Raw genomic sequence first — 128,003 nt, forward strand, 5'->3', positions numbered from 1 at the left:
ATCACTGTAAAGACACACTAGCAGCTGGACTTCTCATTCTGCCTCAGACAACAGGAGGGAGACAGACAGAAAACACAAGGGAGAAGACAGAAAAGCCTGAGACAGACAGTGGGAGTCAGAGATGGAACAGAGAGACAAGAGGAGGGGTGGTAGACTAATATTTGTTGATACTAGACCTAAGTCTTTGAAAGCCAATACCGCTTATTTTTGGATTGAAGCTTGCCGATGGACAACATTTTGTGCCGACATTCAATATCTTTAAATTTGACCATTTTCATGGCAAAAAATTCCAAGTGTTCAGTGTCCCCCCCCCCCCCCAGATTTTATTCTTGTCAGGGTGGGAAAGCCTCTGACACAGTATTTAGACCATGGGACACTTAAAGTCTTTAAGGCTGTGATCAGATAGGAGGCTTTTAGGTGAGTCAGCAGCTGCATAAAAGGCAAAGAATTACAGGTGGAAATGGCAATTTTGGCAGAATTGTCTATGGTACTTTCATAAAATCTACAAAACAATCATGAAAAACAACTATAACCAGTTCATTTATAACTTTTTGTACCAACTGCATCAAGAACACCAAGTACAAAATTTGTTAAAAAAAAGAAACTTGAATGGCCCTTTTCTCAAAATATTCCCTATATATATGCAAAACACTTTTTTCCCCCCCAACTAAACTTGTTATTATGGGAAGCTGTTGAGTAAAATCCTCCCACACCACACTGGAGTGATTTCTCTGGTCTCCTCCAGTATAAAAATAATAGTTATAAAACATATTGACTAGGTGTGGTTTAGGGAAGAACCTCCATCATATCAGGGGTGTGCACTGATTGGACCATATCTGATATTTAATTAAAGGCCAACATCGGGTCTGTAACCCTCATTATAAGCCACTTCACGGGAACATGGCAGCAATATGGACAGCAGCGACCCTCTACTCTACACCCCCTCCCCCATTACCCCCCCAACACCCAATTCATTATTTCTATTCAGCTGCTGGGCTGCTCAGTTGTGGTATGGAGTGCGTTTGTTGGCTCTCCAGCTTCCTCTCTTCACCCCCCACCCCCCCTCCTTCCTCTCTCAACAAGAAGCTCTTGTCTCTCAGATCCCCAGGAGGTCATATGAGAGTGGAGGTCCATTTATTAACTTTGTGCCCATTGCCTGTCTCTCCGTGCACTAACATTTTCATTGCTTCTGCTACAGATGGCCGGACGAGGAGGAAAACAAAATGCTCCAGCAAGCCCTTGTTAATAAAGTACGTTTTCTCAATTCAATATCTGGATTATTGCTAGGGCTAGGCCCCAGTTAGACCGAGGGGGGGGGGGGGGGGTTGTGAATAATCACTTTCTTTATTAAATGCCACTTTTGCAACAACACACAGATTTGTGGGTGCAAAAGGTGCACATTACACACACAGCTGGGCTTTGTTCCTTTCAATAGATCCAAGCTACTGGGGGGAAACACTCTGGAGGAGGCAAGCCAAGTCTTTCTTTGTGTGTGTGTGTGTGTGTGTGTGTGTGTGTGTGTGTGTGTGTGTGTGTGAACCTTTGACCTTCCTGAGGGGAAGCTGCTCTAGTGGGGAAGGAGGAGGGGGGGTTGCTGTTATCATAAACACCGCTGGGCCTTCTTAGTCCGGGCCTGCTCCCAGTTCAACCACCCATACTCGTCTCTTTCCAGAACTCCACACGGCTTCGCTCACTGTAACTCACTCTGGATGAGACGCTCAGCTAAACACCCAACATGTCAAATGACTTGTGCAAAGAAGAAAAATACTGTATATGGCCAGTGCCTCCTTGAAGCTTAAATGAGAAAAGTGTGCAACAAACCCGGCTCAGCATCGGCCTCCTTGCACGCAATAAACAGACAAATAGATTCATTGCTGAACCAGAGAGCATTGAGCGAGTTCAGCAGAAGTTCAGGTAACACTTTACTTGAAGTGGTACTACAAGCTGACAGAAGTGCATTTTAAACACACAGTGAGTGCATGGTCATTACCATAAATAAGACACAATGTACAAAAAAGTCGGGGGTTGAATACTTTAGGGTGTGATCACGTAGGATGATTTTTTTTTGGAGCGTGCCTGGAGTTTTCCCAATCATTTTCAATTGTCATGGCCTCCAAACCGTGCACTTCACACCACTTAGACGTGGTGTGATCTGTGGCGCTGCCCTGAACGTTTCTTAGCTTTAGCCGTGCTGTGTGTTACATCGGTGTGAAACCAGCAGCCCTTGAAACAGAGATCTAGTTATAGCTCTTGGGTGAGATGATAAACCTGCGGCTGCTCTGTTCTCCACATCCTCCACTACAGAACGGAAGTGCAGGATGAGTAAGCAGAGACATCGCCAACTTTCTACCGTCCATTTTTATTTGCAGCAACGTTATCCCCTTTGTTACTTCAGGTTAGCGAGCTAACATTGATTAGATAGCTTGCAAGTTGTCAAAACTTTGTGTTACGTAAAAACGAGAATGGTGTAACGCTTGGTGTGCCCTTTGACCTTTTTCTGTCTCTGATGCTGCGATGCTCACAGCTGAGCTTTGTGTCTGAACAGGAGGAAAAAAGCCTCCCATCTGATCACAGCCTTACGGGGCAACTGTATAGCTAATGACACAACACTAAACTGAATGTAAGTTTCTGATGTTTCAGGATGATCTTGTAAGAAAGGTTCATCTGTAGAGCTGCAACGATTAATCGATTAGTTGTCAACTATTAAATTAAATTAATCGCCAACTATTTTGATAATCGATTAATCGGTTTGAGTAATTTTTTAAGAAAAATAAGTCAAAAATCTCTGATTCCAGCTTCTTAAATGTGAATATTTTCTGGTTTCTTTACTCCTCTATGACAGTAAACTGAATATCTTTGGGTTGTGGACAAAACAAGACATTTGAGGACGTCATCTTGGGCTTTGGGAAACACTGATCCACATTTTTCACCATTTTCGGACATTTTATAGACCAAACAACTAATTGATTAATCGAGAAAATAATCAACAGATTAATGGACAATGAAAATAATCGTTAGTTGCAGCCCTATTCATCTGTGCTTCTAATGGCTTTATAATCTGCCTGTGATGCATCACAATGCACTTCAAGTGAAGTGTGAGTGAAACCTGAAAGTGTCCTGTCCTCCTTCACTTTAACATGTGGATCAGATCAGATCTAATCTGGACCATTCCCCTCTCTCACCCCATGACAACCAGCACCAACATCACACTGTGGCCCAGCCTGCCCTGCTTTGTTTAGTCAGACACTATAAAACACACACACACACACACACACACACTGTGGCAAGACCATACCTGACGATCATCACTGACGATTTGGTGAATCAGCAAATCTGTCACCTCCCACACACACACAGACAGACTGACACACACACTGAACCAGAAGGTGCAGGGACAGGCTTTCCAGACAGGTTTTCTGCATCTCAGCCTTGTTATAATAATGTCTGTGTGAGTGGGCATAACTACCAGGTATCCGACTGAAACTGAAAGCAGCTCATTATCTCAAATACTAGAAATTACCACAAAGAGCAGGTACTGGAAAAACATGTTTTCAAGGCTAAATGTCTACCATGATAGACGCGCATGACCCTAGAATTAGAGCAGGGTGAATAAAAAATGAGTCACTATGTGCCAGTGTGACAGAGTGATGTCAACAGCAGCATTATACAAGGTGGAGATGAAGCAAAGGCCAATCGCAGTGAGAAACGCAACACATTTGTTCCATATATATTCATTGTTCCTTGACTTTCCCCAGAGAATTTATCAAATTCCCTGACTTTTCCTGTCTGGAATACAATACACCCCTCAAAATTCCATGATACTTCCATGATATTCCGTGACCAATGGGAATCTCAAACATGAAAATCCAGACCCCCATTTGATCACGTTAAGTCCCATATGGGAAGATTTTAGTTGTTTATTTTGTATTAAATTGTAGAACTGTCTGTCTGCACTGTGGAGAGATAATAGTAGTGAGAGTGAAACCTATGATTACAATAGTCATTCTTATACATTTATGGGATAATTTCTAGTGAATTAAATTACAGGGAAATTAAACTATTCCTCATTTTGGTGGGAATTAACCTCCTGGAATCCCCACAAGAACCCCTGGAACCTCGTGGAAACCCCCTAATGAAACCCCTGGAACCTCGTGGAATCCCCTTCAATGACTCCTGGAAACCCCCACAAGGACCCCGAGGGACGTCCCCGGACCCCACTTTGAGAACCACCGGTCTAGGTTTGTGTTACCGGTTTATCCCAGAAGCTCCACTTGGATAAACACGTCCAAATCAAATCAACTGGCATTATCCTAGGTATGGGACGCATTCATCACTCCCATAGTCATTACTGTTGGGTTGCTCAGATGGCAGGTGTTTGCATGTGGTGTGTGTGTGTATGTGTGTTCAAGGCCTCCTCATCCCACAAGGCCTAGTCCTAGGTCGTTTTGAGCAGATGGTCATAATTACCGGAGCACAGAAAGCAGCGGCGGAGGATGGGGGGTGTTGTTTAAATCGCTGGGTAGCCAGATTGATTTCAGCAACCTGGATGGGGGTAATCCTCTTTTCAACAAGGCGAGGCCAAGGTAGTCCCCTTAATCTCCAATGTCATCCACACTAACATACACAGCGCTCCTCTGACAAGTCTCACCCACTGCTGATTGTAGAAATATACTGATGACAGCAGCATTTCCAAAGTCCTATGTAACTGGGCTAAAATGCTAATGAATGGGTCTGAGTGTGTGAATGAAATTAAGCGACACTGATATTCTCTGTCTGCCTCACTCTCTCTCTCTCTCTCTCTCACACACACACACACACATACACACACAGAGATAGGGTGTGTGTGGTGGCCCATTCAAAAGAGGTTGCCATGTTGTCAAAACCATGCCACCTTGACTAGCTTCTCCCCAGAAGTTGTGAAAACTAACAAATCCAACTATTTGACACCAAAAAATACAAATAAAACGGTGAACCACACGCAAGCCGATGAAACGAGCTCTAAATATAAAGACTCAAAGGCAAACATTGAAGGAGCCTGGTAGTGCAGAGACTGTCCGCTGGCTCATATCTAAAAAGATATCTTGAGGAAGAGGAACTCGTTTGTCTGACGTTACCTTTTCTTCCCCAACCTAACCGCCCTTCTTTGATGTCAACTTAAAGACGACAACAGAGAACGCCACGCTAAACTCCGTTCAATATCTTGTAATGTATTATTGTCTTGCTTATCGGCAAAAGTACGTACCTCGTAAAATATGACCGAGGACCTTTTCTGGATAGTTGAGAGCCACTCTTCCTTTCGGCATAGATATAAGACACCAAGCAGCAATTTATTCCAATAAAATCTCAACTTTTGTAACTGGTTCACGCTGCTCGCTAACGCCCACCGCGGTGTGTTTTGGTGGAAGGATGTGAACCAATTCTAAAAGTTGACATTTTACTAAAATACGTGCAGTTTGTTGGAATGTATGTGTGCCGAAGTGGCGACTGTCTCTTAACTATTTAAAAGCGGTCTTAACTGATATCTTACGGGGTATGTACATTTATAATCAAGGCAACGTTTAATGCCATGTTTTTGAAAGAAGTTCGGCGTGATGTTCTCTCCTTACGAGACAACGGAGCGTGTCGGGGATAAAGACGGATGTGCCGTTAGAAGAAAGCCGGGGCAAAGCAGGTGGCGATAAAACAAAAGACGCTCCACAGACACTCACAACCAGCTCGCCGAAGCAGTCAGCAGCTTTGCTTAAAAGTGAAGGGAAGCGGTGAAAAGGGCACCGACCTGCATGTGTAATGTCGGACAGGTCGTAGTTCCTGGCGCTCCGGGGAAACTCTTTCAGTTTTCGGTTGGACAAGTTCAGAGCCCCGCTCGCGGCAGCCTCCTCGAGCGCCTTCTCCACGCTCCGGCTGGCCGCTACTGTGGCCGGCAGCTGGGCTCCATCCCCAGCAGCCATCAAACACACAGATCTACCTCCTCTATTACTTTGTTTGAAGCGTCCTCGCCACTTTCATGCCCCGTCGGTCGGTACCACCTCCCAGTCGGTGCTCTTCCGGTGAACAACTTCAAAAGTGCAGAATTAAATCCGAGAGAAATCTGTTTTGCGAGTTTCGGTTGCTTCACTCACACAACGGAAGATATCGTTTCCACTACGAGAAGAGAGCGGTAAGAGCTGTCAGTCTTTCGGGAAGTTGCGTCAAGCTCGCGCACTCAGCCAGAGTAACACCGGTGGAAAAAATAAGATTTTGCCTTCAGAATAAAAGCATAAAATGTGTCACTTTTGAAAACAAAAAAATAAGGCCTGGCTTTGTGCCTGGCTGCGTTTTAGGCAGAGCGGAGCATTTTCTAAAGTTGAGAAAAATTTTTAGTGGAGCACACTGCTTTTTTGGTATGGAAACAAATTGCATGTCACATAAGAAAATAAAAAGCAGAATCGTGAATACACCCTAAGTATTGGGGTGCACAGAACAGCAAAAGTCATATCAAAATAATCAGTGGAACCATTAAGTTAAATATGGAGTGAAACTAGCTGTAAATACATACAAAAACATTAAATTGCATTATTGTGCATGGTATTTATGAAAGAGTGCTTAAAAAAATATATTTTATGAGTTTTTGTCTATTTTTGGCAGTCCCTTGTTGGCAAATATGGCTATACACAATGCTGTGAAAAGGACTGTTTGGAAAAAAAATAACAATTGTATTTTATTTTTCTACATAGTCCTCCCTAAAAGTATTCTTTATTTTCACTTCAGTACTTTGTGTATTGCTCGAAACCATGTTGTAATCTATGAACCTCAATACGGGTTTTATTTTGAAAGTTATAACCGGAAGTTGTGTTTTTCATTCTACCTGGCTTGACGGGGGTCTTTTAGGAGGTGCAGCGCGAGGGTGCGGAGGAAGAATGGGCGTGGCCACACACCCCAGGAGGCGGGGCCTAGGCCTGCATATTGATGGCTGCTTGGATTTCAGGAAACACACAAACTTATAGTGATGCTAAAATGCACCAATCAGCATAAGAGCACTGCAGACACCTTTTGTGACATAATCAAAAAGTGAGCCAATCACAAAGCTGCATGGCGGGGCATTATGAGGTAGCCAGCCAGGTAATCCATTTAATGTGCCATTTATCATGCATGGACGCCCCTGTCAAGTTAATTGAATTTCAAAGTATTGTCCCAGCTTGAATAAATTATAGTTTCTAAATTGGATGTTTGCACAAGGTTTGTTATTTTGTCTCACAGATTATAATATATACATGTTCCTATCCAGTGTGTGTTGATGTGTGTGTATGTCTGCATGCACACACACGTGTCTAAACGCCTATATAAGTGCAAATGTGGCGTCAGCAGGACTACATTGTTCCCTTTTGCCTCCCGTGAGGTTTACAACCCTTTCTCTGATTCTTCCTTTCTTTCCCCCTTGAACAGATGACTGCCCCCCCCCCCCCCCCCCCTCCCAGCACCCACACATCCCTTCTTTCCCTGCATCCATTAACAGTGTCCCCTTCTCTCCTCCATCCATCCCTCTCTCTCTATCCCTTATTCCCTCCTTCCCAGCATCCCATTGGACCATCTGTCAATGTCCTGCTGCACTGGTTGCCCAGCTGGGTCCAGCGCTGGGAGGCTGGGGAGGAGGGGGGGGGGGGGGGGCTTGTTCACTCTCACTGCATACTTAACACACTTATAGCATCCATTAGCAGCCACTGGTTAACCCGCCCCACCCACTGGACCTTTAAGAGATTAGAATGAAAACATAATACTTTCTCCGCATGATGGGATATTGTGAATTGCTTGAAATGCACTAGTTTCATGACTGAATAACACAAACAGAATCAGCAGATTGGAGTTTTAGTTCTACAAACATTTCTTGGAGGCAGAGCTGCTCTGGAGGCAGAAATAATCTGATTGGTTGAGTTAAACCTCAGTGGGCGGAGCCAAAGAACTACATTTTTTGGAGTGCAAGTTAGCTAACTGGCAAACCTGAACGGCAAAGTGGTGAAAATATAAATAAAAAAAATACAAATGGGAATGATTTCTTTTTTCATTCATTCATGACTTGGTATTCTTGATCTTGGAAGGTCAGCAGACTAGCTAACTAGCATAACTAATTAGCAAAGTTTGAACTTGGAAGGTCAGACTAGCTAACTAGCGTAACTAATTAGCTATTATACTATATAGAATATTCTCTGTCCTACGCTCTATGAGCTGCTTTTGTTTTACCAAATCTGTCCCTAAGGTTTTCCAAATTTTTTTGTAAGAAGACAGGTCGTAGAGATGCTGGTACTAGCAAACTTGCTCCGCTTACCTGTCTTCAAATTGGTCCATCTTGGGTCCATGAAGTGTTTGCTGCCTCACCACTCTGCCATGACTTGGCCTGTATTGGTGAGACAAAGATGGGAGACACATGCATAAATTAAGGGTATGATGATGGGAGTGAAAACCCCTGATTTAGACCGTCATATGATCCTAAAACTCTCTATTGCAACCCATACCTTTTGGGGTTTTTTTTGCAGTGGGTTCAGTCCCACACCACACTGGAATGATTTCTCTGGTAAAACATGACTGACTGATATTCAGTTTTTAGTAAAAGGCCTGAATCATCCCAATATATATCAGCAAACCCTACTACGCACCCCTGTTTATGCATGTCCAGCCAGTAAATAATATAACAAATATAGATGAAGCTGAAAGAGGAAAAGCGGGTCAGGAAACCAACAGCGTTTCTACAACTCGCTTTGGGGAAAAAACAAAGAGGATGGGAGAGGAAGAGAGGGGGAGCTCAGAGGAAGAAGGGGAGGACAGGGAGCGTGAGAAACGGTGATGTCAGTCCTCCTATAGGGACTCCAGATAAAGTGGAAAAAGAGAGAGAAGCTTGGTGGGAAAAGATTCAGTGGCTGTTGTAGAGAAGACTAGGCCACTGGGTCACTGGTTTAAAGACAAACAAACTAGGGATGGACTGATGTGGGTTTTTCATGCCCGATGCTGCTATTTTTGGACTAAAAATGCCAATAGCTGACATTTTGTCATGATTTGTCATCTTTAAATTTGATCATTTTCATACCAAAATATTCCAAAAAGTTCACGATTCTGTATTTCCCTCAAGATTGTATTCTTATCAGGGTGGAAAAGCCTCTGAAAGAGCATTTAGACCATCATGGGACACTAAAACTATCCACTGAAACCCAGCATGATAGGATTTATTAAACATATTCATGCATACTTGTGAGGAATCTGATCAAAATGTCTCATTAGAATCAGTTCAGGTTAAGGTCTTCCCATAGACAACCAGTGTAGTATTGATCAATTCTACAATCAATATGTAATCAATCAAACTGCATCATATCCATCATATTAGACAAGGACAATATTGGCAAACCGATATATCAGTCTAACCCTAATAAAAAGCAACCATCATCATCTGTTGGTATGGTGACTTGGGACATTCCGTTCTTTTGATTGGTCATAGTGTGAAGTGATGACATCAGCCCAGAAGCATGTGGGTCAATGAGGATCATGAATATTCACACTCATTAGCAGGGAGTTGAGGTCGCCGCCTCCTTTGTTTTCAACTCATGTCGTGTCGGTCACAGAGTTCGCATCTTCCATGATGATCATGCATGTGTGTGCAAGTGTGTGTGTGTGTGTGTGTGTGTGTGTGTGTGTGTGAGTGTGTGTGTGAGTGTGTTTCAGCTCATCTCCATCAGTGTGTGTCTGTCTGCTGACCTCTTGTTTTCCTCTCTGTGTTTATTCAAATAAGATGAAACTTGGTTGATCCTCGTCGGGAAATTGGGTCGTTGCAGCAGGATGCATCAAAGAAAAATAGGATAGAAAAATAAAAGTATAATACAATAATACAGTTCTGGGGTTTTAAAAACATATACAGCCAAGAATTCCAACAGAGTAGACTATAAAAGTGAGAAGTATGGGAAAGTGTATGTTCAGTCAATTAAACTGGAGTGAATTTAAATCTTTGTAAGGCAATTTTCCAGTTGTAATTGTTTGAATTATGACTGAATTGACTTCAATACCCAGAAATCCTGTAAGGTGTCAAAGTAATAATCTAAATAGATGGGTGGATTTTCTCTTGTTCAGCCCCAACACATTATTTTGACTGAAAAGGCGGCCATATTTTTTCATGAAAATGTTGCATAGTGGCTCTTTAAACTATTCCTCATTTGACTGGAACCCCCCTGGAAGCCATTCAAGGACCCTGGAACCCTTTAAGGACCCGTGGAACCCCCTCAACGACCCCTGGAACCCCTTCAATGACCCCTAGAACCTCCTCCATGACCCCTGGAACCCCCTCAATGACCACTGGAACCTCATTCAAGGACCCCTAGAACCCCTGGAACTCCCTCAAGGACTCCTGGAACTGATTCAAGGACCCTGGAACCCCCTCAATGACCCCTGGAACCCATTCAAGGACCCTGGAACCCCCTCAGTGACCCCTGAAACCCATTCAGCAAACCCCCAAACCCCTTTAAAGACCCCTGGAACTCCTTGAAAGAGCTCTTGAACCCCCTCAAGGACCCTGAACCCCCCTCAAAGACCCCTGGAACCCATTCAAGGACCCTGGAACCCCCTCAAGGACCCCTGGAACCCATTCAACAAACTCCCAAACCCTTTTAAAGACCCCTGGAACTCCTTGAAAGAGCTCTCGAAGACCCCTAGAACTCCTTAAGGAACCCTAGAACCCATTCAAGGACCCTAGAACCCCCTCAAAGACCCCTGGAACCCATTCAACAAACCCCCGAACCCCTTTAAAGACCCCTGGAACTCCTTGAAAGAGCTCTCGAACCCCCTCAAGGACCCTGAACCCCCCTCAAAGACCCCTGGAACCCATTCAAGGACCCTGGAACCCCCTCAAGGACCCCTGGAACCCATTCAACAAATTCCCAAACCCTTTTAAAGACCCCTGGAACTCCTTGAAAGAGCTCTCGAAGACCCCTAGAACTCCTTAAGGAACCCTAGAACCCATTCAAGGACCCTGGAACCCCCTCAAGGACCCCTGGAACACATTCAACAAACCCCCAAACCCCTTTAAAGACCCCTGGAACTCCTTGAAAGAGCTCTTGAACCCCCTCAAGGACCCTGGAACCCCCTCAAAGACCCCTGGAACCCATTCAACAAACTCCCAAACCCTTTTAAAGACCCCTGGAACTCCTTGAAAGAGCTCTCGAAGACCCCTAGAACTCCTTAAGGAACCCTAGAACCCATTCAAGGACCCTGGAACCCCTCAAGGAGCCCCGGAACCCATTCAACAAACTCCCAAACCCCTTTAAAGACCCCTGGAACTCCTTGAAAGAGCTCTCGAACCCCCTGAAGAACCCCTGGAACCCCATCAAAGTCTCTTGAGTGTCCAAGGACCCTAAAGGTGAATGAGTGATTGATGGAAGGAAAGGCTAAGAGCAGGACAGGAAGAGGGAGTTGGGGGGTCAAAGCAGTAACAGATGGACGCATAGCAAAGGGCAAATGGGGAGAGAGACTTTGAAAGCGAGGGACTTTCAGAAATAGACCGTTAAAACCTTGGTGACAGAAGAAGGAGAGCGTGAGAGTTGACTGACAGCGACTGGGGAAGAGAGAGAGAGAGAGCGAGGCAGAGGTCAAAGGGAGAGAGAGAGTGAGTGACTGCTGAAAGAGGAGTATGCCTGAGAATGAATGGTATGTGATTTAGACGTGACCAGCCCACCACCAGCTGTGCATGTTGTCTGAGAGCGAGTCTGTGGCGCACACACACACACACACACACACACACACACACACACACACACACACACTGATAAACACACACTCCCTAGCTGGAGCCTGTTACACATTAACACTGCAGAATGAGTCTCTCTGGCTTCATGACTCTTTACTAGTTACACTGTAACTGTGTCTCCAACTGACTACTGTCCAGTCAGTGATCGTCAAGGCAAACAAACACCAACATGAATAAAATCAATTACATGCTTATAGAGTATTCATTTATGCTTTTTACCCTTTAAAAGACCTTATTCTCATATAACCTAAATCATTTTGATACTACTTACTATAATAATGAATTTACTTCAGAAAGAGTTATATTAGTCTAAAAAAGTCGTAAACTCTATTCTGTAAATAGAGTAATAATTAGGAAAATAAAAAAATTACTACTTTTCGGGTTTTTAGTTTCTATGTTTTATTTATGTATTTTTTATTTTCATTTTATTCATTTATATGTATTTATTACCTTTTTCTTTCTTTGGTAGCTTTACATAGAATGCATTGTATGTGGGGGAGGGCGGAATAATTATGAATAACTGTGTATTTCTAATTGCTCTGTGATTTCCACATAAAACTACAATTTGAAGATGATGTGTTTGAATGTGTAGGTGTGAGCGCAGAGAGCAATGCACAATGAATGCATAGCTTCCCAGTGTCAGGAGCCTGTTTCATAGACAAATTGCAAAAAAACCCCAAAAAACATTGATTATAAGGAATCAAAAATGTGAAAAAAAAACATAGGTAAATGGGTAAACATCATAAAAACAAGATGAAAATGAAGGAAACTGAGCAGTGAAAATGGCAGATAATAAAATGTACAGGTTAAATTAGGACCAATTCAACCAAATTCAAACTTTCTCCTTGGGTTTTCCAATTTTTTTATTTTTTTATTTTGACTTTATATCAGCTATGATGCAATAGGTTAAGCATATATACTGTTTAGTATTTTAGACCATTCATAGTAGCAATTTTTGCTATTTACTTTCCATTATAATGATAAATACTACTAGATCAAATTTGGACTTAGACTAAGGTATGAAAGTGCCACACCTAGCAGTTTGAAGGCCTTGGCTCCAGTATTATCACTGATGTTACTGGCTTTACTATCAACATCACATCACTGACATGATTCTTACGGCCATAATGTAACTGATACTGAATAACTGTAACCACTTCTTGGGTCACTTCTTCCCATGGCAACTCACACTTACTTTAGAAGAACTGCAGCACCACCTAGTGGAAATAGGTTGGAAATGCACTAATGAACAAGACAACAGTAAACATATCAAACCCCCCCCATGAATGATGCTCTCCCTATCTGGGCCAGTCAGAGACAAATCTGTCACCTTGTGGGAGAGGAAGACTGAAGAGGAACCATTACTCAGTGGACTGGGCCTTTTATTTCATCATTCAGAAAACAGAAAGGAAGCGCTGATAATATACAACTGGGCAGGGAAGAGCAAGGAAACCCAGAGCAAGCACCTTATCATATAGATTACAGCTGTCTTCCAATAAATCTGATAACAAAATAACACAAAGCAGGCAAACAAATGACCAGTGGTAAGGGGGTAAATTGGGTGAAAAACATTTGCTAAGATAACAAGTTATACAAATATGAAAAAGGTGCAGATTGGAGTTTTAGTTCTCTAAACATTTCTCAGAGGCAGAGCTGCTCTGGAGGCAGAAATAATCTGATTGGTCGAGATAAACCTCAGTGGGGTTTTTCAGAGTGAACAGAAACTCGAACTTCATCAACAGAAAATCCACAGAACAAGTACTGACCACACTGTTTGATTGACAAGTGATCTCTGGGAAGTGCAGTGCAGAAACACCACAGATGGATCTCAAGGATTACCACTTTAATACTGAGGGAACACATTCAGGGATGGGGGGCTTTTTCCAGGAATATCCAACAACATCCTTTAGTAAAAAATGCCTTGTAACTGCAATAGTGTTCACATAGCAAGCTGTAGGCTGTCCAGTTAAACTCTATTTAAACGCCATTTAATTGCCATGCTTTCCTGGCCACCAAGATATGTGTATAAATTAACCCAGGGATGTACTGAACAGTTTAAACCCAGTTTAATTACCTTTCTAGCCCGACATAAATTTACATTACTGCTAAAATCATACGAATACACAAGGGTGGGGGTAGAAACCGATTAATAAGATGCATTTTGCCCACAATTTGAACCAGTATTTTAACCTAGCCTTGTAACCAAAATCACGGATGTTGTCATCAAAATTATTTTAAACAACTTAAAATACTGTACGTATTTTCAATTACTAAATTAACTATGACTTTAATATGAAATATGCCTATTTTCTGACTTCAAACCAACTTGTTTCTTTTTGCAAGGGATAGGAAGACGGTGGGAATAAACAATTACAATGCCATAACTACATTACCCAGCTCACTTTGCGCCAGTGTGAATTACTTTTCCCGCACAGTGCGCTCTTCTATTCCTGATTGGCTGAACGACACGCCAAGAAACAAAAGACTAGACGCGACTGGCTAGTGCCGTGCCTCTAGTTACCCGGATGAAGCGGTTTCCTATATATCCTGGACAGTTCTAGGCGGGCGTTGTAGTTCAAACCAAATAATCGGCAGAAGGCTACCCGTCTTTTTTTGTGCTGCAGCATCAGAAATTACTTGAAGATTTTAACTATGGTGAGGATTTAACGCTTGTTTATCGACTTATCAGAACGCTGGACTGTGTATCATAATCATTTGTTGACGTTAAATTATATTAAAACAGCCGCCAATGCACTGGAGTGAATAGCCGCTAGCGCTAGCTGCTATCCTAGCTTAGCACGCTAACTTAACGTTACTTGACTGCATTGGGCAATCGATAGGAAGGCTGCAGATCCTAGTAGCCAGACGGGGCGGTAAAATTGGCAACCTAATGCTAACGTTACCCAGCAAGTATTCAGCGCCACCTTGTTAAATATGCTGTGTCTCCGGGAGCCAGGCTAGCTACTAACGTTAATGTTTGTGTTTTTCCAGGCTGGTGGTAAAGCAGGTAAGGACTCCGGGAAGACCAAGACGAAGGCTATTTCGCGCTCACAGAGAGCAGGCTTGCAGGTTTGTCAACTGAAGTTCATTCATTGCCTCTGTTGTGCTTAACTACACTCGAGCTAATATCGTTTCTGAACACAGCTGCGGTTGACTAGCGGGCGGTCGTCGCCGCACGTCCGGCCAGTGAACCCTTTGTTTGGCCGAATTGACCTCCAGCCTTATCTCTCTCACCGTTGCAGTTTCCCGTGGGTCGTATCCACAGACACCTGAAGTCCAGAACCACCAGCCACGGCAGAGTTGGAGCCACCGCAGCGGTGTACAGCGCGGCTATTCTTGAATACCTCACCGCCGAGGTAACACTAGTTAACCTACTACCTTTAACGTTACACTCTCACTATAACAACCAAGCACCGTTGGAGGAGCGCGCTGTTTTTGCTTCTACTTAACCGCGCGTGCACTCGCTCTGCGCCCGCCCGCAGGTTCTGGAGTTGGCAGGAAATGCATCAAAGGATCTGAAGGTGAAGCGCATCACTCCACGCCATTTGCAGCTGGCCATTAGAGGAGACGAGGAGCTGGATTCACTCATCAAGGCGACCATCGCTGGTGGTGGTAAGTAGACCGCTGACTCATCTCCAACTACTTTAGAGTCTTTGGTTTGGTTGAACGGTTTCACTAAACTGCGACCAGGGTAGTTTTGGGTTTGTCATTGCTGTCTGTATTTTAATTTCAATGTTGGTTTTAGTTCACTGTGGGTTTTGTGGTCTTTTTTTAATTTATTTAAAGGCATGACAAGTTCAGAATAGGTATTTTTTATGTTTGCAACAGGTATTATGTAATGTAAACAATGAATCAGACATTATTTTTTTACATTTATTTCCTTTCATTTCAATTGTTTCTCTGCCCAAAATTCATGTTTTCCCCTTGCACATCAGCAAAATGAACTGAAAACATTTGATGGGTGTATATATTTTAGTTTTACAAGTAGACAGATGGTTGTACTTCACTTTGTTTTTGTTTTTTTTTGTTATATTTTATTTCAGTTTACAATGTTGTTTTTTTTTAACACCTAGTCTTGGTTTTAATTGACAATAATAACCGTATCTTTGTTTTCCAGGTGTCATCCCCCACATCCACAAATCTCTGATTGGAAAGAAGGGCCAGCAGAAGACTGTATAACCGGAAGCGCTGTGGAAGTTGTGCCATCTCAGGACGAAGTCTGCATCAAATGGTTCAATGTCTTTAGCTTAGTTCACCTTTTAGGAGTTGTTTGTATGGTTGGGCTTGCTTACTCACCTGGGGTATTTTTTTAAAGTGGCTTCAGAGAAGCTCGTTTTTTGTGTTCTGCCTTTTTTTTTTTTTTTTTTTTTTTTGGTGCTGCAGTTCTGTGTGTTCTGTTTAATCTCGCTAACTTTTGTGGCATTCCCATGTTTAAAGTGGTGTTTTAATAAAGCTCCAAGGTATTGTGCATCTACAGTTCTGTCCCTTCAGTCCTCATTTTCAGTTTGAAGCTCCATCTGTTCATATGAGCCTGCCTCTTTTGTTTAGGCCTTGTACATAAATAAGACTCCAATGTGGACGGTGCACATGTTTGGCCTTAGCTGTCGTTTTAAGTTAATCTTTAGCGTGAACTTTAAGATCAGAGCTGCCAGTTTGAAAGAATCCAACTCGGTCAACAAAAAGCAAAGGACAGCCACAGCTTGCATGTGATGTCATGGCATGCTTTTGCTCAGTTTTTGTTTTTTAGTACATCTGATCAATTTCAACTAAGGCTGAACAGCAGCCTACTGTTTACTGGGCCATTTCTCATTCTGTGTTAGCATGAATTGCAAAGCATGTGCAGCATTTTGATTCTACCACTGGACTGAAATGATTTTGAGGGGGAAACACTGCTGTAGTCACTTTTGGATTCTTCAATAAAGACTGGGCTGGCACAATCGGTGACCATTTTATATCCTGTGGTGTTTGGATGGTTTATTCACATTTCTGAAGGCTTGTTTGCATGAAATACATTTGAAGTCACATCTATGACTGCCAGTTTTAGCTGTGGATGTGCTTAGTTACATTTCTCCAGAAAAGTAAAACTATTTTTTTAACTTTCAGATTTTTATTGAAAAATTAAACATACATTTGAGGTAAAGATAGAAAACTGGAACATTCAATCAAAAATAAGGTCACAGAATATTACAACATCAAATAATTGTACATTTCTGCAAGGAGAGGATGAAAAAATATGAGGAGTGATGGAAAAATGTTTAATTTCAAAATAAAATGCAGTTGAATCGATTGATCTGAGGGAGGTTATCATGTAATTAATTTTTATTTGAAATATGCTGAGTTGTGTTTGAATCAGAATATTTGCATTCTTGAATAATACAATTTACCATACAATATAAAGAAGTTTGCAACAGATTCAACAGCCTTTTGTGATAAAACAAAATGTATCTTTCAGTAAAATGATCTACAAAACCAGAAAAGCAGGAGCCATACTGTGATTATGAATATCATTTCAGAAGGTGATAATAGTACTACATTCATAAAAAACGAATTTGTACATAAAATACATAAATGACAGACAGGAGAAGGTTACAGCTGGAAATACTGGGTAAGATTTTCAAGTCAATCTCAGCCTTCTTTCAACTAGAACAATATTTGTACTCTCCACTAGATGGCGCTATTACATCACCATCTTCAACTGTAGACGGCCAACCATAACCTCAGCTTTAGACTAATCTATTTTAGAATTGATCAATACTAGACTGGTTGCCTATGGGAAGCCCTTAATCTGAATTGATTCTAATGAGACACAAGTATAGATTAATATGTATTACTATCAGTGGTAGTAGTAGTAGTAGTGGTAGTATTACTAACATGGGTGTCAGTGGAGAGTTTTAGTGTCCCATGGTCTAAATGCATTAGAATTACATTAGAATATTTACAGATCCACCCATATAGTGCAATTATGGTATTAGGAACTGACTCGACCTCTATTCACTGTTTTATATATATATTTTTTAACATTATTTCAGCTAGTAGACAGGATTTAAATCCATGAAGTGTTTGGTTTCCCATATAAACAGTCCAGTTCATTCATCCACTGGGAAATCCATAGCTTTGAGCTTTGGCTGCCTTATTGACTGCATTATGTCATATTTGATAATTCTACCTTTATTCAACTGGTGGGTTTTCTTTTCCATTTGATCCCGGACAGTACAGTGATCCCACCTGTGGAGGACTATTTGTTTTCAGCTGTGTGTGGGTTTATGTGATATGCTGGAAGCAGAGGTGGAAAGTAACTAAGTACATTTACTCGAATACTGTACTGAAGTACAATTTTGAGGTACTTTACTTGAGTATTACTATTTTATGCTACTTTATACTTCTACTCCACTACATTTCAGAGGGAAATATTGTACTTTTACTCCACTGCCTTTATTTGATAACTTAAGTTACTAGTTACTTTGCAGATTGTGATGTATTATTATAGATTACTGTAAGCTACCCAGCAGTATATAAAGTAGTGGAAATCAGCCCCACCTTTTCCAGCTGCAACATTAAAGTGATGCTTACACATTAATGCATCAGTAATTATAATTCAATAATATAATATATACTGTATTATTCTGAAATGGGCCATTCTGTATAATGAGTACTTTTACTTTTGTTGCTTTAAGTACATTTTGATGCTAATACTTTTGTACTTTTACTTAAGTAACATTTTGAATGCAGGACTTTTACTTGTAACAGAGTATTTTTATACTGTGGTATTTCTACTTTTACTTAAGTAAAAGATCTGAGTACTTCCACCACTGGCTGGAAGATGCTCTTTATATAGACAGTGGGTAACTTGTTTAGGTTAATTTAAAAATGCACTAGGCAATTTTGCACTTTGGCGGCCCCATGTGGCAGCAGGAGATAACTGTTTGAATTTTGGAAAGTTTGAAGGACTTCATTACCCAGAAATCCTCTAAACTAAATGTCTTCTTCTCACTGTGAGGCGGTGAAGAGGTTCAGCCATCTTTGCTGAGTCCGGCTTTCTCTGGACGGAGCACTTCACTGCTGTTTAGGAGACACTTTTGGATTTCACTCTTAAGTGTAGATTCATCACTTCCTGTGTGGAGAACATTTCCCATCAGTGTCCGTACTGACACCAGAAATTAATTTGGGCAAATCTCAGTCAGTGTGACTTAGACTGATAAGACAGATGGATTTTTACATAAAAAAATCTTTAACAGTCTGGCTGATGAGAGTTTCTTGCATTTCATAACTCAATTTATTTTTCACTTAAAAACACGGGCGCATAGCGGAGGGCTCTTGGTCTGGAGCAGCATAGCCAATCTTGACATTAAGTTTTTATCAAGGCAGTGGTAAGAGAATCACAAACCAAAAAAGTACACATGAATATTTAAAACGAGTTTTTTTTTGTCTCATTGGGGGTTGGATTGGAATTCAACAACTTTTTCTTTAGCCAAGGAGAAGGAACTCCAGAGTGATTTTGCCAATCAATTAGGAAAATAAAATTGCTTCCATTTCACCTTTTGTGCAATGCAAATCTGATATGACATAAAACAAAAAAAACCTTTTCAGTGTGACACGGAGTTGGCATGCATGCGGCTCCGGAGCCGGTCTTATGGGCTTGTCCAAACTAATCAAAGACGCAGGAGAGGCTGAAGTCCTTAACTGGACAAATGAGTCACAACACCGCCTGTATGTGGCTGCACTTCCATCCTGCCACAGTACAGCTCCAAGGAATTACAACTCCTATAAATCTAATAATGAGAAGTGACTAAGCGGGTTTATGAGGAAATAATGGGAGTAATGGCTGGTAAACTGATACGGCAGATTATCCCATGCGCTACAACCAACACTCACACTAACAATGCAGAAGTAGGACCCACTTAGTCCACTTGTCAGCTTTCATGGATAGGTTTGACGATGAGATCTTTCATGTTTTCTCTATTTCAAGATGTAAAGGAACTTCCTCTTGAAATCAAACAGGCAAAGGTTTACGACTTGTGCATATAAATCAACTGGAACTGACATCAAACCCTCAATTTACACAGTGAGTTAAGAGTGTGAATGTGATTTGCAACATAGCAGAGAAGTCATTCCTTTTTCTTTTCATGAGGAAAAGACCAAACAAAAGTAAAGGAACTTCTTTTCTTGTCACTTTTGACAGCAACAATCTAAGAAATGGCCTGTTAAAGTCACAATCAGTGACATTTTCAATAGTGATTCACCCTATAGTTCATGAAAGTGACACATTTGCTGCACACAGTTTGATTGACAGGTAATCTCTGGGAAGTGCAACGCAAAAACACATAAAACGCATCACTTCACGCGACAAACTTCCACTAGCTCTAAAAGATGGAGGGAATTTGGTTTGAAGAATATAATCTGCTTTTTTATTTCACCACCACAAAAAATAAACAATTGGGTGAACAGCAGCAATGTTGGAGACAGTGTGGGCTGATGAATGCCAATCACTCACATATATATCTGGTCATGTATAAAAATACAAACATTCTGGGACAGGGTTATTCAGATTCTTGAGGAGATTTTATGCTATAAGATTCCCAGTGACCCCCGGATCGTGTACCTGGGATTGACACCCGATGACATAATTCAAAAGGAGGAGATCTATCTCTTCAAAATCCTGATACTTGCAGGTAAAAAGGCCGTCACAAGGAGCTGGTTGAAAAGTGACCCTCCAGGGCCAGGTCAGTGGCTGGACATTGTAGAAGAAATATACTCCATGGAAAAACTGACTTATTATCTAATATAAGGACTAAAGCAGGGATCCATGAACAATGCTGGGGAAAATGGACTGCATACAAGAGAAAAGATGGGTCATGTTCTTAGCTGGTCTGAAAAGAATGGATCAAAGGTTGTAAAGAGAGAGTAGTGCCCCCCCCCCTTTTATATTTTTTATTTATATATGATTTTATTTCAAATTTTGACATGTTGTGGATTTTGTTCAGTGTAATAGTAACTGAAAATAAATAAATAAAGAGTTAAAAAAAACAACCTCATCACTTCATGGGTTAGGGTTATTAAGGATTTTTCCCAGGAAAGAGCTACCAGACACCAGGGTGTTCAGAACAGACAATGGAAAAGCTTCATGAACTGGATATAGGTTGAATCACTGTTGTCTTATAGCAAATCAGTGATAGAAAGTAGCAAAACAGACATTCATTTATAAGAAAATGTCAGATTATTACTTTTTTCTTCAAGAGCAGCTGAATTTCTTCCCCGTTCCTTTGTTTCTTCTCTTCTTGGTCAGATCATTCCCGGAGCGTCTGCATCACGGGCAACGCGGATCAAAAGACCCTCTGAGAGTATAAATGGGTGTAACGAACTTCAAAATGTGCTCGGGCCTGATCCGTAATTAACCTTTGGAGTCTTTAACAAGCGCGTTTGTCCGCTCGCCTATTGATGATTTGTTTTGTAGTTCCCGGTGAAAAGCAAGAGTGCTAATGAGGCTCTCCTCCCAGCTCCAGCCGGGCAGGGCAGCACTCAACCATTAAGTCAATTAAGAGTAGAAAAGGGGGGGGGGGGGGGGGGGGGGTTGGGGTTGGGGGTTTGCTCGTTCTCATTTGGTTCTAATTAAAGGCCAGGAAGTGAAGCGGCGCACACCTAGCTTCGGGCTGGAGGTTTCTCTCCGGTCCTTTTTCTGGAAGCCATCAGCACATCTGGGCTCACTGGGAGGATTTGCCGTTTATTGGGTTTTTATACAAAGCTCATAGCAGCATGTCATCACAAGTCAGATGGAGAATTTAGCCTCTGTGAAGAAGAGCGCTGCCTGGTTTAGCCATTATCTTCATAAATACATCGATCAGACCTTCCATGACTGCTATAGTGGCACTTATAAAGAGTTATATTGCTCTCATAATGCCCTATGACCATGCTTACAAGATCACATAATGCATTATATCAGCATTCATAAAACAGACAACTTATAGATATAAGTTATGATGAACTATAAATAAAAGCATCTTGTGAGTGTTTATGACTAGTTATCTATCATAAGTTACCAGAAAACCGTAGAGTAGTGTATCACATCATATTGTCCCTTTAAGATTAAAAGGTTTTCTGATAACTAGTCATAAACTTCCATGATTGTTGAACAATGCATCAATACCCATTATGTGTTGTTATAAGCATGGTCATAATGCATTATGAGTGCATTATGATTCCTTATATGGCATGGCTTGATACGATACAATATGATGTGATACACTACGATGCGATGTGATACGATGGGATGTGATACGATACAATATGATGTCATACGATACGATGTGATACAATACGATGTGATACAATACGATGTGATACAATACGATGTGATACAATACGATGTGATACAATACAATATGATGTGATACGATACAATATGATGCGATACGATACGATATGATGTGATACGATACGATATGATGTGATACGATACGTACGATACGATACGATACGATGTGATACGATACGTACGATACGATACGATACGATGTGATACGATTTTTATAAATCAAGGCTGTCTAAAATTTACCCTGAGGTGGAGGATAAATGTGATAGATGTTTGAACCCCCATTGTCATTTGAGCCATATGTTTTTCTTCTGCCCACGGTTACATAATTTTTGGTCCGGTTATTTTAATATGTCTACCATACTGGGAATACAGCTGCAGCCCTGTCCATTGATTGCTATCTTTGGGACCCCGGATGAGTCAGGTCAATTGAATTCTGTACAAGAAGAAATGATTAATTTCACATCTTTACTGGCCAGACGTCGCCTTCTCCTACAGTGGAAATCTCCTAACCCTCCCTCTGTTTCACAGTGGCTCAAAGACACTGTGTTTTTTCTCAAACTTGAGAAAATTAAGTATACAATGAGGAGATACACTGATAAGTTTTTTCACAAATGGCAACCTTTTTTATCTTATTTTACAGACTTGCAGGTCCTGCCGGACTAAGGGCTGGTTTGCTAAATTCTGTTATGTGTCTTTACTATTACTGAGCCAGGGTGGGGTGTGTAAATGTTGGTGGGTTTGGGTTCTTGGGGTTTTGTACTTTTGTTTTTGCTGTTTTTTCTTATGCTCTTTCTTTTATGTGCGTAATGTGTGTGTTCCTTACTGTCATTTTTCTTTTATATGGTAAATTCTAAAGTGTACACCCATATGCTCATTGATATGTTGTTTAATACTGTTTTCAATAAAAAATATTTTGCAAAAAGAAATAAAAATGATGTGATACGATACAATACGATGTGATACGATACAATATGATGTGATACAATACGAGGTGATGCGATACGATGTGATACAATACGTACGATACGATGTGATACAATACAATACGATGTGATACGATACGTACAATACGATGTGATACAATACAATACGATGTGATACGATACGTACAATACGATGTGATACAATATGATGTGATACAATACGAGGTGATACGATACGATGTGATACGATACGATGTGATACGATACGATGTGATACGATACGATGTGATACGATACGATGTGATACGATACGATGTGATACGTACGATACGATGTGATACAATACGATGTGATACGATACGATGTGATACGTACGATACGATGTGATACGTACGATACGATGTGATACGATACGATGTGATACAATACGATGTGATACGTACGATACGATGTGATACGTACGATACGATGTGATACGATACGATGTGATACAATACGATGTGATACGTACGATACGATGTGATACAATACGATGTGATACAATACGATGTGATACGATACGATGTGATACAATACGATGTGATACAATACGATGTGATACGTACGATACGATGTGATACGTACGATACGATGTGATACGATACGATGTGATACAATACGATGTGATACGTACGATACGATGTGATACAATACGATGTGATACGATACGATGTGATACGATACGTACGATACGATGTGATACGATACGTACGATACGATGTGATACGATACGATGTGATACGATACGATACGTACGATGTGATGCAATGCGATGCGTCACGATACGATACAATATGATGTGATACTGCAAACTTTATTGTCAGATTTCTCTGAAATTATAATACGCAGTAGATATACTAGTCACTGAAAGTGTCACCCAAATATCTGATTCCCTGTGTCCCTCAATGAGCCGCCAGTTAGTTTTTGTCTTTTCGCCTCATCAAACGAAACGTTCCCAGCAGGAAACGCGGTGCGGCGAGCGGGGGTCGCAAAAAAAAAGCTCGTCGACTTCGCGGCAACTCTCGGACAAAGCGGACATAATGCCCCGTTTGATAACACAGTTAGAGAGAAAATGAGGCGGGACGCCGGGAGGGCCCGCGGATTGAAGTGTTTTTTCCCTCTTCCTTGTTCGAGTTCACACTCGGGTCCATCTGGTGGCAGGTGGTTCGGAGCAGCTGAATAGGCAGCGCTCCAGACTCTGCTCCTCGCTCATCACACATGGCTAACTTATCCGAACAGACACAATGCGAGCGGCGACGACACTCACCGCGCCTGTAATCTCTGTCAGGGATGAGACTTTGATTCAGAGTGGGGTTTCCAACACATTTGTCCACAATTTTTTTTTCTCTTTTTTTCCCCCTCCTCCGTTTCCCCCGTCCCCTCCTCTCCTTTCCTGTTGGGGTTCTGTGGCGGCGTGGGCATTGTGTGTGTGTGTGTGTGTGTGTGTGTGTGTGTGTGTGTGTGCGTGCTCACACAGACGGGGTGGGCTGGCAGGGGTCACGGTTCGCCGGCCCGCCTAGATCCATCAAGAGGAACAAAGCGGGGGGAGAGAGGAGAAGCAGTGCCAAGCCCCCCCCCTCCCTTCCCCTCCACCTCCCCCCTGAAATCAAAGACCAGGTTTGGGATTGGGATTCGCTCCAAAAAGCTGGACCCATTTTGATGGTGCAAGAGGGGAAGGGGGGGGGGGGTCTCGGGGTGCAAGGAGGGGAGGAGGGGGTGGGGGTGGGGGGGGGACTAAAAACAATAATCAAATCCACAGCGTCTGAGGACTCGGGCCGGTTCGAGAAGCCCTCGCCGAAGCCTCCGCATGCAGCGTCCCTCCTCGTCTTTCCCTCCTTTGAAGTCTGCTTGCTTTTGTTCTTTACATAACTTGATCTGATTTTTGAAAGGCTAATTTGTATGCATTTTGGGAGGGGGGAGGGGGTAGGGGGGGGTGGGGGGGCAGAACCGCCACCCAGAATTCCACAGGGGTGGGGGGGGGGGGGTTGGGAGCTGACAGGAAGGTCAACACGATTGGCCACAGGAAGAAAAAAAAAAATAATACAAGCAAAGCCAAAGCATACGATAAGTGCCTTTGAATTATTGTCGCTCTGTGCAAATTTGATGACAATGGCGGAGTGGTCAGGGGGCTGAAATCCCTTTGCAAACAGAGGCTGTGCGGGCTTTGGTGGTCTGCATTTTGCTGTCAGTTTCCCCCCCGGGGGAAGAGACAGCAATGAGCTGCACAAGCAGATATGAATAAACACTTCAAAGACTCTTTGACTTGGCTGATTCACATGAGCCGGACCCTTGTGTGTTTGTGTCATTTGTGATCAAAATGATGCACACTTACACCTTATCAGTGTGCAGCTGTTCACAAAGTAATGAATCAGTTCCACACAATGAATATACTTTTACTGTAAATACATGATACATTTCGTGAGCTTAGAATTATAAGGTTCTATCTGCCTTCAGGATAGTTCTGAGATATTGAGCTTCAAAGTTTTCATCATCCATTGAGATGGGTCCTTTTGTTTTAGGAATTACTGACTCAAAAATCATTATTTTCAAATAACACCACATATATGTCAACAGGCACTCATAGAATAGGTTCATGCGACTAACTCAGTTTTGACAAAAAGGTCAGATAGAACCTTATAATACCAAGGTCACGATTTATCATTGTCAATTTTGAGCACATTGGTGAACAAGAAGTGAGTTGTAACAAATAGAAAAAGGAAGCAGATGTTCATCATCTTTATATGTCGGCATTTTAGGGCCACTGTAAAAACAATAAAAATCTAATATTTAGAGAAAAAAGTCATAATGTTTTGAGAAAAAAGTCATAATATGAGAATTTTGAGAAAAAAGTTCTTGAAATCTTAGAATCAAAATCGTATCTTTGCACCTTAACCCAGTGATCACGTGGATTATAAATACACTGTTACAAATTGGTAAGAAATCTACTATTTATGTCATCTTTTAGGAACAAACCAATGGCATGCATTGTAGACATGACTGCATAGATTAGAGGCTTTGGGATAGAGTTGTCACAGACTGCAGGTATAACACAGACAAACGCTTCAGCAAGTGTACAAAATTCTTTACAGAGCGTAAAACAGACAAAAGGAGACTCTGCAAGTTTCATCGAGTTCAATCTAAAAAAACGTCTCTAATGCCGAGGAAATTAAATATAAGACCTTTTAAGATTTTTTGCTCCTGACATGAACATGAAAATGAAAAAACACTCTTGTCCTATCCGTGACTGGGCTGATTTCTCACAGTGACATTTTGAAGATTTTTAGGTAACACTTTACAATAAGGGTACATTAATTAAGGGTTAGTTAATGCTTAATAAGCAATAATAATAATAATGCATTTTATTTGTACTGCACTTTTCATTCATAGTGAATCTCAAAGTGCTACAGAGTTAAAAACAAAAAAACAAAAAAAAAACGAAGAAAAAAGAGATTGCTAACGAAAGTTATACATCATTTAATAGTCATCTTTATAAACTATGAAATAATGTATAAATTAATACCTTAGTTGACATGAACACATTAGTAAATTATTACCAGACACATTAGTGTCTGTTAATTAACTTAACTAAATAACTGTTAATTAAGGGTTAGTTAATGATTATTAAGCATTAACTAACCCTTAATTAATGTACCCTTATTGTAAAGTGTTAACGATTTTTAAAACTGAATTTAAGACTTAAAAGGCTGAATTTCAGAGTCAAATTCAAGACGTTTTAAGACGTATTTCAGGACGTGCAGACACCCAGGAAAAAGTTACACAATATTTGTCAGTAATAAATTAGAACAACCTGAGAGTTGTTATTACAGAAAGCAATTTTATAAAAGTTTCAAGAAGAGTTTTAAAAGAAGCATGTCATGCCAGTTCGCCATGATGTGACGCCTGGAATCGAAACCTGCTTCTGCACGTGTGTAAATAAACAAGCAAAACACGTTTTCACCGTGAGGCCGAGCGCTTTCGGGCGTTTTGCGGCGGCGGCGGCGGCGTGCCTTTAGACGAAGAGGCGAGGAGGCGAGGAGGCGAGGGAGGAAGGAGGGACTTTTCATCAACCTTGAGCTTTAATGACTTCCTCGAGGTGCTTTTTTGACTGCCGTCCAGAGGCCCGGCGGGAGGGGAAGCCTTTCTCCTCGGCCTTGGCCTCGTGCCAGGGTGACAATCAATGTCTCTGTGTCTCTTCTGTGGGAGATTATTTCTAAGGTCTCCCCCCCACCCCCCACTTTTTTTTTTTTTTTTTTTTTTTTATTGGAGGAAATGGTATTTGGAAGCTCAAACAGGATGTCCTGCTGGCTGGCCTGGACTCTGAACCGTTCCAGTGCCCCCCCCCCCCCTCCCTCCTCACCCCCTCACCCCCCCCTCAGGCTCCATTCTTCCTCTCTGGTCACCCCTCTCCCCCTCCTCCTCCTCCTCCCTCAGCTCCCCTCATTCTCTCAGAGGAAAATGGCTTAAGTTAATCCAGGAGGTCTAAGCAGTCACTTTCTCTTTTCCTCGTTCCTCGCCGCCCTGGAACGGTGGTGAAATAAAACACGAGTGAAAGTTTCCTTTAAATGGAACCACTATGGTTCCATTTAAAGATGCAGTAAGTACGATTTTTGCTCCCTGATGGTACAAAATGACCATAATATATCTGGGGGATGGGGGGGGGGGGGGGGGGTAGGGGGGTGTCACATTTCAGCTACGAAGGCTAAGAAGCCTTGTTCTCAAGTGGAAAAAGCAAATGACAAAGCAGCGTTATTATTCCAGTAATTAGCATGATGATAAACAGTATTACCTCTTCACTAGACATTTAGCTAGCTCACACCAGCTCCTCTATTTCAAATGAGATAAACCTGCTGAGGTGAGCTTTCCAGTTCAAATGCCATGAGTCAGAGGTGTGACCAAGTCAACTTTGCTCGAGTCCCAAGTCAGTGTCAAGTCTTGATGCACAAGTCTCAAGTCAAGTCCCAAGTCTAAATGTAGATTACAAGTCAAGTCCAAGTCAAGTCCATGTCATTAATGTCAAGTCCCAAGTCTAAATGTAGAACAGCAAGTCAAGTCAGAACAAATCAAGAGTCCAGTATCAATTTAATATCTTAAAGAAAACTAAATATCTAGGACTTTTCAATGCAATACGTTTTTAATAGGATAAAAACTTGGTAAAAGCATCATGAGTTTGATTTCTAGAATCAGTTTCAACTTCAGTAAATTCAATCATTCCATACAAATTCAGAAAACAGAATTTAAATTCAGTCGTCTGCTGGAACAAATCTCATCACTTTCAATCTAAGTCATTTACAATCTCGAAACCCATCGTCTATCGGTCTGACGACGATTAGACTCTGGGGGCGACGGCCAATATTTCGGGGTTTCCGGTGTAGCCAGCGGACATCCGGGCCAAGACTTCCTCTTCCGTGCTCCGGTCATTGTTTACAGTCCGATTAGCAACTTGAGACGCGAGAATGGAGTGTAGAGAGGACGTCTCATATGCAGATATCTGTTTATAGAGATTAGCTGAAATGTCGTCTGGACCTAAAACACCTACAAAAAGTATCGATGTTTGTGTGTTGTGTGGAGAAATGTTCGACTCTCGCGTCTCAAGTCCGCTGGCTACACCGGAAACCCCGAAATATTGGCCGTCGCCCCCAGAGTCTAATCATCGTCAGACCGATAGACGATGGGTTTCAAGATTGAGTCATTTATACAAACACAAGACCTCAAGTCAAGACTTTAGAAACCTTTTCAAGTCATCAAAGTACAAGTCAGAGTCATGCATCAAGTCTCAAGCAATTCAAATTGTGACTGGAGTCTGACTCGAGTCCAAGTCATGTGCCTTGAGTCCCCACCTCCCCCACCTCTGATTTTTAAAAACACAATACATTTACAGACATATACTTCTATACAGTATACTGTATATTGGCTATAGTATGTACTGTATATAGTATAGCATGGTGGATGCTATTTTCTGGTGCTAGAATCAATTCTGCCCCATTTTGTATGCCATCTGATTAGCTTCTCGGTTGCTTTGTTCTGGTTAGTTGTTGGGTGTGTTCCAGTTGTTCCAAGTATTAGCAGTATTGTAGTAAATCCCAATTTTAATGTGCCAAATGTAAAATATGTAAGAGGACAATAGAGAAAAGGACTTCTAGCATGGGTTACTTGAACTCCAACTGGTTACTTGGACTCGAATACTGAGCACTTGAGACATGACCTTGATGACTTAGACTCAAACATTGAGGACTTGGGACTCCACTTGGACTCAGGATTTGGTGACTCAACTAGTACACCGGTAGCTAGCTACAAGCTAAAAACTGTTGCAGTCCCTTTTCCCAAATGATTAGCATTCCGCTAGCAACAGTGAATATAAAGAGTATCAGAAGGACGAAAATTAACAAAGGTGGTGTTATTTAATGTGTTTTATTTCATGGAACAAACGTAGTATAGTTAGTGAACCTCTATGTAGTGCAGACTATTTTTTGGCAAATCCCATTCATATTTCCCATAGGGATTTTGGACTACACACCGAATAGCAGAAATGCTAACTTACAGCCTATAAAAAAGACATCAGACTTCGCCTCTCTATAAGACCAGACAACAGAATGTAATGTTCTTGGAAAAGGGACTTGACTGTAAAGTTCCCCTAACACCATGATACTACACTAACAGAATTAACTACAAACGCAATATATGGGGCTAATATTAGTGTTTCATTAAAAAAATCAGATCCAGCCAGTGTCGTCCACCTCCAATATGATGATGCAGCTTGATTGATTACATATTAATAACATATTTCAGAGGCTTTTCCACCCTGCCAAGAATAAACGTATGGGGGAAACAATGAATAATTGTCATTTTTTGGGCTTTTGAATTGAATATCAGCACAGACCATCGGCTATTGGCAGCTTCAATTCAAAAATATTGGTACTGGCCTTCAAAAACCCATATCAGTCGAACCCTAGACAGCACACAGGGCCACAATGGTAATCCCATTTGGTTTCCACATGTCTCTCAACCCTTATATGAATCTGATTAATACAGTACAGCAGACTATAGATAGCAATCTGCTATATAAATGTTGCGCTTTGTTCAGCTTTCAGCCGGTTGCCATTCAGTATGTCTGCAGCCATACGGAGGGGCGATGACAGTGGAACAGTAGTCGCCCTGAATGGGATGAAACGAGAAGATCTGAGCATTGCGGAGTGTCATTTCCAAGGTTTAGATGAGGCACCACAGCTGGAAACGTCTGCGTCAGTATCAGAATCTCTCGTAGATTGCTCTCGTAGGTCCCGTTAAACATAAAACAACATAAAATTATAAAAGTAGAATATTAAAAAAATGTATTATGTAAGATTTTTCCTGCTCCATGGCACAAAATGACCATAATAAAGTATATCTGCGGGGGGTTTTGATCAATGCCAGTTCCAGAGACTTGTGTGGGAAGAAAAGCGATAAGGTGGATAAAGCTCATAGATTAGTTATTGTACCTTTAAAAAATCTTCTTAGTAACATCTGTAAATAAAACTGTAGGGCAGGAATGGGCAGTTTCATATTCATATAGCCTAAGTATATTCATACAGACCACATTGACTTCAGTTACCAAGACCTACACCGACTCTCACTGTGATTTCAGGACACTTAGTGCATTTTGTGGCGCTGCTGGAAAGTGCTTTTCTTTATTTTTCCCAATGTAAATTCATGTTCACCTGACCGAGATGTAATTACGGTAACTGGGGCTTTTAAAGTGGGCCTCCTGCCTGCGATACCTGTTTTATCGGGAGTCTCGCCCAAACCCATCTGTTCTTTGTGGGTGAGCTTTGAAATGTCACACAAAATTAATTACAACTGTGGAATATGTCAGGAGCCATAATGCTTTAAAGCAGGTATACCAGGGGGAAGACGCTTCGGTGCCTTGGATCCTAGGTGTGTCTCTCTAAAGACGATTCCTCTTCATTTTCATTGTCAGAAGTCATGCAATCTCGGAACCCGTCGTCTATCGGTCTGACGGCGATTAGACTCCAGGGTTTCCGGTGTAGCCAGCGGACATCCGGGCCAAGACTTCCTCTTCTGTGCGCCGGTCATTATGTTTACAGTCCGATTAGCAACTTGAGACGCGAGAATGGAGTTGGAGTTGAGAGACGACGTCTCATATGCAGATATCTGTTAATAGAGATTAGCCGAAATGTCGTCTGGACCTAAAACACCTACAAAAAGTATCGATGTTTGTGTTTTGTGTGGAGAAACGTTCGACTCTCGTGTCTCAAGTTGCTAATCGGACCGTAAACAATGACCGGCGCACGGAAGAGGAAGTCTCGGCCCGGATGTCCGCTGGCTACACCGGAAACCCCGAAATATTGGCCGTCGCCCCCAGAGTCTAATCGTCGTCAGACCGATAGACGATGGGTTCCGAGATTGGAAGTCATGTGACTTGACTCCAGTGTCTTTTGATGATCGTTTACGTAATTCTGACATTAGATTACATTTCTAAAAATCCATAATCACAGCACAAATACAGTGATTCACTGTTATCAGAACTAGGCCATAATAGGTGATACAATGAATAACCAATACAAATATTGGTTATTCAGCAGCTCCTCTGTAATTAATGAGTGTATGATGGATACACAGCGACACAGAATATACTGTTAAACTCTCAGATCTTAGAAATCTATACACAGTAGGTAGCCACCGTTTTATATTATAGGCTTAGTACTTGGGTTCGATTGATATGGACTTTCATCGATATTCGATATTCAATAGCGATACTCAAAATTTTGACATACCCCATTTGGACTCATTGTTAGCATCGAGAGGCCTAGCAACAGGAGCTCGCCATTTCAACCAACCGCTGACTCTGGAGCCAATATTCCCTGTGGGTCCAAGAACTACAGGTATGTAAGAGCCAAATTATACATAGGTCCAAAATTGCCACACTTACCCTTTAAACTTGACAATAACAACTATTCAGTGTTTCCCCTAGAATTGTATTCTTGTCAGGGTGGAAAAGCCTCTGAAAGCATTTAGACTCCAAACACTGTTAAAAAAAAGAAGAAGAAGAAGAGATAAAACCAATCAAAGGATCCAACCCATGCAGACAAAATGCAGCTCCAACTCGCAGAACTTTAAAGGTTCAGGCTTGAATGTGGTGTAGCCGGTTAATAGTGGGTGTTGGGCAGGATTAATGAGGTAATGAAGAGGTGTTTGATGGGAGGTGGAAGCACGATGCGGGTTGAGGACTGGAGACTTACTGCAGCTTTTATGACCCTACAGCCTCGAAACACATTGTGTCTACAGGAAATCCAGCGTTTGCCTCTTGGGCTGTGGCTGTCAGTCATTAGCAAACCTGCCAGGCACACACACTGATGTCGGTCATGTCAGTTAAAACACACATTTATAGTTGATGCTTACAAAGTTTTTACTTTTTTTTTTTTTTTAATGTATGGATCTTCCTACAGTATATTGGCTTTTTATTAAATAGTTGTTTGTTTGTCTTTCTTTTCTTTTTTTTTTAATCTTTTTGCTATGCTTATTTTATCAGTACCTTCAGTTTAATTTGAATGTTTTCTTCCTTGTGAAGCACTTTGTAACTGGTTTTGAAAGGTGTTCTATAAATGAAGTTTATTATTATTATTATTATTATTATTATTATTATTATTATCATTATAAATATCAGATATCGGCTAGTCAGTGTTGTCTGCCTCTTGAAAACCTTTTTCTTTGTACATTTTAGTTATTTGTTCAATGATGTTTTCTGTAAATTATTCATTTAAAGGCAGTAATGTCTCCCAGAGTTTCCCTACCATTGAATAGGTGAGACAGGTGACTGCTAACACTAGAAGACTTTCATTAGCAGAGAGTTTTAGTGTCCCATGATGGTCTAAATGCGGTTTCAGAGGCAAGACAAGAATACAATTCTGGGAAAACACTGAATACTTGTCATTTTTTGGCACTGAAATTGAACAATTTAAGGATACTGATTTTTGGCACAAAATACCCTCCATATTTCAAAAACCCACATTAGCCTGAACTCTTGTTGCAAATCATCATATTTGCACCATGGACACATGACAGAGGAGTGCTAATATGATTAGACCAAAATCATATTTTCCAAATTCCTTAGCATTCCTACTGCCTTAACTCATATCTGGCACCTGGACTGCTGTGAAGACGGTGTATAGTATGCTAGTGGAATATTTTAAAACATCCAAGACTCGCCTTTTACTTCCATAAGAATTAAAAATAACACAGCTTTAAAAAAGTAAGGTTAGTATCATGGGTTTTTAAGGGATTTATTCATGGATTGATTCGTGGAGACACTAGAAATTAAGGGATTTATATGCCTTCTATGCAGGTTTACAGGTTATTTATGAGTTATTAATGGAATGTTCCTGTCTCCCTGAATTTTACATTAAATTAGAAAGTAAGGAGTCAAACATTAAGGTGTGTTTAAGGTGGTTTTGATGGGGTCTCCTCCATTAATAACTCCCTTAACTCATTTTTGGGGGATTTCGCATGAATTAAGGGGTGAATTCATGTAACTGTAAGGGTGTTTTAATGGATTACTGGTTCCTGGATTATCACAGTCTTTCTTGTAATCACAGTTTATTTCCAATCCAGTGGATGTTTCAGGTTCGCAAACCAAAAAAAAAACATGCCTTGCACATAAAAAAAACGGCTTTGCACCTGAACTAAAAATAGCCGAACACTGATGAACACCCGCTAATTCCTCCAGAATTAGAGACACGTTGAACAACATTGAACATGTACGCTGTGGAAAAGGAGACGGAGCACATCAGGCAGGAACAGGTTGTTCCAATCCACGCCTGGTAAGATGCATGACATGGAGGCTGATGAAAGCGTACGCATGATACTTCCTCTGTTAAAAAAAACAACAAAAAAAAACGGCTACAATAAATGGGGAGATTGGACGACTTCCAACTCCAACTTTGCTTCTATCAGACCACCCACTCGGACCGACATAAAAACCACATGCACAAGTTTTGTCATCTACTAGAGGAGGGGGAGCAACTTTCTGACCCCAGGATCCCACTTCAGACTATTAGAGAGCATCACAGTAGGATGCCTTTAAATGTTTAAAGTAACAATCTGCGACTTTTTCATCTAAATAAATGCCTGTTTTGCTCCTGTCTATTCCCAACTGCTGTAACACAATAGTGATTCAACCTATAGCCAGTTCATGAAAGCTTTTACATTTGCTCTTCTAAACACCCCACACACACACACACACACTATAAAGACAACAGCTTCTTTTATTTACCCCAACTGGTACTGTATTCAATATAGGCAACCTCTTAAGCCTCAGGCCCTTTCCAAATAATAGCACTTGATTGAAATCCTATCATATAATTGGATTTTTTTTTTTTTTTTTAGGCCTATTTGATCTACGCTACGTTTCTCTTTAGGCCTATAGAATTTTCAGTTTCTCGGAAATTAAAGGGCATGAGCTTCTCTTAAAGGGAATGTGATTGGCCCGCTGCGAGCGCCAACCCGCAAGAATTTACTAATGTAAGGAACCTGGCAACCCAGTGGACAGGTGGAAAGAGGGGTAATTTACATATTCTCCAGTCAGAATACATGCAAGAATATGGACCTGAATGTTTTCGCTTTTTACTCTCATTACTTGGCAATAATACTCTTGTCAGTATTCTACATTGTGAGCATGGATATGAAAACACCCATGATCAGAGAGGAAAACACCCTAGTGGGTATTATGGAGTTGAAACAATAGGTTCCACCACTTTCTGCTCTGTAGTGTACGTACATAAGAATAAAAAAACAAGAAAAAGCAACAAAGATGACTATGGTGGCATTTTCATGACAAAACTCGATCTTAAATTCAAAGTTGAAGTTCATTCCCCACACACTGCGCTCAAGGTTCATTTAGTTTCGACAGTGTCCATGAATTTCATTGGTTACTGTGGAGTCCCCGCACTTGTCAGAGACCGTGTTGTGATTGGCTTGTACCCTGTGCAACAAAGTCAACGCACATTAAAGAAGATGAAGAGAGATGAGGGTTGAAGCGGACAGTTTTTTTTCCCTTATTGTAAACAGTGGCTATGTGCTAGAAGGGCACCAGGTTTCAAAGGGTAACAGACAGCCAATCACAACACAGTTTCGGACAAGTCTGGGGACTCTACAGTAACCAATGAAATTTATGGACACAATAGCCCAGCGCTATTTGACTATTTGGCTGCTCCTACCAGTTGTGTAACACAACATAAGTGTAATCCACCACCTGATCCACAACTCAACAATTTAGAAAACGGCACTATTTTAATACCCAACTCATTCAGAATGAAGCATCTCTTTTTAAGATATTTAAAATGTTATAAAATTGTTTAAAACACCTACTTTGACATCACTGATTGGGGGTGTGGCCAGAAGTGCAACGTGCTTTACAGTTTCAACCCATAAGTTTAAAGAGTTTTCTGCTCCATGTGATTTAGTGTTGGATTTGCCCTTTAACTTCAAAGCTGCATTATTTTCATTTAAAAATACCTGCCTAAATCATAAAGTGGGACATCAACAGAGAGGAACATCCCATCTCCACTAAAGTTAAAATCTGGTGTCAGTATGGTCACTGGTGGGAAATCTTCTCCACACAACTAAGAAGAAGACATTTAGTTTAGCGATGTCACCTCACATGATTTCTGGGTAATGAAGTCCTCAAATTCAAGCTGTTAGCTCAGTGCAGCTTTAAGGATCCACAGGTATGCAAACTTGGCTGCAAAAACCAATGCAAAGTTCTTATAAAACATCCTAATTTTCCCTACAGTGGGTTACACAAACTAGTTGACTGTAATCTAAGGAAATCAAAAAGTTAGGGAAGAAGGCCAATATCTACCAAGAAATGAAAAATAACATATTTGAACCAAAATGGACATCTTTGGGCTAAGAAATTGAATTTGCGCACCATGACACAATATATACAGCCATTTCAGTCACGTGAAAAAAACATCGGAACATCCACAGGTTGCACATGAACTCATCTGTACATCATACAGAATATTTATTGTATGTCCTCAGAATACACAAGAAGCCGTAAGACAGACATAGGGCCAGAAAAAAAACCCTTTAAGGTCTTTTAGAAAGGACCGCCGATATTCTCCGTTCTGAAAGTCAACTTCAGTTTGTCAGACTGGCAATGGGACAATGTGTCCTCCGTTACAAACGAAACAAAAGGCATTTCTCTTCGGAAAAAAAATTAATGCTGAGCTTTGATTTTGACAACTGAAACTCCCACAAAATAAATAAAAAGATCTAACGTCTTACACCCGTAACAGTACCTTTCCGCCAAAAAAATTCCCCATCGGCTCCGTTCTTTTTTTTTTTTTTTTTTTTTTGTTTATTTATTTTCCCGGAGGTGTAATCAGTTGGCAAAACATTTGATGATATTTCCTTTAAATCGTACAGACTCCCACGTTATTCGTAGCATCCTGAACCAACTGAATTCAATTGGCCCTGTAGCGGAAAAGAGGCCGACGTAACCAAGACAAAAGCTTGAGGCCGATGAAGAGGCCGAGCAAGAGCGGGTCGAAGGACCTGCTGCAGCACATCATCTCTGGATTCGTAGTACCGTGAAGTTTTGGTAAAAAAAAAACAACAACTTATTTTCGATTGTATAACGGGAACATTCAACTCAGTGATTTGTGCTTAGCTCGCTCCAGCAGGTACTCATCACTTACTTCATATAGGTACAAAAGTATGGAAGTAAAACAGTGCCAAAATAAGTTGCACTTGAGGTTGTAACATGACTCGCAAATTTCTAACACAAACACGCAAATGTGTACTCCAATGCGTAAAGTTGAAAAGAAAAATGCATGTGTGCGCGCGATACAATGTGCAAACTTGCGATGTATCCGAAGTACGCATTTGTAAATACGTATTCAATCTTGCCACATTCTAATAATAGAAGTATGACAGCTTGAGGTGTGATTCTGCTATAAGACCTCGTCCAAATGGCTGCAAATATTTAATCATTCAAAAAAAGGAAACGTCGGTTATGGCCCGTAACGTCAAATGCATTTGTTTGCAAAGGTGTTGCACATTTGCGAATAGCTGTCTACAACTACAAAATACAAATTGTATCGCACACATTTTGTCTTTCAGCTTTACAGACTGCAGTATAAATTTGCGCATTTGTGTTGCAAAATTGCAAGTCCTCACACACCTTATAACACGAGTCCAAGTTATTTTGGCACTCTCTTATTCCCATACAAAATGATTTTTTTTCGTTATGACATTTGATTGCGATTCAAGTCGTCTTTGACAGAAATTCGATACCTCAGTTACGCTCAACTGTCGCACAGATTGAAAGAGATGCCTGTTGTGAAGTGCTTACACAAAGTCTCATTCTGTTGGTTTTTTTTTTTTTTTGCCGTTTCACATACACACACACACCTGCAAATCAAATTCAATAAATAAGACTTACAATGTCGTAAGGCAGTGTTGACCATGCATTTGTCACAATGAACAACAAATCCAAGAAACATACATGGTAACAATATGCACATTCATTAAGAGCAACGAGGTTGCCGCTTTTTCCCCCCAGGTTTCTTTTTTTTCTTTTTTTTTTTTTTTTAAATCAACTGAAGTTTTCAAGGCTTTTCTGGGTGATCTCCTGGTCGACAGGGCTCATCACCATGACACTTGGCTCTGGTTTTCGGCGGTGGGACACCCTCCTCATCAAGAGAGACAGCAACTGGACCCGGCCACAGCGGGGGGGGGGGGCTTTTTGCATTGCAGCGAAAAGTTCAAGTTTATTTCAAAAAGGACAAAAAAAAAGAGTATGTGGAGAAAGACATCAACTTTCATCTTCCACAGCAGCCAGCTGCTCAGAGCCTCAGGACAGTCCGGAGGTTTCCAGGTAACTCTGGAGTTTCCTCACTGTGCTTCTGTCCAACGAGCAAAGGTCAAAGTCAAAAGTAGTGTTTGTGATGTGGAAGTGTCCGGTCTCTTCGATCAGGTTCACAATCTGGAAAACAGAGAAAATGAGTAAGCAGCTGTGTTTTTTAAAAATCGCAAATTCATTCTCACTGGACAGTTCAGTTGTTTAAATGTGAAAGGTAACGCAAAGTGCTATAGGATTAGATTGAAATCCGTTTGTCGATTTACCAATATTGACCTTTTATTAAAAATCTGATCTGGTCCAGCCAGTGTGGTCCACCTCTGATAGGATGGATATGATGCAGTTTGATTGATTACATATTTATTGTAGACTTGATCAATACTACACTGGTTGTCTATGGGAAGCCCTTAACCTTAACTGATTTTAATATAACCTTTAATCTGATTCCACACAAGAATGCATGAATATGTTCATTTGTGTACATTCATACATGTACATTTTGATCAGATTCCAGTATGAAAGTATTATTCATTATTTTCAGTCTGGGTTTCAAAAGATGTCCCATGATGGGTCTAAATGCTGTTTCGGAGGCTTTTCCCCCCCAAAAAAAATCACTTAACTCTTTTGATCACTTAATTTTGTGTAGGGGGTTGAAAATGGTTGAATTTAAAGATATTGAATATTTGCAGAAAATATAGTAGAGTACAGTAGTTTAAGTCCTAAAAATGTCCTAAAATATCAGTATCGTCCCTCAAAACCCATATCTGTCGAACCTTAGTGCCTTACACTGAGTTGAAGCAAGCTTTCAGGCTTTCAGGCTTTCAGGCTTTCAGGCTGTGGCCTCCAGGCTCAGAGCCTCAGTCTGCTGATCCAGAGAAATATTGGTCGACAGAACACAATACAGAGTAATTAAAAACTCATTTGTGGGAAGCAGCGGGTGGTGCGTGGGTTTTTTTTTCACCACATCGTAGAAGGAAAGTGGAGCTTGCACTCTCATCCCCAACAGTGTACTATGACTGCAGTAGTGGTGGTGGGGTATGGGGGGTGGGGGTGGGGGTGTTATTGGTTCCAGACTCTCTCCCCAGCGGTGAAAAGCAAGCTGGGGGTGGGAGTCCTGGTGATTATGAGGGACTCCAGCCCATGTGTCTGGATGCAGGCGTAGCGTTGGAAAAAAAAAAAAAAAAAAAGGGGGGGGGGGGGGGGGGACCCGACCTGATCCCTTTCACACTACAAAGCCTCGGCCCCTCCATGTGGAAAGCATTGCCGGCCCCCGTTGTTATGACAGAGCGGATCCGAGTCGGGCGCTCGCTCCGACTCGCTCCGGTCGGGCGGGTGCCGGTCTGGCCCCCGCGTCCTCGTGTTCGGTGCCGTTTATGATCTCCTTCAACTGGAAACGGCTACCAAATTTACGCAGCGTACGACTATCTCGAGACACGCCATCTGCATCACAGGTTTCCCCCACGATATGAGATTGTTTTCCAATTTGCGGTGCCCCCTTCCCCAGTATGCGAGGCTGCAGAGTTAATCATTTCCATCTCTTGTAGCAGAGGAAGTGGAACCAGTTGGTGAACTTTAGTGGATTAGCTTGATTACGGTGCGAGTTAACGCTGTGCGTGGACGGTGGCGTGTTGGACGGTGCCGTGTTGGACGGTGCCGTGTTGGACGGTGCCGTGTTGGACGGTGCCGTGTTGGACGGTGCCGTGTTGGACGGTGCCGTGTTGGACGGGCTTTTTCCCCCTCGGAGCCGAACGTCTCGTCGGGCAGAGCGAGGCGGAACTTGGCAGCCGCCGCCGGGAAGATCCATTAATGCGGTCATATGATAGGCCTTGAGAGTATAAGCAAGGAACATGCAATCTCTTAGGTGGAAAGAGGTTAACCAAATAATTCATTGTTTCCAGATGAAGCCCCAGATTACGGAGGATTCTGTGACCGATCGGAGCTTCTCTTCAAATCCGACGCAACGATGCGGCTGACGGATGGCAGTGGCTTGCAAGGATTTTATCCTGAGATCAGTGAAAACAGGGGAAAGCCGTCCAACACATGCATCAGTAATCTGATGGGGCTTTTTTCTGGATGTGTTACCTCTCTAACATGGGTAGAAATCAGCCATGACATCAGAGCCTGGGGCCAGTTGCACAAAACACCCTTAAGTCTTCTCCTTAAGGTTTCCTTAAAATGTTCACTTAAGTATTTAAGGTTTTCTCCTTATCTTGGTCTTATACTTAAGGAGTCCCTTAAAGTTAGTTAAACCGTCAAAAAACCTTAGCAACCAAAGTAAGGGGAAAAAAAAACAAACTTAAGGTACCTCTGACTCTGTCTTAACCGCAACATGGCCGAGTTTATGGTGATAAATGAAGAAGTTGTCGTATTTTTTTTGGACCTCTTGGATGAACCTCTTCACCACACTTCTTGAATTAATTTTCGTTGCAATTTCCTCCCACATTCGTTGTTTTCTGTTTGCTGTTATTTGCGGATCAAATTTACTTTTCAGTATGTGCTTTCTTTTATTGTATTCCTCCAGAAGTATAATCTTTTCCTCCTCTGACCAATTTGGTGTTATTGTCTTCTTTTCTTCTGCCATTTTTTTTACTATCTATAGGCCAACTTACGATAACAGGTATCACAAGCGCAAACAAACGGTCTCCATGGAAACTGTAGAATTTTACTGCTGTAAAATCTCTTTCAATGTAGTAAATGCCGTTAACTAAGGAAATCTTTAAAGGGATTCTGTGCAACACCCTTAAGTAAGTCCCTCAGCTAAGGAGAAATTAAGGCTTAAGCTTCATACTTAAGGAGAAAACTTAAGGTGTTTTGTGCAAGCGGCCCCTGAACCTCAGACGAATTAAATGGTTTTCACTCTGATGAAAAACACATTTGTTGGCCCTCTTTATGAAAGCGGTGGCTTTTCATCAGCGTACACAGCGATGCTTTTGATACTTTGAAATCATTTGAAACTTTCGAGTGCGAGTCGTTATCCAACCACTACAGTACACTCATTAAAAGGAAAAATCCACCCTACAACACTTCAACAGCTATTGGCGATGTGCCTTGCACTTCTGGGTCCATTTTGTTGTGTGGTGGCGTATTTGTCTTATTCCCGTGGATAATTGGCCAAACGTAGACATGATGTCACGTCAGGTTATTGCCAGTGCAGCTGAAATGGAGTTTGATATGAGAAAATGTTTCAGGATCTAAAACATCAGCGGTAAACGTCAGGTTTTGGTGTCAGTCCCTCAGAATCAAAGAGCGAGGGCTTCTTCTTTCTAGAGCCGCCATGTTGCACCGAGAGACGTTCAACAATCATACAGGGAGAGATCCATGGCAGAAGAGGAGAGAGACCAATTTCTCCACAGACAGAAGAGCATCAATAGACCAGAATGCAATGCAGCTACAAGACATGCCGCGTTTTGAGTAAGGGGTGCCATTGATTGAAAGCAACAAGCTCACGGCCCTTCTCTGGAGCTTGTCAAAAGGCATTCTGGGAAATGTAGGAGACTAGAAGTAGACGAGGCAGGTTGAGGGAAAGCAGGTACACCAAAAAAAACTAAAAACTGGAACACTTGATCACAATATAACTCCTGGAATGCTTTGCGTCACAGACTGATGATGCAACAGTGCATGTGCAGTGTGTGTGTGTGTGTGTGTGTGTGTGTGTGTGTGTGAATTTTTCCTTCAGCAGCCAGGACTCAGCAGCTCACCTGTTGCAGTATATGACCTTCTCTTAGTGTCATGAGTCTTCTGTGCAGTTCCACCAGCTCATCCAGGTACGCCTGCAAAACACACAGCGACTCATTAATGCTTACTGATCACTATTATACTTTTTTTTTTTTTGACCAGCATTTATTATGCTAGACTCAAGCTAGAAACACTGAGCACACACACATTTCGACGTATATTTCATATAAGCTGCTGTATATTTATGTCTCAAAACACACACACACTTCCTAACAAAGCATAAAGAAAATTCTGTACCTTGTCACAATCTAAATTTTTGTTCTTGTCCTGCTTGGTCTGCTTGGTGGGACTCTTCACTTCCAGTATCTGGTAGAGAACAGCACAAACACATTGAGTAAAAGCAGTTTCTAACACGGCGTTATTATGGTTGAATGATATATCAGTTTGCAAATATTGGCCTTCTATGAATTATTGGATATCAACCAATCAGTGTTGTCCATCTCTGATATGATGGAGGTTGCTCCCTGACCACAGCTACAGAGAAATAGAAGAAAAGCTGCCATGAAATGTTATTTTCTTTTTACATTTTATCTATAAATTTCATTGTTCAACTATGTTTCTTGCAAATTAATTATTAATTTAAAAAGGCCCAATATATCCCATGTATTCCTCTACCACTGAACAGGTGTGGCGGGTCACATTGCCTTAAAGAGCTGCTAACCCTGAAAGAATCTCATCAGTCTGGGTTTCAGTGGAGAGTTTTAGTGTCCCATGATGGATTAAATGCTGTTTCAGAGGTTTTTCCACCCCGACAAGAATACAATTCTGGGGTAAAAGTTGAATACTTGTCATTTTTTGGCATGAAAATAGTCAAATTTAAAGATACTGAACATTGGCACAAAGTGTCAGCTATTGGTCTTAGGTCTTAAATATTTAGGTCTAAAAATATCAGTATCAACCTAAAATCCAATAGTGGTCGGTTCATGCAAATGTGCTCATACATGGTTCCCCCTGCGAAAAAAATCTTATGAATCACCTTACCTGGTTATTACTGGTCTTTAATAAGGGCGGGGCCTCGTTGCGGGAGGGGGGCGAGGGGGAGGAGCTATTGTCGCTCTCGCTGCCGTCACTCAAACTGACCCTGGGTACACATGACGACCAAATACTTCAGTACACCAGCATGGGAGTTACAGTATATACTTCTCTCTTGATTGAGTGATACTACTTTCTCAGGAGCTCGTGTTACCGTAAACACAAGGTTTCATTTCAGGGTGTCTATACATATATAACACCAGATATATTTTTATTGTTGCAGGTTGAGATTGAGCCATGTCATTAACATGGCAAGCAGTGGTGGAAGAAGTACTCAGATCTTTTACTTAAGTAAAAGTAGAAATACCACAGTATAAAAATACTCTGTTACAAGTAAAAGTCCTGCATTCAAAATGTTACTTAAGTAAAAGTACAAAAGTATTAGCATCAAAATGTACTTAAAGCAACAAAAGTAAAAGTACTCATTATGCAGAATGGCCCATTTCAGAATAATACAGTATATATTATATTATTGAATTATTATTATTGATGCATTAATGTGTAAGCATCATTTTAATGTTACAGCTGGAAAAGGTGGGGCTGATTTCCACTACTTTATATACTGCTGGGTAGCTTACAGCAATCTATAATAATACATCACAATTTATTAGTTGATTATATTTTGTAAAGTAACTAGTAACTTAAGTTATCAAATAAAGGTAGTGGAGTAAAAAGTACAATATTTCCCTCTGAAATGTAGTGGAGTAGAAGTATAAAGTAGCATAAAATGGTAAAACTCAAGTACAATTTTGAGGTACTTGTACTTTACTTAAGTACAGTATTCGAGTAATTGTACTTAGTTACTTTCCACCTCTGATGACAAGCTTTCTTTCTGGGGCTTCCTGAAGGTTTTCGTCTGTGAAAATCCAAACCTAGCACAGAGAATTACTGACGCCTGCATAGAAGTTGATCCATATCGAAATAGTGTAGTAGTAGTAGTAGTAGTAGTAGTAGTAGTAGTAGTAGTAGTAGTAGTAGTGTAATAGTACTGTAGTGATTTGGTAGCAGCTGTTGATCCATAATATTCATTGTCAGATACAAAGAAACATGGTCCATTTGCCAACTTGTTTGGAAGCTGGTGGTGATCCTGTAACATGTAATAATTCTGTAGTATTTGCTTTGCGGCTACAAAGAAGCAGTATTCTGTTCGGAAACGTCTGTGGAAGTTGGTGGCAGTCATGTAGTAGTGCAGTACTTTAGTAGTACTGTAGTAATACTGCAGTATATGCTTTGCAGCTACAAACAAACACGGTACTCCCTCTGCAAATGCATGTGGAAGTTTGCGTCATTCTATGGAGGGAGTGATTTTCCTGTCAATCCAGACTCCATATTTTTTTTCCCCCCTACTTTTAACTCTTTTAACTTTCTTCTTGTTTTGTTTTGTACATTTCTTCTTGCTTTAATACCCCCCAAACTGCTAGATTCCTTATTATTATTATTCTAGTTTTCGTTGCTGTATCCGATTTGAATTTGCTGCACAAATTTCTCCATCATTAAAGTTTCATTTTATGCTTTTTTTTCCCTGGCATACAAATGTTTGTATTGCTGTGGTTCATCGTGACCATGCACTGACCTGCGTTGGTGGTGTGTTAGGTGTGTGTGTGCCGGTCGCTCCATGTCTGAGTCCATGTCGTTGTCGTCGTCCTCTTCCGAATCCTCGTCGTCGTCCGAGTGCAGATCCTGAATTATCGACTGCAGCGGACCCAGCACTGTGTGTGTGTGTGTGTGTGTGTGTGTGTGTGTGTGTGTGTGTGTGTGTGTGTGTGTGTGTGTGTGTGAGAGAGAGAGAGAAAACGTGACAAGAGTTTTAGTTTTTGAATTAAGTGCAAGAAAAACATCATGCACAAAGCAGCCGATCATGCTGTGCAGTGGGAGTGATGGTGAGATGGTCCGGTGGGGGTTTGTGGCCGGACCCCGGAGGATCCCATGCTGCAGTAACCTGGAGGTTAGGAAACGGTTGCTGGTTCCGTCCCAGTAAGGCTGGGGACACGCTACACTGGAGAGCGCGCACGTTAACGACTGGCATTCGCAGAGAAACACATTCAGGGAACTCACTCACTCAACTCAACTCAACTCTGGTTTCTTGAAATCTCATAAAATGCGGACGATGTCTTAAAATGCAAATATGTGCTTTGAGCATGAAATGAGAAAAACATGTTTCCCCACCGTGAAAGTGAAGCAGACACGACTTGAAACAGGTAGCAGTCTGACACAGAAATAGTGCAGTGGAAAGGAACTGACCACAACTACGACTGATACCAAAAAGATTTTAAAAGTTTTAATTTTTAGCTCAAGTTTTTCTTATTTACCCTGACCAAAGCCTTTCCCTAACTTTAACCAAACTGTTTTAGTTGCCTAACCATAACCTTAATCCTAACCATAATCTTGATCCTAACCTTAACCAAAGTTGTTTCAGATGCCTAAACGTAACCGTTAGGCCAGTGATTCTCAACCTTTTTCATATCAGGGACCCTAATTTAGTCCACATTAGAGCCACGGACCCCCATTTGCTAAGATATTTAGCAAATATCTACAATCATATCTACAATATTTTTATTGTTAGATATGATTTTGTCCAGAATTCCATGACTATCTGTATTGTAGGTAGAGAGATAACAGAGAAACTATGATCAAAATAGTCATTCTTCTACATTCTATAATTGTGTTAACTTCTTGTAAATGAAATAATGCTGAAGTTGAGGTACCCCCTGGAACCCCCTCAAGGACCCCTGGTGGTCCCCAGACCCGTCGTTGAGAACCACTGCTCTACAGGATGACGTCAGGATTTGTCCAGGTTCAAGTCATACAAATGAAACAATTTTAAAGAGCAACTAAACACCCAAACTGGTCTTTGGTGCCAGGTGATGTCACCTTCTATAGAGTACAACAGGTGGTGACATCACCTGGCACCAAAGATCAGCCTATAGCAGATGGCAATTTCAGTAGCATGCTCTTTTAACCTTAACACAGCTTTGGTATAGTTGGCCTAAAAGTTGCTGAGTGTGTCCCCAGCCTTAGAGATCATAAGGAGCAACAGGAAACATGTTACTGGATCAGGACTGATGGGAGTTCTGAGCTGGTGACTGGAGGGTAACTGGTATCACATCCAAGATACGATACCAACCCCTGCTGACGGGACCGCAAGCAGGGAGATGCATGAGTTCTCATGCAAAGTAGACAAAAGTTGAAAAATATTCTCCATGCAGATGTGACTGGGGTGGGGTGGGGTGGAGTGGGGTGGGGTGGGGGTGGGGCGTGGCGGGTAGGCGTGAATGAGGCGTCCAATCAGAAGGCCTCATGGGTCTCGGTGGAACTTGTTACCTGTGTGGGTGGCGGCAGGAATAGCCACCCTTTTCCTGATGACGAAGTCCACCACTGCGTCCACATAAAATGCAAACACACAAGCAGAGGTCACCCTCAACGCAAGCAAGCAGCTCGAGGCCGGGCTTCCCCCACAAAGCCTCTTCACTCATGTTTCTAGTTTTCTGCATGTGATTATTCAGATGATGTTTTTTGGCGTGACGGTAATTAAAGAACCAGGTGAACAGGAATCACCGTGGAAACATATGCAAAATTTTGCCAATGCTATTGCTAAATGCAGTGGTGGAAAGTAACTAAGTACATTTACTACAAGTACTGTACTTTACTACAAGTACAATTTTGAGGTACTTGTACTTTACTTGAGTATTTCCATTTTATGCTACTTTGTACTTATACTCCACTACATTTTAGAGGGAAATATTGTACTTTTTACTCCATTACATTTATTTCACAGCTATAGTTACTAGTTACTTTTCAGATCAATAATTTATATTTAAAACATTTGATCATCTTTATAAAATAACTATAAAATAGCATTGTTATAGATTAGACTACCCAAAAGTATAGCTAAATTGTTAAGATTAGCTTCACGTTGACAACTTTAAAATGCTGCTTACATGTACATGTATGTCAATAAATCAGTATTAATATTCCAATAATTTATGAAAAATATAACTCTCTAAATGGGTACAGTTTGCATAATGAGTACGTTTACTTTGATACTCTAAATACATTTTGCTGCCAATACTTATGTACTTTTACTTAAGATTTTGAATGCAGGACTTTTACTTGTAATGGAGTATCTTTACATTGTTGTATTGCTACTTTTACTGAAGTAAAAGATCTCAGTACTTCTTCCACCACTGGCTAAATGACTGGCAGTCATTTAAGAGGCTGAGGCTATGTTTCAAATTTTGGGCAGTATCATCCTTAATTAAGAATTGCTAATTTGAACTGATTTGTTTACTGACTTCAGTAAGAACTACAAACATAGAACACTGGCCCCCACAGCTCCCATTCATTTAGCTTTGGCAGTATCTATTTCAGTCCTAATTAATGGAGAAGCAAACAATGCATTCTAGATTCAAGAGAATTTTCTGTTGCATTAAGGAGGAAAAACAAAACAAAACAGGAATTAACCTTTAACACCAAGTAAATCTTTGCTAGAAAGTCAGTCAATGTTACAAAGTTGATTTGAGTGTGAAAAATGTCTCTGGGAAACTCAACCCCTTCTAATTTGAGATGAGTTTTTTTCCCATCATTTTTTTTTTTGTTCTGATCACAACCCTGCAGATTCCTTTTTGACCAAACTATGAGCAACGAGCCATCCACTTCCTGCATTCAAATCTGGATTTAATCATAATCAAAATATTTCTGCCCTTCTGGATGTGTTAATGTAGCGTTAAGCAAGTCAAGTGACTATGAATTTCCATTTCCTTTCTGAACTGAAGTTTCTTTTGGAGGACAAAGCTCTGTCATTTTCAGCAGGACTTTTCTCTGCAGTGACATTTATCTCTGCTCTGTCTCAACAGATGGTTTGGGTTGTTTTAATGCTGCCAAACAAATCTGGACTGGAAAGAGGAGTTCCATATGAACCATCAGCTACACCAGACCTTTATATCATTTCTGACCGAGTAAGACAATTAAACATACTGTCAAGTGTAACAGGTGTGTGTGTGTGTGTGTGTGTGTGTGTGTGTGTATGTGCACCAACCAATTACCTTGCCGTTTGTGATGCGTGGGAGCAAAGCCTGAACTGGAGCTGGAACTGGCTGGACTGGGCTGTTCTGACTGGGAGGAAGAAGAGAGACAAACAGGGAGGAGGAGGAGAGAGAAAAGAGAGAGATGAAACAGATTAGGCTTTTGACCGATATGGTTTTTGAAGGCCGATACCAGCATAGCAGTATAGCTTGAAGCTGCTGCTAGCCAATATTTTGTGCAGATATTTGATGTCTTTATATGTGACCATTTGCATGCCAAAAAAACAGTAAATATTCAGTGTTTGGTGGAAAAGCATCTGAAACAGCATTTAGACCATCAAACTCTCCACTGAAACCAAGGATGATTATAACAAAAACTACAACAATGCATGCATACTTGTGTGGAATCTGATCAAAGTCTCTCATTAAAATCAATTCAAGTCAAGGGCTTCCCATAGACAACCAGTGTAGTATTGATCAATTCCTTAATCGATATGTAATCAATCAAACTGCATCATATCCACTGACTGGACACATCTAATATTAAAAAAATAATAAAAAGCCAATATTCACGAACCAATTTTGTCACGGTCAACTATTTAGTGCATGGTCTAAAAAAAATATATTCAAGTATTCAGTGAATGTGCAATTTACAGATTTACAAGCAGATGATATATATGTGTCCATTGCTTCTCTAAGTTGCAGTGAACTGATTGTTAGAGTGCCACCTACAGGAGCGGAGGCTTACTAAAAAGAAAAAGGAAAAAGAAACCTGCTCTCCTGTAAAATAACGGGGGTCACGATTACAGATATCAGAATTTGCAGGATCGATTCTGAATAAAAAAAAAACAAACTGATCTATTGGTGTATTGAGGTTTTACACCCGGCCCTAATAGTCTAGAGCAGTGATTCTCAACCTTTTTCATATCCAGGACCCCTAATTTAATCCACAAGTAAGAGCCACGGACCCCTATTTGATGAGATTTTGTCTCTCCGACCAAAAACTGAGAATATTTTTATTGTTAGATATGATTTTGTCCAGAACTCCATGACTATCTATATTGTAGGTAGAGAGATAACAGATAAACTATGATCAAAACAGTCATTCTTCTACATTCTCTGATTGTGTTAACTCTTGTAAATGAAATAATGGTGAAGTTTAACAATTCATCAATTTGCTGGGGACCCCCTGGAGGACCCCTGGTGGTCCCTGGGACCCCACGTTGAGAACCGCTGGTCTAGAGACTCATGTCCTGCCCATGTCTGACAAAAAAAAAAAAAACACATCCTGCTAGAGTCGCTCTCCTCCTGGCATCATCTGAAAAAGCCTGCCTGGTTAAACCTCCGACTGCAGAGCCAGGCCAGCCTCACCGCCGGGCTCCTGCTCTAAATCGAGTTTCCCATAAATCACCGAGCCTAATGACGTGCCACACACATGGCTCTCCCATTAACCCGGGCTAAACTGCAACCACAGGACAAACACGGCATTGAAACCTAAGTGTGCTGACCACATTTAGCGCGGTTGGCAGAAAATCCGACATCGTTATTCATCTCGCGGTACAAAGATCTCGGATAGAAAAAAAAACAACTTTCAGCAACGCATGAAATGAAAAGACTGCAATCCGAGACTAGGCCTTTATTATTAGTGGTAGTTGTGTATTAGTAAGGCTTCATACAGTAAAAAGGGAAGAATAAGTAATAGCTACATTCGAATATTGAAGGGATCATTACTGTATATGTTGCAACCATAGAAGAAGCTGCCATAGCTGCATTAATGAAGAGTAGGTGACAGTTTTCTGGCCAGGCTGCCAGGGCAACAATATTCTCAATCACACGCAAGTACACACACACACACACACACACACACACACACACCTTTCCTCCATACAGTACCAAATCCTGCCCTTTTAAGATGGACCTGCCTAGATACAGCTGTAAAACTGAACAAGACCATCAGAAAATTCACAGCAAATCCACTGAACATTTCTCATTTGTATCTATTGGATCAAGTTAGAACTAAGCAGATCTAACAAGTTCTACCACAGCAACATGTGAAATGAGGGTCTCCGGCAAATTCACTTAATCCCATTTGGGGAGGGGCCCGAAAAGGAAATTCGAAGGAGCCATTAAAGTTAATCGGAATTAATTTGTTTACGTTTCCTCCCCCGGCGGACCGCAGCAGGGACCGGCTCGGACCAAACTCCCGAGCAATACCCGACTCCCAGAACGTTTCGGCTCTTTGGTCAGTGATTTATGAGGCTAGTGGGGAAGGTTTCCCCGGCTGATAAGGCTGATGGTCAGTCTTCTAAATCCACCGGCTGTAAAGAAAACCACAGGAGAAAAAAAAACCCCACAGATGCCAGATGAGGCAGAGCAAACTCGGTCCTTGAGGTGGAAAATGCAACTAATCGACTGGAGGATCTGCAGGTGATGGATCTAGCTGGACTTCTGTTTCTGCTGTGTTGGATTCAGCAGGGAAGAAGTGCAGAAGTGAAAGAAAGTAAAAAAAATCAGATCCAGTCAGTGTCTTCCACCTCTGATATGATGCAGTTTGATTGATTACTTATTTATTGTAGAATTGATCAGTACTACACTGGTTGTCCATGGGAAGCCCTCAACTGGATTGACTCAAACACAACATTTTGATTGGACAAGTACACATTAATACATATTATTATTATTATCCTGGGCTTCAATGGAGAGTTTTATTGCACCATGGTGTGCCAGGCTTTTCCACCCTAACAATAAAATTCAAAAGCCACATATATAGCCACAGAAATAATAAATGGCACTGAATGGATAAAAATGACAGTTAAAAGAAATTTTCTAATAAATTTCCCTCTCTTATTGTGTATAAAATATATTCTAGTCCAGCGGTTCTCAACGTGGGGTCCGGGGACCACCAGGGGTCCCTTGAGGGGGTTCCAGGGGGTCCACAGAAAATTGATGAATTGTTAAACTTCAGCTTTATTTCATTTACAAGAAGTTAATGATTATTTTGATCATAGTTTCTCTGTTATCTCTCTACCTACAATACAGATAGTCATGGAATTCTGGACAAAATCATATCTGACAATAAATATGTTCTCAGATTTGGGTCCGAGAGACAAAATCTCATCAAATAGGGGTCTGTGGCTCTAATGTGGACTAAATTAGGGGTCCTGGATATGAAAAAGGTTGAGAATCACTGTTCTAGTCCAATCTAGGCACTAGGAAGAAAAATATCACTGGTGGTTTTGATTCAAATGAGCTCAATGAAGGTCTCTGGAGAAAATTTAATGAAATGTATGTTCTATTTCCCCTTAAAACTTAAAACATAACCACGTTTGAAATCATCCCTTTTAGGTGCTCTGTTTGAGAGCCAAGTCTGCAGCATGTGGAAAGAAGACACGCCATCATGGATGTTTTCTTTCTTTCCGTTTCTCTGTCTCTGGAGGATTTTATAGCCTGCTTGTCTGTCTGAGATCAAATGCCTGGTCAGAGCCCTTTGGTTGTAAATCACAGTGGAGTCTCTTAGCGTTTAGAGGAGCAGCTCAGGACGTAAAAAAACCAACCCAGACAATAAAGACTATCAGCACTTGTGGAGAGAAACACTGAAACAGTCATCTGCTTTGGAGAATCACTCTCTAAGCCCTTTTCCTTGAATGCCAATTCAACTAAAATATAACTTACAGAAACTTGCAGTCACCCTTTCTATCTTGATAATATCAAACTATGATTCAGTTCTCCAGGCCTGTAAGTGGGAAGCCATTTTCAAAAGATTGCACGCACCCTGCCAGCTGTCTGCACACTAAGAAAAGAAACTGAGGCTGCAATGAGAATCATTATGTACTTCACGTTTTACCAATGAACTATGGTCCTAGTATGGGGAGGGGGGGGCGCTGCTCTGTGGCAACCTGTCGTGTTTTAAAGAATTTCCCTACGGGGACAATAAAGTCAGTAGTATAATCCAATTAACGTCCTTTTGAAAATCTACCATTAGTGTTCAAATCATTACCGACCTCCGTGTTGTAAAACTCCCATCAAATCACACAGCAGAGGTGGAACCACATGGCCCGGCGTTACTCGTGACCATGCGGCTTGGCAGAGATAAGGCCGCAAACACACAAGCGGTCCAATGCATACATCAATCAAAATCAAACCAAGTAAACAGTTTGATTTTCTTTCAGTCTTGGTTTTTGGATCATAAATGCGCTTTCATGTGGCTGATGCAAGCGTGAAATTTTCAGTGAGTGAGACAGTCAAGAGGCTGGATCACCAGGATCAAACTACAGTAACTGGCCTGAAGAGCCTTTCTAGCAACATCAAAGCAAAGCCAGTGACAAAGCTGCGAGAAAACACACTAAAGCTAGTGTAGCCTGGAAACCCGAGGCTGCAAGCTAAACAAAACAAAACATATTGAATTTTTAAGACGTTAAACTTCACAATTATGGCATCAGGACAACACTACCATATATTTTTTCTGCTCTAAGGCGCCAGGGTTTCTGGACTCCGAACAGAGCGGTGGGTCTAGAGCTGCAACGATTAATCGATTAATCGATTAGTTGTCAACTATTAAATTAATCGCCAACTATTTTGATAATCGATTAATCGGTTTCCAGCTTCTTAAATGTGAATATTTTCTGGTTTCTTTACTCCTCTATGACAGTAAACTGAATATCTTTGGGTTGTGGACAAAACAAGACATTTGAGGACGTCATCTTGGGCTTTGGGAAACACTGATCCACATTTTTCACCATTTTCTGACATTTTATAGACCAAACAACTAATCGATTAATCGAGAAAATAATCGACAGATTAATCGACAATGAAAATAATCGTTAGTTGCAGCCCTAGGTGGGTCCAAATCCCACTTTGTGACGAGCAGTTTCGATACTCGTTTAATTGCCTATGATTCCAGATTTTTCAGACGAGCTGGACTGAGCCACAGTGGCACCTACGTGTAAGAAATCTCCCTTGGTATCCCAAAACCGCGATGCTTTAGGGCTGCGGAGGACGGGCAGGGACTTCCATTCAGTTTGTGGAGGCGTGCGAGCCGTCACAAATCAGGGGCGAGATAATCGCATCTCCGACGACGGGGATGCAGCCACTTCATCTGCGGCCAAGTCTGCGAGCGTGAGCTCTTTCTTCCCCCGAGGCACCGACACCGCATCCTTGTTGCGATTTATGAGCTTTCTCCCCCCCCCCCCACATCTAAAAAGCCTGGTTTGAAGGGGAGGGGAGACACAGAGATGACTTAGTATCAAAGTGAGCAGAGTAGAGAGAGTGCCAGTGTAGAGAGAGAGAGAGAGAGAGAGAGAAATTGCTCGCTTATTTGTGCTAATTTGATGTTTTCAGCTGAAGGAATTTTGTTTTTTATCATACATTATGAGCATAGATTGGTTGGGTCTTTCTGACAAACTGCCATAACAAAGAGTGAGAAAGTAAAGTCCACTTGGATCTTGGTATGCAACAGAGACTAAACAGGAGGCCACTGCAAACCAGAGAGTTGCCCGAGAATTACAAAAAAAGAAAAAAAATTGTGGTGAGAAGAGAGACAGAGAGGGGAGGAGGGATTTTCAGAAGAAGAGACATGAGAGAAAAAGAGAGAACTAAGGACAAAAGGCAGAGCAACTTCAATGGCCGTCACCTCCCGCCAACTAACAACACACAGCTGGTCTATTGGTTTATGGGACAGCTTCTTCAGAGTGCCATAAATCTCGCCAGCGTTCTGTTTTAGGGCTTTTGTCCCGCTTTGCTCAAAGCCACCAAAGCAGTCCTCTTCAAGGACGATAAACAGTCTTTAGTAGTAGTTTGCTCGCATCAATCGGGTCTCTTCTCTTGCCGCTCGACGGCCAAAAAAAAACAAGAGACAAATGTGCCGGCGGACTCGGCCGAGCTGGCCAAAACTTTTCGGGGTTTGCTTGCCTGATCCAGCGGGGGCTGAACAAACAACATAACTTTAATGTGAGTTAAGAAGCCTTTCAGTTTGACATTGTGGGTCAGTTCAAACAAAAGGCGACTCGTTTAAACAGAAATGTCGTGGTACGCAAACCACAAACGTACCGTAAATGTGCCAGCCCTTTGTCACTCCTGTTACAGTGAAGCTGTTTCTACAACAAGGTGGCAAATGTCAAACTCTGCACACTTATCTTTATTGGGTCCATACTAGGGCTGAACAATTAATCGAAATCTTATCGAAATCGCATTATGGCCTACTGCAGGAGGCGCAATATTTGTTAAAGGTGAAATGTGTCAAAATACCATTTTAAATGAAATATTGTGGTGCTGCAGAGATGTCCTGGCCTACACATCATATTCTACAGACTTAAGAAAACATCTTTGTTTGGTACAGATCCCCGCAAAAATCACACCATAATCATTTTAATACGTTTTTCAATGAAAATGAGAATAATGATGTAAAAATGATCACATTCCCTCTAATATCACAAATCATATCGCAATTGCAATATCAGTCAAAATAATCGCAATTAGATATTTTTTCAGAATCGTTAAGCCCTACCGTCAAGCATTGAGAGTGTGTTAGTAGTAATAATCTATGGAAGTATAATAGTCATTAGCTCATTAGATTATTCTAGTTCGACACTCAAGTGCCTGAAAAAGAGATACTGGGTGCTTCCTCCAGTCTCATGCTTTTGTACTGATATGCATGATCTCTCTATTATAGTTTTGTTTTTTTTGCAATTTGTATGTAGAATTGTGTTATGTTGCTATTTATTTGCATAAAAAAATACTTTGATAGAAACCTGACTACAATGCATGACTCTGTGATCCTGTGGATTCCTATACATCAGGGCTAAAGTTTAAACAAACTCGCACAGGTGACAAATCACTCAGCCTGTGCCCACATCCTGATGCCTGAACACCCGGCCGGCTCAAAACAAGCTTCCCATGCGAACACGCCAGCCTTGCTTTCCCCTTCGTGTCATCACCTACTCCACACACTTCCTCCCTTCTGCTGTTTCTGGCCCGCGCCACTCGGTGGAAACGCCGACATCAAACACGCGGTCACATGAGAAGTGTGAGGGGCCGCTGTGTCGGCTGGCCCGGGCCGCTCGGCCACCAGGGTTGCTAGCCCGGGGAGAACGAAGCACCTGGCATTCGTCTCCACTTGTCCCGCGGCCCACATCCCCATTTACAACCGAGTGAGTCCACCCCCCACCACCCCCCCACCCCCCCCCCACCTCCCTTATGGGAACGCCGGCCGACCATAAAGATGCAGACACTAAAATGCATTTACATACAGAACATACAAAAGCGCACACACAGGACACAGTTTCTGCTAGTGCTAGTCGCCTGTAAGTGATAATTCCCCCGCCTAACCAAGCAGCCTCTAAAAGAGAAAGACACAAAGAACCGAGTCAAAGCATTACGTAAGCATGTGAGTGTAGGAATGAACGTACCACGGGTATAAAAGAAAACCGCTAAAAGCACGGGGAGTTAGACAATGAACCTTTCTGTCACAACTGCATAAGGTTCGCCCTTTTTTCTTCTTACAAGCAAGCTGAAAGATTAAAGGGGGAACTCTATGCTATTCATTGCCTCCTCTCCCCATTCTCCTCAGGTGTTGTAAAACCATAAATCTTCCTTGTCTACTATTTGGCTTTAAAACAGCCCTTCTTTATGGGGAGGTTCTCCACCAAATGTGTGAGGACCTGGCAACCCAGAAAAAAAAAAAAAAAAAAAGCCAGCCTATTCTTGAAAAGGTCTACTGGTGAGTTTTTCTCATCCTACAGTTCAATCACTTCAAACACAAAACGCCATGTATTTACAGAATATAAATCCTGCATCCAAGTACTTTAAACCATTTCTGGCTTGTGACAATACTCAGTTTCATAGCCACTAAGCCAAAAATTAGGTGACAGAATTTCAGTGAGTGTTGTCTACTTCCTGCTTGGCCACCCAGATAAAACGCAGCTGAACACCCACCGGGTTTATTGGTGCCCACCCCTTCTCCCGATCCCCCCCCCCCCCCCCATCCAGTCCCCTAGAGCCCACCAGACCTCCGTTAAAGGGGATTCTCTCCCTGTTGGTCATTTGATTTTATAGCCCTTCCATGCTGAGGAAGGACTGACCACCAACAGATCCCCCCCCCCCCCCCCCCCCCGTCTTAAAAACAGAACTGGATATCCTCCCACCAGCCCCGGCTTTTCCCAGCAAAGCACCCCGATGGCTCAAACCATCAAACCAGGAAATCTAACAAGCTACAATTGTCAGATAGCTGCTTCTTTAACCTCCATGAAATCAGCTTCCATCCTGTACCGATCATTCAGGCAAAAATTCTTTCATCCTCGCACGCACCACAACAACCGTATTATATCCCATATAAAAAGGTGCTCCACTTACATCTGATTTGGTGGACATGTCCTCCATGTCAGAGTCGTTGGGGTCCACCAGCTCCTGGAATGGCGGAAGTGTTGGCGCTTTCCGGCGCTCGGCCTCTTCGCCGTCCGGCCGCAACTTGCCCGGCCGCGTCTGCGATCTGTCCTTCAACAGTTTCTTATCCGAGTGCTGGGCGTCCGGCCCCGACGTCTGCTTCCCCGATAAATCCACAAATCCCTTTTTACGCTTTTTGGTCAAATGGTCGTCGCCATCGGGGGCGGACAGGCGCTTGTTGAGCCCCGGCCCGTGGGAGATCCCCTCAGTCCGGTGCTCCTTGGACAAAGACTTGGGCTCCTTGAAGCCCATCTTAGGATTTATATCTCGAAGTGGCTGGTTCTCTTTGGGTTTCCTGGAGGATTCTTTGGGGGCTTTGCTGGGCTCCCAGCCACAGTCTCTGAAGGCACTTTTGGGCTCTTTCAAGTCTTTTGGAGGCTTCTCTTTGTGGTCCTTGGAGGGTTTGTGGAGTTTGGAGAAGCTGCTGCTGTTGGTGCTGGTGGTTATGGGGGTGGTGAGGAGGGTGGTACTGCTGCCTTTGGAGCCGTCCTGTGGATCAAAGCGAACAAATGAAAAAGATGCAACATTACAGGAACATATCCTAAATCAGTGATTCTCAACCTTTTTCAAATCAAGGACCCCTAATTTAATACACATTAGGGCCACAGACCCCGCTTTGATGAGATTTTGTTTTTCTGACCCAAATCTGTTCTTGTTAGATATGATTTTGTCCAGAATTCCATGACTATCTCTATTGTAGGTAGAGAGATAACAGTGAAACCGTGATCAAAATAGTCATTCTTCTACATTCTCTCATTGTATTAACTTGTAAATGAAAGAATGGTGAAGTTTAACAACTCATCATTTTGCCGGGGACCCCCTGGAACCCACTCAAGGACCCCTGGTGGTCCCTGGACCCCACGTTGAGAACCACTGTCCTAAATGATAAAGGACTGAGCAATAAGCAGGGTTTTGGTTCGGTTTTCTTATTTATTCTTATTTATCACGGTCTAAATCATAGCTTATGAGCTACATGATAGCATGTTGACAAGCGTGGTCAGGGTGGGCTGGAGTCATCCAGGAAAAAGGCCAAGAAACTCTTCCCAACTTTTAGGGAGTTGGAAGCTAAATTACACAGAACCTCACAAGATGACAGGGAAAAAAAATGTAGCTCAAAGGATTATGGTTAAAGGAAGAGGGAAATCCCACTTCAGGTCAGTGATAGGGCGAGTGCATAATTAGCCAGTGTGAAATGCTGGTGTCTGAGGATGACATGGGGTTGTAGAGTTGTGATAATAGATGACTGAAGCAGGTGGGGAGTGTAAGTACCAAAAATAAGTCACTGATCCAAAACAATTCTTAGGATATGAAAAATGCAGCTTGAGTAGTAACAGGGTGGCAATTTTGGTTCGCATCCTATCTTCTCAAACCTTTCTCTGCGTTCAAACTTTGCATGTGAATGAATGAAGAGCAGAAAACATTAGAGTTGCAACGATTAATCGATTAGTTGTCAACTGTTAAATTAATCGCCAACTATTTTGATAATCGATTCATCGGTTTGAGTAATTTTTTTAAGAAAAATACGTAAAAATTCTCTGATTCCAGCTTCTTAAATGTGAATATTTTCTGGTTTCTTTACTCCTCTATGACAGTAAACTGAATATCTTTGGGTTGTGGACAAAACAAGACATTTGAGGACGTCATCTCGGGCTTTGGGAAACACTGATCCACATTTTTCACCATTTTCTGACATTTTATAGACCAATCGATTAATCGAGAAAATAATCGACAGATTAATTGCCAATGAAAATAATCGTTAGTTGCAGCCCTAGAAAACATGTTTATTGTTTGATTATATCATTACCTTGTGGTTCATGTTGCGTTTGTTGAATTTGTACTGCACTTTAAACTTCATGTAGAACATCTCAAATATTCTCCAAACAGCAAAGTGAACAAAACCTAAGCAGCTCGGACGCATGGCCAAACGAGCATTAATCCTCAGCCTTTTACAAAAGAGAAAACTCGCCCGCCACCCTGCAGTTTTGGCATTACCATCTGTGGAAAAGAGGTCCATTCTTATAGACGAGAACCTAAAAAGGGTGTTCCCGGTCTCCATCGACGGGCTTAAAGAGCAAACTCGGGGACTTCTTTTGTCCGGCGGTGTCGGGTGGGGGCGGCGGGGCCTTTTCAACCGCCGCACATGTGCAATCTTAAAAGTGGCGCGAGGGGGGGCTTTGTGGAGATAGAAGAGGAAATGCGCTCGTTCTAAACGACGGGGGTCGTTTGTCCCGGGGTCGCACCTCCAGCCCCCTTGTCAATATTTCATCAACGCAGTAAACCCATTAAAGCGGTCTAGACGGCGAGGTGTGTTACGACTCAACCGGCCCTAAAAACCTCTCGTTTCGTCCATCTCCCCGTGACCCCGGGACCTCGTGGATGGTAAAGCTGCCGGCGCTACTCTAAACTGCAGCTTGCTCCTCCGACCCGGCAAACTTTCTACTCGGTTCCCCTCGACATAAAAAAAAGCCGTTTATCTCCCAGAGTTTTAGTGCTCTGGAAGTGACACACGGCGTCTATACGGCCGTCATCGTTTAACTGATCACAAAAGCGGCACCTTTGTAACAAACCTTTCAGCTCAGGTTAGTAGGTGACCCAAGTACATGTAAATCTATGAAGAGGCTATAACAATAAATACCTAGAATAGAACTGAAGGCACATAAATACACACAAACGGCTGCAGCTCATGGCGAAATTTGTACTTTCTAGGAAGGCATTCTTTTCAAGTATACTAGAGCAGTGGTTCTCAACCTTTTTCATATCAAGGACCCCTAATTTAGTCCACATTAGAGCCACGGACCCCCATTTGGACAGTCCACCATTGAGATTTTGTCTCTCCAACCCAAATCTGAGAATATTTTTATTGTTAGATTTGATTTTGTCCAGAATTCCATGACTATCTGTATTGTAGGTAGAGAGATAACAGAGAAACTATGATCAAAACAGTCATTCTTCTACATTCTCTAATTGTCTTAACTTCTTGTAAATGAAGTTTAATGATTCATCAATTTGCTGGGGACCCCCTGGGACCCCCTCAAGGACCCCTGGGGGTCCCCGGACCCCACGTTGAGAACCAATGTACTAGAGAACTGGATTATTCAGCCTAATGACAGTATGGTAGAGAACGGTACGGTAGTTTGGTAATAGGTAGGATGAAAAGTATACAGTGTCTAAAACCTCTAGTCACATACTTATGTTGATTATAGGAAAACATTATTTGTTGGAATTCCAAACTAAAAAAAAAAACATATATGTACAGGAAAAGAGCAATACGTTAGCTTGCCGTAATACAATGGCAGGCAATGATGCTAGAATAGCTGTGTGTGTGTGTGTGTGTGTGTGTGTGTGACCCCCTGCTCCAAAAGTAATTCATCACACACAGTCTGTTTAGATTGGAAACTGTTTCCATGTGCAACGGGCCTCTCCTAACCTGGCTCTTAAATGACACCCATTTAAAAAAAAGGGGACTAAAAATAACACATAATGGAAGCAACATGCCAGTTTATTGACATACATGATTTAATACTGTGCTGCAAAATGCCTCAAAACACCTATCTGTGGCATAGTAGAGATCGATGTTTTGCTTTGAGCCCCATCTTTCATGTCTCTCTCCATTGAATGCCATCTAATAAAGCAGAAATACATGACAGTAATCTTCTACGAGACTGTATTGTATGAAAATTCTGCCATGCACATGCCGTTTTGTTACTTAAATCAAAATTATCGGTGTCTACAAACCCACTGGTAGATAGAGATGCAGAGCAAGTCTAAGAATAAGTGCATGTGCCTGTGCGGCAGCCAAGATATATTCCTGCTTAAGCCAAAGTTGAATGTCTTTGAAATCCATGGAGTTTAAATACCTTGGACATCTTTGAACCTGCCAAATATGTGGGGATTAGGGCCCGGAGACTTTGAAGGGGTAAAAAGAAGAAAAAAAAAACACTCTCTGGGGTGGGTGGGGGGAAGCAAGAGTGGAGAGAGAGAGGGAGAGGCAGCAGAGGGGATTGTTTTAGCTCCAGGCTGTACCTGGAAAACTCAGACTGACCTTTGACCCGTGGAAGCTCTTGCTCTTCTTTGGGTCGGAGAGGGCGGACGTCAGCGAGCTGTTGGGGAGCGTGGGCAGCTTCAGGTGCTGGCCAAACAGGGAGGTAGAGCCCTCCTGCATTACCATCACCTGCCAGAGGAACAGCAAGACACAAGGCAACATGATGAGAGGCTTCTTTGGTTTAGGCTATTCTTCGGTTTACACATTCCAATGTCATTTCAATGACTAACCAAATACAGAACTCTTTAATAAATCAGTTTGTTAGTGACAAACACAAGCGTTTTCCAGCAGAACATCACTTATTCAGGCCTAACCCACAATAAAATATGCAGTGATGCAACAATATTCAAGATTTTTTATGTTTTCTTTTATGCTGCCCACAATGAAACCTGCATAAACTGCAAATTACACTCTTCCAATGTCTCTATTCCCAACATATTCAGATTAAAACCAATGTAACTTACAAAAACTAAAATTCTTGGCTATTTCAAGTGGTCCAGTATGAGCTAAGAGTAGGTTTTTGTTAGACTGAAGGAAGACTTAAGACGGCTAATGGATTAGCGCATTGCCATCTTCAATGCCAAGAGCAGCAAATGTCTACAAAGCGCACATTCAAACACCTAAAATTGCCTGTTATTGCTGGAATCCCTTGCAGCCATTACATGGCTAGTATGATGGCCAGAATGTGCTAGTAAAGGAAAGACAACACAGCTGCTTCAATGGGCCTATATGTGAGTGTAGGCTTGCGGTGTAGCGGGGTGCATGAGGATGAAGAACCCAGCCAGGAAAAAAGTGTACATATAAGTTATGGTCAATGCATATGCCTGATAAGCATGTTTCACCCGTTGCCGCCCCAAGAAATGTCAGAAATCTTACTTTTGAGTCTCCTGAACTTCGTTTGTGAGGATCCCGCTGCTGTTAAGAACAGAGAGACAGCATGACTCAGACAGTGATCACATACAGCTGAGCTCTATAACATCCTAACCGGACCAAAGGAATTCAGCTTTGCCAAAGAGTCGCTCTTTAATTAAACCGTGTGCCTGTTGCCAAAACCATTCACTTCCTCTGAAAACCCTCTAAGCCGATGCACGGTTCGTGGATGTCGTCATGCACAAAGCAATAAATCATCGGTGTGCTGCTGGAATAAGGAGGAGCGCGGCACGCCGGGAGAAGAAATATCTTCATGACATTGTACATTGTACGGCACCAAGGCCATGCACCTTTAAGTAATGAGAATCTCCCCCTGACAACTAGGAATGCGGGTTTCGACATGGTCTATGTAAGCACTTGAGTCTTCCTCGAGGCTAAGGAGGGGGTGGAGGGGAAAGTAAATACAGAGCACTTAGCTCCAGTCATAAAACCTCCAGACTGCAGGGGTCCTCTGGCCGGGGGCCAACAGACCGCCTGCACCCGACACTGAGGTAGCAGCCGGAGGTAAACCGATACCAGTTTATCACAAATGTTAAAGAGTATGAGTACTTTATTGAGCAGATCGGCCGATACGTGTACCGATCCAAACACTACAGTAATTCATGCTGCCTAGTATGGGCCTTTATTGTGTTTATTCATTTGATCAGATCAAATGATGATGAATGATTAACGAGAAAATAGGCTACATAACATACTTTTTTTTTTTTTAACACGGGTCATAATATTATTCATTGTTGGACTCTCAAAAACGGCTTATTCAGAATAAGTTAACAGACAAACTAATAAAACAGAATGGCATTTATCCTGTATAGCCAATAGCTGCTCTGACTATGAACTTCACAAATAGCAGCATTTCCCATTTCAGGAGGCATTTTTCCTCCCGCCAGAAAAGTTTTATATTGCGCCAAAGCTCATGTCATCAAAGTCCTGATATCACGACACCTTCATGTGCCAACTGAAGTACTGAGGGGATCGAGATACTACAGACACCACTGGTGCGGCTCTGGTAGCCACATACAACCGAACCGGGCTCAGATCAGTTCACCAAAGTTATTAACCATCATAGCTTAAGCCCTCTTGTCGGTCCACAGGTGTGACTGGCATGAGCAGGATGACGCTCTATATCAGTTAAGGTCCAGGCCATTCTGTCACTTAGATGTCTTTGAGGACTTTCATCCCATCCTGTCAACAAAACTCTATCCCTTGGACTAAGAATTTCAAATGCATCTAAGACTACAGAACAAGTCAGCTACTCGTTTACAAAAAATCTTAGTACTATATAACACTATGGACTATTAATACAGCTATTTGAGCAGCTGTGGGGAACAAATGACTGCCTGGTTGTTCTTTTTTAGAGGTATACATCATGATAGACTACCAAAATTGTACAATATTGAATTAGATTTGATTCATTAATGATCTAATATCTATGAGTTTGTACCCTGCTTTATGCACGCAGAAGTTAGAGAAGCATCAAACAACTACTATTGAGTTTTTCATACTATACTGTTCATACTGTTATTTATCTGTTATTTATACTGTTATTTATCTTAGCACACTCATACTACCCCTTACAGTTTATTCTATTTATATACTCAGCGTATTCATACCACTTTCTTCATACTGTTCATTCTGTTCATACTGTATATACACCATACTGCATATACTATATATATTATTATATACATCTTGCATTCAAATATCTTGCATACTCATAGCCACTGTTCTACTGTTGATACTGTTGATACTGTATATATATCTTAGCATATTCATACTACCCTTACAGCTTATTCTATTTATATATTGTACATATGCACATTACATTGCACTGCACTTACAGCTTCTTTTGCACTTCTGGTTAGATGCTAAACTGCATTTCGTTGTCTTAGTACTTAGTACTCTGTGCAATGACAATAAAGTTGAATCTAATCTAATCTAATCTAATCTAATCTTAAGAAAGGCATTAAAACCAAGTAAACTGGCCCAGTGGATACAGTAGAAGACTGTGGTTGTACCAGACAGCTGGAAAAGAGCATGGAGCTCAGTCAGCTTTCTCTGAAGGTTAAAAACGAGTTGTTCCTGCTTCAGGAGCCGCAGCACAAGCCGTCTGCGTCGCATTAAGAAACGTCACTCACTCTCCACAGCTCCCCTGCTCCCACCTCTAGATGCCCCCCCGGCCCCCTTCCCTCCTCCTACCCCTCCGGCTTTCAGCAGCTTCTTCCGAAACTCCTCCGTCGGGTTGTTGAAGGTGAGCTTCTCGCAGCGCAGGTGATTGACGGGCGGGTGGCCGTCCAGGTGGAGGAACAGGTCGTAGTCGAAGCGAACTTTCTTGGGTTCTTCCTGAGGGCGGCGGTGGTCCGCCCATAGAGGGAAAACAGAAACAGTCAGAATCTCAGTCTGTCAGGACTTCGCCATCCTCTCCTCTTTTTATCGATACCATTACATTGCGTGACACACAGTCCATTTTCATTCCCTTTTCTCTCACGAAAGTTCAACCTTAGCTGAAAGTACAAACATGGACTCAAGCAGAGGTGAAAGTATTTAGTGAAACATTAATTTTTACTTTGTTAAAAAAAAAAAAAAAAAAATTCAATATAGTTTGTGGGTTGCTCCGAAGAATAGTTAAATGTACCTTATTTCTGAAGTAAACTTCAATGGGCAAGATGAAGCCGGCGTATCCAGACTCCTCCACTTTGTAGGGTGGATCCTTGCACACTGCAATGAAAGAGAAAATTAGCTATTCACTTGGATTATAGAAAGAAAAAGCCATCAACCTTCAGATCAAGGTGACTGACGAACATAAAACCTGGCACAATGTGAGCAAATTAATTCAAGTTCTATAAAAGTGCAAAGCTGCTGCCGTCACCCCGATCACTCTTGAGCGTGTGTGAGCAGTGGGTGTGTATTAGCGGTGTGCTTTCATGAACGCTAACCCTCCATAATCAAGACCGTTTTATTATGACATTTAACGTTGGTGAAAACTGAAGCCTAGCCCTAATAAACACCATCCACAGACAGACCCGAGTCTGAAAGTAGCTCACTTTGCCTATAAAAATCAGGGGCGAGAAAAAAAATTGCATGAAAGCATATCTGACTTTGCTCTTTTGCTCCAGAAAGTCCTTCACAGTGTGAAACCCGTCGCTGCCAGTGAACGTACCGAGCCGCTGAAGCTGGAGCTCTGCCCCTCATGGGATCTCATTAAGGACAAGTCCCATTACCATCGCCCCATCTTGACGCGTCAATATAAAAAAAAATTGTGCAGCTTAAATTAGAGCCAGAGATCTCAAAGCTTGGGCTCTCCGTCTCGTCTTCCCCAGCAGGCCTTTTTCCAGACAAACAACATGTAGGCTACTGGAGCTCAGGTGCTGCTCCCTGGAGATGTTTGTTTTCCGGCCTTCATCCCTTAGGACTTTGCAGAACTAGTACCAATTAAGTCTGTGTCTGTTGTGAATGTGTTTGCGGCTAAAAAAAGACGCCTTGTCCTCACAATTCTTACCTTTCGTTCATTTTTAGATAAAAACACTCAAAAAAATTAATCTATTTGGCAACTGGACGGTTACACTGCCGATCACAACTTGGCATCGCTGGCTGAAAGGAGCCTGATGGTGCCTGGGTGATTTAAAAGCCATTTCATGTTTAATTGAAGTCTTGAAGGGAAGTATAATTTAATTTATAGCTAATTATTCATTAGGATGGGACCAATATGGATCTTTGAAGGCTGGCAATGACACAGAAATCTATAGACCATTTTTTTAGACCATTTTAAACCATTTATCTTTAAATTCATTCAAGTACTTAAGTTTCCCCAAGTAAACAACATTCTCAGATGCTCCTGTCGGATTCATAAGCAACCAGAGTGAAACTTGAATATGAAAATGCCAGGATTTTATTTAGCTCCTTGCGATGACAAGAATTTGTGTGAAAAATGCCTTCTCCTTTTGCTGATCTAGGATCCTCTCCAAACACATGATCACACAAGTATCACTCTTAGAATGGCCGTTTGTTCATCACTTTTGGGAGTTAAAAGAGGAATTTTCTTTGAGCTGGTGAAGAAAAAAAAATATGTGCCAGTGATTTTTTAAGCATTGCCATATCTTGCCTTGAAAACCTGTGTTCCCGGAGACGCCAGAGAACTTGGAAGCATCCCAAAGTCATCCTCAGCACCGACAAAGGCCTTGGCACCTCTGCTACCATCACCACAGGAAGCCACGGTCTCTCAAATTACCACCCCCCCCCCCCCCCCCATCATCAGGGAGTAGGGCCTGACTGACGGGCCGGGTCGGCTACGCTGGGGTCGACCTCACCGCTGGGGCCACGGCGTCCAGAACCCAATCATAAGGCTGAACAAATATTATGGGTCATGGCTAATTGTTGCGACTGGGTCAGGTTCAATTACACACAGCTAAAAAAAGACTCCATTCACCGCAAGTGTCTTTATGTGAAGGAGATGTGCATCATATGTATCTGGATGATGGCAGCACCTCTATAGCCTGCTGTTTTATCAACCGTTTAAAAAAAAAACCAAACCCCAAATACTGGCTTTATTAATACATGAACTAAAAGTCTATCTTTCCGTCCATAGACACGTGAAGTAACAGTTACAAAGAGAGGAAAACAAGAGAAATGAACCCAGCAAATTTTTTTGGCCGTGGTTCAGCGGTTCAGGTTGAAAAGGTCGCTGTTATATGAAGGAGCGTCTGAGAGGCAGAGATGCACGGCACACTCATTGACCTGCAACAGAAAACTTCCCCTCGTACCCCCCCACCCCCCACCCCACCCCCCCTCCTCTTAACCTCCCCCTTGGTTTAAACCGAGATGCCAATCATAGAACAATGCCAGTCACAATGTATTTGCCCTTTTCCGAGGAGACCGGTTTGTAATGAGGCCGAGCCAGACGACGGGGCCTCGGCCTTAAAAACAAAAGGAGAAGTTTTGGAGAAAATAAAATTCTTGAGAGTCTTTGCGGCTCGGATTTGAACTCTTCTATCATAATGGAACCACTCATCTCACCGTCATCCAACAAATGACTAGCATTTGTACCGGAAACGTCTAACTCGACCACTTTATTAGATGCAAAAAAAACCCTCCAAATTCATTTCAAGAGAACAACCGATATTCCTGAAAGCGATGAATAAAATAACCCCCATTATCTATCCATTTACCCACTGCAGCCCAGTTTCAATGATTTAAATGTACAATAGAGACTCTCAGCAAGCAAATGCCTCCGATGAAGTCGATGTATAAAAAGGAAAAAAGCTTCATCTCTACCTTTATGGGTAGCAGCTCCACAGGCAACGGTGACATTCAGAGGAAATAGAGCAGTAGAGGGCTGGTAACTGACTGGTCAAGACTAGAGTTGACGATTAATCGATTAGTTGTCAACTGTTAAATTAATCGCCAACTATTTTGATAATCGATTCATCGGTTTGAGTAATTTTTTAAGAAAAATAAGTCAAAATTCTCTGATTCCAGCTTCTTAAATGTGAATATTTTCTGGTTTCTTTCCTCCTCTATGACAGTAAACTGAATATCTTTGGGTTGTGGACAAAACAAGACATTTGAGGACGTCATCTTGGGCTTTGGGAAACACTGATCCACATTTTTCACCATTTTCTGACATTTTATAGACCAAACAACTAATCGATCAATGGAGAAAATAATCGACAGATTAATCGACAATGAAAATAATTGTTAGTTGCAGCCCTAGGAGGAAACTCTTCTGCAGCCAGCACTGCTTTTACTACACAATAATAAGGTCTGCAAGTCAGCATAACGGTGAAAAAAAACAAAAACAGTTCCGAGTATCTCACTGTCCGAATGGTTTGAGCTCTGCTACCTTTTTAAAAAAACGCATTCAATCCAATGAAGCCCAAGCTTTTTAATGGAGCTTTTCACTTTTCAGCAAATCAAGGTCTTCGGTGGTGACTCAGCGGGTCGCTACGATGTCCACGACTCGGCTACTGCCATTAGAAGCACCGGATATTAAAACAACAACCACTGAGCACCTGAAAAGAAATGCTAACGAGCAACGGTGCCCCGGTGAGCATTCTTTAAAAGGAATAGTCCACCCAAAAATGAAAACTCTGTCATCATCTACTCACCCTCATGCCAAATGAAACACAGGTGAAATGTGTTAGTCCATATAACACACAGGGAGGCTGCAGCACAACTTGGTAGCAGCCTTCTCCAAAACAACTGAAGTCAATGGGGACCTGTTCTTTAGAGCTCCAAAACAAAAACAGCCAAACAATCACACTGCGAATAGAAAGACCTATACACCATGATTTGTTGCAAATCAATCAGCTGTAGTTAAGATTTGCACTAAATGATGGTGTAAATATACTGTAGGTCTTTTTGGAACTCTGAAGAACTGGTCCCCACTGACTTCAGTTGTTTTGGAGAAGGCTGCTATGGAGTTGTGCTGCAGCCTCCCTGTGTGTTATATGGACAAACTTCACCTGTGTTTCAACTGGCATGAGGGGGAGGAGATGATGACAGGGTTTTCATTTTTGGGTGAACTATTCCTTTAAATCAGATGTCCCAGGCTGTGATGAGATGATTTGAATCACTTCCTCAATAAACACAGATATTCCTCACATTCCCTGGTTATGTTCGCTCTTAAAAGGGAAATGTAGTGAAAAACTGAAATTAGTGTATTGGTCTACAGCAGCAGCACATCCACTCTAATGCACACTTCCTGAAACAAACTGCATAGTAGTCTTGAAAACATTCAGTAGTCCTACTATGAGCTGCTCTGCCTACAGTGGGTGGTGATTAGTGCCTCAGCTGAATGAACAGTCCCTAAAACACAACCTCACACCGGTCTCCACGGTCCACACGGGAACCCCCCGCCGACCCGACCCACCTCGCGCTAATTAAGCTAAGAACGAGACCCCCAGAACACAACACGAGGTCGGGACTAATCTCCTGAGATTAAAGACGAGATCGCGAAGAAACATCCGAGTTTGTTTTGCGAGTCGCCTCGCTGGGTGAGAGAGGAGCAACAGGTGGCAGGTTGAGGTTGGAGGTTTAGGGCTGGGGAGGATGTTCAGGCCTACGCATCAGATCTGATCAGATTGGTTTTCTGATAATTGATCTCATACACGGTCTGACCCTGGGCCCACCACTGACCTGTGAAGACGATCCTACAACAGGCAGAGATTACAGCAAAAATGCTAATCTCAGCATTTTATTCATTTATTTATTTATTTATGGTTTATTTGATAGGGACAGATACAATATACATAGACAAACTGAGAACAGCTATCCAATCCAAGTATCATAGTGTTTATAGTGGATGCTAATTTGCAACACCCGTCCATAGAAGGGCTTTTGTGAGAATAAGAGATTAAAACAGTGAGGTAAAAAGAAGATAAGATAGAGCACAAAAAAAAGGAAAAAAAGGTAAACTGAGTACAACAAGATACCATAAAACACACATTTAGTAGTAACATAACTACAGAAAACTAGACATGAGTACAAGTTTGTTGCTGAATTAACCAGGATTTGGTAACTCTCTTAAAAGTGGTGAAGTTTTTCAACAGTGTGTGTTTTAAAAGTGTAGCAGATTTGTAGCAGATTTCAAGAGTGTGTGTTTGTGTGACTCACACACACACACACACACACACACACACAGAAGGCCTTCATGTGGTGCTCCACACAGCTAATGAATGCACCAACACTAATGCCATCTAAAACGCACTTAATATTTGCCCCCATTAACGTTTTATTGCCTTGACTGAAAACATAGATGGCGAAATTAGTATTTGCCAATTGGCATAATGAGAAAAAGATTCTCAGACACAACTCTACATACAAATTGTAAAAAAAATATAAATATATATAATAGAGAGATCATGCATATCAGTACAAAAGCCTGAGACCGGAGGAAGCACCCAGTATCTCTTTTTCAGGCACTTGAGTGTCCAACTAGAATAAACTAATGAGCTAATGACTATTATACTACCATAGATTATTACTAACACACTCTCAATGCTTGACAGCTTGTTTTATTTTTTTCAGACTGCATCAACAAGAAGTTTGAAAGCCAGCTTGAGTGTATAACAGCACCCAAAATGAATCTACAACAAAAGTATATACCTAAAAATACACCAAAATAGACCATCTTAAGTATTTTTCCCATCACATTTTTAGGATTTCAGTGTCACTGCTGTCACACTGTGACCGGGCCAAGCTCTCGTTTATAAGACCGATCTACCACCACCGAGCAAGAAGTGTCAAGAGTGGGGAAAAACACTGACAGGGGCTCATTTCTCACAAACAACCAGGCAAAGAAGAGATGATGGGGGGGGGGGATGACAAGAAATTATACATCACTCCTCTAAGTGAGCCACACCATATGTGCATCCTAGGCTAAACCCACATAGGTGTGAAGCCACACCCACCTCAAGGGACAAACCACAGATGGGAAGGAGGAGGGGGAGGAGGAGGAGGAGTGGGGGGGGGTTAAACAAAACGGGGATGCTCCGTGTTCCTGATGCCAGAGGCGTCATGGTAGCAGGTCTCAGACAAACAACACACCACCTCCCTCGAGATTCACCGTGTGTGTGTGTGTGTGTGTGTGTTCGATATGACATTTGCTGCTGCGTCTTCTCGAGATGTCTTTTCCGAAAATCCCCCCCCCCCGATTACAAAATGCGTCTCCCATGTGTAAGTGTGTACTGCCGATGCTACTGGTTGACATTCTGCTACTGAAAAACATACAAGTGTTATAAAATTGTGTATTTTGTACACAACATATAGGCAAGAGAGATCAGTCCTCAGCATCAGCTAACAAATTTCATATTGGCACAGCGCTACTTAAAAAGGACAATTCCAGCATGATTTGAGGTTTTGCTCATTTTTTTTTTACATTTTCCTTCCCTTTAATGTTGTGAGTGTTGTGTTGTGATTAATTGTGACAGTTTTTTTTACATGCATGTGCTACGCTTAAAGGAATAGTTCACCCAAAAATGAAAATTCTGTGGCCAGTTGAAACACAGGTGACCAGAATTTTCATTTTTGGGTGAACTATTCCTTTAAATGAAGCAGTTTAATTTGGTCAGTAGAGGTAATCCATCACTGTGAATGAGGGGCCGCCAATTGCTGCCTTTGTGAGGTTGCATAAGGACGCTAATATCAGGCTAAAAAGGAAGAAAGAAAGAAGATTCGATCGCTGTTTGATCGACACTGAACATAAGGAATACTTGAAATTGTGAAAGTGATGAATTAATACGGACAAACTTGTGGCCCCATGTGCCTGTTCTGGACCTCTTAGCCATGGAAAAATGAATAATCCTGGATTTCGAAAGCTAAAGAATGTCTCAACTAGGACAGTTTTGTGTTAGCCTATGTGTCAACACCAGCATGGAAGAGAGTAGAAGGGCTTTGGGTGTTAAATTGGCTGCAATGACAAAGCCAGGCTGGCCATGCTGAGGCACCACATAAAGCCCCTTTTTGAAACAGGAAAAAATCCTGGACATTTTCATATAAAGAAATGTCTCTATCAAGGATTGCTATAACACAATAGTGATTCAACCTATGTCCAGTTCATGAAAGCTTTTCCGTTCGCCATTGTAAACACAGCGCTTTGCTGGGAAAAATCCTCTGTCGCACAGGAAGTGATGCGTTTCACGTTTCTGGTTTGTTTGGAATAAACAGAAGAACTGGGTAGTTAGCATGAGCGGTGATAGCCGCCATGGCTGAACAGACAAAGAAAAGAGAAACTCAAACTGCATCGACATCATCTGTTATCAGTGAAGTGGCACAAGGCACCACCTCAACTTAGTAAGGTTAATAAAAAACAAACAAACATCAAATCCAAGGAGGGCTGAACAATTAATCAAAATTTTATCGAAATCACAATATGGCCTACTCCAATTTTCAAATCGCAGGAGGCACAATATTTGTTAAAGGTGAAATGTGTCAAAATACCATTTTAAAGTAAATATTGTGGTGCTGCAGAGATGTCCTGGCCTACACATCATATTCTACAGACTTAAGAAAACATCTTTGTTTGGTACAGATCCCCGCAAAAATCACACCATAATCATTTTAATACGTTTTTCAATGAAAATGAGAATAATGATGTAAAAATTCTCATTCCCTCTAATATCGCAAATCATATCGCAATACAGTCAAAATAATCGCAATTAGATATTTTTTCAAAATCGTTCAGCTCTAAATCCAAGTCAGATTCAGGTATTTCGGAGTAAAACTGAACTTGGCCTTTGATAGTCACCAAAATTCATGGTGGATTCCCACCAGTTTTTTTTCAAAGAAAAAGGGACTAGTCCTCGCCTGCATTCAAATCTCTATGAGGGTGGGAAAGAAACCAGTCATGCAGTCTGACACGTATTTCTACAACGCTTCAGATAGGAAGCCTGCAGGATAGCTTTACTCAAAACTATTCCAAATGCATCACATTAGCACATCTCACTGTTTCGCTCATGTAATCTAGAATCGTAGAACAGGTTATAAAGTGAATTAGGGATATCCTGAAAATGTATGTGCTGTGAACAGGCGTTACCCACCACCACTTAACAGCAGTGAGGTGCATGGGATGGAAGGAGGCGAGTCGCACCATCATGTCTGCAGTGTAGAATCATTTTAAATTGCGGACAGAGAGCAGCCCGACAGCTATGGGCTTTCAATTTCAAAAAGTCGAGGATTGAGCTCATCTTTCCCAGCTTGGTTTGATTTACTGATTTTAGACTGATCAGAGTGAGGCTTGTACCACACATCTGTTCAATTTAAAAAGAGACAAAAACATCGGGACTCGATATCAGCAGAGAGTCAATGTTGAATGACTCGGATCGGAGACAAAAATACAAGAGATAATCAGTCATCAGTGACCAGAAATCTGTCTCCATCACGCTCTTCAGCCATAAAGCATGAGGGAATGCCACAAGCTCCAGAACAGCTTGACATCCTGGTTTTGAATGTGGTTTCATGCTAGTCGTCTACTCAAACTGCCTCTTAGTATCTAGTATGAACTCTGAAGAACTGGTCCCCACTGACTTCAGTTGTTTTGGAGAAGGCTGCTATGGAGTTGTGCTGCAGCCTCCCTGTGTGTTATATGGACAAACTTCACCTGTGTTTCAACTGGCATGAGGGGGAGGAGATGACAGAATTTTCATTTTTGGGTGAACTATTCCTTTAAAATCATATATATTGCCATGACGGCCAAAAATAGCATGACAACTGGAGTGTGACTCAAATCTAAAAAGGCAGTGACAGCCACGTTGATTCATGACAGGTCGGGCCAGACAGAAAAATGGTTAAGCATACAGAAAAATCTGATGAATTGGAAGGGAAACCCCCCCCCTGTCTTCTGTGGCCAGAAATCAGCTCATGTATTTTCCTTGACATTATTATTCAGCTTGTGGTTTGCGGGGGGATGTATGACAATCGAGTTCCCGGTGATATTTGGGGTTATGCTTCTCGGTGTTTGACAAACTTGTGATGACAGCCGCTGTGGGATCGGTAGCCCGCAGAACGATGGCTAGGAGTTTGTTTCGAGGCTATGGACTGAAAAAATCCATAAAATACACAACAGCATTCTTATAGTGTTAACTGGCATTTTGAAGCTCCTTGGGATTAGGACAATATGTTCATCCTAATACAAAAAAACCCTTAATTTTCCTTTGCATCAGCACTGCAGCCTAAGCCAGTGATTCTCAACCTTTTTCATATCAAGGACCCCTAATTTAGTCCACATAGAGCCACGGACCCCCATTTGATGAGTCTCTCGGACCCAAATCTGAGAATATTTTTGTTGTTAGATATGATTTTGTCCAGAAAACTATCTGTACTGTAGGTAGAGAGATAACAGAGACTGAAACTATGATCAAAACAGCCATTCTTCTACATTCTCTAATTGTGTTAACTTCTTGTAAATGAAATAATGCTGAAGTTTAACAATTCATCAATTTGCTGGGGACCCCTTGGAACCCCCCCTCAAGGACCCCTGGTGGTCCCCGGACCCCACGTTGAGAACCACCGGCCTAAGCAACAGAGGGATCAGTCTTCTTCTCCCGCAAACAGGAATTCATCATTACACCCAACAAGTGAGGAACAAATGGAGAGGCGGAGGAGATAACAGTTGATAAGTTTCACCTTTGGGCTTTAATGAAAATGAGAGGCCCACGGGTGCGAGAGTCCTCCCCCCCGCCCCCCCCGCCCCGACTAAGACATCCCGGCTTTGGGTTTCTTGGAGGTGCCGTAAAAAAAAAAAAGAAAAAAAAAAAAGACAAATGTTTTATGGCAGGCGCGAGTGGGGAGAAGGGAGTCAAAGACCTGCCAACAGACAGCCCATATAAACCATGCTTCAATAAACCACTTCCTCCACCCTCCTTTCATTGACAAAACCAGGGGAGAGTGAGCATTTACAGCTCAGTTCCTGTTTTTCGGCGGCAGTGGCGGCTACCCCCGTCTATCTGCACCCCCCCCACCCCCCCCACCCCTTTCCCCCTTCTCCTTTCATGCCCCGCAGCAGCAGCAAGCCTGCAGTTTTCATGGCTCTGGCTCTTTTGTGCTCCACCTATACAAGTAGGTATGATTTCTGCAGAATCGTAAAACAATTACTGGCAAATTCCTGCAGCTCTTTGATTCCTGGCCAGGAGCTGAAAGGGGGAGGAGGAGGAGGAGGAGGAGGAGGAGGAGGAGGAGGAGGAAGGGGAGGAGGAGGAAGAAGAAGGAGAGGGGCCTTACAGTAGTTAGTGGTGGGGGGGAAGTTTTAAAGGTGCCGGTGGGGGTCGAGAAACAAGCCCTTTTGTCCAGTGCCGGGAAGAGCAGTGATTTCTAGAGCAGTGATTCTCAACCTTTTTCATATCATGGACCCCTAATTTAGTACGCATTAAGAGCCACAGACCCCCATTTGATGAGATTTTGCCTCTCGGACCCAAATCTGAGAATATTTTTATTGTTAGATATGATTTTGTCCAGAATTCCATGACTGTCTGTATTGTAGGTAGAGAGATAACAGAGAAACTATGATCAAAACAGTCATTCTTCTACATCCTCTAACTGTGTTAACTTGTAAATTAAATAATAGTGAAGTTTAACAATTCATCAATTTGCTGGGGACCCCCCTGGAACCCTCTCAAGGCCCCGCTGGTGGTCCCCGGACCCCACGTTGAGAACCACCGTTCTAGAAGACTAGGAAAGAGTAGAAAGAACCATGGTTCATATTCACCATCTGATCAAATGAACTACTCAAAACGGCATCTTGCTTCTGTAATTCGATGCATTTCCAAATTGAAATAGGAGATGGGTGTCGGGGCGGGACATCGCGACTGCGTTCGAGAATGCTTTGGACATAATCTTGAGCTTCACAATTTCTGGATTTTTCAAATGGATAAATTCCAGCCACCGGGGACCCAACCATGGTGTCTTAGGAAAGGAAACCGTTTTCACCGCCGTCCCATGCTGCCACTCTGTCACTTTAAACGCTGTGAAGCTGAAGGCGTCCAGGTGGCTCGGTGGCCTAAGGCGCGGACCATGTACACGTGACATCTTTTCTGTCTCTCTCTACTTTGTCTAATAAAAGGTGTTTGGTCTATAAAATGTCAGAAAATGGTGAAAAATGTGGATCAGTGTTTCCCAAAGCCCAAGATGACGTCCTCAAATGTCTTGTTTTGTCCACAACCCAAAGATATTCAGTTTACTGTCATAGAGGAGGAAAGAAACCAGAAAATATTCACATTTAAGAAGCTGGAATCAGAGAATTTTGACTTATTTTTCTTAAAAACTACTAATTCATTACTCAAACTGATTAATCGATTATCAAAATAGTTGGCGATTAATTTAATAGTTGACAACTAATCGATTAATTGTTGCAGCTCTAAAAAATGTTATATGTTGCAGGTTTTATATGATGTGAGGGGCGGAGTGAGAGATATTCAAAGAATCTGTGATGGTATTACTGGTTGGAATTTCTATGTCTGTCCACTGGTACACCACAAAGCCACCACTAAAAATTAGTAAAAGTAATGGGATTTTGCAATGCATGATTGCAATGAGTGAAACTACACTGACTTTAAAAACTGTGTTGTTGGAACTAAATATTGAATTCATGCACTGACAGTTAGAAAAACCACCTTGCTACTTCCTGATATGTGGATGTATAGCGCATCAGCCAGTTGGTTGATGCTTGTTTTGACTTCTACCGTACTGTCTGGTGTATGAGCGCACACTGTATTTCCCTTGCAGGGCTCTGTGTCAGCTAAACAGTGCAGACCGGAATTCCCCTGTAATGCCTTAAATCCTTATATGCAAATGAATGAACAAAAAAGCACAAACGCACACAGGGCTCTGTGTTTGTGTTTGTTCATTCATTTGCATATAAGGCTCTTCTAGGAGGTACTCCTCCCAAACACCTGATAATACAAGAAAGTAAAGCAACTGTACATGTTTTTGGCATTTATTGTGATGTGATGATATGGAGAATTAGCCAACAAAGAGGAAAAGCTTTATATTTAGCTCTATATCACTGATAATGGCTCATTATCAGTTCTGTTGTAGTATTGTAGAAATGAGCTAATCTCACCTCCTCCTCTCCTTGCTCTCTCCTTGCTGTCTTCTTTCTTTCCATAAGTAGTTGCAGTATCAATATGGAATAAAGATTGATTAGCAGACTTTCTGCTGATAATAATAACTTTATGTGTATAGCACTTTTCTAAAAACAAGGTTTACAAAGTGCTTTACATACAATAAAACATAAAGACAGTGAGGTAAAAATACCGCAATGAAATATTTGATATTTAGAAAACTACTGAAGAAAAAACGAAAAAGTTTCAGACATTTCCTGTGACAAAAAGTCATATTAGTACCGCTTGTGTTTTATGAGACTTTATTGCAGGCAATCTGGCTCTCAGCTGGGCAGTCAGCTGACTGATTACAGAGCGCAACAGGCATCGCACCGTTCCACCTGCTACTGATAGAAATATTACTACTGTTTTGGTTGTTTTGCTCATGTGTGTTTAAAGTATTAACGCTCTGCTCTGTGGTGTATTTGCCTTAATTAGAAGACAATTCTTGCTCTGTTTGGACTAGATAGGTAACCGTTGGGGTGCGGTCACCTTGTCTTTGCAAAACACTGATAACCGGAGAATACCGTTGGACAGGAGACAGGCTGCTGTGATAAAGAGCTGAATATAACCAGCAGCAAGCAGAAGCCTGCTCCACAACAGCCTTTGTGGAGCCACTGCTCCCAGTGGAGCTCGGGCCTTCTGACCTATACAGCCAATGAGGAGACGTCTGCTGCCTTTTCTTCTGCTCGGCTATCGGATGGCCACACTGCTCCAATAGTCAAATGAAGTTAAGTGGGGTTGTTTCTAGGGTTTGACTGATGCATCAGTTTGTCGATACAACAGGCTGATATAGGCCTTTTATTAAAAAGGCTCCGATATGATGGAGGTTCTGCCTCTTCAGTGCGTAAAACCTAGGGCTGGGCGATAATTCAATATTATCGTTTATCGTCTTTCAGTGGAATCATATCGTGATGATATGAAGATATTATGATATCATGACACACATTTCTGCTGTCTAAATTGATGATGACAAGCACATTTTACTTAAAAACTCTCATAAAATGAGGAATGGTAGGAATATTATTTGAATATTTCTGTTTTGTTTGACATCACACCTAACACTACCATTCGGTTCAATGAGATGAACATTAATTTGATTATTTAACGTGATTTTGCATACATGAACCATACCGTGATATATATTGATATCGAGAAAAATCCTTATGGTTGAAATCAATATCATGATAGTCATATCGCCCAGCCCTAGTTCCGCCTCTTCAGTGTGTAAAACCTGCTGTGAACCTGCCTCCTCCCTGCCTTAAGGAGCCACTAACCCACCTAAAACTATTTCATACAGTTTCAATGGAGAGTTTTAGTGTCCCATGATGCTCTAAATGCAGTTTCAGAGGCTTTTCCTCCATGACAAGAAATAAACTCTGAGGGAAAAGCCCAATACTTGGATTTGTTTTTGCCTTGAAAACAGTCAAATTTAAAAGATACTGAATATCGGCACTGAATATCTGCGATTGGCATCAGTTTGAGGAAAAAAAAAACATATGAGTCAAACCCTAGCTCCCCCTCCCCCTCCCCCTCCGTGTCTCATGTTTTCACTTTGGCACCAGCAGAAAAGAAACGGCTTTGGCAGCAACGAAACAAATTCCCTAAAAATTTGCACTATGACACTTGCCTCCGGAATCGCCGTTGAGCACTACCGCCTGCCTGTTAAAAATAGTAAGGAAATTCAGAAAAAAAAAAAAAAAAAAGTATTTTACTCGACGAGCACAGGGTGAAACTGCAGCATGACTACCCCCTGATTCCAAAGACAGACGATATTTGAGAATCCTTAACACTTGTGCCAGAATACAAGTGAAAGCGATGCGGGCCTCTGCTCTTCAGGAGAAAAAAACAAAAAAAAAAAAAAACCTTCTTTCATGTCAAAACACTGTGACCGAACAGAAAATTTGTGGGGGTATTCTAGCTGCCTAAAAAAGGGAGGAGGTGGGGTTGCGGCGAAGAAAGAACTTAATGGGTTTCCTGGGAAGAAGTCGGAGTGGCCAAAAGCTTTACCCCCCCCCCCCCCACACACACACACACACAAATATCAAGAGCTAGAAATGACATGGAAACGCAAAGACGCACCAATAAGAGACGAGGAAGGGCTCGCTCGGCCCCGGGGCTTGGAAGAGACGTATTTCAACTGTGTGCACATGCATGCAATTGAAAGGTAGGGGAACGTCATTCAAGGGGCCACAGTTGCCTTTTGTTGGCTATCTAATGCACTCTGTTAATAAAAAAATTAAAAAAATAGTCCAATATTCCTTTCACTTGTGGAACAGTAAGCTCCCTACTACCCATGACTGTCCTTTGGACTAGATCTGCATGATTTAACCAGCTTAAAATGTGTCCTCCATTGTAGGGCTGCAACTAACGATTATTTTCATTGTCGATTATTTTCTCGATTAATCGATTAGTTGTTTGGTCTATAAAATGTCAGAAAATGGTGAAAAATGTGGATCAGTTTTTCCCAAAGCCCAAGATGACGTCCTCAAATGTCTTGTTTTGTCCACAACCCAAAGATATTCAGTTTACTGTCATAGAGGAGTAAAGAAAACAGAAAATATTCACAATTAAAAAGCTGGAATCAGAGAATTTTGACTTATTTTTCTTAAAGAATTACTCAAACCGATTAATCGATTATCAAAATAGTTGGCGATTAATTTAATAGTTGACAACTAATCGATTAATCGTTGCAGCTCTACTCCATTGTAAAACATCACCGATATTATACTAAAGGAGGTAAATCCACAATATTCTGGATGTCTGGATGACTTTTTAAAGACAAAAATGACCACACATGTCCAGTAAACTCTCCTTTATCTCGGGAGCTGATATCAGTATCATCAGAGCTCACATTAGCGAACCCGCAGCAAAGAGGAAAGGAATGCATCGCAGCTTCGGAGACATATTTCAGCCTCCGGGGGGGATACGGTATCTTACGTGTGGGTCACTGCAGTGACTTGACTTATGTGGTATGTGCACAAAAGCCACAAATGAGCGATCGGGAAGCCTGAAGAGAGGATGAGGAAGAAAGTTAAAAGGTTTTCATGCGAGAGCTCCGCGGAGCCCAGGAGACGCCCACAGGCGAACATGTTGGCCCAATCATTAAGACATCAATCTGTGTGTGTGTGTGTGTGTGTGTGTGTGTGTGTGTGTGTGTGTGTGTATTCACCATAAGGGGCTTACACTTTAGCAAATCTGGTTAACAGAAAGCGCTTTGGTCTTAAAAGGGAAAAAAAATCCCTCCTCAGATATTCTTACACTGTTAGAACATCTGTGATGTCCAACGCATTCCAGGAGTTATTTTGTGATGAAGTGTTGCAGTTTACTTTTTTTTTTTGGTGTACCTACTTTGCCTCATCTATTTCTACATCAGTTAGTGATTTCCTACATTTCCCAGAATGCCTTTCGACTAGGGCTGGGCGATATATCGATATTATATTGATATCGTGATATGAGACTAGATATCGTCTTAGATTTTGGATATCGTAATATCATGATATGGCATAAGTGTCTTTTCCTGGTTTTAAAGGCTGCATTACAGTAAAGTGATGTCATTTTCTGAACTTACCAGACTGTTCTAGCTGTTCTATTATTTGCCTTTACCCACTTAGTCATTATATCCACATTACTGATGATTATTTATCAAAAATCTCATTGTGTAAATATTTTGTGACAGCAAACCAATAGTCATCCCTACAATTTTGTCAATATTGATATCGAGGTATTTGGTCAAAAATATTGTGATATTTGATTTTGTCCATATCGCCCAGCCCTACTTACAACTGAACATTTAGCCCACTTCGTAGAAAATACCGAGATATATATCGTGTATCGTCATTCAGCCTAAAAATACCGAGATATGATTTTTGGTCCATATCGCCCAGCCCTACTTTCGACAACCCCCCAGAGAAGGGGTGTGAACTCTCCTACACACCTGAATATCCAGGTGTGCAGAGGTTTTATTGTTTATATCCTAAATAGCTTGAAAGCATGGTCATTCAGCTATGGGTTACAAACGTCTATGGTCATGGGCATTGCATTCTGGTCTATTGAGGCTGCTGTCAGTGGAGAAATGAGTATCTCTGCCTCTTCTACAATGGATTTCTCCCTGTATGATTGTTGGAGTCTAGAAAGAAGCCCTCGCTCTTTGATTCTGAGGGACTGACACCAAAACTTGACGTTTACCGCTGATGTTTTAGATCCTGAAACATTTTCTGCTATCAAACTCCATTGTAGATGTGCAGGAAATATGCAGATGTGACGTCATTAGGGCTGCAACTAATGATTATTTTCATTGTCGATTAATCTGTCGATTATTTTCTCGATTAATCGATTAGTTGTTTGGTCTATAAAATGTCAGAAAATGGTGAAAAATGTGGATCAGTGTTTCCCAAAGCCCAAGATGACGTCCTCAAATGTCTTGTTTTGTCCACAACCCAAAGATATTCAGTTTACTGTCATAGAGGAGTAAAGAAACCAGAAAATATTCACATTTACGAAGCTGGAATCAGAGAAATTTGACTTATTTTTCTCAAAGAATTACTCAAACCGATTAATAGATTATCAAAAGTTGGCGATTAATTTAATAGTTGACAACTAATCGATTAATCGTTGCAGCTCTAGACGTCATCTCGTCTACATTTGGCCAATTATCCACAGGAATAAGAAAACGAAACCACAAAATAACAAAATGCACCCAGAAAAGGTGGATTTTTCCTTCAACAAAAAGCTCTTTGGTCTTCAAAAAAAACCCCCAAAAACACACACCTCAATCAAACTCTCCTGTGCCTCGCCCGCACTGAACAGACCACAAATCTCCGGCCCTTTTCAACAAGCTCCCCCATTTCTTCCCCATTACACTGTCTTACATCGTTCCATAAAAGTGCCAATCCCCTGAAATATCACAAACACCTTTGAAGAGACGCCATCTCCGGAGTGGATTAAATGGCGGCCGAGGCACCAAACGAGGTGCTTAAGCAGCGTGAGCCGTCGCCGCCTACTGCCAAAATAGCAAACCCCCCTTTTTGCCGGTTTTTCGAGGGGGGGGGGGGGGGACTTCTTCTTCGCCGCCGCTCGTATCGCCATGGCAACGGCTCAACGCCAGGCCCCCCCCGTTAAAAACCTGCGCGGCAATAATGAAGCGACTTCACTTGACTGCCGCGTCGTTAATCTTAATGTGCGTCTGGCGGCTTCTCGGAGGAAAAAAGCGGCGGCAACAAATCACGGAGCAGAGTGTGGGAGGGAGGAACGGCCCCCCCTGAGTCTCTCCTTTTTTTTTTTTTTTTTTTTTTTTTTTAAATCACTCCCCCCCCCCCCCCCCCACTCAGAACGGCTTTCTGTGTCTGTGTGTGTGTGTGTGCAGAAATTCATGAAAGTGATGACATGTGGATAAGGAGGGGGGGGGGGGGTAAAAAAAAAAAAAAAAGGAAACAGCTGATCTGAAACCCTATCGAGTTGTTTGCCGGCGTGCCACATGAGCCTTACCTGCCGTCAGCGTCTTTACAGCTGGGGGGACGCCCCCGCAAACCTAATCAATGGACGTCTCTTCAAATTAAACTTTCAAATGGAGCGAAAGTGGCAGTGATGGATTTTTATTGTGTCTTTAAAATGTGTTAGTGGCAGGCTTTGAAATACGATTATGGCTCGCTCCTTCACCTGCCACCCCCCCCCTTTTTCTTTGAAAAAATCCCGACCGGGGGAATCTCTGGTCCGCGTAAAACTCTTTTCCTGGCTGCCAGAATCGCAGGATGCCAGGTTCACGCACCCCAAGCCTTCCATTTGTCAAAGCATTACTGTCAGCCCTGGCAGCGGTTAAGTGCGAGGCAAGGTGGAGATCCAGGTAGAGACATCAACAGATCGGGCTTTTTTTATTTAAAGCTCTTTTCAGGATTCAGTTTCTTCGTTTCTCGTCTTTAAAAAGGATAAGATGAAACATTGCCAGTAGCTTGTAACAAATCTTGATAAATATATAAATCTAGAGCAGTGATTCTCAAACCTTTTTCATATCAAGGACCCCTAATTTAGTCCACATTAGAGCCACGGACCCCCATTTGATTTTGTCTCTCTGACCCAAATCTGAGAATATTTTTATTGTCAGATTTGATTTTGTCCAGAATTCCATGACTATCTGTATTGTAGGTAGAGAGATAACAGAGAAACTATGATCAAAACAGTCATTCTTCTACATTCTCTAATTGTGTTAACTTCTTGTAAATGAAATAATGCTGAAGTTTAACAATTCATCAATTTCCTGGGGACCCCCTGGAACCCCCTCAAGGACCCCTGGTGGTCCCCGGACCTCATGTTGAGAACCACTGATCGAGAGCATGCAGTGACAGAAAAAAAAAAAAAAAAAAAAAAGAATCAGACATGAAGTCATCGAACAACATTTAGCCAGAGCTGCCTGTGACAAGGCAGGTGAAGTGGAGGAGAGGTAAAAATGGCCGACCGTGTTCCAGTCCATTTAGTTTGAGACGGAGCTCTTTCCTCCCTGCGTCGTCCCACTCCTCACACTAAATATCACGTTTCCAAGGCTACACAGCGGGCAGCCCAATCACGGCCGTTTTTCCTAATGCATCCGCAAATATTCCCGCCAGGCCGGGCCGGGCCGCGCCGGGCCGGGCCGCGCGGGGCTGGAAGATTGCGAGATTTCCACCCGGGCGATCGGAAAAAAAAAAAACCCCAGCTACGAGACAGTTATGACTCAATTCGTCCCCGCGCTCGCGACACGTTTTTTTTTTGTTTTTTTTAAACGCCTCCCGTTTTTTAAGACGAGGAGGGACGGCGGCTTAGGCTGTGTGCAGGACGGATATTCAGAGCAAGGTGAGTGAAAAGGCTGAGGAGAGAATAATCCTCAACAGCTGCAAAACGGACTAAATTAAAACACTCCGGCCAGAAAGAGGGAGAAGAAAAGAGTGTGTGCGTGTGTGTGTGTGTGCATCCTTGGCGCTGACCCTGAGACTTCCTGTGTGTGTGTGTGTAGCCAGCTGTGCCCTTGTTGGACCACTCAGCAAGACTGTTAGTATCCACAGTGTCAAACACAAAGCCTGGCTATGCAACAACACTGTATCTTCAAAGTTCTCCCGCTTGGGATGGGCCATATCAGTTTCTTTTCATGCTATTGTCTCCGTATTTCACAGGAATTTATACAGTTTTATCTCAGTATTGTAATAATGTGTAAAGGCTGCAAGTCAGTCATAATGCCTTGTTTCTATCACTGTAGAACAGTGGTTCTCAACCTTTTTCATATCAAGGACCCCTAATTTAGTCCACATTAGAGCCACGGACCTACATTTGATGAGATTTTGTCTCTCGGACCCAAATCTGAGAATATTTTTGTTGTTAGATATGATTTTGTCCAGAAAACTATCTGTATTGTAGGTAGAGAGATAACAGAGAAACTATGATCAAAACAGCCATTCTTCTACTAATTGTGTTAATTTCTTGTAAATGAAATAATGCTGAAGTTTAACGATTCATCAATTTGCTGGGGACCCCCTGGAACCCCCTCAAGGACCCCCGGTGGTCCCCGGACCCCACGTTGGGAACCACTGCTGTAGAAGCTGAATTCCTGCTACATCATCATCATGAGTTTTTTGACACTACACGTTACTACTAATGGTGCTGTTACACAATACAGTTAAAGTAATAATCTGTGACATCTTGATATAAATCAATGTCTGTTTTGCTACTCTTTAGTGCCAGTTGATATAACTCAGTAATGATTCAACCTATATCCAGTTCATGAAAGCTTTTCCATTTGCTGTTCTAAACACCCGGTGTCTGGTAGCTCTTTCCTGGGAAAAATCCTCCGCCGCACAGGAAGTGATGCGTTTTGCGTTTCTGATTTGTTTGGGAAAAAACAGACAAAGAAGAGAGAAACTCAAACTGCATCGACAGAAAACCCAAGCTCCACCCACACCGTTTGATTGACAGGTGATCTCTGGGAAGTGCAGTGCAGAAACACCATGATGGAGACCAAAAAAAAAAAAAAAAAAATCTCGCCGATTACCACTTTAATAAACAGCATAATGGTATTTTAATAGAAAACGGTATGTTAATGATATCATGATATTGAATATGTTACCATGTGAACAGTCAGAGGCGAAGCCCATTAAAGCTCAGGGAAGGACGGCTACCTCCCCAGATGCAAAATAATGAGTTCCACTGTTTATCTTGTAAAGCATGAGTCACACTACCAGACCGCTGCTCACACTGTCCAGACTAAAACTTGAGTAAACGCTCGCCGCCCCGTCGGGAAGCCGTTCACACCAGGCGACGGGTTAAGTGTGAAGACGAGGGATCACACGCTACACACTCTGTCTTTCAGAAACTTATTCCCCTTTTGTCCAGAACAGCTCACTGTAAATACAATTACAACAGAGCTGTTCTATCGTTTCTTGTTCCATAGGTACGGAAGCTACAGATTACATTTAGCCTACGTCACAAATATATTTTGAAGTGACATCATTACATGGATAACACTGATGAAGTATTTTGTATGAACTTCTTTCACTTAATTTGCAATTGGATACATATGCAGATTGACCCAGTTTATACTATTGGAGTTGGGAATCTTACTGACACACTACGTTAGTGAGTGGACGTTGTTGTTGTTGTTGTTGTTGTTAACGTGACTTCTCTTCAGGTTCATTCTCTTTTTTTCCCCTTGAGCTAAACTCTCATTGGCTATTGTCAGTATTGCTCTCTGATTTCAGTCTTGGACTGCTTCACACAACACCAGCACGGACTCATAAAATCAGAAAAAATCTTGTTGGGTTCCGACTAGGGATGGGCATGAGTACTCGATTTGGACGTCAGTCGATTTGGACCTCAGCGGTTCAACGGTTCAACGTATACGAGTACTCACATTTTTTTTTTGCTTTGTAAAAAAAAAACATAAAAAATATATGTATATAATAAATATAAACATAAATTGACCCTGTTCTATATTAAAAGTTTACATTTTTTGGACGGGACTGCTAGCAAAAATGATAGATCTGCACACGCATCGTTACAGGATCTAATCTTACAGCCTGTAATGTGCCTGGTCGCCATTCTGGCAGAATGGCGACCAGGCATAAGAGTGATGTTTGGAAGTATTTCGACAAAATAGACGAAATGAATGTGCAGTGCAAGCTATGTAACGTTAAACTTGCGTAGCATGTAAGCATTAGCATAAGCTTAAGCATAAGCATTAGATAGTAATAGATATTCTTACAGGCCTATAGCCTATGAAATTAACTGTTTAGTGTTAGCCAAACTTTGGTTCCGCTTGTGTGTTTCCAGTCGGACACGGACCCCTACCCACATTTTCGCTTGGGTGTTAATTTCGGACCATATTCTTACATTCTTTTTTTTTTTGCGAGTACTCGAATATTGAAATTACTTAAAATGCCCATCCCTAGTTCCGACTAGTCTGGAATCATCGGGAGTCTTGAAACTACTGTAGGATAATCTGACCGACCGACCCCCTTCTCTGGGGGTTGCCAAAAAGCATTCTGGGAGATGTGGGGAAATCACTAACTGAAGTAGAAGTAGACAAGGCAGGTTGAGGGAAAGCGGGTAGGGCCAAAAAAAAGCTAATTAGGACACTCTTCATCACAAAACAACTCCTGGAATGATATCTTGACAGTGTAAGAGTATCCGAGGGGGAATTTTTCCTTTTAAGATAACTATTTATTCTCTGCATTCTTGCCTCAACAGATGAGCCGTGGTAGAGAAGACCAACGTCCAAATCAGCACTTAGCCTAAACCATCATTTTACCTGTTCTAACCAAGCCAAGAGGCTGCAAATGTCAAAATCTAACATTAGACAGAGGATTTTGCAGTTTCACATCCACTCAGTGTCAGCTAAACAACTTGACAAGATGGAACAAGATTGGGCCAGTTGGCTACGTTTTTGTAAAAAGTGCTAGAATTCTCCTGAGCAGCTTGAACAAATGAAACCTCACCGTCATTTCTTCTGATCTATTACACTTAGGCTTTGTTTTAACTAGAAACCCTCAAAGGCCTTTTGAAGACCCTAATAGATCAGGAAGTACTTTGGCTTCGCAATTTGTCACCATGTAAAAACACATGAGTCCCACAGACTTCATAGGGATCGGAGAGGATCTCATGGCATGTGTCATCCCGTAAGACTTATTGGGGGTTAAGTATCCTCCTGCTGGGCTTTAGGCCATATTCTCAGAGCCCAGCACGTTACATTCATCAAGCTCGGGTCGGAGGAAGAGAAGGATGGGACGCGCGCAAGCCAAAACTCATTTGGTACACCTTGCAATCAAAGGCCTTTTAGAAGGTGCTTTAAGCTTTGGAGTTTCCGTATCAGCAGATAGGAATTTGATTTATGGACTGCTTGGAGGCATTAGGGAAAAATTGAATATGGCAGGAGATTTTCCAGCGTGTGGCCCGTCTCGCCGCACATCTTTTTTCATATCTTGACAACGTTTGAGTCCCGTCGATTCCCTGGGCCGTCCATAAATCACGGGGGCAAAAGGTGATAAATATGCACCTTCGCTAACCGCATCCGTCTTTCGGCTCCGTCAGGTGTTCCCGCCGGGTCCGGGGGGGGCGGTGGGGATCATTTTCACATGGCTCAGGAATTCGCCGTGAACGTTCTCGCCGATGTGGAGGGGGGGGGGGATTTCGGGGGCATAAGCAACACTTTATGAACTCATTGGTTAAAATCCCCCTCTATTTATTTATGAGCGTATGTTCACGCCGAAGTGGGACAACGGGGTTTCTTGTTGACCCACATTGAAGCGAACGGTTTCCTAAGGCTATTCGTGGATGCATCCTTTAGTCCAGTGATTCTCAACCTTTTTCATATCAAGGACCCCTAATGTAGGGGTCCTGAGATTTTGCCTCTCAAACCCAAATCTGAGAATATTTTTATTGTTAGATATGATTTTGTCCAGAATCCCATGACTATCTGTACTGTAGGTAGAGATATATCAGTGAAACTATGATCAAAACAGTCATTCTTCTACATTCTCTAATTGTGTTAACTTCTTGTAAATGAAATAATGCTGAAGGTTTAACAAGTCATCAATTTCCTGGGGACCCCCTGGAACCCCCTCAAGGACCCCTGGTGGTCCCCGGACCCCACGTTGAGAACCACTGGCGTGCATCATCACATTTGTAGGTAGAATCTCACTACTGGAGGAGTACAAACTGATGGAACCCGGTCTGATAAACTAACAATTGGGAAGGATGCTACTGTGTGTCATTGCTCAAGGCTGACTTGTTTGTTTCACTGTATATAAGCTGTATACTAACCCTATTCTCCAGGGAACAACCTGTACCGCTAGTGTGTTGTGTACTTCTCTCCATGCTGCATGAACAAACCTTTAGAGACCGAAGAAAGAAGTTCGTCATCGCTCAAAGGAACTAGGAAGGTAAGCAGTAATCTTAAGGACAAGGAGTTTGCATCTACAACTGGACAAGCACTCTAGAGAGGAACGATTCAAAAGCATTTCCTATTCTATCCATAATTTACATTCAACAATGTCCCAAGTGCAGCAAAATGTAGAAAACAACCTACAATATCTAGGGTTCTTTTTGTTCTTTCAAAATGCAACGTTGATTTCTCCGCTGAGCGAAATTCCGATTTCTCGGAATAATTTGTGACCATTGCATAGTAATTCATAATCTGTCTCTAGGCACTACAAAGACCCGATTCAAAAGCCACCCTTTTTTTGTTTTGTTTTTAGAAGTGGGGGCGGGGCGGGATACAGTCAACCATGTAGTACAAAAGTATTCCAGGGCCAGCGAACGAGGACCAGGAGGAGGAGGCATGGTTTCTAGCTGCCTTTGAGTCGAGTCAGCCACCCAGTTCATTCACATGTGGTGATTCAATCCCTGCCAACAGACAACTTGTCCATATCTGCTCTAATATGATATTCAATACTAAAAAAAAAAAGGGAGGCTGAAAGACAGATAAAGTGGATGAGAAGTCAGTTAAAAAGCACACTGAGTCTCTCACAGACATTATGAAACAACCAATTCATAATTAATGTCTTGACACCAACCTGTACACTTAGATCACTGGGGAACTTCATACACTTTTTAAAAAGGGAACGATTTGAGTTTCATGTATGGATAATAAAAGATTGGGGTTCGACTGATGTTGATTTTTGAAGATTAAGCTAAATTTTGGAGAATTGTATTCTTGTCAGGGTGGAAAAGCCTCCGAAACAGCATTTAGACCAGTGGTTCTCAACCTGGGGTCCGGGGACCACCAGGGGTCCTTGAGGGGCTTCCAGGGGGTCCCCAGCAAATTGATGAATTGTTAAACTTCACCATTATTTAATTTACAAGAAGTTAACACAATTAGAGAATGTAGAAGAATTATAATTTTGATCATAGTTTCACTGTTATCTCTCTACCTACAATACATATAGTCATGGAATTCGGGACAAAATCATATCTAACAAAAATATTCTCAGATTTGGGTCAAAGAAACAAAATCTCATCAAATGGGGGGTCCGTGGCTCTAATGTGGACTAAATTAGGGGTCCTTGATATGAAAAAGGTTGAGAATCACTGATTTAGACCATCATGGGACACTAAAACTCTCCATTGAAATGCAGACTAATGAAATTCTTTTAGGGTTAGCAGCTCTTTAAGGCAGAGTGACCCACCTCATCTATTGAATGGTAGGAAAAATCTGGGATATACAGTACATTACTGCAGAAAATCCAATGTCATGTCCGGTTTTCCAGACTGTTTCTCTGTAGCTGTGATAGAGATGAACCTCCATTATATCAGAGGTGGATGACACTGACTGATATCTGATATTTAGCTAATAAAAGGCCAATATTGGCAAACCGATTGGTCTTAACTTGCAACAGGCAACATACAAAATCCAAATGTGACAACTTGTCCCACTTCTCACAGAAGTGAGAAACTAATTACTGCACAGCAGAGCGATCTTAGAATTGTTCTCAACAAAACTGAATATCCTCCTGCAGTCCTGTGTAATTACACTATGACAGGGTCTCTCCGGCGAGGCGTCCGGCTTGGCGCACCGCCCGGCGCTTGTCGAGCCCAACAACCCTCAAATTCACCAGAGGCTGAAGGGGGTCAGAAATTCCCAACCAGCAAATATTTTAATTGATCCCTTCCTTGCCAGACGCTCCATCAGGACCCCCCTTTACCTCGCACACCCAAGCAGGCTAGACCACAAAGACTCTCTTTGGCCTTTTTCCACATCAGTGGAAGTAGTATTAACCCTATGCAGGCTGCAGCCCCATGTGTGCACATAGGCAGTGTGTGTGTGTGTGTGTGTGTGTGCATATGCAGATACATCCGTTTGCAGCGGGTGAACTCTAAGCACTTCAGGATAAAAATCAATTATCAGTATGATCTTCACCTCACTGACTTCACATGTTGCAATGCTTCCAGTTCAAGTTTATTGGCTTGTGTGGCCGTGTGCAGAAGTCAACCAACACGGAGTAAATATCCAGACAAGTTCGACTTGTCCCTCCTTTATTTACACCATGCATCCATGCAACTTAAGCCCCCAAATCAAACAGCTCTTACACACAAGGCTGGTCCGTTCAGTGGCCTAATATCTAATAGCAAAGTCAAGGGATAGGAGTAAAAAAAACGAATAGGTCTCCATTGAGCTGCTCTACTGCACTACTGGCTTTCCTCAACTCTTATGAGACCATTCCACATTAGATCAGCAGCAGCATCACCCTTATGAAACGTATGATACTTCAACAATCACCATAAGGAAAGTCTCTTTTCTCTTGCGCCCCCCCCCCCCTCTACATGGAGGTCAGAGGTCAGGGTCAGCCAGGCAACAGCACCGCTAGAGCTGGTAGGGAATCAGCGTCTTGCTCAAGGACACTTCAGCAGTTTCAAATATGACAAATTCAGCTTAAAACAAAGTGACCAAGCCTTACCTCTTTTTGGTCTAGGGAAGCTTTCGTGCAGGTGAAAAACAACCTTTTCCACGAAGTGCTGAATGTTGCTGTGCTCTGGTCCTCGAACAAACACCATCCAGTCGTGGGTAAAGCCTTCCACAGTGGGTTTCTTTCTGACCTGGGCACGGTGACCAAGTTCTAGTTTCACCTGAACAGCACCCTGTGGAAAGTTCAGATAATAATTCCATCAAATAGACTGGTCCCAAAATGGAATTTCGGTGACTGCTCGGATTCACCAAAACAAAAAAAAGGTGTAAAATGGAGTGACAGTGCTTATAATATACCGATACGTGTATTTTCATTTAGCACAGAATGTCAACTGGATTTAGGAATTTAGGATTGAGAGTCAAGAACACACCAAGCCAAGCTTATAAGGTTAAAAAGTGAATAATTGAAGCGCCGAAATTAAGTAAATCCTTCTGTGGTTTTCATATGCTTTCACGCCACGTTTTACATCAGCTCTAGCCTCGATACGCTGCGTTCTCTCCGTCACGCCAAACTCCATTCAAAAATATTGCAATTCACTGGTATTATTTAATGGAAATGTATACACCCGGTAGAACAGGACTCAATACCTTCTACCAATGGTAAGGGTCTGCTGGTAAATTCGGCCTATATCCGACACACGAAGCAGCGCGTACTTCAATAAAATCTCAAGTTTTAGAATTAGTTCACGCTGCTCGCCATCTCCCACCATGGTGTACTTCAGTGGCGGAAGATAGTGGCAGTAGCAGGCGAACCAGTTATAAAAGTTGACATTTTATTGGACTGAAGTACTGCTTGGTGCATTGGATATGTGCCGAAATGAAGAGTGGATCCTAAAGATTCAGAAAAGGTCTTAAGCCATGTTCTACTTTGCCCATAAGCAAGGCAACATGTAATTGCCCTATTTTTGAATGGAGTCTAGCGTTACGTTCTGCCCATACAAGCGAGAGCGGCACGAATCGGGGCTAGCCAGCAGTCGGAATACGGCTTGGAAATCCTCGTTACGGAGTAAAAAACACCGACTCCGGCGTGAGAAAACAGCAAAACGGCCCCAACACACACCACAGCAGACCGAGCTGGCTAGTAAGTCGTCCAACTGGCTACTCACCGAATTGGCCATCCTTGAGGCCCCGCGTTACCGTTATTTCATGGAGAATTAGTTTTAAATGAGAGCAGAGGTGAGTACAGTTTGCCTATGGCGGCGGACATGGTCTCTTCTGGACTGAACTCAGACTCGACACTTTCAAAGGCTGACCGGTTGTCAAGCCAGTCGCAATAACACACATAACTTCCGTCGAAGACTTTCAAAATAAAGCCCTCATTACGAGGATGCTGTATCTGTTTTCTTCATATTCCCATGTCCTTCTCATTGTCACGTTTGTTGAAATTGACTTTAGTTTGAGGAATAGTGACGCTTGTGTTCAGTATCATTGTTTGGTATGGAAATGTTCTGTTCTATTCTATTCTGTTCTGTTATGTTTTATTCTCTGTGTTGTGGAAGCTACCTTAAAAGTGCAGTTTTACAAACTACCGATTACTTCATATTAGAAGAAGCTGAACAACAGCAAAGCTGCCCTCAAGGTAAATATAGTTTTGTTAACTAAAGTTTCGGAGAAAAAGTACTTCAAACTATGCTGTAAAAAGTGATAATTTCTACAACAATGTCATATAATTTAAATCACATGGCTGCAAAAAAAATACCACTGATTTGGATAACAAAAATGCATTTATTTCAAAGAAAGTGCAAGGAATGTATATTGTGTTTCTGCCACACTATGACAGCTAGCTGCCAGAAACTAGAGTCTGCAAAGCTACTGTTTTTAGTAGTGTTTTACAAAAAAGTAAAAGTGCAGCTGAGCTACTAGTTTAATAACATGTAGTTAAACTACTCCCCAGAACTGTCTATTCTATTCTCCTAAGGTCTATTCTTGTCTATTCTTTTATTTTGAAGGAAAAATCGCTTTACTTCCAGTATTTTCCCTGCTTTTTCCAGCTGGCTTTACGCCGTGAGGTTGAAGAGCAGAGCACAGCGCAGGCGCAGTACGGCGTGCCCGCTGCAGCCGCAGACGGAGCACGGGAGGGAGAGGTCCAATGGGAGAGCAGCAGACACGCACAGACAGCCAATCAAGTGGCCGTAACCTTCCCGTAATTATCTTGCGTTCAAGTCCCATGGGAAAAAACTGTAGAAAGGAAAGACTTTTTGACGGTTCAAAGCAACGACTTGGATGTGTTCCCACGTTCAGACTCGTTTTACGCCATCAAACGCCAGGATTTGAAGTTTTCTGTTGACTTCGTTTGCTGCTAATGAGGGTTTCACACTGAACACACACGCACTGAGTGATGATACATTTGAGTTCATGCTTTACAGCAAACCAAACACTGCGATGTGGACCACAAACTGAAAAAAATGCACAAAGTAGTTGTGTTTTTCAACGGCATTTTATCAGCTATGACCACAAAATGACTTGGGTGAAAAACCGTTGCTTTTGTTCACTTTATTTGAAATGAATATATCATTCCTCACATCTGACCACAGGTGTTTTCCTGCTCGTGGTATCCGAATGCAGGAAGTTGGAGAAATCGAGGTGCCAAACCCCGAGGTCCCAATAAGTATTCACCAGCTGAAAACTGAAAAAGATGACGTGAACGCTATTTTCTAAAGTAGGAGTCTCTTATCTCCCATCTTTACCTCTTACATGAATGCAGCATTATTCAACACATCCAGATATGCTAACACCATTTACAACCCAAACCTACTGATATCCACTACGTTTCTGACTGACAAACAGATTTATGGTGATTTTTGCTTGATCTTATGTCTCTATTATACTAATAAAAACTACAAGATCAGATTTGGACTCAGTTAGGCTGAGGTGTAGAGAGTGACACACCTTACTGTACCCAAATGACCACAGTCCCCCAGTGAGATTAGTTGTGGCTACAGCAATGTTGATTTAATACCTATATTGATCTGCCATTCATCACTCATGAAAAAGAACAATAGTAATGATATCATCTATTTTAGAAGGATACTAAACAAATGTCACAGCAAAACCAAGGCGCTATTTGGATATTATAAAAGTATAATATGTTCACCATAAACATATAATTTATTGAGTTCCACAGACACACTCTAAGCTGCTATAGGAATATTGTGATTTTTCCTAATTCCAAATGTAAAAGTGTGAAAAAAATATACTTTATACAAAATTAAACATGGCAGGTTTAGGCTAGACATGGCAGTTTTACTGTATGCTTTAATACTGAACATTTTGAATAGAAATCCTGACAACTCTAAAGCTCTAACTCAAACTCTAGCTGAGGCAAAATAATTGAATAAACAGGAAAGTAGCTTTCAGATTCACCTTATATATGAGCTTTAATATACAGTACTACCACTACTACTAGCACCACTAATGTTACTACCACTGCTAATAGCACTACTACTACTGCTACTAGTACTACTACTACTGCTACTACTACTACTAGGCCTACTACTATTACTATACTACTACTACTACTACTACTAATACTAATACTACTACTGCTAAGATACTATTACTACTACTACTACTACTACTACTACTAGACCTACTACTGCTACTATTACTATACTACTACTACTACTACTACTACTACTACTACTACTACTACTAATACTATTACTGCTACTACTGCTAAGATACTATTACTACTACTACTACTACTAATACTAATACTATTACTGCTACTACTGCTAAGATACTATTACTACTACTACTACTACTACTACTACTACTAAACCTACTACTACTACTATTACTATACTACTACTACTACTACTGCTACTACTACTACTACTACTACTACTACTAGGCCTACTACTAGTACTATTACTATACTACTACTACTACTACTACTACTACTAGGCTTACTACTATTACTATACGACTACTACTACTACTAGGCCTACTACTAGTACTATTATACTACTACTACTACCACCACTACTACTACTACTACTACTACTACTACTACTACTACTACTACTACTAGGCCTACTACTACTACTATTACTATACTACTACTACTACTACTACTACTAGGCCTACTACTAGTACTATTACTATACTACTACTACTACTACTACTACTAGACCTACTACTACTACTATTACTATACTACTACTACTACTACTACTGCTACTACTATTACTGCTACTACTGCTAAGATACTATTACTGCTACTAGTATTATTACTGCTACTACTGGTGTGCATTTGTGATATTGTGTATTGTTTAATAGTGTAGAATGTTTTCTACTGTAACTTCTGTACTTGTCTATTCTTTTCTCAGGCAATAGGTAAAGAAAAGGCTTAAGGCAATTGTTCCGGACATAATGCAATAGTTGGGAATGGATGGGGAAAAACATAATGATTTTTCATTTAAGTGATAAGTAGCTTACAGGCAAGTGGATTTAAGCCAGTAAATTCCTAGTTGTCATTTTTAGACTATGTATAATTCATTCACCAAGGATTTGCATGGAAATGTCTGGTTTACCATGTGACCTATAAAAATACATGATTTCTTCTCACTGCTTTAAAGGTTAATGAAGCTGGTGTGAATGGAAGTCAGGCTACAATAGCTATCCAATGATAAAACTCTATAATAATTCTAGTAGGGAATATGCTTTTACTGTGACCTTATACTTTATGGTACTTTTCATATCCAGTGATATTACTATACCATGTCAATCAGTCATATCAATATCAATAGTGATTTCATAGTGACCTTATTGTATTCCATAGTATTATTTTATCCCTTATGGTATTACTATATGATTTGTGGTATAAATAGTGACATAGTAGCTGCATGTTAATAGTTTGGTATGTAGTATCTCTAATCTGTTACTAGGAAAAGTCAATACCAAGTTGAGGTGCTACAGCTAAACGTTAGTGGCGTACTACAGAGCGTTTTTCGTTTCCTTCTCTTTTGGTCCTCGCTGCACGCCGTAGTTCCATGTGTTTTGAACAACTTCTGCAGGCGCTTGGATTTGAGAGGTAAAGTTAGCACTGAACTACACGAACAGGCTTTTAATGTAGATTTAAAGGACAGTCTGTTAAGTTATGCAGCTAAGTGACATGGACAGCACCGTACCTCTCTCTGGCGCGAATGGAAGCCTGGCTGGCTCACCTTGTGTTGACAACTCCAGTGTAGCCGTTAGCTGGTTTAGCTATATTACTTTGCTAGCTTGTGTTTGTTGCACTGCGAGTTATTTTATTATTAGTCACCCTAACTGGCTCATTTGGCAGTAGTTACATAACCTGCAGTATTTGCCCAATGGTTCGTGATAGAGAGTGCTAACGTGACTGGTTTGTGTGACACGTACCCAGCATCAGGACCACGACTAGGCGCGTTCTCGCTTGTACAGAGAGAAGGTGACGCTGAACTTCATTGAAAAATCTGTCAATTTAATGCGACTTTGCTTATGGGCGAAAGACTGGCTTTCGCAAACTACCATTCAAGCTTGTTTCTGAATCAACAGAGCCCACGCGTTAATTCGGCATACATATAATCCACCTAGCGGCACACATAACATTTAAAGCTTTAAAATTGGCTCGCCTGTTATTCCCACATTTTATGGAAGAAAGGGCTGCTTGATGAATTATATCAATGCCGAATTGAAGAGTGGCTGCTAATGGTCCAGAAAGCGTCTTGAGTGATGTTTTATGAGGTATGAAGCCTACTGTTACCGATGAGCAAGACGGCATTCAATTGCCACATCATTGGGTGGAGTTTGGCGTGACAGTCTAGACCACGACTAGCAACACATTATATTTTTGTAATAATAATGTTAACAACAATAATAATAATGCTGATGATAATAATATAAATGAACATTCTCTCATAGGGTAAGTGCCCTAATAGACATGGCCGTATTAAGGAACCATGGCTAATTACTGGGATTGCATAGTTTGTACATGTGACACATTTATTACAAATTTTGGTCATGCGCAGTCGGGCAAATGCTGGACTTCGGGTCAAAATTTCCTCCAAGGTTTTGCATTGGTCTTGTTGTGGTCTGTTTGTGTAGGCTAATGTTCATATTATTTATTTGTGGATCTTATTTATTTGTGTCATGTTCACATGTTTATTTATTCATGAAACAATAATACCCCCATAGTGCTAGCCTACTGAACATGTGCAACAAGTGGATGAGCTATTCTCTATGCTTTGCTGTAGAAGGGTTTCAGGTGACATAGCATCCTTAGGCAGCCATATTGGAGGTCTTCAGCTCTTGTGCAACAATGGCTGAGAACAGCTAATTGCATTTCTATACTTATAAACAAGACAGTTTACTGTCACAGTAACCTACATTTGGAAACAAATCTACTTTATCAGACAATTAATTTTTACTTGGAATGTTACTGAATAGATCTACACCACACTTTTCCAGATATTTCTCCTCTTCTTCCTGGTTGCTGTATGATTAGGCATTATTTTTTGCACAACCAATTCTCTTTACAGAGGCCTGTCTGGCTCTCATGCAGGTCCATTGGAGAATTGGCTGTGCGCAAATAATGTTTAACATAAAACAGCCAAGCTAGAAAAACAGAGATACCTGAAAAAGATTGTTGTGGTGTGGGAGTGGGTCAATTCAGTTAGCTAACTAGCCAGCAGTAGGGCTGGGCGATAATTCAATATTATCGTTTATCGTCTTTCAGTGGAATCATATCATGATGATATGAAGATATTTTGATATCGTGACACACATTCCTGCTGTCTAAATGAGCAAATTTTACTTAAAAACTCTGATAAAATGAGGTATGGTAGGAATATTATTTGAATATTTCTGTTTTGTTTGACATCACACCTAACATCACCATTCGGTTCAATGAGATGAACATTAATTTGATTATTTAACGTGATTTTGCATACATGAACCATATCGTGATATATATTGATATCGAGAAATATCCTTATGATTATCGTGATATTGATTTCAACCATATCACCCAGCCCTAGCCAGCAGGCTAATTACAAAGCAACTAATGTTAATGTTAGCATGTAACTACAAGCCGCTACTAGCCAAGTCACATTAGTGGGCAAATCAGACAGTGATGGTTAGCTAGCTAACAAGCTGATATTATCTAAACACAAATGATCAGTTCCCAGTCAAAAACAGCACAGAAATGAACCATGTCTACTAGAGCTGAACAATTAATCAAAATTTTATCGAAATCACAATATGGCCTACTGCAATTTTCAAATCGCAGGAGGCGCAATATTTGTTAAAGGTGAAATGTGTCAAAATACCATTTTAAATGAAATATTGTGGTGCTGCAGAGATGTCCTGGCCTACACATCATATTCTCCAGACTTGTAGAATATGATGTTTGGTACAGATCCCCGCAAAAATCACACCGTAATCATTTAATACGTTTTTCAATGAAAATGAGAATAATGATTTAAAAATTATCATTCCCTCTAATATCGCAAATCATATCGCAATTGCAATATCAGTCAAAATAATCGCAATTAGATATTTTTTCAAATCGTTCAGCCCTAATGTCTACTGAACTCTCTTGAGACAGCCAAATCATAAGTTAAGAAATACAATCTGGTGATTTTAGCCATGGCTGCCAAGAGTGAAGGTCCTCCAACATGGCCACCAGAGGACGTGTCACATCACCTGAAAGCCCTTTATAGTAGCTACCTGTGTGCCTGTCTGGCACATGCGGTTTGCAATAGCGAGTGCCGTGCGGTAAAGCCACAATCCTGTCATTTCTAAAGCACTGTTGGCTCAACAATGTCCAGTCATTGTCCCACTCTTCTATCACTAATGCAGAGCTAGCAGTACAGGCCAGCCTACATTGTTGTGGCTGTAAGGTAAATAAGCTGCAGAAACCACTGGAATAGTTTGGGATATAGCCACTCGAAGGGTTTAGCTGACCATTGCCAATCTTTAAATTAGAGAATGAGCTATGTACTGTATTTTCCTACAGTAAAAAACGTGACAGAACGGTGTTTATGTTGGCTTTCAGTTGTGAATTCACAGGAAAAGAAGTTACTACCTCCACCATTTAGTAACACAAGCTTGAGTATGTTAGATATAGATCCATGGAGTTACATTCAGGCATTGCAGATCACCACTTTTGTAAATAGCCGCATTACCTTCCAACATGGAATCGGCACTTTAAAAAGTTTTGTGTCAGTTTACAGCTGTATTGTGGCCAGTGTTGGTGACTTACCTGTTTATGTGGCCATGCAGGTCTACAGCAATTAGATGAGAGAGCCAACGTTGAGCGTGCAGGACCCGGGTGGTGGACAGTATAGGAAAGCAGGCTGGCTTATCAGTTAAATGACAGCAAGGGGGTGGGGTCGGGTTGGGTGTCTCTGTGTATTAGGGAGGGAGGGGAGGGGGGGGTTACATTGTCTCTCATATTCCCTGTGTTTATAATAGGGTTAGACCGATATATGGGTTTGCAGATATTGCCTAGTCCGTGTGGTCCACCTCTGATATGACAGAGGTTTCCGCCTGAACAGCTACTGAATATGTTTTTATTGTTTTTTTTTTTTTATCAGATGTCTGACCGCAGAAGTCATTCCAGTGTGGTGTGGGAGGGTTTTACTCAGCAGCTTCAGGGGTGTTAAAGTGTGTAAAAACCTGTAATGACACCTGCCTCACCCTGCCTCGAGGAGCTGATAACCCAGCTAAAAGAATTTCATTAGTATGGCTTTCAGTGTCTCAGTTCCCATGATGGTCTGAATGATGTTTGAGAGGCTTTTCCACCCCGACAAGAATTAACAGGGTTCCTACGCAGGTCTGGAAAGTCTGGAAAAGTATTAAAAAATGAATTTGATCATTTCCAGGTCTTGAATAGTTTGAGAATTTGGAATAATGTCTGGAAAAGTATGGAAAATGTTGCGGTTCAGGTCCGATACACACATAATTCTAGCTTTTATGTTGTTGTAGAGCCACTTTGAGTCCACAGTTTTTGTTGATGTGAAGAATAATGTTCAGATAGAGGGACGCTCTTATTATCCAGCCGCTGTCAGCATGCATTATATCAAATACAGACCAAAATCAAATCCGGTCAAGAACATAGGGTCTGGGAAAAATATGGAATTTTAAAATGGAAACCGTGTATCTGGTGTTCAATATGATTTACGCAGATAGACATCTTGCCCCTGCTAACTAGGTCATATCACTGTATAGATGAAGATCGTTCTTCACAGGGACAAATATTGCAATATGTGAGATGAATGGCAGGGTAAATCTTCAAAACAAATCAAGGTCTGGAAAAAGTATGGAATTTGTTAATTGAAAATGTCTAGGAACCCTGAATTAAATTCTCGGAGAAACACTGAATACTTGGACTGGACTGGATTTTTGGACTTTTTTGGACATTTTTGTCACGACAATGGTCAAATTTAAGGATTGGATATCGGCAGCTTCCATCCGAAAATATCGGTATCATCCTTCGAAAACCCATATCAGTCGAATCCTAATTTATGGAGAGCAACCTGGTCTGGCTGGTGGCCAGCTGTGGGCCGACCCAGGACCCAGACAGCTGGTGGTCAGCCCTTATGGCATATTGTCATGCCTAATGAGACAACCTGAGATGGGCCCACTTCTCTGTTTAGCAACCTGTGTGTGTTTGTGCTGGGAGTGGGGGGGGGGGGGGGGGGCGGGGGGGGGGGTGTGGTGGTGACTTGTGAATAATTTAATGCAAAATTATGTCGTGGCTACCGGCCAGGAGTTTTGAGAACACATGGCGGGGGTCAGCTTTCAAAGGGGGTTAAGTCCCCCCGAATACCTCCAAGCAGTGCTTTTTCCTGGGAATGTTTCTGGTCCATTAGTGCTATGAAGCAACAGGTGGCTGCGGCGTTTGCAATCGCTCAGCTTTTGTTTCATAGGGCGAGTTCCCCACTTGCTGATATGCGATATACTCCAGTAAAACAGCAGTGTAGCACTTGAGCTCCGTCTCTGGATGGGTTCCAGGTTGTCTCCACCACTTGTTCAGTTTTCTTCTCATAGTTTTGTTTGACAGGACTTGAAGTTGTTGGAAGTAAGACAGAAGATAGAACAGAAATTCTAATATTTAGGCTGTTTACCCCCATTGCTTCTTCTAAGCTCTGTCTTTCCTTCTGCTCTCAGGCATGACCGGCAGAGATGACTGAGAGTCTGAAGACACGATTTGACTTCCCCAACCCCGTCATACAAGCCCAGGTGAAGTGCTGACACCCACTGATCTCGGGGGGGGGATTCAGTCTTGGTGATACTGATCCTACAATGTGACTGCTTTGTATTTCATTAGCACATTACTAAATTGGGGCTATGAGAACTCGCTTGCATAGCCCTGTACAAGCCCTGTTTGTTGTATACTAGATAGCCCACTGAGCCCATTATACTAACTGAATCTGGGCCTATGTGTCAGTGGCACACCTTCAAACGAATACAACACATTTTTGGGAGTTTGTCCAATTGTTCAATTTAGCCATGAAGTGATGAAAAGCATAAACATAAAAATCAACCTTGTGTCCCTGATAGATTGTCGGCTCCCTGCTAACGCTTTGGCATATACTCTGTTGAGTGATAGCAGGCTCCATGCTAACACTTTAGCATACACTATGTTGAGTGATAGCAGGCTCCATGCTAACACTTTAGCATACACTATGTCAGTGGTAGGCAAATAGCGGCCCGTGGGCCAAATTCGGCCCTGCAGAAAAAATATTTGGCCCCCTGATGAAAGTTTTGACTATAATAGTTCACATCAAATCTTTTACATATTTTTTTCACAAATCTACTCTAGATAACATAACCACAAGGCTCCTGTAAATCCCAATTATTGCAATATAACCTTGTTACAGCTATACATTTATCCCCCACACCATAAAACTAAGGCTGCTATTTGAACAGTGCATGGTGCTGAAATTAAACCTTCCAGAAATTAAAGTTTAATGTGTGAATTCTAACAACTGTTTTAATTCCACAGCTTTAGCCTATATAACCATAACAGATTTGTTCTTCACAAACACAAATGGTTGGCAGTCAAACAGACATGGTGTGTTGATGCCATTTATTCCCCTCAGATACAGTCCTTAACACTGTTATAAATCTATTTAATATATTTAATTCGTAAATGAATTAAAAGAAATAAATAAAAAAAACATATAGGCCTGCGTAACGGCCCCCCAATGAAAAATCATGAAAAACTGGCCCATGGTTGAACCTAATTGCTGACCCCTGCACTATGTTGAGTGATAGTAGGTTTCATGCTAACACTTAAGCATACACTATGTTGAGTGATAGTAGGCTCCATGCTAGAATTTAGCATACACTATGTTGAGTGATAGTAGGCTCCATGCTAACACTTTAGCATACACTATGTTGAGTGATAGTAGGCTTCATGCTAACACTTTAGCATACACTATGTTGAGTGATAGTAGGCTTCATGCTAGAATTTAGCATACACTATGTTGAGTGATAGTAGGTTCCATGCTAACACTTTAGCATACACTATGTTGAGTGATAGTAGGCTTCATGCTAACACTTTAGCATACACTATGTTGAGTGATAGTAGGCTTCATGCTAGAATTTAGCATACACTATGTTGAGTGATAGCAGGCTCCATGCTAACACTTTAGCATACACTATGTTGAGTGATAGCAGGCTCCATGCTAACACTTTAGCATACACTATGTTGAGTGATAGTAGGCTCCATGCTAACACTTTAGCATACATTATGTTGAGTGATAGCAGGCTCCATGCTAACACTTTAGCATACACTATGTTGAGTGATAGCAGGCTCCATGCTAACACTTTAGCATACACTATGTTGAGTGATAGCAGGCTCCATGCTAACACTTTAGCCCATGTTGAGGGATGGTAGGACACTAGAATTATCAAAAGTAGACTGACCTAGAAATAAAAAGTTGTGACATTTTGTGTAAAACTTCCCAGTTTCCTTTCACAAAACTGCCAGACTGCCAGACCACATGTAATTTAAAATTACTTACCAATTAGCTTTAGTGCTGTTGCAAGATCTAATTTTCTGACATGTGAGATAATGCTCGTGGCCTACCATCACTCAACATACTGTTGTTGCTGTACTGCTAAAATGTTAGCAAGGACCACTGGAGCCAACAATCTACCGGGGACACGGGGTTTATGTTGGTGTCTATGTTCTCATCACTTAACAGCTAAGTTGACCAATGGGACAGTCTCCCAAAACCCGGTGAATTGCTTTGACCTAAAATTTACATCTAGGCCAACTTTTTGTTTCCAGACGGTGAGAAGTCTTGTTGCTGCTGTGCTAAAAGAAAAAGGGCAAAATGGGCGAATCACCCAGTCTTCCACTCAGGTGAGTTCCTCGTCTCCAGTATCACTGTTTTCTTCATCTAATTTCCCGCACAGCATTGCGTGGCTCTAATTAATGTGATATTAACTGTCTTGTAGGGCTCTCAGGTGATGTAGCATGTCTTCCAGAAGCCATATTGGAGGTCCACAGCTCTTGGCAGCATGGCTGAAAACTGCTAATTGCATTTCTAAACTTACGACTCAGCCCTCTTAACAGTATGGAATAGGCATGCTTAATTGCTGTGCTGTTTCTTAATTTGGTAACACACCTACCATATCGGATTATTCATTTTTTTTTTTTAAAGATTTATTTTTTGGCATTTTATGCTTTATTTGAGAGATATAGTGAGAGAGAGACAGGAAGGTATGGGACAGAGAGCGAGGGGAGGACATGCAGCAAAGGACCACGGGTCGGATTCGAACCCGGGTCGCTGCGGGAAGGCCTGAGCCAAATGGTACGCACCCTACTCGGTGAGCCACCAGGGCACCCCCGGATTATTCATTTTTACTAATAACATTGCTGAATTGACCTACACCAACACCACAACAATCTTTCATGTATCTTTCAGGTATATTTAGCCATTTATTGCGTACAGCCTATTCTCCAATGGACCTCCATGGTGGCAGATTTGTGGTTCAACTGCAAAACCACTATTGATCATGTATAATTGCGCATCATGATTTCAGTTTCCGCAACTAATATTCATAGAATATTGTCATGTTTCCCCCTTGCCATGTGACAAATGTACCGTAGTTGAAAATGGTCAAGATGTTGATGTAAGAAGCCACAATTGCAGTTAAATAACTTTGCTCTCAAATCATTGAGACCAATATGTGGGACTAATAATTGTGATCAAAATAAATAGTACTGACTGTTTGACTGACTGTTTCAATAATGCAATGCAGTACATGCTTAGAAATGGCGATGTGGGGCCCAACTGTAGAGAACTAATAAAACATCCCATTTGCTGTCTTAGTCAATTTTTTAGATCAAGGAGCCCCGAGGAAAAACTATGACAGGAATTTTACCCCACTGCTAGACGTTTGTCTGGAACGGCTTGTTTTAAGGCGAGGCACCACGGGTGAAAAGGCCATTTGGCTTGAATTGGTCAACGTCTATTATAATGTTTTGCTTCTATAACTACTGTAGTTTTGTGAAAGATGCAGAGTGCAGGCCTGAAAGTGAGTTTTGGAGGCCAGGAATCTCAGCACCTGGCCTAGTAATGGTCATTGGTACTCAACAACAACCCTATCCCTAAGGTAAATCTTAAAAGTCCAGTGTAGCACCCTTCCCTGACTGTGTTGGTGCTGTCACCAGGGCCCGGCGTTGGAGGCTCTGTGGGAGCAGTGCTGCAGCGACCGAGCCGCGGTGCGATCCGCCTGCTGCGACGCCCTGGTTCTCCTGGTGGATCAAGACCACGCAGACCTGCAGTACGTCCTCCACAGCATCCTCAACCTCCTGCCCTCCGCCAGGTACAGAAAATACACCTAGTACGCCTCGTTCCTGCTCTGTCACCCTCCCTATCCCATGCACTGACAAATACAGACATGTAGACAGGGGGGTTTGACAGGCAATAGTTGTCAAAGGTGGTTCCAAAGGCAAATGTGTTTTTTTTGCACAAATATTGGTGGTGGCCGCCAAATCCTGTTCCTCTAGCACCAAAACAAACGAGCCCCCCCCCCCCCCCCCCCCCCAAACAGGTATGTGTAGTTTGGATGGTTGGTCTAGCATTTAGTATTTAGGAAATCCCTCCCTTCTTGTTTGTGCTGTCAACTTCTTTTGTTTGTCAGGATGATACAGAGATAATGAAGCAGCTCAGTCATACTATGTAAAATTTGGGTGAGTCAACTTTTTTTAAGTCTTCATAAATTTTTTTATTCATCTAACAGGTACAATGAAATATGAAGGACACATTTTTTTTTTTACATTTTTTTCCCCACCCCTGGTCCCACATAGAATTTCTACGGATACAATAAAAAAAAAAAAAAACACAACCAAAAACCAACCCTTCCTTCTTAAAATAATGGTTAAGTCAATGACACTGTAAATGATTTGATGAATGGTGAGTGCTTCATTTGTCCTGGGCCCCAAACAGACTCAAATTTTCCAGATGACTCCCTCAGGTTGTACTTAATTTTCTCCAGGTTTAAGAACATCATGAGGTCTTTGAGCCATAGAGATGCTTTGGGGGGGAGGGGGTAGAGTCAACTTTGTAGGAGAAGGTTGACCTGATGGTGGCGCTATGGAGTGTGTGACCACCAAATGTGGTCTGTCACACTTTTCCAAATTTATATCTCAAGTTTGGTTGCGCTAGCATCATGCATTTAGGATGGTTTGGATTTTCAAAACTCTGGGTAATCGCCATAATCTAGGAAGTTCATACATGCTGTGCGCAAAATTTTGTCGAGGTTGGATCAACTTTGTGGGAGAGCCAAGGAATCTGAGAGGAAAAAAAAACAGATTCTACACTTTACGGTTCAGGAGTTATTGGCCACCGTCTGGCCATTCAGTATATTTTTGTTGCCTGAGTAGCGGGGGAGATTTGAAACATATTCACCAAATTTGTTTTCTCTAGGACCTACAGTCTCTGAGGTACAGATCGTTTATGGGCAGAAGAAAAAGAAGAAGAATCCTAACAAAAACAATAGGATCTCAGCCTTATGGACTTGAACCCCAAATAATGAATTCATGCATACTTTTGTGGAATCTGATCAAAATGTCAATTCAGGTTAAGGGCTTCTCATAGACAACCGGCATAGTACTGATCAATTCCACAGTAAACGTAAAAGTTAATCATATCCATCATATCAGAGGTAGACGTCACTGACTGGCTGATATCCAATTTCTAATAAAAGGCCAATATGGGCTCCATGTATATCAGTATCATAGTATCAGTATCATAGACACATAAGCACAAGCACACCAAGCACTGCTCAATGTATAACATGCAAATGTCCATACAGTAGCTTTTGTTTTTGTTCATTTGCATGGGACAGTGACAACAAAGCATAGACAGTAACACAATTTGAATTACAGAATGTTAAAGATGGGAGTAAAATATTACTTGCAAATTTAGGACCTGTTATCTGAACAGCAACATCTGTGCAGGTTTGTAAGAGTTTTACATTACAGTTGTTTAATGTTGCCTGTTGAGGTATTGCAAATTTGTCTCCACACCAACCCAAGGCTTTGTATTGGGGCCAGTGATCCAGGCATGTCTTGGACCGTTCCTTCTAAACTTGTGTGTATTAACAAAGAGGTACAAACAGTTGTTCATTCCAGCAGCCATGGTACTCTTTGAACTCGGGAATAAGCAGGAGGGAGATGATTGATTTTGATCTTTTATGTTTTGAGTCCTTCTTGTACCTTTCTGCCAAAGCAATTGACCACTTTTGGGACAACTAAAGTTGAAACTTGAATCTTGAAAGAGACCAACTAGCTGGTCAAGATGCTATGATGTCCTCAAGGAGACACTGTATTGTTAATAGATAAGACTATAAGTGCTTTTGTTGACATACTGTAAAATGCTTCTACGTTCAAATGAGATAATGACCGCACGATAGTGTCAGTTCTAACTAACCAAAGAATTTACTCATATGCCCAGTGAAACATCCAGAGTGTTACCACAGTTCTATTGTTCAGTGGAGCTGTGCATGGGAGCTATGCATGGGTGTGACATCATTCCTAATGGTGCACCATCTTGTGAATTTACACACCGTTTTTTCTGGTCGATCAATCCCAAATGCATCAGTAGGAGCGTCCTTCAGTGGCCATAAGGAAGCCTCAGCACCACCATGTCATAGAATAGAATTTGAAAGGATCGAAAGGGCAGGTGCTGGTGGGAAAGGTGCTGCAAGGGAACTGAAGGACCAATGTAGAAACCTTCCCACAATGTGAAAAGTGCCCGATAAAGAAAAATAACCAGCCATAATTCATAATGTCAACGTATCCCCATAAAACGGAACCGTCTTGGGGAACAGGGATGATATGAAAGACGAGATGAACCGCTGTAAAGACTTCTGCAAACTGTTTTAAATTTACGACAGGGAAGTAACTTTGCTGTTTCTGTTGTATGTCATTCCTTTCCCGTTTTCCTGGTGTATAACAGTTACAGTATGTATGGCTCAGACTAGGGTTTGACCGATATAGGATTTTGATGTTCTGATATTTTTAGACTGAAGTCACAGATAGCCGATAAAATTCGACCATTTTCAGGCCAGATTACATTTGCAGTGTTTTTCCCCCAGAATTGTATTCTTGTCAGGGTGGAAAAGCCTCTGAAACAGCATTTAGACCATCATGAAACACTTAAACGTTCCATTGAAAGGCATACTGATGAAATTATTATAGGGTCAGCAGCTCTTTAAAGTGAGGTGACCCACCCAGGTAATGGAAGGGAAGACTCTGGGTTACATTAGGCCTTTAAATGAATAATTGATTAACAGTGATTTCAGAACAGCTAACAGCTAACAGTCTTTAGGCACAACATGAAGCTTTCACAAAACTGCAGTTAACACACTATTGTAAGAAAAATGACGATATTCACTTTGATGTCTAATGCTCTTGTCGTCCTTTTACTGGATAAGTAGAGAGAATACTTCCACGCAGAGAAAGTGAACGTTTCTACCATTTCTCATCAAAGTAGGAAAATAAAATGTTTTATAAAGAGTGTCCCCAGTCTTTTAATGAGAGAGCGCCGCGCTGTCCTTGCCACCTCTGCTGACTTGGATCTATTAATTCTTCGTATGTAATGGCGATCACAGCAGGTGTATGACGCCTAAAAGCAAAGTGACCTTTTCCAGCCAGCAATAGATGGTACAGCACGTCTTGTCTGGTATCACTGTGCAAATGTGGAGTCCGTGTCTGAAATACTTCTTGAAATTAAAGCAAATTTTTTGTTAGTTCCTATGGCAAATGAATTATTCTTATTTTTCTTGACATGTTTTCTGAAAGTTTGCAAAAGTTTCGGTCGCTACTGCTATGCTACTGCCGATATTTTGTGCTGATATTCAACATCTTTAAAAAAGTATTCAGTCAGAATTCTTGTCTGGGTGGAAATGCTTCTGAAACAGCAGTAAGACCATGGGACACTAAAACTCAACCCATAATAATACTACTAATGAAAACTAATGTATGCAGGCTATACTTGTATAGAATCTGATCAAAATGTCTCATTAGAATCAATGTAGGTTAAGGGCTTCTTATAGGCAACCATATCATATCAGAGGTGGACTGGACCATATTCAATTTTTAATAAATGGCCAATATTTTCTATATACTGTATATATCAGTCTAACCCTAATTTAGGGTTTTATTTCATAGCTGTCTCTTAAATGGTTTGCTTGCTTGACAGAAAAATGTCTCCTTACAGTCTCCTTACAACATTTTTGTACAGTTAGAAAAAATCATCAACAACAGCATTTTCCAGTGAATTTTTCTTGAATTATGATGGCCTTTTTTATGTCTTTTCTTACTTCAACTGTGAACAGAAATGTTCAGGGGCTGATGAAGGTCATTGGAAGGCTGCTTCAGATGCAGGCAGACCAGCGGGACAAAGGAACACCCTTCACCTGTCCTTACTCCATCAGGTCAGTCCTTTTTATATATGCCTTTGCTTATAATATTTCTGTGTAATGTCTGCTGTGTGAAGATGCTGGGATTTTTTTTTATTTATTCAAAGGAATACACCAAGGTTTTTGGTGATTGTTCCATTGGAGTAACATTTTAGCATACACTATGTTGAGTGATAGTAGCTCCATGCTAACACTTTAGCATACACTATGTTGAGTGATAGTAGGCTCCATGCTAACACTTTAGCATACACTATGTTGAGGGATAGTAGGCTCCATGCTAACACTTTAGCATACACTATGTTGAGTGATAGAAGGCTCCATGCTAACACTTTAGCATACACTATGATGAGTGATAGAAGGCTCCATGCTAACACTTTAGCATACACTATGTTGAGTGATAGTAGCTCCATGCTAACACTTTAGCATACACTATGATGAGTGATAGAAGGCTCCATGCTAACACTTTAGCATACACTATGTTGAATGATAGTAGGCTAATAGCATTACCTTAAAAGCTAGAAAATGAATTTGTAGCAGCTCTAAAGCTAAATGGTCAGTAATTCAAAGTTTATGTTGCTAAGTCTGTCAGTTTTGTGTAGGAAATTTACACAAAATATGATACAAACATACTGTTTTGAACTAGCAGGCACTACTTTCTCTGTTTCCATAGGGGGTGGATGTAGTGGGTGATGGGAAACTTGTGTACAGCTTAAAATCACATCACTGCGCAGTAGATTAATACGTTATTGCTCACCTGGAATAGTTCCAAAAATAAACCTGACTACATCAGGTATATTGAGTTAATATCTCATTTTTAACATTTATGAATCTACAGGCCATATAATAAAAGCCACAAACAACTTTCTATACAGTTTATATCTTTCGTATGTGTCGTTTCCAGACTTCAGTCTCTCAGTGCACGCCTGAGCATGAAAAACAACTTGCAGACACATTGCTTGCTTTAAAGGCATCATCCATCACTGCATAAAAGGAGGCAGAGATGGAATATGTGTAACACTGCATGAGTGCTTGTGATGACTGCCTTAAAGTAATATCCACCCTCGAATACTCTTACACTGTAAGATATCATCAGTCTGTGACGTTCAATGCATTCCAGGAGTTGTTTTGTGATGAAGTGTTGTAATTTACCTTTTTAGTGTATCCACTTTCCCTGCGTCGTCTATTTCTACTTCAGTGATTTCCTACAGTTCTCCGAATGAGGCGCACCCCTTACTCAAAACGCATTGCATTCTGGTCTATTGAGGCTGCTGTTGGTGGAGAAATTGGTACCTCTACCTCTTCTACGGTGGATTTCTTTGTTTATGATTTGTTGAATGTTGGTGCAATACGGCGGCTCTAGAAAGAAGCCCTCGCTCTTTGATTCTGAGGGACTGACACATTTCTGGCTGAAGTTTACCATTGATGTTTTAGATGGATGACTTGACATCTGATATCTCCATTGGGTAACTCAAGTGTAGCCAAGGTTTCTATTATTTGACAAAGAACATCATTTAATGACAATTTAATGAGTCATGAATCATATTGTTCAAAAATAGCTGTCATTATTTTCTTTTGTAACAACAGTTACATCCGTAGTTTTTGTCAGTTTTTGCAGGATAAAGTCTGAAAAAGTCTAGTTTAACCTCCAAAATTGTCTCACATTTCATTTTAACTGGCACCAAAAAGGTCTTAAAATTCTTCAGTGTAACTTGATGAAACTTGGAGACACCTTGTTCTTATTTTGAAATGAATAAAAACAGACGTTCCATTGTAAACTTTTGTTGCTGATGTCATTTTCAATGCCGCAGAGAACAGCCACGATTTGATAATGCAAACAATGTAGTTGCTAGTCAGGGCAGGGGAATCCTTTCTGATGCAAGTCAGTCCTACTCGTGTGTGATAGCTCAAGGCTTATATACTGTAGTCCTGTGCTTTTGGAGGAGCCTGGAGAGAGCCTCCCCCCACCCCCAGGCTTTGATGTGCACCTCTGCCAAGATCCTGGGGCCTCCTTAATCAGTTACAGCGGGGGATAAAAAGACTGAGCTGCTGTGTCTTTTCTCTTTCCCTTTTCCCCTTCTCCTTCTTCCCTCATGTTTCCCTTCCTCCCTCCTGCTCTCCTCGCCTCTCTCTCTCTATCTCTGATCCCCTTCCTCCTCCTCCTCCTCCTCCTTTATTCACTCTTACCCTTTCTCTCTCCACGTCTCTATCCCCCTCTTTCTTTCTCTCCTGCGGTCTGCTCTTCCTTCCCGTTGTCCTTTTCTTTCTCTTTCTGTCTTCATCGCCGTCTAGTGTCTCTGCTGTCTGTGTCTGTCTGGCGGCCTGAACCTCCCCGGTGGGAAGATGAATGTGTCGGGGGCAGCGGGGTGGCGCCGTTGGCCGGGCGGACCGGCCAGCCATTGGTCGGCGCGCCTGGCACTGCCGGGCAACTGTAAATGCTGCGGGATTAATGGAGGATGCACACTGGTGCCCATTGTTGACCGTCTGCCCACCGCTGCCCCGTGCAATCTGCCACCGAGACACTAAGCAACTTAAGCGCCCAGCGGGATCAGGGAAGGTTCAGGCCTCGGTCCGGCAGACCGGCTCATTTCTCACGGGACGTTAGTCCGTCTCTGGTATTGTAGTCCGTCCTGTCCATCCCCTGTAGGGTTTCCCACATATTGATTGTATTCGACCGGACCGCCCAGGTAAATTATGTTGTGTTTGCTGCTGTATCGCGGATTGATATAAGACAATAGTGATTAGGGCTGAATGATTTTGAAAAAATATCTAATTGCGATTATTTTGACTGATATAGCAATTGTGATATGATTTGCGATATTTGAGGGAATGATCATTTTTACATCATTATTCTCATTTTCATTGAAAAACATATTAAAATGATTATGGTGTGATTTTTGCGGGGATCTGTACCAAACAAAGATGTTTTCTTAAGTCTGTAGAATATGATGTGTAGGCCAGGACATCTCTGCAGCACCACAATATTTACTTTAAAATGGTATTTTGACACATTTCACCTTTAACAAATATTGTGCCTTCTGCGATTTGAAAATTGCAGTAGGCCATATTGTGATTTCGATAAAATTTCGATTAATTGTTCAGCCCTAATAATTATTGCATAAATTATATGACTTTGGGGCTTGGTCATGTAAATTTGGCTTAGCGACCAATCCACAAAACATCTTGCAGTATGGGCTCCTGCAGGAAAAGTAGCGCAAGCAAAATCTTTCAAAAGGTGAAATTACGCACTTGGGTGAGACCCGTAAAAAGGCCACTGGGTCACATAGATTTTTACCACGGCAGCTGCAAGATATTTATTTATGCAAGATACAGAACATCATCGCCAGCGAATTTGAAGCAGATTTTCTATCTTTCTGAGAATTTCTTTCCCTGAACTGCAAGAACCAGAAATTATTCAGAGATACGACTTAATATTCAGTCATATTGGATCTTTTCAGTAATATAAAAGACGACAGAACAGAGTACCCCATAGATCCCATTCAATTCCAGGCATTGCTAGGATATGTATACAAGTTGCATTTCTTGAACTGTGACCAAGTTTCAATATATTGCAGAGTTACAGTATATGTACAGACTTATATGTCCGGACTTATTTTCAGCACATCACAGATCAGGGTCATGTTAACAAACATAGGTATTTGCTAACTTTTGGAAAGTTTTGGCAAGTTGTTAAAGTTAACAAGTATATTCCCTGAATATATCGTAAACAAAACTGTATTGAAAAATAAATATATATATAATGCCAACATTTATCAAAGTGCATGGATAAATTAAACTTAGGCACTTTCTTTAAGCACAAACTAATCATTCTTTAGCCTACTTCTTTTTATCAATCTTAAGCAAATTATGTCAGCATGCGTAAAGAGTAACTAAACCCCACTTAAATCTGTGGTGAAGCCTGACACCTAATGGTGAAATGTAGGGTACTGAACTGGTCATCTGCTATTGGCTGGTCTCTGTGCCCTGTAATGTCACCCTCTATAGAGTACAACAGGTGGTGACATCACCCGGCACAAAGACCAGCCAATAGGAGAAGGCCAGTTCAGTACCCTACTTTTTACCATTAGGTGTCAGGCTTCACCAAAGATTTGGGTTTGGGGTTTAGTTACTCTTTAATGTAGTTTAGGCTAGGGTGAACAAGTTACAGTATGACACTTACAGTCAGTGGAATAATTGCCATTTTGGTTACATGCCTATGTTCTCGGCATGCGTAAATGTACTTCTTTTGGAAAAGTAGCATACCCACTGAGCAAAAGACGTGATTTCAACGTTGCGTCTATGCTTTAGCTCTCATATAGCCCAGGATCATTACGGCTATGTATAGACCTATTTTAGACCAAGCAGTAAATACTTTATTACAATGAATAAATATCTGTAAATACCAAAAATATGCACCAGAGAAGTCCTGTAGACTAGCCCACAAGATAATTATCTGAGCACAAGAAGTAATTTCAACATTGCGTCTATGCGTAGCTCTCATATAGTCCAGGATAATATTGTCTATGTATAGACATCTAATAAACTTTCACTTTTCAACCCCATTTAAACTTAATTTAGCCTAGACGGCTATGGCCATTTAGACGTGTTTTAAACATCTAATCAACATAAAATTGCTCAGTGGGTACTCTGCTTTGGAAACAAAAGTTTCTCTGAAGGTACCTCTGTACCTCTGGAGGGCTATTGTCTTTGGGGATGGGGATTTCTGCGAGATACCCATCTAATTGCGGAAAGGTTGCGCTTGTCACCTGCCAGGCAGTGTGGGTCGCTCTCTTGGAGAATCTTGTCAAGCATATCACTCAGAGAAAGTGTGCGCGTCTCCTCTGTTCAAGCCCTCTTTTGCCGAAGGGTACCTCAGTGCTGAGCGCTCCCATCTCTATCATCGGCCGGCATTTCCATCAAATCCCACCGTGCCTGGATCATTTTGCGCATGTGCTGCTTTTCCCAATATCAGTGTGATGATCCTTGTATCGCGGATCAAGCACAGCCGCGATACAGCACAAGGGTTCTGAGTCTGCCTGACTAAAACGTACTAACAGCCTCTGAGAGGGTGCTTTTGGCTGTTTCCACTCCTTGATCTCTTTCAGCCTCCTTGTTTAACAGACACTTTAGGGCCCCTACCACAGGTATAATGTCCGCAACAATTGCATTAGACAAGCTTATCTCCATGTTATCTGCTCCAAGGGGGAGAGAACAGAGAGGCTGTTCTCAACTAACATTCACTGGTACGCGCTGAAAGTTGCGGGCAGGCCATAATCTGCTACATGTGCAGCCAGGGATCGCTTTTACTCCAAGAGAGGCTCTCCAGCACTTAATAGGTACCATTCCACCTCGTTGTCACATCTTGCTGGAGTCTTTTTGGTGGCGTTCCCATCTGTATTTGCAAAGTTTGTAAGCGCGAATAGGCTCTAGATCTCTGTCCTCATCCTTTGCCATGCGTCTTGCGTTGTCCCTCACTACCGTATGCATTTTTGATTTATCAATGTCCCTTGTTTCAAACATGCTGGTGAAAGCCTTAGAAATGGCTGCTGCTGTATGCAGTGGTGGAAAGTAACTAAGTACATTTACTCACGTACTATACTTAAGTACAATTTTGAGATACTTGTACTTTACCTGAGTATTTCCATTTGATGCTACTTTATACTTCCACTCCACTACATTTCAGAGGGAAATATTGTACTTTCTACTCCACTACATTTATTTGACAGCTTTAGTTACTTTTCAGATGGAGATTTGACACAATGGATAATATAACAAGCTTTTAAAATACAACACATTGTTAAAGATGAAACCAGTGGTTTCCAACCTTTTTGGCTTTTGACATCTTACAAAAAGCAGTGTGTAGTTGGGTCACATTTCAGATGTCCATGAGTTGTTAACAGCTCCACCAAATAGTGATTTTTCCCTCTAAACCTCACATGGTTTCATTTCAATAAATGTTCAAATGATCCAATATTTCAGCAAAAATCAAAGATTAGAGAAATAGTCCAAAAACTGAAAACAGATTTGTGTATCAGAACTTTGTTTTTTTTTCTTTCCTCTCCCATTAATCATCTCACGACCCCTCAGATTTATCCGGTGACCTTTTGGAGGGGCCCGACCCCTAGGTTAGGAACCACTGGACTAAACTAGCTAACTGTATATAAAGTAGTTCAAACTAGCTCCACCTCCAGCAGCTACAACAGTAACATGCTGCTTACACACTGATGCTTCAGTATTAATAATCTAATGATGTCATATATAATAAAATATCAGTCAGAGGGACCAAACCACTACTTGTACTTTAATACTTTAACTACATTTTGCAGCTAATATTTATGTACTTTTACTTAAATAGGATTTTTCATGCAGGACTTTTACTTGTAATGGAGTATTTTTACATTGCTGTATTGGTACTTTTACTTAAGTAAAGGATCAGAGTACTTCTTCCACCACTGCCTGTATGTGACCCTCTAAACTCTTGCATGAAGCAGAATCTTCTTCTTCTTTGTCAATCCACTGATCGGAGCTCCAAATGTCCGTTGCAACACTGAGAGCTGGGATGTCTGTAGCCAGGAGCTCATGAATGTGATGTGCAACAACATTATATATTTCTGGTAGACACATCTGCGAAATATCATCTACTAGGTACTGTGTACTGGTGCTCAGTGTGTTTTAGAAACTTACGAAACCTGACGTCTTCCACCACAGAAAATGGTCGGTCATCCAAGTCGATGAAGATTTCTTTCAGTGATGCCTTTGGCTTTGGCACTGTCGCAACCACATTTCTTTGCATTCTCAAAGACTGCTGCCACAGATGAGTCTGTTGGGAGCAGGACGTTTTTTCTTCTTACTTGAGGTTGTTTTGGTGCTTTCAGATGGTAAATTAGGTTTGCGGTGGAGTAGTTCCTTGCTGTTGTAGCCCCTCTTGATGTTTCAGCAGAACAAGCTTTACAAATTGCTGTCGGCATCAGAAACCGTGAAATAGCTCTAGGGCTGTGCGATAATTCAATATTATCGTTTATCGTCTTTCAGTGTGATGATATGAAGATATTTTGATATCGTGACACACATTTCTGCTGATGACAAGCAAATTTGACTTAAAAACTCTGATAAATTGAGGTATGGTAGGAATGTTATTTGAAAATTTCAGTTTTGTTTGACACCACACTTAACATTACCATTCCGTTCAATGAGATGAACATTCATTTGATTATTTACTGTGATTTTGCATACATGAACCATATCGTGATATATATTGATATCGAGAAAAATCTTTATGATTATCATGATATTGATTTCAACCATATCGCCCAGCCCTAAATAGCTCCATACCGCTGAAATTTTAGCTTGGCAATCATACTCAGGTGGAACTAGAGATGCACAGCACATGACATGACAAAATCACGTAAACACCAAAACCCAGCACTATTGGTAAATAATAAATAAATAAATAAATAAATTATCGCTCATTATTTTCTGTTTTTATGCTATTGGCCGATCACTGATTGCTTATTTCGTCTGATACCGATAGAAGGCTGAAATTTCTGTGCATCCCATCCCTACTCAGTATTGGTATCAAAGTCAAAATTCTGGCATCTTGACAACACTACTCCCCAGTGAGGGCCCCGCTGCCACTGTGTCTCAAGCCAGACTTCACTTCAGAAGTCGGTGTAACCTGTACACATCCCCAGGCAGGCGGGTGTTCCAGCAGACAGAGGCTCTACCTGACCCCCTCCTTTCAGCCCGGGCGCTCCGATTCAGCGGTGAACTTGCAGTTGAACGACAGGGAAGGAAGGTCGTTCCCTTCGCTTCCTGCCTTCCTCCATTGTCTGGCGGCTGAAAAGTGGGTAATGGCGTGAGAGGCTGATGGATGGCAGCCGCATTGAGGCAGAGGGCTCGGAGACGGCCGCGGGGAACCTGAGGAGGGGGGTGAGAGAGATGGTCAGACAGATTACACCATGTGAGGAGTGGGAAGAAGAAGGAGGAGGAGGAGGGGGGAAACTCGGGGACAAGCCTTTGTCTACCCCCGATGTCTGGCCCATGCCGCGGGCTGTCGCAGGCACAGGCGTGCTCAGTCATTTAACTTCCTTCCTACACTTAGTTATGTGATGATTGATGTAAAGCACTGGTTTAACTTTAGTGGACCTGACTGCGTTGTCTGCCCACCCCCCCCCCCCCCCCAACTCACCAACCCTGTTGTCTTAACCTCTGCCCTGTCTGTGGGCTGGAATCTCAACAATACACAGACTTCACCTTGGATTTGACCCCATTGTTTTGTTTGGAATGGATGGGCTGCATATTCAAATTCCATTCAATGCCATTGTTCACGGGCACAAACGTTCGGTAAATGACGGCTAAACACAATGCAATGTGCGAAGTCTTCTAGCCTTAATCTCTGTATCTAGAAATCTTAAATATATTCATGGATGCCTAAAAGTCATTTTTCCCTGTTTTGAACCAATTTCTCAAACTTTTAATAGATCTATTTAATCTTGAGTCCCTGCCTGTATGTGAAGCCTATTACAGACAACAGAGGCATTTTGTGTGTGTGTGTGATATCAACTTCAGTAATTGGAGAGGTGTTTGATTCTGTAAAAATCTTCCTCTGAACGGAAAAAAAATCTTCTCGCAAGACATTAAAAGTTAATAGATATGAAATTATGCTTTTGATCTATCCCCACTGGGAGACTTTAATAAAGTACAACATATTTTGTTGGGTATCTGTGCAAATATCAAGCAGAATCAAAAAATGTGAACTAAAACACCACCCTATAGCCTATTTAGTACCTACGCATACAAAGCAATAGGCCTGCTCTTTACGGTAGTAGTATAATAAGTGAGAATCCTAAGACTAATTTCATTACACCTCACAAGTTACTGCCATATCATAAGCATCACTTATTTGTGATTAAAATGAAATTATATCCTGTTGTAATGGTGTGTAGTGTTTTCTTTCACAAATCTATCCCATTGTATAGGGCCCAATAAAATACATTTGAATTTTCCCCAAATTCTGTTTCATTTTTCCATTTCCACGTTTCCCAGATCCTAGTTTTTACAGATTTTTTTGTATTTTTAAGATGATTTTTTGGGCATTTTTGCCTTCTGCCTATTAGATACACAGTAGTGAAGAGAGACAGGAAAGGTCGGGAGAGAGGGGGGGATGACATGCGACAAAGTTTCTGGTCTGGAACCCAGGATGTTAGACCACTGACTCACCAGGACGCCCCGTTTTTACATATTTTGAAGCATTTTTAAGTGAAGTTAAACTTTATTATCCCAGGGAGAAATTCATGTTGCACTGGCTCCAAGAAACAGCACATATACTTTTAAAAGACAAATGACAGCGAACGCATTATATGACGGGACATGTTGACACAAAAAACCCACATATCAGGCACAACTCCCACTTCATTGTACAATCTAATTGCAGCTGGGACAAAAGATCTGCAGAAACCTTCAGATGGAATCTTATGCTGGAGCAGACATCTACTCCCTCTCCTGCTGTACCTACACAGGCAACCATGAAAGGGGGTGACCCATGATTTGTCAGATTTTATTGCACATCAGCTTAGAGTGGAGTCTAATTACTGATTTTTGACTGACACCAGTGCGCCTGCTGGCCTGAGAGACTGCTCTCTGTAATTTGAGCTGATCTTGACTACACATAGAACCAAAAGTGCAAAGTCAGAACACTCCGTACAACAGTCTTAGAAAAAAGTGACAGTAAGACGTAATCTACATTAAAGGGAAAATGTTGCTTGATCTTACTAACAGCATTTTTATTGCTTTCTTAATGATTTGTACCATTGTTGATTACAGTTCTTGAATTCATGTACTGTTTATGCTGTAATCCCATAACAAACCTACGTGGGTTTTTTTTATGTGCAGACACATGCACCAGTTCTTCTTCTTCACGTTCCCATGATTTTTTATACCAGACGATGAAATCACAGTTAATGGATCGGTCTTCATCTATTTGTCCGTTCGTTGATTGGTGACAAACAATATCTCATACACCAGTGGTCCGATTTTGGCAAAACTTGAGGAAATGATGCATCTCACCACTGAGTTCCAGCATTTACAAAATTACACTGATTGATCAAGGTGGGTGCAGCATCACACATCTATTAATTTGTCTGTCCGCTTGTCCGTCCGTCATGTGCAATATCTCAGACACCATTGGTCAGATTTTGGCAAAACATGGGGGAATGATGCATCTCACCCATCTGTTCTGACAATTACAAAATGCCACCGATTGCCCCAAAGTGTGTGCAATGTAATCTGTTAGTTTATTCCTTCATCTCATAATTATAGATACTGTAGTGATGGTTCAGACACTACTGGTCTGATTTTGCCAGAACCTGGGGGAATGATGCATCTCGCCCAAGGGTGTTGCTTCAATTACAGGTCAAAATTAATAAGTTTAACAAGCCTTATCTCCCACAGCAGAAGTTTGATTGACATGAAATTCAGTTCACATATTCAGCTATCCTTGCTCTATGAATTATTTGCCTTTAGGATCATCAGTGTGTGCTAAATTGGATTTTCCATCACTTTGAATGTCTTGACAGTTTTTCCCCTTAGGCTTTCTCCTAATCAACACCAGGAAACTAAGATACATCTATACCACATATACTATATACTCCGTACTATGTACATGCACATACATTTATTATTAAAGTGGGTTTTCCATTTTCATTGTTATTTGATTGGCCCAAAGGCATGACTGCATTGTTTGTGGTGGAACAGAACACATGTTTTCTGTTCCCTTGTTAGACTCGGATTTTACTATTACCATCTCTATTGAAGAGTAGGAGTTGGAGAGTTACAGTGAGGGTGGTGACAATTAAATCCTGAAAACAAACCAAAATCCAGTTTTATTTATGTGATAATAACATACTGTACAAGAACAGGGTGGGTTGATGAATTTGTTTTGCAAATAGTACAACAAAATTCTCTTGGGATCCACAGATGATTCTGATTGATTTTAAGAAATGTACCTCCTCCTGCCTCTGGCTGGGGAGGAGGCAGTGGGAGATGCCACTTTGGCAGCCTCTTCAGTTTGTCAGTCTTGCTTGGACTTTATTTGAATCTTCCCTATGTCTGCTTATGCAAATTGGCATTTTCAGTGGGGCACAAAAAAGCACAATCTATTCTAGACCTTATCTAATCCAGTAAATGCTTGATTGTGTTATAAAATGGCAATTTGATTAACTTTAGACTTTGTACATGATAGTTTTAAGACTGTATTGGTTCTGAAATCGGCTCTGTATAGGCTCTGAAATTAATACTGACTTTGCTTGTTTTCTTGCATAAACCTAATGTTTATTTTATGTGTTATCCAATTGCCTGACACCTGAAAGTGTAAAATTGTAAATGTTCTATTCTGCTTTATTATGTATTTATTATGTATTGTCTACGATCACCTGATTTTTTTTGGATAATCATATCTATTCTAGGATGTATCCCATACCTAATCCCCATATGAACAGACGACAGTGTCGACACGTGTGCACAAAGTAACAATAACAAAAGATGTCAAATCTGTTTTTGTACCTACAGCTCTCCAGCTTGTTTCAAACACATTTTGGTTATGGCATGTGCCTTTGACTTTTGACTAAATTGAGGATGCCAAAGTCACCTATTTCACTTTCTTTCCAGTGCTGTTTCTCATCGTGTCTCATTGTCCTTCATGCTAATGTTGGATCTGGCGAGCTGCCATGTCACCAAAATTATGACAATTGACGTTAGATTTACTTAACCCAGCCAAATTCCAATTTGAGCGTTCAAATACAAGTGTAAGTGATACTAAGTGTATCTATCTAAGTGTAAGTAAATAAGTAAAACTTTATTTATATAGCAACTTTCTAATCTGTGGTTCACATTGGAATACTAGAAAATTAAAAAACACACAAAACACTAGAATAAAATATGGTAAAATAGTAAAACATGGAACTCAGTACATAAAATAAGACATCAGAGACAATCAAAGACGAGATAATAAAAATGGGTCTTAAGTTCTTGTCAGAAATCGGATATCTAGGGTAATGCTGTTTGGAAAAGCATGATTGAACTAGCTTTTCTGTATCTTGCTCGAAAAGGTCGATCAAAAACTAAACCTAAATTCTTAAAGGTAGACTTAACATCGGATGCCAATAGATCATTTAATTGCTGGATTTCCCTAGAAATATTTTCAGGGCCGATAACAGCTTCAATTTTGTCAGAGGCGTCCAATCAGTAATTGCCACAAGATACTGTATTTAAAATGGCCATATGGAAATAATTACATTGAACAGAAAGATACAGTTGTGTGTCATCAGCATAACAATGAAAGCAGATGTTAAATTGACGTATTATGTGATCCAAGGTTAGCATATAGCGTGAGAACAATATAGGTCCAAGAATGGATCCCTGAGGCACACCACATGTAATCAAAGAAAAGGATGAAACATTTTCGCCGATAGACATTGAAAATTTTCTGTTATACACATAACCGTGTTTATCAAAATGCCATGATCAGTTGTATTAAAGGCTGCATAAAGATGCAGCAGCACCAAAATAGAGCATTCACCAGAATCGGCATGCAATAAAATGTAATTTGCAACTTTCTATACACTGCTGCTGATGGCAGCCTCACAGAATTTTTTCACAATATTGTAAATATTGTCTCTCCACTGCCTGTAAGTGTTGCTTAGAGACCGCCTTTTGCAGTATTTTGGAAACAAATGGCAATTTGGAAATGCAATTTTCAAATGGCAATTTGGACACAAGCCAGCTTGAAATAGGGCCATGACCAGAAATAAGGGATTCATTCACAAAAGTCAGTAAACTGAGAACAACAGCACCCATGACTGTGATATCCAGAGGACTGGAAGACGATGTGAAGGTGTGACACAATATCAGTTACATCCTGCAAGGAAATCAGTGAAAACTGACAAAGCAAGTTAGTATTAAGCCGAGGTAGGCATGAGTCCATACAAGAGAGGGGAGGTATCATCTCAGATCTGATACCATTGACCTTTCCAATAAAGAATGCTGGTAGGTCACATGTCTCGGGATCCAATTTTGTACCACAAAAATACAAAATGTGACTCCATGCAGCTTTTTGCTGCTCACACTGATTAGAAAACATCAGATATGTGTCACATGTGTGCATAGGAATAACATCAGAATTGGAAGGCTTTCAGCTGCAGTGTGAACATGGCCTTTGCTCCGTCCTGTTGTGTCGCAGGAGCAGCCCCCACCCATACATCACGGCCCTGGAGAACCGGGCGGACTGCTGGCCGGCTCTGCTGCTGGAGATTGATGACTTCATCCAGCAAGCTGCTGACAGGCAAGGTTCCCCCCTCGCCCCCCCTCTTTCCATAACGATGCCCACAGCAGAGACCTTGAACCCGCCATAAAATCGCTCCCTCCTTCACTGCATGCATTTCAAAGCCATCTGGGAAGAACACCCCGTCCCAAATAACTCATCAGGCCACCGTCAGCCGTAGTGCGGTAATGGCAAATACATGCAGTACATGGTGCATAAACGCACCATGGCACATGCAGCACAGAATATAGATCATTTTTGTTTACAAGGCTAAAGTTTGAGGACTACTTTTAGTGTTAACTAGGGTTCGACCGATATAGATTTTTTGAATGCTGATACCGATATTTTTGGATCGAAGCCACTGATAGCCAGTATTTTGTGTTAATATTTTGTGCATTATCTATAATTTTGTCTAGGTTTTCAGTGTTTGCCCCAGAATTTTATTCTTGACAGGGTGGAAAAGCCTCTGAAACAGCATTTAGACCATCATGGGACAGTAAAACTCTCCATTGAAACCAATAATAATCATAATAATATATAACACATTCATGCATGCTTGTGTGGAATCTGTTCAAAATGACTCATTAGCCTAATCCTAACCCTATAAAGTCTTCCTATAGACAACCAGTGCAGTATTGATTGATTCTGCAATAAATATGTAATCAATCAAATGGTGTGTGTTGGTTATTAACACACTGTATGTGTGTGTGCCATGCAGGGATGAGCCGGCCTACATCACCATGCTGGTCCCCTTCCTGCGCTACCTGTACTGCAAGCCTCAGAGGCAAGCCCAGCACGCCCTCCTGCGACACAGCCTCCTCAGGGTGCTGCTGCCCACCCACCCAGGGCGGATTGGATCGCTTGCCCAGGACAAAGACCGGGACCAGACCTCGCCGGTGTCCGACAGCCTGCTCCGCTGCCTCTGTCAGCTGGTCCCATACATGCAGGTGAGACCAGAGAGGCCGCTGTAAATCACAGCCTCAAGTGGCTTATTGCTTTTTTAAAGTGGCCGTTAACACACCATTGTAATAAAAAATGCAAATGTTCAATGAATCTTTTATATTTTAATCACTAATTAAAGTGGCACTAGGCAGGATTTTTATGTAAAAATACAAACGTCTTATCAGCCAAAATCACAAATTCCCCCCTTATTTTTATTTTTTTTTACATTTTTTATTGGGCATTTCATGTTATAGTACAAAAAATAATAATATTAATAAAAATAATCTTTTCATGCAATCTAACGGCATGATTCCATTCTCAATACACGTTTAACCTATTAGAATTTGAGTATTATAAAGTTTACCTTGTAAACATTATAGTTTACTTTCAAGTTTAATCATGAGTATTGGTTTTGAGCATTGAGCACTGCTACATAGTTTTCAGTTTCAGTTTCATAGTTTTACAATACTGTACAACTACAACACTAAAAATATATAAATGTATGTGTTCAATGTATTTTTAGTTATTATTATGACTTGTACAGTATCACAATCAGACTATATCTGATTTTCTTAAGATTATTGAAGTCATACACTATTTCCATGCAAGATATGAGACACCAAATGTGTCTATTCATATTTTTAACAACTAAACAAAAAACGGACAATCTGCATGTTGGACAGAAAATGCAAGTATGATTCAATTTCAATTACAGTGCGCCGAGTCCATAGGCGGAAAGGCAATCATATTCACCTTATATTGAAGTGCTGGGCAGTATCACACATCTCTGACAACTAGAAAGTGTGAAGTTGCTGTCTAGCACGCTCCGCACATATAATCATTAGTTTCACAATTTCTTTTTCACAATAGGAGGCTCTGGCAGGTTGGATGAGATGCAACCAAGAGCAAAGCTCCCAGAACAGCCCTAAAAGTCTGATTTTCACCTACAAGGCTCCTAATTTGCCGATCAGATTTGGGGGTATTGCCTGTATTAAAAGCAAAACTACTATTATAAAGTAGCTGGCTGGAAAGGTGTTTGGCTGTCTGGCTGGCAACCAGTGCTTGTGGAAATGCTGGACATATTAAGACAGATTTTGTAAATTGCATTGGAAAACGGCTGGTTACAACCAATCAGCTGATGAGATTGTGTTTTATGACTTCAAGCACACTATCTGTCTCAAACTTTAAAGATGCATACTGTACACTATCAAACTGCATCACTCCTCTATAGCTGAACACTATCAAACTGCATCACTGCTCTGTAGCTGAACACTATCATACTGCATCACTCCTCTACAGCTGAACACTATCAAACTGCATCACTCCTCTACAGCTGAACACTATCAAACTGCATCACTCCTCTACAGCTGAACACTATCAAACTGCATCACTCCTCTACAGCTGAACACTATCAAACTACATCACTCTATAGCTGAACACTATCAAACTACATCACTCTATAGCTGAACACTGTCAAACTACATCACTCCTCTATAGCTGAACACTGTCAAACTGCATCACTCCTCTATATATAGCTGAACACTATCAAACTACATCACTCCTCTACAGCTGAACACTATCAAACTGCATCACTCCTCTATAGCTGAACACTATCAAACTGCATCACTCCTCTATATATAGCTGAACACTATCAAACTGCATCACTCCTCTACAGCTGAACACTCTCAAACTGCATCACTCCTCTACAGCTGAACACTCTCAAACTGCATCACTCCTCTACAGCTGAACACTCTCAAACTGCATCACTCCTCTACAGCTGAACACTCTCAAACTGCATCACTCCTCTACAGCTAAACACTCTCAAACTGCATCACTCCTCTACAGCTGAACACTCTCAAACTGCATCACTCCTCTACAGCTGAACACTCTCAAACTGCATCACTCCTCTACAGCTAAACACTCTCAAACTGCATCACTCCTCTACAGCTGAACACTCTCAAACTGCATCACTCCTCTACAGCTGAACACTCTCAAACTGCATCACTCCTCTACAGCTGAACACTCTCAAACTGCATCACTCCTCTACAGCTAAACACTCTCAAACTGCATCACTCCTCTACAGCTGAACACTCTCAAACTGCATCACTCCTCTACAGCTGAACACTCTCAAACTGCATCACTCCTCTACAGCTAAACACTCTCAAACTGCATCACTCCTCTACAGCTGAACACTCTCAAACTGCATCACTCCTCTACAGCTGAACACTCTCAAACTGCATCACTCCTCAGGTTGACGGTGTGGAGGCGGTGCTGGAGCTGCGTTGCTTCGTCGATGCCTTGCTCCAGGGCCTGGTCAGGGCCTCCGGGGAGCGCTGGAGGTCGGAGAGCGTGGGCCTGCTCCTGCAGCTGCTCTGCGCCTGTCAGCTCTGCCTGCAGTTGAACGGAGACTGCCGGCCGCTCCTCCACTTAATGCAGCAGCTCCTACCTACCTGCCGACAGGTGAGACGGAAACCTGCGGCCTCGGCTCCTGGGCTTTTTCTGTTCATTTTTACGAGTGTTTCCCACAGGTTAGCAGTGATGGAGACAAATGCTCTTTATTCCTCTATGCAGTGTATTGAAATTATGATGTCTATGTTTTTTATGTCCCATCACCATGGTACAGTACATGATAGAAACTTCATACTTACAAAACAGGTTGCCCCTATAGAGTAGATGATCTCATTCGATTTTGGAGCAACTTGCTGCATACATTTGCATATTAATGAGGAAAAACACTACTGTAACTCTTTAATGTTTTAAGATACACTCTTCATATTAATACCGCCCATGTGTTATGTGAAAACAAGTATGCTGTCATAGACATATTTTCTCATTAATATATTCATAAGATTAATTAATGACCTCATTAATATAATAATAATAATAAACTTTATTTGTATAGCACCTTTCAGAAATGCAGCTCAAAATGCTTTACAACAAAGAAATTACATGCACCAAGTGCTTCACATAAAACTTGATAATAATAGTGAAAATAAGATAAAGATGAGAATAGAATACAGAGAATGCATCTTCGCATGAAAATAGACATAGAATGAGCATAAAAACAGGGATAGAATGCCATAATCAATGTAAAATAAGATGGAGAATAAAACCCACTTGATAATAATAGTAAAAATAAGATAAAAATGAGGAATGCATAACATAAGATGGAAGATAAAACCCACTGAATAATAATAATAAAAATAAAGTTAGAAAATAGAATACATAGAATGCATAAAATCAAGTCAAAGTCAAAATCATTAGCATAACTGGTTATGTTTAATGACATTAATATGTCACTTAAAGAGCTCAGCGTCTTTGTTCACTATGTAAGGAATAATATAAATGGAGCTGGGCCTTTTTGTGAATTAAGCACCGACAGCATGCTTGAAGAGGAGGCTTCCTTTACATTATCCTGCTTATTCCATGGTCCAAGATTTTAAAGATTTAACACAAAACATCTATTTAAAATGATTTTATTACAAGCTGAAGTAACGTATAAGCTTCCGCCAAAAACTAGTCCAGTAGGACTGTTTGCAGTAACGTCTTTTTGGCATGAGGTGCTGCCACTTAATGTGATTAGAAATCAACAAAATGGAGCGGAGCTCTTGTGGAATGATATGATTAGATGTGAAGCAGCAGTCTGTTGCTACCCCAACATCAGGAGGGAAGAGCAAAAGGCAGCCATATATGATGTAGTGACTTCCCAGTCTCCAGATAGACAGGCTGCACAGTGGAGCTTTATGGGACTGAGTCTCCTTTTTATTTACACCAAGACATGTATTGGAGGCCACTTAATCCCTCTCTGAAGAGTTAACAAAGAACTTGAGTTTTTAATGTGCAGTTTTTAATGTGCAATTTTTTATGTGCGTTTTATGGGAGAATCGCCCTCTGCATTATAATTCATATTTGTAATTTCAAGTCAAAGCACCGCAGAGAATAGCAATTCTACAGCTGTTATTTCTGAACTTTACTTCATTTTGACATCAGATTTTGTTAACTGTTAACATCCATGGGTTCATATAGTGTTCATGATCATAACTATCTATACTCTAAGTGATCCTTCTTCATCGTCAGCTGTGAGACGACCTTTACATTTTTCTGCTGATTTCATTGCCTTTTTCATGACGCTCACATCAAATGAGGAACAACATAAAGCCTCTGAAATACAATTGTTTATTCAGAACAGAGTAAATATCACAGGCCATCTAAGAAAACAATATTTCTTCCATCTACATTAAATTATCTTATTCAAACAACTGTATGTGTATGATCTCTTGCTTACCGAGACCAGAGACAAATGTACCATCTAGGGATGAGGGTTGGGCAACATAACATACCCATATACCAACCATACAGGACATTGTGTGTATGTATATCCATATAGTGTGTACTGTGTGTGTCATGCTGTATGTGGTTGTGTTTTTCAGGAGTTGCCAGTGGACGAGCTGCTGCTGGGCGTGGCCCTGCTCCTGCTGGAGGCCCCGGCAGCCCAGCAGACCGGCCTGCTCAGCCTGGGTAACTACCATGGTTAACTAACTGACCGACTAGTGTTGGACAACCAAGGGCGAGATATCCTTTACTGCAGTGGTTCTCAACGTGGGGTCCGGGGACCACCAGGGGTCCTTGAGGAGGTTCCAGGGGGTCCCCAGCAAACTGATGAATTGTTAAACTTCATTATTTAATTTATAAGAAGTGAACACAATTAGAGAATGTAGAAGTATGACTATATTGGTCATAATTTCAATGTTATCTATCTACCTACAATACAGATAGTCATGGAATTCTGGACAAAATCATATCTAACAATAAAAATATTCTCAGATTTGAGTCCAAGAGACAAAATATCATCCAATGGGGATCCGTGGCCCTAATGTGGACTAAATTGATATGAAAAAGTTTGAGAATCTCTGCTTTACTGGACACGTCCCAGTCTGAGCTGCTTGAAATTTGGACTATGACCTAATTTACAGCATAAAAATAGTGCGTTATTGGCGAAATATCGCAATATCGATATTATCGATAGCTACACATCTTTAGAACTACTTTGACATTGTTAATAACAATAATTGTTGATGGGCTAACAGGAACACAGCTAGCAAAACTGTGTTAGATAATGGACCTCACTCACTATAACTGTGGAGAAAGAAATTCAAGTCCATCAGCAGTAATTTAGTGGTATAATAATATTATCAATAGTATTAATATTTTTCAGATTTACTTTTTTGACTATGATATATTGCATATTTCTTGGTATTTTTGACATCTTGATAATTTCTATTTATATGTATGGCCTATCTTGGTATATATGCAATATATACCAAGATATATGCAATATATTTACTTTACTTTTTTTTTTATCTATGATATATTGCATATATCTTGGTATTTTTGACATTTTGATATTTTCTATTCATATGTATGGCCTTATATTGACCTAGTAATGCAAATTCAGTACAATGCACATTTTGTACACGCTGTATACACTGTAAATTAATTTTTTTTTCTTCATACTCTCCTATTTTTCTCATCTTTTATATATTTCACTTGTCTTGATAGTTTAATATTTTTTCATCCATTCTCACAGTGCAGTGCAGTTTCACATATTTTCATATTTGACATATTTTTCACTCGTTTTTCTCTCAGTATCTCTCAACACATGCTGCTATTCATACTGTATATCATACTTTTAATTATATTCTATTTGTCCCTGCTGTATCCTATTTCACAACCCAATTTCCCAACAGGGATCAATAAACTTGCATCTTATTTCTCCTCATCTTTTGTCATTCTCTCTCTCCTTTACACAGCGCTGAGTCTAGCCCCCGAGCAGGCCGACCTGGCTCCCTGGTCCACCCCGGTCCTGGTCCTCCCCCTGCTGCAGCTGCTGTCCTGCGCCGGCCTCACCGAGCCGCTGGCCGACCCGCGCACACACACCCTGAACCACCGCCTGGCCCACAGCCTGCTGCACTGCACCGGCAAGCAGACTGACACACCCAGTCAGGTAACACTGTCAGAATCATTGAAATTACTGTATATGTGTATAGCATATCGGTAACACTTTACAATAAGGGTCACTAAGTTAAGGGTTAGTTAATGCTTAATACGGGTTAGATAATGCTTAATTAACAGTTAACTAATGTGTAATTTACTAATGGTGTTCATGTTAACTAAGGTATTAATTTATGCATTATTTATTTATTATTTAATAGTTTATAAAGATGACTATTAAATAATGTATAAATTAA

General features: G+C 41.4%; 3 protein-coding genes across 4 annotated transcripts; 2 read left to right on the top strand and 1 right to left on the bottom strand.

The window, feature by feature from the left end:
* The first annotated feature begins 14,308 nt into the window (after positions 1-14,308).
* LOC139667262 (histone H2A.Z) lies at positions 14,309-16,320 on the top strand. The gene is made up of 5 exons (XM_071546712.1): positions 14,309-14,410; positions 14,747-14,824; positions 14,998-15,111; positions 15,238-15,367; positions 15,873-16,320. The coding sequence occupies exons 1-5, from the start codon at positions 14,408-14,410 to the stop codon at positions 15,932-15,934; spliced, it is 387 nt and encodes a 128-aa protein (XP_071402813.1). The 5' UTR covers positions 14,309-14,407; the 3' UTR covers positions 15,935-16,320.
* A 19,695-nt stretch (positions 16,321-36,015) lies between these two features.
* On the bottom strand, positions 36,016-90,751 carry mllt3 (MLLT3 super elongation complex subunit). 2 transcript variants are annotated; one of them, XM_071546713.1, is made up of 13 exons: positions 90,695-90,751; positions 89,581-89,761; positions 63,712-63,794; positions 63,276-63,419; positions 61,026-61,064; positions 60,150-60,278; positions 56,018-56,596; positions 47,693-47,762; positions 44,224-44,359; positions 42,600-42,699; positions 41,856-41,924; positions 41,582-41,653; positions 36,016-38,009 (listed from the first exon to the last, which is right to left on the bottom strand). In XM_071546713.1, the coding sequence occupies exons 1-13, from the start codon at positions 90,704-90,706 to the stop codon at positions 37,878-37,880; spliced, it is 1,746 nt and encodes a 581-aa protein (XP_071402814.1). In that variant the 5' UTR covers positions 90,707-90,751; the 3' UTR covers positions 36,016-37,877. The 2 variants fall into 2 exon arrangements, with proteins under 2 accessions (XP_071402814.1, XP_071402816.1); XM_071546715.1 differs by lacking the exon at positions 90,695-90,751 and adding an exon at positions 90,277-90,288.
* A 3,835-nt stretch (positions 90,752-94,586) lies between these two features.
* On the top strand, positions 94,587-127,759 carry LOC139667261 (focadhesin-like; the record flags this gene model as incomplete). The annotated part of the gene is made up of 10 exons (XM_071546711.1): positions 94,587-94,623; positions 99,726-99,797; positions 101,857-101,931; positions 103,246-103,400; positions 107,418-107,516; positions 120,733-120,834; positions 121,532-121,760; positions 124,006-124,215; positions 126,186-126,273; positions 127,566-127,759. Coding segments are annotated over exons 2-10 (1,209 nt in total), but the record flags the coding sequence as incomplete, so codon positions are not given.
* Between the last annotated feature and the right edge of the window lie 244 nt (positions 127,760-128,003).

Source organism: Centroberyx affinis, unplaced genomic scaffold, assembly GCF_046629955.1.
Source record: "Centroberyx affinis isolate AG114_WGS23_722 - 3 ecotype Tasmania unplaced genomic scaffold, CSIRO-AGI_Caff_v1 ptg005392l_1, whole genome shotgun sequence".
Lineage (NCBI taxonomy): Eukaryota > Metazoa > Chordata > Actinopteri > Beryciformes > Berycidae > Centroberyx > Centroberyx affinis.

Bases quoted from the DNA above. Each gene is read 5' to 3' on its own strand.
- LOC139667262 (XM_071546712.1), top strand. The intron at 15,112-15,237 runs GTAACACTAGTT...GCCCGCCCGCAG, and splicing joins TTGAATACCTCACCGCCGAG to GTTCTGGAGTTGGCAGGAAA. The intron at 15,368-15,872 runs GTAAGTAGACCG...TTTGTTTTCCAG, and splicing joins GGCGACCATCGCTGGTGGTG to GTGTCATCCCCCACATCCAC.
- mllt3 (XM_071546713.1), bottom strand. The intron at 42,700-44,223 runs GTCAGTGCATGG...ATGTGTACCCAG, and splicing joins CTAACACACCACCAACGCAG to GGTCAGTTTGAGTGACGGCA. The intron at 38,010-41,581 runs GTGAGCTGCTGA...TCTGTTTTCCAG, and splicing joins AAGGTCATATACTGCAACAG to ATTGTGAACCTGATCGAAGA.